This window comes from Symsagittifera roscoffensis, chromosome 4, assembly GCF_963678635.1.
Source record: "Symsagittifera roscoffensis chromosome 4, txSymRosc1.1, whole genome shotgun sequence".
Lineage (NCBI taxonomy): Eukaryota > Metazoa > Xenacoelomorpha > Acoela > Convolutidae > Symsagittifera > Symsagittifera roscoffensis.
Genome location: NC_087065.1, coordinates 32,783,288 through 32,927,466, shown reverse-complemented (window position 1 = coordinate 32,927,466; position 144,179 = coordinate 32,783,288). Strand labels below are relative to the sequence as shown.

General features: G+C 34.3%; 3 protein-coding genes across 7 annotated transcripts; 2 read left to right on the top strand and 1 right to left on the bottom strand.

Moving 5' to 3' along the window:
- Positions 1–4,851: 4,851 nt before the first annotated feature.
- On the bottom strand, positions 4,852–5,286 carry LOC134844847 (putative uncharacterized protein DDB_G0271982). The gene has a single exon (XM_063861664.1). It carries the CDS (start codon positions 5,284–5,286, stop codon positions 4,852–4,854), a length of 435 nt encoding a protein of 144 aa, XP_063717734.1.
- Positions 5,287–44,816: 39,530 nt separating this feature from the next.
- LOC134844377 (proton-coupled zinc antiporter SLC30A2-like) lies at positions 44,817–46,683 on the top strand. The gene has a single exon (XM_063861032.1). It carries the CDS (start codon positions 45,048–45,050, stop codon positions 46,299–46,301), a length of 1,254 nt encoding a protein of 417 aa, XP_063717102.1. The 5' UTR covers positions 44,817–45,047; the 3' UTR covers positions 46,302–46,683.
- A 17,992-nt stretch (positions 46,684–64,675) lies between these two features.
- On the top strand, positions 64,676–140,363 carry LOC134844376 (uncharacterized). 5 transcript variants are annotated; one of them, XM_063861027.1, is made up of 18 exons: positions 64,676–64,836; positions 71,064–71,261; positions 72,756–72,992; positions 73,349–73,630; positions 74,012–74,287; positions 74,563–74,877; positions 74,949–75,239; positions 75,321–75,617; positions 112,246–112,548; positions 118,659–118,788; positions 119,469–119,650; positions 120,680–120,841; positions 127,171–127,212; positions 127,300–127,380; positions 131,451–131,525; positions 132,287–132,379; positions 139,287–139,722; positions 140,016–140,363. In XM_063861027.1, exons 1-18 carry the CDS (start codon positions 64,809–64,811, stop codon positions 140,020–140,022), a joined length of 3,435 nt encoding a protein of 1,144 aa, XP_063717097.1. In that variant the 5' UTR covers positions 64,676–64,808; the 3' UTR covers positions 140,023–140,363. The 5 variants fall into 5 exon arrangements, with proteins under 5 accessions (XP_063717097.1, XP_063717100.1, XP_063717098.1 ...); XM_063861030.1 differs by lacking the exon at positions 71,064–71,261; XM_063861028.1 differs by lacking the exons at positions 131,451–131,525; positions 132,287–132,379 and adding an exon at positions 127,571–127,597.
- Positions 140,364–144,179: the final 3,816 nt, after the last annotated feature.

Here is a 144,179-nt window from a genome sequence, read left to right as displayed (position 1 = left end):
TCAATCCCTTCCATTTCCTAATGCTGACGTTTTGGTGGTTTCATCCGTACTTTATCACTGACAATGAGCGGTGCCATAGCTGTTGTACATTTAGGATCATCTATAATTACGTCACTTTCCAACAATCCACCCAGCAACCGCATTTTCTCCAGTGTGACCTGCACCATTTTGTCTAGCAATAAGAAGCTGTTTATGTTCATACAAGAAGGTTCTTGTTTAAGCAGTTTTGAATATAGCAACAAATTCAAGGGTACAGGTTCCTTCTTGGATGAAATATTAAGTTCTGCTGCCTTTTCCACCGATAATTCAGGGAGTCCCGTATAGGAGGTCCTGACTTATCCAATCATTTCAACAAAGGAATTGCTTCGTAAGTTTCGCCGTCTACAAACGAGATACCTTCCTTTATTTCTACCTAATTGCTTGCTTATAATCCATTCTATCACACAATTCAGTTTTCTTTCTGAGACTGTCAGCATTCTGGTGCTTGTCACGCACCCTCTGTTCGATTAGCATATGGTAGCCATTCAATCCAACGACCAATGTAACTCTGGTCCATCAATTACGTTTTCAACCAGAATAAGGCTAGGTTGTCAACTCGCAGCTTAAAGGGGGCGCTCCTTAAAAAAGCGCGATACTTCTCAGCGAACATGACTACCGCAAACATCTCTGCTTTTGGCGCATCATACTTCATCTCGGTGTCACTTAGTACTTTACTGCCATATGCAGTGAGATGGAGAACTGTTCTATCCTTCCATTCTTGTTTCTGATGCAGTATTCCGATAAAAGCAGTATTCCGATAACTACTGAGGCATAATGCAGTATTCCGATAACTAATGAGGCATAAGTGTCGAGAACATACATGCCTTCCTATGTGGGCAAGCCTAGCACTGGCGCCTCACACATTTCCTGCTTGATGTTCTCGAAGGCTTCGTCAGCTCGTTCATTCCATTCACACTTCACTCCTCTGTTGCGCATCAACTGCTACATCGGGTAGACTTTGTCTGAGTACCCCTTAATGACTTCTCAAAAATAATTCACAAGTCCTAGAAAGCTTCGTGTCTGTTCTATGGGGCTTCCATGTTAACACTGCCTCCACCGCATCCGGATGCGACCTCGCGCCACGCTTATCCACCATTCCTCCCAGGTGTTTTTTTGTGAATCTTTAAGGATTTCGCATTTCGAGGGTTTGCACTTCAAGCCAGTTCTCTTCATGCAGTCAAAATTTTCATCAAGTTTGTCAGTCAAAGTGGGGGTCACTATCACCTCATAATCTACATAGCACATCACAAGTTTCTCATTTTCTTTAACATGCTAGTCAAGGCCTGAACATGAGTCTCCGAAAGATCTTCGTCGCATGGCACAAGCCGAACGGAATCCTCTTCCACTGGTTCAGGCCCAAATCACACGCAAATCTCTCTTGAACCACGCATAGATGAGAGCCTCTCAAAACTCGGAGATGGTAATTTTTTACCCACTTCGGATCCGGGTTCTGCCTATCAGCAGGTCCCCTTACGTATTCTCTCTGTCCTGTTTCCGTAAGGGGACCTGCTGATAGGCAGAACCCGGATTCGAAGTGGGTAAAAAATTACCATCTCCGAGTTTTGAGAGGCTCTCATCTATGCGTGGTTCTTGATATGCATCCTTTATGATCAACTCGTTTGGTAGCAAATATCGCAGGAGAATTTCAGTTGTCCTACGTTCTTTTTGGCTTCGATGACCCCACATGCCCATGGTGACTTCGAGAGTTCTATCATGTCGTCCTCGAGCAGCATTTCTTTTACTGCTCGGCAATCCTCCGATTTGTGCGGTGTCATGCAACTAATACCAGCTTTATGTTTTAAAAAAACGTCTGTGTTTCGATTTAAAACCCCTTTTAGCATCTCAAACTCTCCGTCCCCTATCTTACCTCTTAAATGCCATGTCTCCGGTAGAGGCGGCCAGTTACACTCTTATTGACGTGACGACGGGCATTCCGGAAAGTTTGAGCAGTTCGATAAGCCTCATCTGTTTCAGAAATCATTGAAAAAATTTTATTCAAAGATTTCGATTCATCAATTCTTTTTTAAATCAGATTTTCATTCGCGTGAGTGTGACAATCCTCCACTCGATGCTGCTTCAGATTTGGCATTTATTCATAGTCAATCCACATTGGTAAATCGTAAACAAGTTTTTTACCACGCTGGAATGAAATCGGTGTCTGCAGTGCATTCTACAACGCACTCACAAACAGCCCATTTGTTGTGACGAAAAACCCCTAAACTTTGACTGTTGAGGTTCCGCACAAGGCAAACTTGTTTACTGTCACTCAGTTTAAGTTACTCATCGTAAAAACAGCTACCGCTGCCTGCCTAGACTGTACTTTTACCTTTCTGTCTAAAAAAATCGGTATTTTATTCTGATCAGTTTTTATCCTGTTTATTTGTCGTTCAACATATTTTCTTGTCAGTACAATTTTGTTGTAGATTGTCACAACAAAGCTCCTAAAGAAGTCCCGCGCCAAAATGAACTGACCCGAATCATCGAGGTTTTCTTGCTTGAGAACATTCATCAAGAGGTTCCTTCCTCACATTTGGAGGACTGTTTTTGGAGTTCACCCCACTACATAGATGTCTCCGCGATTGGTGGCTGCCATTCTTAAGTTTGTGGGTATCAGGTCCTTCCATGTGAAACCCATATTTTCCCATATCTGTAATGGCATCAAAATGACTACCGCTCGTATGTCTACGAGTCTTCTGACTCCTATTTTCTTTCTGTCCTTGAATAGCAGATTTGCAGCCATATTTGCTTCGTATCCAATGATTACCACATCTTGTTCCATCATGGCAACATGACCAAGCCTGCGGAACTTCAACTCTTCTTGACCCAAAAATATATGTCCTATTTGGTCGCTGTCCTATAAATGCTAATCCCATCCACATTAGTTTAATGGTCCGAGTGTCATGGTCCACCTGTCATTAGTATGGCGCGCACAGCCATTGATACAGTGCGTGGTTCTGCTTGTCTCAGGTAATCCACATAAATGTCCAGATGCATCATGGTGAATTCCGAGCGTTCACTCAGATTCCTAATTACCTGAAGGCCCGCCTCGGAGATTATCGATTGTATCTTACTGCCCTGAGGCACCATCCGAAATGTCAGCCCAGAGATCGAAATCAAGTTCGTGCTCAAACTGCTCGGTGCCTTCGTTTCTTCCACTGTGGATGCCTCAAAGGCGTTGAACTGATCCTGAGCCCTCTCAACTTCCAGTGTGAGCTTGACTTTCTGTTCTATTTATCTAAACGCCAAATCCTGCTGAAATCTCCGCCGCTGCTTATAGTAAACGATCGCCGCTGCTTTATACTAACGATCGCCGCTGCTTTATAGCAAGTTTAGAATCATGAGCCGCTGTCTCGGGTTCCGTTCCACTATTATAATCCAGTGCGGCCTGCATCTTTTTCGTGGCCAGTTCGAGAGGCTTTTCTTTTGTCCGAGCTTCCGCTGCCTTGCTGTCCTTAACGCCTGACAAAGCGTCTTCATGCTTAGATGCTTGATATCCGGCACAGTGTTCCAAAATTATGGACACTCCTATTTAAAATGACCCTCCTGGTTGCAAACCAAAACAACTGAGCCAAATTTTGCAATCAACCCTCCCATTAAACTTTCGTGGTCAATGCCCGTCGCGTGTTCATCTTTAAGGCTAACACCGATCGCCTTCATGTCTTGTTTATAGGTCGGACATGCTGATACATGATGCATGTCCGTGGAACTGCAGTTCCACAAAATCGTCTCTTATTATCCTGCTTTGCACAGGTCCATTATTAAAATTGCCATAATTTTTCTTGTATTAACTCGATATCAGCAACATGTATTCGTTAAATTGCAGTCGCATTTCTTCCGGCGTTGGTGCTTTGATTGAGAGAGGCTCTCTTCACACTATAAATGAATTTCGAAACTATTGCCCAATTCAATCTACTGTTTGACTCGTCCAGATGAGGACCTCTTCTCAGGTTTTCAATGTTATCTGCGGTCTCTTCTTCCCGTTGCGTACGCTTCTCGAAGCGCATCATCGCTTGATCCCCTTGCAGCTCGAGCCAAACTGGTTCAACAGTATCACGAAACTACAGGTGAGCGCACTGCAGTCCTATCTTTCTGTTAAGTCTCCTACTTCTTAATCCAGCTTCATGACTTCTATCTATGTATCTATACAACCGTCGCATTCACCTTTGCAATAATTAGTTTGTTGATTACACTTTTAGACTTTTCGCTCCGCTCTTTGGTCTAGGACAACCCTGCGAGGAACACTACAAATATCTGTTTGGAGGTTCAGACACTGTCCGAGAATATCCGGTCTGATCGTGAGTATCAGATGTTCGAGGCTCTGGAACATCCCTTCTACCAGGATCGCTAGGTTGATCTCGTCCATGGTTTGAGTGATTCCAGCCCGAGGAATCACTTTTCCGACCGGCTAGTAGTAGAGCTCCCTCTGTGGATGGTCGTTGGATTTCTCGGCAGGTGACTCCTAGTGGCGTTATTCGATGGATTACCCTTTGCTCTAATGAATCCAACCGCTCTTCCTCTATTTGAATGCTCAATGAAGTGCACTCTTGTCTCTCTGCTCGTTTTTCTCTAGTGTGCTCCTCTGTTCGATGGCCCACTCCTTGTTACCAGAAACCATCTAATCTATCCATTATGGCATGAGTTGGCCTTTTCATCATTGAGTCTATCGTAGTATCGAGAATCCCAAGAGTCTGCTCCTGTTCACTCCAAAGTTGATCATGTCTTCTCTCAACCGTTGCTCTCTTTGCTCGGCATCCTGAGTCATTCGTGACAAGTTTCTCGCCAAGGGATCACCCGTTCTCTCTGTCAAGCGCTTCACGCTTTGACTGACTTCCTGTTTGTTGTGCTGTATCTCCTCTCGCAAGTTTTCTCTCTCAATGTGAAACTATCTCTCTCTCTCTCTCTCTCTCGCTCTCTCTCTCTCTCTCTCTCTCTCTCTCTCTCTTTCTCTAGTGCACTCATTCTGTTGGAAATCTGTTCCTGTTGCTCACCCATTCTATCCATGAACCTAGTCAGGGCTTCCTCTATTGACATCCTGTCAACGACCAATGGAGTCACCAGTGGTTGCGTCATCTTATTTGTGACAGACAGCTTGGTGTTAGTTGAAACCCGTGCCGCTTCTCTCTGTTTTAAAGGTCTTTCATAGTCCGCCTCCACTTCCCTCAGTGTAGTCACTGACCTGATGACCTTAGTCGCTTCTGCTTGGGTGTCAGAAGTGACTTTTGTCAGGAATTCACTAGAACGTTGCATCCTGTTTGAGGCCCTGTTGATCGTTATGACCGTACCAAACTGATCGGAATAGCCATCTTTCAACTATCAGGTACCATGACTTCATGGGTTTAACTTCTGAATATCAATTTGGATCCAAAGTCATCAACTTCTTGGTTATCATCTCCCTCTTCCTGAGTGTCGATGTTGTCACCAGTTCCTGCTGCCATGTGAACGGAATGAAATTTTCCAGAGTGTTTTTTGCCTTGTTACGAGAACGAGGAATACATTGCCTTCTTCCCTGACACCCCTTGTATCACGGTAAGGTCAATAAGTGAGCTTCCTACTGCTGGTTATTCAATCGAACTATCGGACAGTTCCGACAGTTTTTCTCGATCAAGAGTCCCGGTCGGTTTAGCGAAGTCTTGTACCAATTGTACTGGAGTAGACTTACTTTTTAGTCAATTCGTGCCGTTCCCCTTGGATCCAAGTTCCGCTGGAACCTCGTCCTGAGCAGAGTTCTGATGTATCTTTTCTTCCAATGTTGTTTGTTTGTCTTCCCAGTTCTTTTGACCCTTTGTTTCGACCTTATGGCCTGAAATTTTCTTCCCCTTCTTGTTCTGAGCGTCCTTGGTTCTTTCCACGAAAGGTTCGTCCACTGTATTCGTTTGTTTCTTCGGTTTGAATTTCCTAGAGCTAATTCGCATGTTAGGTATTCTAAACTTGTCTGGACTAATCTTACCCTATTACTTCCGAATTGACAAAAATTTGGACCACAAATTTGGATATGTATGTGTGGTTCCCGCAATTTTTGTCTTATTGACCAAAAAAATCATGATTCAAGCTCAAAAGGTCTTTAATTTTTTAGTTCAAAGCAAAAGTTTTGATCAAAAACGTTTCAGCTGAGACAATTTGCCAAAAACATTCCAATTTTGAACCCCCTGGATTGATGAATCTACTAAATCAAATACGTTAAGTCCCATTTCTCTGAGATCAAAAAGGTTACCGTCAAACGAATTTTAAAAGATGTCGGTTCACGAGTGTATTTTATCGCACTAACTTAAAAATCTCAAAAAACTTTGTCTTTTTGCGTCGTTTCGTTTTTCCAAAAATAACGAAAAATTGGATTTCGGTAAACAATTTTGTTCTGACGATCTCCGCACTAAAATTAAGCGGTTCCTCTAGTTATTTTATTCAAAATACTCGCTTTTATCCGTTACAATTTGTGGATATCTAAAAAATCGCGTTTTGTGGGAGATCAAATTATCAAAATTTTGACCCTAAAATTTGGTCTGTTTATGGAGTAATAGTATTAAAGGCCTAATTCGGAAATTCGCTACTTGGTGGAGGGTCAATACAGTGAAATCACTGTCGGGCCCCCTCCCCCCCACAGATTTATATCGTATATTCTGCACCAACAGGATAAATTTTTTTAACGATACCCAGCAGTCGTTTTTTGTTGTCCTTGTGACACTTCCTGCTGCTTCTTGTACTGACTGCTGGATCGGTTTTCTTCTGCAATCCTTGATTCTTCCGGTTTGAGTGCAACCTAGCCTTAATGTGAAAAATACTCAAATAACCCTACAGCCATGCAAAAGAAAAAGAATACAAGTTGATCATAACAATTTTGCTTTGATATAAATTTCTTGAACAAAAACTATCAAACAACAACAAACGGGAGAGTCGGATCGCATCTCGTCTGGGAAATGATTTCATTGATTTTACGTTTTTTTTTTTGGTTTTTTTTGTTTTCTTTTATGTTTTTTGGGTTATTCTTAGATTATATAACTTTTTTTGTTTGGTTTCCTAAAAAGTCATTGAGTGGTTTTGGTCATATACCGCTCAGGGTACGACGAAACGGCCATTCCCCCCAACCTTCAGAATTTTTGACCTTACCTATGTTTGAAAATTAAATGGGGGAATTCGGAAGGCTTCCTTGTTTCGAACCACCCTTCGTGCTCCTGGTTAAGGTCCTTATTCAGAGCATCCGCTCGGGCGAGTGTTCTTTCGTTAACTGGTTCGCCGATCATGATGTTAAGCATATGTATAAGTAACATTTGACCGGAAATACATACCGAAGGAAAATAAAGCTAGGCTCTACATTGACTGGCTAGAGCCAAAACAGAGCTTCACATGTCTTTAACCGTCAAAACCAGAGCCAGTTTAATGTGTGGTTCCCGTAGCACTGGGTCGAAAAAATTGTTATAAATTACGGGCCTGTAATCGTTATAACGTTCAAAAAACCTTAATTACATGCAAAACAGTGAGCTAATGGCTGATTCTCAGTATTCCCAGACCACGAGGTCACTCCTAAAAACAGGTTGGGTTAGTACATTATTATCATTTTTTTTGTTTCTGTTCAAATGATGAAATCATCATATCCATCGGAGAGGGATAGACCCTTTTCCTCAACCACTAGCTTCTCATTATCAGAAATTGAATCAGATTTTAGTTTAAATTCCTTTCGGGCCATTCCGGAAAGCTGAACGTTTTTTAAAAACTGTTTAGAGTTTCTCTCCGGTACCCTTCCGACTTCCTGAACCCGCGGGAAGAAGCGTATTCTTCACGATCGTGAAGGGTGGTAAGTCCGTTAGCCCTCCTGTTTCGCGGGATACGCTCTGTAGTGATCGTAGCTACACAATTGTAACACCTTGGAGTGTCTTCTTTTTTAGTTCCCGTGGTTCTCAATTCGATCGATTTTATAACTTCCTTGTGCGTTTTTCTCTCTTTTTAAAAGCAAAAATTGTTGGTCTGATTTTTGCTCTTTTCAGCTGTTGCGAAAAAAAACAGTTATTTGTCATGCACGCTCAAATCAAAAATTTGAAAAGAATCATGTCAGTCCAAACTGACCACCCCTCGCAGTTTGTTTATTTTGATAAACAAGACCGTCAATGGCTGAATTATCTTGAAAAATAGTGAGACCCGACAGCGTGGAAGAGGACAGCGTGAAAGAAGATTTCCTGCTCTTGCAAAATTCTTGCGAGAGCTGCTATCCCCTGATTTAAAAAGCTTTCAGTTCCAGCTTCATATAAGAAACTGGAGCGGTTTTGTTTGGATTTGTAACTCAAGAGATTGAAAAAATTGTTGTCGGACACAAAATACTCACACTATCTGAAAAAGATGTTGGCTCAAAAACAGTTCGAAAGCAGTTGTGAGGTAGGAAAAAGCTCCAATGAGGAGAATAGCAGCTGAAAATAATACAATATCGTCGGTTTACGGGTGATTATTTTAGGAAAGCTTTTTCGACAATCAACAGTTTCAGGTCAGAGAGTTTGAAATTGATCGAGTTGGTCGGAAAACTGTTTCATTAGATACAGCTTGCTATTGTCGTCCATGTGTTTAAATACAAAAAGCAACCAAATTCAACGAAGTTTTCCAGATATATTCCTATGGAAAAGTTTCGAAAGTTTTTTTTCTTCTGATTTTTGAATTTGCTTCACTACACGATGCAGCTGAAAAGTTAAATTAGCCAGAGTTTAGCGGATAAAGCTGGCGACTTGAGATATTTTCCAATTTTACTTGAAGTACATAACAGACTAGATGGTTTTGAGAAAAAAACAATCATTTGTTAATATGGACAAAATGGGACCAAAAATAAACATTTTGATTGTTTTTGGTATGTTTTCCAGTTTTTTTCAAGCAAATAACGGAGATGTTTTTGGAAAAAGACAATCAAATGCTCTTTTTGAGATGTTTTTTGATCAAAGTTTGTCTGAAATTTTAAGTTTTTAAGATTATTTAGTTTTTTTATACTTAATGTATTCAATTTGTATTTTTTAGCAACAACTAGAAAAACGGCGTTGAATATTGGGTAATTGAATCTCCGGAATACTACTACTGACTTCAGGGTAGATCAATAATAAATCTTTTCGTTACTCAAACAAAGAATGTACTTGGAGCTTTCAAGTTTCGACAGTTTAATACCTGTTGCACATTTTTAAATGTAAGATAACTGCAAAGTGGCTAATTTTTATAAAATAAATTAATTTTTTCGTGAAATCAGATTCAAATCTTTTAAGTCAGACACAGATGAAAAAAAAAATCCCATGTCTACCAAATTTTTACTCTCTACAAGCGAGGATAGAAGAGAGCATCGGGCGTTGATTGCTCGATTGGAAAAACTTTTTTTTTTGGTTTTTTGAGCAGAAAAAGACCAAGTAGATCCTATTTAACAAAAAATTATCGGCAAAAGATTCCGCAAAAACTTATAATTTAACTGGAACTTGTAGAGTTCCTTCAGATTCCATTCTTTTTATCTTCTGCTAGAGGAAGATGAATAACGTCTAGCATATGAAAGTTTCGTATATTTTTCGTAAAGAATTAACATGTGCAAGTTTCCTATAAATCGAATAACTGCATCCTTACACATAATGTAAATTAATTCAGTAACAACATTATACAATGCTGATAGTTTCTCATTGATCTATTTATTTTAGTTTGACTTTTTAAACTGCTTATTGCTGTACAAAATCTTTTCAGGGCCTAACTTTTTTTAAGACAAAAAAATGAGAAAGCTTATGGATATAGTTGAATAATATTTTGAATTTTTTCTCACACATATCTTAGTTTCCAATGAAAAATCCAAGCATTTCTGAGTTCTGAAAATTTTGGAGCCGGATAACAGTTTGACAAGAAATGGGGATAAAACTGCTTGCTTAACTTCAAAATTAAATTTCTTCTCAAACAAAACCTTCTACGTTTCTTTGACATCTGGACACAGAACTTCAGTACGGCTGGATAGATTCTCCAAGGAGGACCGTAGTACTGTTTTGGCTGATTCACCACAAAATGGTAAAATCTATAAAAAAAAATTTCGTCAGATATTTTTTCTCGCAAATTTTGCTCACCAACGACGTTTTTTTTTTCAGAAAATTACAAATTTGAATATAGTGCTGAATCAGCCAAAAAATAACTACGGGTCTCCTTGGAGAATTTATGCAGCCGTATTGAAGTTCCGATTCCCAGGCTGATCCTAACGTCTAACAAGTTGATATAAATCCTCAGAAGTCCGGACAAGAAGCCAAAACTGGTCAATAGTGGCAGCATGACGTACCTTTTTCGTTGTCCGGAAACGGGTTGTAATTCTAGTTATGTGGGCGTCACTCGACGACATTTACACCAGAGGGTCCGGGAATATGTCAGTTGATAGTCTGGAGGAGTTTCTGTCATCTATGATCACCTCATGAAGCACGACGTTCGAACATCCATCGAAGATCACTTGGAGTGTTTGGAGGTCGTTGAGAAGAGTTCCTCCTGGCTTGTACTTCTTTTCACGGAGGCATATCACATTAAACATCAGAAATGTGATTTGAATAGACAGTCAAATTCCATCATTTTGAGTCTTCTCTAACTGTTTTATCGTTTCATTTTTCAGATCTAATTTCCCTTTTCCCCACCTTTAGGTGCTTTTTTGTTGTTGAGCCTTTTGAGTTTTTGTTCACTTTGATCTCTATTTAACGATTTGTGTTTACCCACTCAACAGTGCTTTTTTCATCTTATGGTGCTCTGTTCTCAATTTATCTTGTTTTTCAGTTCCTGGTTATAGTGTCAGATGTCACCGAAACTTTGATGGTTTACTATGGGGAAAAAGGTTATTTTAATCATGATCAAGCAGTTTTATCCCTCATTTCTTGTTAAAGTTTTGATTTCACTCGTTCTTAATTAAATTAAATTTGAAATTAATTTTCCAAGAGCGCAGTTTGCATGTCAATAACTCCGTGAGGAAATACTAGTGAGCCTGTGTCGTATGAAAAATTTAGAAATTTTGTGCATGTAGCACATAATGTTTCGACCATAGTCTTAAAAATTACCAGAATTTTTTTTCCAAATTAGTTTCGTTTTTTGGCGTGGTCTGGTAAAAAGATATGAAAGAAAAACAAAAAGCTAGGCATGTTCAGCATTCATATTAAATTGGACAAATTGTAGAAAATTGACTAGACGTACAAGAAAAGTTTTTAAAAATAGATTTTTTAAATTTTTTTGTGGTTTTTTGAATTTGATTCCAAAAAGCGCTTGAAAACTGATTTTCCTCGAGTAAAACTAAAATTATATGACCTGAATTGAGCTTTAGTATGCTTTAAAGCTATTTAAGAATGAAGCTGTTGTAAGTCGCTGCTCGCTCACTTTATTGGCTCGAATCAAGGCGAAAAATCAAATAAATTCCAATCCGTTTTTCTCAGCACTGTGAGATTTTTTTTTTGAAATTTTTCGATGTTGTCCGAGTCACGGCTAAAAGAACTTTAATGTTATATATCACTCAACTCTCTCCGAGACTATCGTGAGAAACGGTGGGCTGTGTTTCTTTTAGTTATGTTGCTGCGCAAGTGGAACCTGATCTAAACTACATTTTATAATTGGATAAATTGGATATTTTACCACTGTAAAATATTTAATATTAACCAATCATAATCCATCTAACTAACAACCCACTTATTTGTAAGTGCTGAAATTACTTGTAATTTGAGCACCAGAGAGATTTGAATTTAACTTAGAAATTAGTTGCCTCTCCAAGAGAACTTCAGCAGCCGCAATAAACCAGTATACCCTAGATCTATTGAGCCTATCAGAGACTAGTTAAACACCCTGAGACTAGAAAGTATAAGAGTAAGATTAGGATCGGTATTAGACTAAGAAGTTGCACGAATCTATCCGGCCGAAAATAAGATAGCATGACGAGCAGACGGTGTACCCTATCCGAAATTTCGGTGTACCCTATACTCTATGAGTTAACCACATCGGTCCTAACTCATCTGGTGCGACCATAAGTCTCGAATAAGACCTTAATAGCTTATAACTAACCAAAAATAGAGTAGAAATTAGACAAAACATTTTCAAAATGTTATACGATAATAATTTAATTGAAATGTCTCTACGACTCAATAGATCAGAGCCGATATTCCGAACACTAATAGAACTACCCGGAATTGGAAGAAGACCTCGGACAAGAGATGACATACGACAAAGTAGAAACTTACCATTTAGTTTTATGATTGTACGGCAAAAGCCAACACAAACTTTTGTTTTTAGAATCTTATTAACAATGAAATTAGATTTTCATTTGCAAACATAAAATTTTGAAGTCAATCTTCATGATCATTTATGTACAAATTATTAATGTACAAAATTATTAATGTACAATACCAAAATTACAAAAAACAAAATTAATAATGTACAAAAACGATTGATAAAAAGATCTCAGATCGTTTTCTTAATTTCTGCAGTATTATATAAAACATATTTGAAAAATATTTATTGAAAATGAAAAAATTAGTAGCATGACAATAAATTGTTAGTAATCATAAGTCATCTGTTGTCCCAGCTTCATCACCTAAACATAACAGCAATCATAAGCTCACTAATATCGTTAAAGAACTAAATCTTTTTCTGAAATAAGCTTAAACCATTTTAAACTTAAACTCATTTAATTTTAAAATTCAGATCATCAAGGCTTATCCTTGGATCTTAATTAGTTTTCTATTTCACTAAATTTAAAACCTGATCATCAAGGCCTATCCTTGGATCAAAAAGAACAATTTTGTTTTCCCCCACCCACTTAGCAAGTGTCTAACGACCTCAAACATCAATTCACTATCCAACCCTTCCAAAAGACCCAAGATTAATAGATATTTTTTAATAAAACTAACCATTCAAATTAAGATATACAGTGAAGAACTTCGGTTATTCATTCTTCACTCGAACCCTCCTCTTACCAGACCCAGGATAGATCTTAGACTTAGTAAGTTTAAAATAGTATCTAACGAACTACTTGCGTTCTAATTATACCTGAACCTTGTGGATCGATTTACTATTCTCCAACCCTTGAACACAATCACTACCCCTAAGCAAGATTAAGTAAGTTAACACCTTAGCTTAGACTAGCCACGAGAAAAAAAGAATTCATTCTTCGCAATTGATATACTTTTCTCTCCAACCCTGAATAAAAAGACCCAGGCTAAGCTAACCAAAAAATCGTAAGGATTAACAGTCTAAGAAAATATAAGTAACTAACAACTTTTTGCATCCTTCATCCTAAACCTTATGTCATTCAAAAATTTAGGAAATAAGCAAACAATCGTTTTACACAACTGTGAAATAGATAACAAAAAATACGATCTTGTAATCACACCTCATACACAAACAGTTGGATACATTAGAACAAAACGACAAACAATAAAAAGAAAAATTATAAACAAACAAAGACAAATCACACAAAAAAGATTTTCAAAAAATAGAAACGCATTTTCTGAATCAGAAGCCAGCAGTTTAGATGAACTCTACAAATTAAAAAAATCAATTGATAAAAATTGTCCCATTTACGATCAATTATATTTTTCCGACTCAGAAACAACTTCAAATTCATCAAAAAGAGGAAAAAGAAGAATAAAAAAGCAATACAAACACAAACCAGTACACCTGTATAATTGGAATCAACCAATTAGACACATTAATAGCTATATATTAACAGTCATCAAACAAAAAAATGAGCCACACTCAAAGTGACAATAGTCCAGATGACGAAGCAGTTTACCCCTTTCTTATAGATTCACCCGATGATAGAGGACAACATGATTTTTGCAAGAACTTACTTGCAAATTTGTTTGAACCCGGAATCAGTCCATGCAAAGCAGAATTCCCAGATAAAAAATCACAAGACAAATTATTGAACATTATTTGAAAGACATATGTAACCTAACACAACAATATGGAATCTACACCATAGAATTCAGCACACCCAATTTAGACCATCGTAAATATGTAATTCAAACAGATGGTATTGAATTAGAATTTTCAAAAGTATTCCTAGAATATATCAAAAGCATACAATATCATAATTCACAAAGAGCAAACTCCATATTCACTAACGAAGTTTTTGCAATAATATATACTTATATATCTATATTAGAAAAAACAGAATTTCAAAGTATCTCGCCAACTGAAACATCCAAACATAGAAAAGTACGAAATGAAATCGCATTATTTTCAACATTTCCACATATAATTAAAGAAAATTTCACTAAAGATGATGTTTCACAACAAATTAAACATGATTTACAAAAAATTTTAGCCTGGTTTATAATAGATTATTTCACACATAATTTAGATTCAATTTCACAAGCAAGAAAAAATTTCAGACCTCAAAATACAAATGATGACACTGCCCTTTCAGAACAATCAGACTACGTTTGGGACCCTGAATGGTCTCATCCTACATTTATAAATATCCGACGAGCTATCTCAAGTCAAGCAATAAGTACAATATCTTATCACAGAGATTATGTAAAAGTAATACCATTAACCATTGATGCAACACCATTAAACTACAATACATTTTTACCTGATACGCAAAATAATAGTTTAAATTCGACCGTCATACACAATGAGAACCTTAATGGAACTAGAAATTTTACACAACAAGATATTCAAACACCATCACACTTCATAAATGAAAAAATCGTCCAAACAACAACAACTACACAACAAAGTATTTCATCAGTACACCCAATTTGACAACACCAAGAAATACAAATACTTCACTGGCACAAGTAACCTTACAATCAACCGTTAAACCTTCGGTTGCTCCAAAATATTCACATATGGATTATCAAACGTATAGACCAATGACAATACCGTCAAAAATACGAAAATCATTCACAAGAAACACCTTTGCAGAACACAATTATAATTACGCTCACAAACCAGGAACAAATCAACCTCCCCGAAAAAACACACAAAATTTAAATCACCTATGTTCTCATTATTGGAATCTCCCGAAAACATTGACAAATTCAGTAAATTTTCCAGATAATCCACAACCTACACAGGATTATACTGAGAATTACCCATTCTTTCAACAAAATAAAAATATCCAACATACGCAATTTAATACAAACTATTTATTATCCGATGAAGATGATTATCACCAACCAGATACTTTTGCACCATATACATAAGAATATTGCACACAAAGACCACGACAACCTCAACCATCTCGAAATATAAAAATTTACCCACAAAACCCAACAGATGTACAAAATCCACAACAAATGCATATACAAAACCCATTTAACACACAATCTTTTCAACCAATACAACCACAAAATCCAATGTCAATGCATTCTTATCAACCAACTCAAATGCAAAATGAAATACCGCTTCCATATTACCTTCAGCAACACGAAATAACAAAAAATCAACTTTCAAATTTTTCGCAAATGCCAAATGCCGCAGAATCACTACAGATGACAATGAATCCATACCTCATGGGTGGATCATCAATATCATCCAATAAACCACTGATGGTATTCACAGGAACAGACCCTGAATATTCTGTAGAAGATTATCTAAATGCAGTAACAGCAAATTTAATTTTAAATATAGGACCTGAACCAATTAATACGCCACTACATCAAAATTATATACATAGACGAACAGCACTGATACAAACAACCTTAGATGGCGCAGCTCAAAAATGGTTTTCAGTAATACCTATAGAAATAAAATCAGACTGGAAAAGATTTACACAAGAATTTTCAAAAATGTTTGACTCCGAAAGAAAAAAACAACACCAAAGAATTTTATGTAATGAAATTCGCAGATTACCGAATGAAACTATCAAACAATTAGCAGTGCGGAACGAAACACTAGTTCGAAAAGCATATTCACTTAATACACATGACTATAAAAATACAAAAATGACAGAAATTTTAATGATGACCTTAACACCTCAATTAAGGAAAATAGCAATAAAAAGAGAGCATCTCATCCTTCCTCATTTCGAGAACCAGATTTAGATTTTCGAAAACTAGTAGATAAACTAGAACAAGCGGAAATCACAATGAAACTCGAAGAAACGGAAAATCTAAAACTACAATATGTTAATCGAATTGAAACAAACACTACACATATAAATAACATACAAGAATCAGATACAGACCTAATTGAAAAAATCACTGAAATACTAAATATCTATGAAAAACATCCAAATTTTAAAGGCGAACCATCCTTCAAAAAATGATGTAATTATTGCCGACGATACGGACACAGTATTACCGAATGTAGACAAAAACAACAAGATAATCAGAATAGACCTCAAAAGCATAAAGAACCAAATAAATCGTTCTATCAATATATGAAAAAAGATCAAAATCTACCAAACAAAAATATAAATAGTAATAACAGTTCAGGAAAACCACTTCCGAACAACACCAATTATACAAGGAATCAATCACCATATAACTCAAGTTATAGAGGAAGATCACCAGAACGAAGAAATACACAAAATTCTTGACAAAATAATTATAACCGATCAAATAGTCAAAATAACTATTCAAGATCAAATTCCAATGCAACACAATTTGTTTCTAGATCCAGTTCCCAATCAAATCCAAGGAATCAACACTATTACAATAATCAATCACGAAACTCATCATACAACAGAAATAGAAACTATTCACATTATAGAAATAGAAGTTATTCGAACAATCGAAATCAGAATTACCCGAACAAGCGATCAAGAAATAATTCATTTAATAGATCAAACTATCACAGATCAAATGATAATTATCAAAACAGATCACGAAATAATTCACAAAATCGAAATTCAAGTTACAATGATCGATATAGAAATTATTCCCAGTAACCACACAGGAATAATAACCATTATCATGATTCTAAACATAGATACAGAAGTAGCACACCAAAACATCAAAGACACATTAATCAAGTGCAAACAAATGAAGAAACAACATCCAAATTTTAAAGGCAAACCATCCTTCAAAAAATGATGTAATTATTGCCGACGATACGGACACAGTATTTCCGAATGTAGACAAAAACAACAAGATAATCAGAATAGACCTCAAAAGCATAAAGAACCAAATAAATCGTTCTATCAATATATGAAAAAAGATCAAAATCTACCAAACAAAAACATATACAGTAATAACAGTTCAGGAAAACCACTTCTGAACAACACCAATTACACAAGGAATCAATCACCATATAACTCAAGTTATAGAGGAAGATCACCAGAACGAAGAAATATGCGATATACTTCACAAAATAGATATAATCGATCGAATAGCCAAAATAACCTAAATAACTATTCACGATCAAATTCCAATACAACACAATTTGTTTCCGGATCCAGTTCCCAATCAAACCCAAGGCATAGACACTATTCCAATAATCAATCACGAAATTCATCATACAACAGAAATAGAAACTATTCACATAATAGAAATAGAAGTTATTCAAACAATCGAAATCAGAAATACCCGAACAATCGATCAAGAAATAATTCATATAATAGATCAAACTATCACAGATCAAATGATAATTATCAAAACAGATCACGGAATAATTCACAAAATCGAAATTCAAGTTACAATAATCGATATAGAAATTATTCCCAGTCACCACATAGGAATAATAACCAGTATCATAATTCTAAACATCGATACAGAAGTAGTTCACCAAAACATCAAAGACATATTAATCAAAAACAAAACAATGAAGAAACAACATCAGACCCCCCAGGTATTGATGACACAGGAAGTAACGAACTACAACTAAATCATATAAACTGTGGATCATCAGATACAGAAAGTGATACAGAAAATACCATCTCTGTAAATATGATAACAGTCGAAAATGACTACGAACCTGTCATATATGAACAACCTTTTACATCACATATATATGAAAATCAATTGGAACTCCTTCACAATTATTATATTGAACCCATCGATACTACACAAACTGCACAAGAAGTAAACGAAATTACATGGTAATTGAACCCGATGAAAAAGACAAAACAAAATGTTCAAACACAAATCATATTTATCAAAATATACAAAAAGAACAACACAGAGAAAAAATTTGGACAATACCATTTCTCTTAGAAAGTCCAAGAAACAAAGAATTTCAACCACCAGATCTTGAAATTGATTTTTTAATTGATTCAGGAGCAGAATCAAACATAATTAATATTCCCACATGGAATGAAATCAAAACATTACATCCAAAATTAACGCCTCTTGCAACCTCTAGTAAACTAGCCACAGCACAAGGATCAACATTAGTAAATTACGGAAAAATCCAATTATTCCTTCTCCCCACAAGAAAAATGGAGCAAAGAAAAATTCTAAACAAACCATTTAAACAAATATTTCATATTACTGATATTAAGCACAATATCATTGGCATACCATTTATATCAAAATATATACCAACAATCAACATCTTAAATAGTAAAATACTAATCAAAGATAAGTACACAAAAACAAAAAATACAGCTCTAACATTTTTTTAAAGATTAAACAAACAACCACCATTTTTCTCAAAATTTTATCCAATTTATAACCAACAACGGAAACACCTGAAACCATTATCAGGAAAAATATATAATTTTTCAATAAAACAAGTTCACCAGTATGATAAAAGTCAAATTAAACAACAACTTTTTATGTCAGACTTTGAATTTAAACCTATTCACAAGTTTTTCAAAATCACGATCTCATCTATAAAATATTTGAAAAACACGAATTCCGACATCATTTCGTTACACGTGTATAACAATACACCGTATCAAGTAACATTACCCTTAGGACTTTTAGGATATTGCATAACAAACGCTACAATCTCACCCATACATGAAGTAGCATACCGCGTAAATAATATATTCCAATTATTAGATATTTGCCAATCCACAATTCTTGACGAAGAATTATCTATAAATAACATAATAAGCAATGAAAAGAGAAACACAGATTATTTCACAAAAACACCATATTTTAAACCAACGTTCAATATAACAAATTACACAAAAGAACAACAAAAATTTTCAACGATGTTTAATTTTGAACACTCACAAATTACACAAATCGAATTTGATAAATTGGCAAAACAACTGTTAAAATATTCAACAGTCTACGCAACATCAAAATCTGACGTTGGAAAAATCAGTTCATCACTACATCTCTGGTTAAAACCTGACGCAGTTTTCAAAAAACAAAGAGCTAGTAAAGTACCAATTCATTTACACGGCAAAGTAAATAGATTTTTTGATATTTTAGAACAATACAAAATTATCTCGCCAGTAAATAAAGAAGAACAACCAAAAGGTAACAATTTTATCAACCCTGTTATCATTCTAGCAAAAGGTGAATCATTAAAAATAGTTTTAGACGCTAGATACCTCAATTCACTAATTGATGAATCGAAATGCAATTGGCCTATTGAACCAAAACAAGTTATCTAAACAAAGATAAATGGAAAATACTTTACAACCGCAGATATGAATAGTGCATACAATCAAAAGCCACTAGATGAACAATCACGACGTTTAACACAATTTGTTATTGGAAATCAACAAAATGAATTTAATCGCTTATTCTGTGGAATATCCATAGGACCAGCAGCATTTTCAGCTTTAATGAGTAAAATTTTTAAACCACTAATACTCAAGAAAAACGCAATCCCCTATTTAGATGATGTTTTTATGCAATCACAAACCAAAGAAAAAATGTTTACAGTTTTAGAACACTATCATAAAATACTTCAGAACAAAAATCTGAAGGCCGCTCCCAATAAATCACACTTCTTTCTAACAAGAGTTAAATTTTTAGGACATTAGGACAAAACAGGTTGGGTTAGTACATTATTATCATTTTTTTTGTTTCTGTTCAAATGATGAAATCATCATATCCATCGGAGAGGGATAGACCCTTTTCCTCAACCACTAGCTTCTCATTATCAGAAATTGAATCAGATTTTAGTTTAAATTCCTTTCGGGCCATTCCGGAAAGCTGAACGTTTTTTAAAAACTGTTTAGAGTTTCTCTCCGGTACCCTTCCGACTTCCTGAACCCGCGGGAAGAAGCGTATTCTTCACGATCGTGAAGGGTGGTAAGTCCGTTAGCCCTCCTGTTTCGCGGGATACGCTCTGTAGTGATCGTAGCTACACAATTGTAACACCTTGGAGTGTCTTCTTTTTTAGTTCCCGTGGTTCTCAATTCGATCGATTTTATAACTTCCTTGTGCGTTTTTCTCTCTTTTTAAAAGCAAAAATTGTTGGTCTGATTTTTGCTCTTTTCAGCTGTTGCGAAAAAAAACAGTTATTTGTCATGCACGCTCAAATCAAAAATTTGAAAAGAATCATGTCAGTCCAAACTGACCACCCCTCGCAGTTTGTTTATTTTGATAAACAAGACCGTCAATGGCTGAATTATCTTGAAAAATAGTGAGACCCGACAGCGTGGAAGAGGACAGCGTGAAAGAAGATTTCCTGCTCTTGCAAAATTCTTGCGAGAGCTGCTATCCCCTGATTTAAAAAGCTTTCAGTTCCAGCTTCATATAAGAAACTGGAGCGGTTTTGTTTGGATTTGTAACTCAAGAGATTGAAAAAATTGTTGTCGGACACAAAATACTCACACTATCTGAAAAAGATGTTGGCTCAAAAACAGTTCGAAAGCAGTTGTGAGGTAGGAAAAAGCTCCAATGAGGAGAATAGCAGCTGAAAATAATACAATATCGTCGGTTTACGGGTGATTATTTTAGGAAAGCTTTTTCGACAATCAACAGTTTCAGGTCAGAGAGTTTGAAATTGATCGAGTTGGTCGGAAAACTGTTTCATTAGATACAGCTTGCTATTGTCGTCCATGTGTTTAAATACAAAAAGCAACCAAATTCAACGAAGTTTTCCAGATATATTCCTATGGAAAAGTTTCGAAAGTTTTTTTTCTTCTGATTTTTGAATTTGCTTCACTACACGATGCAGCTGAAAAGTTAAATTAGCCAGAGTTTAGCGGATAAAGCTGGCGACTTGAGATATTTTCCAATTTTACTTGAAGTACATAACAGACTAGATGGTTTTGAGAAAAAAACAATCATTTGTTAATATGGACAAAATGGGACCAAAAATAAACATTTTGATTGTTTTTGGTATGTTTTCCAGTTTTTTTCAAGCAAATAACGGAGATGTTTTTGGAAAAAGACAATCAAATGCTCTTTTTGAGATGTTTTTTGATCAAAGTTTGTCTGAAATTTTAAGTTTTTAAGATTATTTAGTTTTTTTATACTTAATGTATTCAATTTGTATTTTTTAGCAACAACTAGAAAAACGGCGTTGAATATTGGGTAATTGAATCTCCGGAATACTACTACTGACTTCAGGGTAGATCAATAATAAATCTTTTCGTTACTCAAACAAAGAATGTACTTGGAGCTTTCAAGTTTCGACAGTTTAATACCTGTTGCACATTTTTAAATGTAAGATAACTGCAAAGTGGCTAATTTTTATAAAATAAATTAATTTTTTCGTGAAATCAGATTCAAATCTTTTAAGTCAGACACAGATGAAAAAAAAAATCCCATGTCTACCAAATTTTTACTCTCTACAAGCGAGGATAGAAGAGAGCATCGGGCGTTGATTGCTCGATTGGAAAAACTTTTTTTTTTGGTTTTTTGAGCAGAAAAAGACCAAGTAGATCCTATTTAACAAAAAATTATCGGCAAAAGATTCCGCAAAAACTTATAATTTAACTGGAACTTGTAGAGTTCCTTCAGATTCCATTCTTTTTATCTTCTGCTAGAGGAAGATGAATAACGTCTAGCATATGAAAGTTTCGTATATTTTTCGTAAAGAATTAACATGTGCAAGTTTCCTATAAATCGAATAACTGCATCCTTACACATAATGTAAATTAATTCAGTAACAACATTATACAATGCTGATAGTTTCTCATTGATCTATTTATTTTAGTTTGACTTTTTAAACTGCTTATTGCTGTACAAAATCTTTTCAGGGCCTAACTTTTTTTAAGACAAAAAAATGAGAAAGCTTATGGATATAGTTGAATAATATTTTGAATTTTTTCTCACACATATCTTAGTTTCCAATGAAAAATCCAAGCATTTCTGAGTTCTGAAAATTTTGGAGCCGGATAACAGTTTGACAAGAAATGGGGATAAAACTGCTTGCTTAACTTCAAAATTAAATTTCTTCTCAAACAAAACCTTCTACGTTTCTTTGACATCTGGACACAGAACTTCAGTACGGCTGGATAGATTCTCCAAGGAGGACCGTAGTACTGTTTTGGCTGATTCACCACAAAATGGTAAAATCTATAAAAAAAAATTTCGTCAGATATTTTTTCTCGCAAATTTTGCTCACCAACGACGTTTTTTTTTTCAGAAAATTACAAATTTGAATATAGTGCTGAATCAGCCAAAAAATAACTACGGGTCTCCTTGGAGAATTTATGCAGCCGTATTGAAGTTCCGATTCCCAGGCTGATCCTAACGTCTAACAAGTTGATATAAATCCTCAGAAGTCCGGACAAGAAGTCAAAACTGGTCAATAGTGGCAGCATGACGTACCTTTTTCGTTGTCCGGAAACGGGTTGTAATTCTAGTTATGTGGGCGTCACTCGACGACATTTACACCAGAGGGTCCGGGAATATGTCAGTTGATAGTCTGGAGGAGTTTCTGTCATCTATGATCACCTCATGAAGCACGACGTTCGAACATCCATCGAAGATCACTTGGAGTGTTTGGAGGTCGTTGAGAAGAGTTCCTCCTGGCTTGTACTTCTTTTCACGGAGGCATATCACATTAAACATCAGAAATGTGATTTGAATAGACAGTCAAATTCCATCATTTTGAGTCTTCTCTAACTGTTTTATCGTTTCATTTTTCAGATCTAATTTCCCTTTTCCCCACCTTTAGGTGCTTTTTTGTTGTTGAGCCTTTTGAGTTTTTGTTCACTTTGATCTCTATTTAACGATTTGTGTTTACCCACTCAACAGTGCTTTTTTCATCTTATGGTGCTCTGTTCTCAATTTATCTTGTTTTTCAGTTCCTGGTTATAGTGTCAGATGTCACCGAAACTTTGATGGTTTACTATGGGGAAAAAGGTTATTTTAATCATGATCAAGCAGTTTTATCCCTCATTTCTTGTTAAAGTTTTGATTTCACTCGTTCTTAATTAAATTAAATTTGAAATTAATTTTCCAAGAGCGCAGTTTGCATGTCAATAACTCCGTGAGGAAATACTAGTGAGCCTGTGTCGTATGAAAAATTTAGAAATTTTGTGCATGTAGCACATAATGTTTCGACCATAGTCTTAAAAATTACCAGAATTTTTTTTCCAAATTAGTTTCGTTTTTTGGCGTGGTCTGGTAAAAAGATATGAAAGAAAAACAAAAAGCTAGGCATGTTCAGCATTCATATTAAATTGGACAAATTGTAGAAAATTGACTAGACGTACAAGAAAAGTTTTTAAAAATAGATTTTTTAAATTTTTTTGTGGTTTTTTGAATTTGATTCCAAAAAGCGCTTGAAAACTGATTTTCCTCGAGTAAAACTAAAATTATATGACCTGAATTGAGCTTTAGTATGCTTTAAAGCTATTTAAGAATGAAGCTGTTGTAAGTCGCTGCTCGCTCACTTTATTGGCTCGAATCAAGGCGAAAAATCAAATAAATTCCAATCCGTTTTTCTCAGCACTGTGAGATTTTTTTTTTGAAATTTTTCGATGTTGTCCGAGTCACGGCTAAAAGAACTTTAATGTTATATATCACTCAACTCTCTCCGAGACTATCGTGAGAAACGGTGGGCTGTGTTTCTTTTAGTTATGTTGCTGCGCAAGTGGAACCTGATCTAAACTACATTTTATAATTGGATAAATTGGATATTTTACCACTGTAAAATATTTAATATTAACCAATCATAATCCATCTAACTAACAACCCACTTATTTGTAAGTGCTGAAATTACTTGTAATTTGAGCACCAGAGAGATTTGAATTTAACTTAGAAATTAGTTGCCTCTCCAAGAGAACTTCAGCAGCCGCAATAAACCAGTATACCCTAGATCTATTGAGCCTATCAGAGACTAGTTAAACACCCTGAGACTAGAAAGTATAAGAGTAAGATTAGGATCGGTATTAGACTAAGAAGTTGCACGAATCTATCCGGCCGAAAATAAGATAGCATGACGAGCAGACGGTGTACCCTATCCGAAATTTCGGTGTACCCTATACTCTATGAGTTAACCACATCGGTCCTAACTCATCTGGTGCGACCATAAGTCTCGAATAAGACCTTAATAGCTTATAACTAACCAAAAATAGAGTAGAAATTAGACAAAACATTTTCAAAATGTTATACGATAATAATTTAATTGAAATGTCTCTACGACTCAATAGATCAGAGCCGATATTCCGAACACTAATAGAACTACCCGGAATTGGAAGAAGACCTCGGACAAGAGATGACATACGACAAAGTAGAAACTTACCATTTAGTTTTATGATTGTACGGCAAAAGCCAACACAAACTTTTGTTTTTAGAATCTTATTAACAATGAAATTAGATTTTCATTTGCAAACATAAAATTTTGAAGTCAATCTTCATGATCATTTATGTACAAATTATTAATGTACAAAATTATTAATGTACAATACCAAAATTACAAAAAACAAAATTAATAATGTACAAAAACGATTGATAAAAAGATCTCAGATCGTTTTCTTAATTTCTGCAGTATTATATAAAACATATTTGAAAAATATTTATTGAAAATGAAAAAATTAGTAGCATGACAATAAATTGTTAGTAATCATAAGTCATCTGTTGTCCCAGCTTCATCACCTAAACATAACAGCAATCATAAGCTCACTAATATCGTTAAAGAACTAAATCTTTTTCTGAAATAAGCTTAAACCATTTTAAACTTAAACTCATTTAATTTTAAAATTCAGATCATCAAGGCTTATCCTTGGATCTTAATTAGTTTTCTATTTCACTAAATTTAAAACCTGATCATCAAGGCCTATCCTTGGATCAAAAAGAACAATTTTGTTTTCCCCCACCCACTTAGCAAGTGTCTAACGACCTCAAACATCAATTCACTATCCAACCCTTCCAAAAGACCCAAGATTAATAGATATTTTTTAATAAAACTAACCATTCAAATTAAGATATACAGTGAAGAACTTCGGTTATTCATTCTTCACTCGAACCCTCCTCTTACCAGACCCAGGATAGATCTTAGACTTAGTAAGTTTAAAATAGTATCTAACGAACTACTTGCGTTCTAATTATACCTGAACCTTGTGGATCGATTTACTATTCTCCAACCCTTGAACACAATCACTACCCCTAAGCAAGATTAAGTAAGTTAACACCTTAGCTTAGACTAGCCACGAGAAAAAAAGAATTCATTCTTCGCAATTGATATACTTTTCTCTCCAACCCTGAATAAAAAGACCCAGGCTAAGCTAACCAAAAAATCGTAAGGATTAACAGTCTAAGAAAATATAAGTAACTAACAACTTTTTGCATCCTTCATCCTAAACCTTATGTCATTCAAAAATTTAGGAAATAAGCAAACAATCGTTTTACACAACTGTGAAATAGATAACAAAAAATACGATCTTGTAATCACACCTCATACACAAACAGTTGGATACATTAGAACAAAACGACAAACAATAAAAAGAAAAATTATAAACAAACAAAGACAAATCACACAAAAAAGATTTTCAAAAAATAGAAACGCATTTTCTGAATCAGAAGCCAGCAGTTTAGATGAACTCTACAAATTAAAAAAATCAATTGATAAAAATTGTCCCATTTACGATCAATTATATTTTTCCGACTCAGAAACAACTTCAAATTCATCAAAAAGAGGAAAAAGAAGAATAAAAAAGCAATACAAACACAAACCAGTACACCTGTATAATTGGAATCAACCAATTAGACACATTAATAGCTATATATTAACAGTCATCAAACAAAAAAATGAGCCACACTCAAAGTGACAATAGTCCAGATGACGAAGCAGTTTACCCCTTTCTTATAGATTCACCCGATGATAGAGGACAACATGATTTTTGCAAGAACTTACTTGCAAATTTGTTTGAACCCGGAATCAGTCCATGCAAAGCAGAATTCCCAGATAAAAAATCACAAGACAAATTATTGAACATTATTTGAAAGACATATGTAACCTAACACAACAATATGGAATCTACACCATAGAATTCAGCACACCCAATTTAGACCATCGTAAATATGTAATTCAAACAGATGGTATTGAATTAGAATTTTCAAAAGTATTCCTAGAATATATCAAAAGCATACAATATCATAATTCACAAAGAGCAAACTCCATATTCACTAACGAAGTTTTTGCAATAATATATACTTATATATCTATATTAGAAAAAACAGAATTTCAAAGTATCTCGCCAACTGAAACATCCAAACATAGAAAAGTACGAAATGAAATCGCATTATTTTCAACATTTCCACATATAATTAAAGAAAATTTCACTAAAGATGATGTTTCACAACAAATTAAACATGATTTACAAAAAATTTTAGCCTGGTTTATAATAGATTATTTCACACATAATTTAGATTCAATTTCACAAGCAAGAAAAAATTTCAGACCTCAAAATACAAATGATGACACTGCCCTTTCAGAACAATCAGACTACGTTTGGGACCCTGAATGGTCTCATCCTACATTTATAAATATCCGACGAGCTATCTCAAGTCAAGCAATAAGTACAATATCTTATCACAGAGATTATGTAAAAGTAATACCATTAACCATTGATGCAACACCATTAAACTACAATACATTTTTACCTGATACGCAAAATAATAGTTTAAATTCGACCGTCATACACAATGAGAACCTTAATGGAACTAGAAATTTTACACAACAAGATATTCAAACACCATCACACTTCATAAATGAAAAAATCGTCCAAACAACAACAACTACACAACAAAGTATTTCATCAGTACACCCAATTTGACAACACCAAGAAATACAAATACTTCACTGGCACAAGTAACCTTACAATCAACCGTTAAACCTTCGGTTGCTCCAAAATATTCACATATGGATTATCAAACGTATAGACCAATGACAATACCGTCAAAAATACGAAAATCATTCACAAGAAACACCTTTGCAGAACACAATTATAATTACGCTCACAAACCAGGAACAAATCAACCTCCCCGAAAAAACACACAAAATTTAAATCACCTATGTTCTCATTATTGGAATCTCCCGAAAACATTGACAAATTCAGTAAATTTTCCAGATAATCCACAACCTACACAGGATTATACTGAGAATTACCCATTCTTTCAACAAAATAAAAATATCCAACATACGCAATTTAATACAAACTATTTATTATCCGATGAAGATGATTATCACCAACCAGATACTTTTGCACCATATACATAAGAATATTGCACACAAAGACCACGACAACCTCAACCATCTCGAAATATAAAAATTTACCCACAAAACCCAACAGATGTACAAAATCCACAACAAATGCATATACAAAACCCATTTAACACACAATCTTTTCAACCAATACAACCACAAAATCCAATGTCAATGCATTCTTATCAACCAACTCAAATGCAAAATGAAATACCGCTTCCATATTACCTTCAGCAACACGAAATAACAAAAAATCAACTTTCAAATTTTTCGCAAATGCCAAATGCCGCAGAATCACTACAGATGACAATGAATCCATACCTCATGGGTGGATCATCAATATCATCCAATAAACCACTGATGGTATTCACAGGAACAGACCCTGAATATTCTGTAGAAGATTATCTAAATGCAGTAACAGCAAATTTAATTTTAAATATAGGACCTGAACCAATTAATACGCCACTACATCAAAATTATATACATAGACGAACAGCACTGATACAAACAACCTTAGATGGCGCAGCTCAAAAATGGTTTTCAGTAATACCTATAGAAATAAAATCAGACTGGAAAAGATTTACACAAGAATTTTCAAAAATGTTTGACTCCGAAAGAAAAAAACAACACCAAAGAATTTTATGTAATGAAATTCGCAGATTACCGAATGAAACTATCAAACAATTAGCAGTGCGGAACGAAACACTAGTTCGAAAAGCATATTCACTTAATACACATGACTATAAAAATACAAAAATGACAGAAATTTTAATGATGACCTTAACACCTCAATTAAGGAAAATAGCAATAAAAAGAGAGCATCTCATCCTTCCTCATTTCGAGAACCAGATTTAGATTTTCGAAAACTAGTAGATAAACTAGAACAAGCGGAAATCACAATGAAACTCGAAGAAACGGAAAATCTAAAACTACAATATGTTAATCGAATTGAAACAAACACTACACATATAAATAACATACAAGAATCAGATACAGACCTAATTGAAAAAATCACTGAAATACTAAATATCTATGAAAAACATCCAAATTTTAAAGGCGAACCATCCTTCAAAAAATGATGTAATTATTGCCGACGATACGGACACAGTATTACCGAATGTAGACAAAAACAACAAGATAATCAGAATAGACCTCAAAAGCATAAAGAACCAAATAAATCGTTCTATCAATATATGAAAAAAGATCAAAATCTACCAAACAAAAATATAAATAGTAATAACAGTTCAGGAAAACCACTTCCGAACAACACCAATTATACAAGGAATCAATCACCATATAACTCAAGTTATAGAGGAAGATCACCAGAACGAAGAAATACACAAAATTCTTGACAAAATAATTATAACCGATCAAATAGTCAAAATAACTATTCAAGATCAAATTCCAATGCAACACAATTTGTTTCTAGATCCAGTTCCCAATCAAATCCAAGGAATCAACACTATTACAATAATCAATCACGAAACTCATCATACAACAGAAATAGAAACTATTCACATTATAGAAATAGAAGTTATTCGAACAATCGAAATCAGAATTACCCGAACAAGCGATCAAGAAATAATTCATTTAATAGATCAAACTATCACAGATCAAATGATAATTATCAAAACAGATCACGAAATAATTCACAAAATCGAAATTCAAGTTACAATGATCGATATAGAAATTATTCCCAGTAACCACACAGGAATAATAACCATTATCATGATTCTAAACATAGATAGAGAAGTAGCACACCAAAACATCAAAGACACATTAATCAAGTGCAAACAAATGAAGAAACAACATCCAAATTTTAAAGGCAAACCATCCTTCAAAAAATGATGTAATTATTGCCGACGATACGGACACAGTATTTCCGAATGTAGACAAAAACAACAAGATAATCAGAATAGACCTCAAAAGCATAAAGAACCAAATAAATCGTTCTATCAATATATGAAAAAAGATCAAAATCTACCAAACAAAAACATATACAGTAATAACAGTTCAGGAAAACCACTTCTGAACAACACCAATTACACAAGGAATCAATCACCATATAACTCAAGTTATAGAGGAAGATCACCAGAACGAAGAAATATGCGATATACTTCACAAAATAGATATAATCGATCGAATAGCCAAAATAACCTAAATAACTATTCACGATCAAATTCCAATACAACACAATTTGTTTCCGGATCCAGTTCCCAATCAAACCCAAGGCATAGACACTATTCCAATAATCAATCACGAAATTCATCATACAACAGAAATAGAAACTATTCACATAATAGAAATAGAAGTTATTCAAACAATCGAAATCAGAAATACCCGAACAATCGATCAAGAAATAATTCATATAATAGATCAAACTATCACAGATCAAATGATAATTATCAAAACAGATCACGGAATAATTCACAAAATCGAAATTCAAGTTACAATAATCGATATAGAAATTATTCCCAGTCACCACATAGGAATAATAACCAGTATCATAATTCTAAACATCGATACAGAAGTAGTTCACCAAAACATCAAAGACATATTAATCAAAAACAAAACAATGAAGAAACAACATCAGACCCCCCAGGTATTGATGACACAGGAAGTAACGAACTACAACTAAATCATATAAACTGTGGATCATCAGATACAGAAAGTGATACAGAAAATACCATCTCTGTAAATATGATAACAGTCGAAAATGACTACGAACCTGTCATATATGAACAACCTTTTACATCACATATATATGAAAATCAATTGGAACTCCTTCACAATTATTATATTGAACCCATCGATACTACACAAACTGCACAAGAAGTAAACGAAATTACATGGTAATTGAACCCGATGAAAAAGACAAAACAAAATGTTCAAACACAAATCATATTTATCAAAATATACAAAAAGAACAACACAGAGAAAAAATTTGGACAATACCATTTCTCTTAGAAAGTCCAAGAAACAAAGAATTTCAACCACCAGATCTTGAAATTGATTTTTTAATTGATTCAGGAGCAGAATCAAACATAATTAATATTCCCACATGGAATGAAATCAAAACATTACATCCAAAATTAACGCCTCTTGCAACCTCTAGTAAACTAGCCACAGCACAAGGATCAAAATTAGTAAATTACGGAAAAATCCAATTATTCCTTCTCCCCACAAGAAAAATGGAGCAAAGAAAAATTCTAAACAAACCATTTAAACAAATATTTCATATTACTGATATTAAGCACAATATCATTGGCATACCATTTATATCAAAATATATACCAACAATCAACATCTTAAATAGTAAAATACTAATCAAAGATAAGTACACAAAAACAAAAAATACAGCTCTAACATTTTTTTAAAGATTAAACAAACAACCACCATTTTTCTCAAAATTTTATCCAATTTATAACCAACAACGGAAACACCTGAAACCATTATCAGGAAAAATATATAATTTTTCAATAAAACAAGTTCACCAGTATGATAAAAGTCAAATTAAACAACAACTTTTTATGTCAGACTTTGAATTTAAACCTATTCACAAGTTTTTCAAAATCACGATCTCATCTATAAAATATTTGAAAAACACGAATTCCGACATCATTTCGTTACACGTGTATAACAATACACCGTATCAAGTAACATTACCCTTAGGACTTTTAGGATATTGCATAACAAACGCTACAATCTCACCCATACATGAAGTAGCATACCGCGTAAATAATATATTCCAATTATTAGATATTTGCCAATCCACAATTCTTGACGAAGAATTATCTATAAATAACATAATAAGCAATGAAAAGAGAAACACAGATTATTTCACAAAAACACCATATTTTAAACCAACGTTCAATATAACAAATTACACAAAAGAACAACAAAAATTTTCAACGATGTTTAATTTTGAACACTCACAAATTACACAAATCGAATTTGATAAATTGGCAAAACAACTGTTAAAATATTCAACAGTCTACGCAACATCAAAATCTGACGTTGGAAAAATCAGTTCATCACTACATCTCTGGTTAAAACCTGACGCAGTTTTCAAAAAACAAAGAGCTAGTAAAGTACCAATTCATTTACACGGCAAAGTAAATAGATTTTTTGATATTTTAGAACAATACAAAATTATCTCGCCAGTAAATAAAGAAGAACAACCAAAAGGTAACAATTTTATCAACCCTGTTATCATTCTAGCAAAAGGTGAATCATTAAAAATAGTTTTAGACGCTAGATACCTCAATTCACTAATTGATGAATCGAAATGCAATTGGCCTATTGAACCAAAACAAGTTATCTAAACAAAGATAAATGGAAAATACTTTACAACCGCAGATATGAATAGTGCATACAATCAAAAGCCACTAGATGAACAATCACGACGTTTAACACAATTTGTTATTGGAAATCAACAAAATGAATTTAATCGCTTATTCTGTGGAATATCCATAGGACCAGCAGCATTTTCAGCTTTAATGAGTAAAATTTTTAAACCACTAATACTCAAGAAAAACGCAATCCCCTATTTAGATGATGTTTTTATGCAATCACAAACCAAAGAAAAAATGTTTACAGTTTTAGAACACTATCATAAAATACTTCAGAACAAAAATCTGAAGGCCGCTCCCAATAAATCACACTTCTTTCTAACAAGAGTTAAATTTTTAGGACATAAAATTGAACGAAACACAATCACTCCTTTAAAATCACGCATTGATGCTATTCAAAAACTTCAGCCACCAACAAACAAAAAAAAATCCAAGAATTCCTTGGAATGTTAAATTTTTTAAGCAAGTACGTTTATAAAATGCAATTATACTTAAGACCGTTCTATAATATCCTCAGACAACAAAATAATTTTGAATGGACCACTGAACATCAAACACGATTTGAAGAAATTAAAAAACTTTTAACTGAACAAATTTCAAACACAATTCCAGATCCAAATCAACCATTCTATGCAATGTGCGATGCTTCAAGTTTTGGCATTGGCGCAGGGTTACTACAATCACATAGTGGTACAAATAAAATGAATTTTATATCAGCAAATTCCCGATTATTCACTCAAGCAGAGCTACGACTCTCAAATCTAATGAGAGAATGTACAGCTATAACTTATACACTTACAGAATATGAATTTCTGATACTTGGATCAAAACATCCAACAGTTCTGTTCACAGATCATAAACCAATCATTTTTCTTTTTACACAAAAGTCAAATCCAAATCATAGAGTTTATAGATTTCAATTAACTCTAATGAAATTTCCAAACTCACATATAGTTTGGACAGCAGGAAAAATCTTGCATTACCAGATACATTAAGTCGAAATACACCACCTAAATTACTCACACGAAAAACTACATTTAAAATACCAAAAAATATAAAATTTTACCTTGCAAAAGACAAAACATCACCCCGACTAGAATGCAAATATTTAGTAAAAACTGACATTGATCAATCACAAATAAATAACCTACAATATTTTCCACTTTACTTAGATTGCCAAAATAATCACTACGAAGTTGATCTACTAGGAACCTCAACTTTCAAACCAATTCCATACTCACAATGGTTAAAAAATAACACCCAACAAAAAAGAATAAAACACCACTCTCATAAAAAAAACTTTTTCCCATTAATTGAAAAAGAAAATTTAACTGATAAAATAAATTTATCAGGACCACAAACAAATGATTCAAAATACACGATAAATCAAGTTTTTGACCTTCATGACCCACTTGACACAATTCCCCTATCAAAACTGGAAATTGAAAATATTTTTCTCCCTCCAACAGATAAAATTACACTTGAACTCTTAAAACAATATCAAAATCTCGATCCAGAGCAATTAGACAATTAAAATCATGGCACAAATACGAAACTAAGCCCGTAAAAGCAGATACCACAATTTTAGGAAATAAAACACTCCTCCGATATTTTCGAAAATTTATTAACACAGCAATTAATGAAAATACAGATCTTCTAGAATATCAATTAAATGATTCTAGAGTTCCCTGTCTTCCGTTAAGTATGATATTAATAGCTTTTAACATTTCCCATACACAAAATACAAAAGAACACTCAGGATCAGAAAAAACATACTCGAACTTCGCACAAAATTTTTATTTCCCAAATGCCCCAATTTGGATAAAAGTATTGTGCAATGATTGTATAATATGTCAATTGAACAAACCTTATCCAAATAAAAAAAAATAGCAGAAAAACAAGATTTTACAAGACAAAGTTTATTTTTTAACCACCGTATTTCATTCGATACAAAAGGACCAATTTCACCATCCTCTGAAGGAAACTCCTACATTATGGTAATTGTTGATGCATTTACACATTATGTAGCACTCAACCCAGTACCACATTGTAATGCTTATTATTCTTACACGAGACTTTATGAACACTGGATAGCTAAATTCGGATTACCCGAAATCTTAGTTACAAACAACGGTACAGAAATCATAAATAACGAAATCATCACACTACGCCACTTAAATAACATCAAACATAAACCACGTACATCTCATGCACCTTGGACAAACGGTTTAGTCGAAGGTATGAACCGTTCACTACAAGAATATCTTAGATGTATCATAAATGGAAATGATACAAAATACACAGAATGGTCAGCAGATGTAAAATTGTTTCCCTTAGCATATAATTCACAAATCACAACAACTCTAGGAATGTCACCATACGAAATGGTTTTTAATCAAAAGCCACTTAAGCCAATTATGTTTACAGCAAATTCTCATAAAAATGCACAAGGTTACTTCCAACCAAATAAAGACTCAATTTGTTATAACCTACATTTACACACGCATGATGAAGATCATTTTTATCACCCACAAATCCTTAAATTAGCTTCCGGCACACACACCGAATGGATTTTAAATAGAAATAAAAAATACAATGAAATTTACCAAAAAGTAACAAAGAAATTGTTACAAAGGCAAAACTTTAACGAACAAATTAATTCACGCTTTACACCAGCCACAGAATTAAAAATTGGAACATTTGTCTTAATACCTAACTTTAATACACAAACAGGAATTTCTAAAAAATTACAACCGCTTCGTAAAGGACCATACCAAATAATTGCCAAACCAACTGACGTAACGTACAAACTCACCGATTCAAATCAAAAAGAAATTGTTCAACATTGAAACAATCTATTGCCTTACTACCCAAAAGAGTACACACTACGCAAATTAACTCAATTATATTCTTTCACAGGTTTAAAAGTTATTCAAAATCATCCACCTACGGAAAAAGAAATAGATGAACAACACAACATTCATCATGAAAAACAAAATACAAAACCAACTACAACTTAAAACAATACAAAAACGCCAGATCAAAAAATACTTCAAAAAGAAAGAAAAAATAGGAAGATGATAGAAAAAATTCTACCACAAAAACAAGTAGAGAAATCAGAACATAGAAAATTATCACGACTTAGAAATCAACCACGTAAAAACTAAAAAAAACATTCATTCCACAATCTAAAATATTAAAGAAAATTGAATTTCAAAAACAACTTTAATTTTAAAATTGATAATCCTTGCACCTCTGGATCATATTGAACTTTCATTTTTCAAAATAACATGCTAACAAAACACGCAACAATTTTAGTTCAGATTCAGCCAACAGGACTCATTCAATCCGTCACCTTCTATAACTATAACACCAACCTATTAGACGAAAGATATTAAACTCCAGGCATATCTATAACTATAACTTTACAACCTCCAGGTCAAAAATAAGCAAACCGCTCAAACATGACAGCTAAAATAAATACCACCATAATATCATAACCCTCCCTTATCTAATAACGCAAAGATCAACAATATTTTCCCAACTTAGACCTCAAAAACCCTCCAACCAAAAATGGTAAATTAGCCTTTAGTAAAAATACGACCGTATTAATTTGGCCTAAAGTACAAAAGTCTCAAAAATACCCCAGATCACCTGACAAAAAAAAACAAAGCAAAGAGGACCTCCCGAACACCATAAAATTAGCCCCCAACAACTTTTCACAAAATTCAACCCACTTGTCAAAAAATCAATAAATAACTCGACCACACTTGAATATCGCCTCAAACAACAAAAAAATATTCGACCAAGAAATCATTTCTTAAATGCTCTTCTCTCGATCAGTCAAAATCTTTAAAAATACAATTTTCAACATTTTCATAAACTTTTTCATAATACTTAAACTTTTATTCATATTTCTATTTGATAGCTTTGAAGCTTTTATAATAATTTTAGTCATTTTTTGCAACATTTTTTTAATTTTCTACTCCCTATTTGAAATATATCTCCAACTTTCCCGAATCATTGACCATATTCACAGGTACGATAACCCAAAGTTTATTTAAATGATACGAACAATTTTTAGTAGAACAGATATTTTTTTACTATTTGTAATTCTTATAACAATTTTATCATCCCTAATACTGACAATGTGCAAATGTATAAAAAAGGGAATAATCACATTCGCTTTAGCAACAATCCTTTTAATTCTTTTCCTTGAAGAATACTACAATAAACATAAATTTTTCCACAAGAAAAAACCAATCAGAATACTTTCAAAAATTGCTAACCAACAATCACAAAATCAGTCTTCACCGACATCATCCCAAGAAAACCCGACAATACCTACAACTACCCAAAACCCCCAAAAATCACGCGAATTTCTTTCCAAGATAACCCATACACTTTTGAAGAACGACACGCTCGCCTATCCGAACCATTAGAACCAGTTCAGCGACAGGCACCGCTAAGTGAACCAACATATAATTTATACCCAACATTACCACAAAAATTGAGTAGAATAAGAAACATTAGTCAAAATCAAAATACAGTTGAAATAAATAGACAAATTATACATCCACGACGAAATAGAAATTTTCAAACCCCCCGAGTTCATTTTGACATACCCCAATCACCAACACCAATTACTCCAGAAAACCCAAATAGTACATTACCAGAAACACCCCCACTCCTTTCACAACGGAGCACCTCAAGTATACCCTCAGATTACTTAGGTTCAACAAACACCAACATCTGAACAAATATGTGAAAATTAACCCTTTAACTCCCCCCCCCCCCCAATCTCACAGCACGACTACCATATTGGACAACGCACTCATTTACACAAGGTGAACCAAACTTAGTAAACGACCCAATAGATATTTCTACGGATACCGCAACATCATCATCACTACCAGAAACATTATCACTACCATCAACACCATCAATAAGCCAGATTTCACCGACGCCTTTCCCTCTAAATTTTCCAAATAACCTCGACGCTAGATATCGAAAACAATAATCAACAAATATCCCTTTAAGATTAGCTTGGAATACATTCACAGCACCCCCACCATTATTTGGACATCATCAAGAAAGTAACCGACTCCACAGTTGGGCACTCAATAGACTACAATATAGACAGGATATCCACGAAGACATTCGTGAACATAACATCCAAATACTCCAACAAAATAGTCTACAATTAAAATTTGAAATCACGATTAAACTTATTAATATTGTTCAACATCCTTACCCATTAAACTCATCCAATATAACAGCTCAATCGCTACCACCACCATTTATAACAACTGAAGAAATATATAAGTACGACAGATATACCAAAAACACAATTGGTTACATCACATTTTATAACCCATACTCAGGATCATCATACACATGTATATTCTAAAAATATTAACATTTCAACATATCTATTTCTATTATTTTCCGATCAGAACACAAACCCTTCTCCTCGCACAGGACCCCAGGATTTATTAGTAACACACAACGATTGTGAAGAAAACGAACAAAAAACACTATACAAATATGCAATAAATCAAGTATCACAATGCGAAACAGAACCACAAGCTATAGAAACTACAAAATGTAATAGCGACACTGTATTCAAAAGCCCGAGCAACAACAGTCACAGGATATAAATTTACAGCAACATTTTCCGAAAAGAAAGTACATTGTTCACAAGTTTCAAATGGAAATAAAAACCGACATGATCACAAATCATTCTACCAAAGTAATATAAAACGACTTCTACATCTAAATCCCGATTATTGTAAAAACAAATTACTCAGACTAAACATCACAAGAAATAAAAACACGGACAGAAAAGTAGTATATTTTCAAATCTTTACCGATTCTGTACATCAAGCAGAACTTGAAAGATATCAAGGACATATAAAACTAGATGAAAAATACCCATACAATGGCGCACACGGAAGATTAACTTATGACATACACGATAAACACTGGATACCACACATTAGAATAAATAATCCCTCAAACTGCAAAGCAGACACAAAAAATAAAGGATATCAAGAAATAATGTTTTTCGATTGGAAAATACAACTCGAAAAAGTACAACTCACACGAGATTTGTAAGACAACACAATGATCTATCAAGAAATTAGATTACCTTGCAAAAACGATCAAGGTTATTGTGACCCTACAACACGGGCACAAGCAACAATTGTTTGGTTCCCCGAAGATACATGCACAACATTTCAAATAGCAAAAATTCATGCTCGAATGATAAAGTTTCACGAAAATTTTTTTATAGAATCAATTCCATACGAACAAGTCAATCCATCACGGAAACAAAGTACTGATTTTAGAAATATCCATAATATAGAAAATAAATTAACACGTGTCCAAATATACCAAGAAACAGAAATTGCATGATGCAAATACAGAAACCCACTTTACAAAAATCTTCTGAAATACTAGTTGAATACGAAAAAGGTTTCGACATGACCACTGGAAAAATAAAATTTGACCCTTATGCCACAGGTCACCCTCTAAACGAAGGAACATCATACATACCAGTTAACTTTCAAAAAAGCACAGGTCAACCTGGTGGAAAACTAAAGCCACGTGACAGTAGAAGTACACGTTTACAAGAACTATCACTAATGAATAACACTTATTTTGGTAATATCCACTATGATATTTACTTAGATATGAAGTTAGACTATACAATTAGTCGCATTTTTCAAGAAATGTCACTCTCCGAATTAGAAACACTTCACCAATTATGCGACTTAGAACGGACACAAATCCTACAATCACTCGCACTAGCAGTATTAAAAATACCCTACGCAGGATACTTATTGTCAGGAAATAGATCAAATTTTCTTGACTACGAAGGAAATATTTTTTGGTTTTATACTTGTAGCAAAAAAGTATCACCACTATACCTTTTTGAAGTTAAACGCTGCTATAAAAGAATCACTATATTCTATAAAAATAAAGTACATTTTGTTGACACATTTTCAAGACGAACATATTTTGGGATACCGCAGTCCCATGTGGATCAGAAAATAGCCACAATGTAGTACAATTGAATCCTGATGAAGATAAATATTATCTTCTTACTCCATACCCTACGTTATTGCAATCACTCAAAAAATTTTCACCCGAAAGCATCAGAGCTATTGCTCGTAATCCAAATATTGATTTACAATCAAGTGGAATATATTCTAAATCCGATATCCAACACCACGTCAGAACACAACAATTCCAAGAATTATTAACACAAATGGACACTATACAAAGACAATCAATTGATCAAAATTTAAGAAAACTTGCCGAAACTGCAGGATTTGCAGATATTTATACACAAGATTATAGCGGATATTTTAAAGACATTAAAGACTATATATATCTAAACGGTGAAAAATACAGACCACAAGATATTTCACCTAAAATATTTTTAGCTTTGTTACCCTAAAAAAATGAAATTCTAGATTTTCTAGGATGGCCCTATTACATCTTAGAAAAATTAACTATCTTATACGCAATGTTTAACATTATAGGATTTCTTTTTTCACTCTTAAAAGGAATCTATAACACATGCGCTATAGACACACAAGTAAATAGACAAGCAAGTGTAGCACGCATACTGTTTGCAGGATTTTTTGAATTTTTTCATCATCAATAAACAAAATTCTTCTAGACGCACAAATAAAAGAATATAACACAAAAATAGCGACAAGACAGAACACTTACGACGAAGAACATAATAATATAGAAGTAACACCTACCGCACCACATTTGACACCCCTACCACATAACCATCCATTATCTTTAGTCCCACATAATTTCCGAAACCTAGCAATAACAAATAACCCAAATTCTAGACCAAATATATCACAAAGTCCCATACAGCATATAATGACACATCATTCACAAGATGATAATACATACAAAAAAATTATATATTAACCCCATACTACCGCTTTTTAGTCTCAGAATAATCATTTTTTTTAGCCCACGATGAGCCGACAACTTGGATCCCTACACCGCTCAAATTCCCACCCAGCCAACCTCCAAACTCCAATCCCAATAATCCCATTTTTTGCTTTCCCACCACCCGATTTTCCAATTATTAATATATCATCAAGCACGAATTCGGATACTAACTCAGATATTTCAGTTTTATAATCTATCTCACAAATTAATAACCCTAATGTAGAAACCCCTGACGAATTTGCAGACTCCGAACCATCTCCATCCAATAATTTTCAGACCAACTCCTCAGTTTTTTCAAAACCCCCTTTTCAACCAATCCCATCAAATAATTCACTCCCATCCGTTTCCACTCCTTCTTATGCTTCGCAAGTGACCCCAACCTACTCTCCACTTCATTCCGACCAATCATATAATAATTCTCCAGATACCCCCCAACCTTCCCAGGAACTCGATAATTTTATTACCCTACAACAACAGTTAATACACCCTATCACCCTCACTATACATCAACTTTCATCCACGATAGAATCGTCAAACCCACCTACTCCTACACCCTCCTCAGCTTACACTGCATCATTAGCACAATCATCCACATCCACCGAAACACCTAGTAGCACTAACCTAGCTTATCGCACTTTTAAAAGAAAATTCCCGAATCAACCATTCCCGACCAAACCAGGAACAGCCTGCGAATATATTAATCACCCACAACACACCAACACGAAAGATTTTCTAGCAATCACCTTGCCCTCATTTCCACAATATACATTAAATACACCTAACGACACTAATGACACACGTAGTTTCGTAGATGAACATGTTTTAATGCCTACACTTCATTGGACAACTTATTATCATTTTACTAATCCCCTTTGCCTTCCACTAACTAATACTCATGACGACACAGAAAAGAATAAAAATATGTTATATAGACTCACCGCAACACTAACACCTAGACAATTCACTTATGTAGGATATAAAAAATTATTAAAAACATTCACTGCACCCCGAGCTAACGAATTTACAATAGAATATTACGACCATAATATCATCCGAACTGATCAAGACCAATTTCTAGATGAAGATCGCTTCGCTAACCCACAACTAACAGAAAAATTTTTCATCAAAACGTCATATGTATTCACACTTAATATTTTTGATAGAAAATATAATCACATCATTTCTGAAGCACTAAATGATATTCAAGCTTACGAAAGTTTCAAAGACAAATTTCAGTTATTTTCACTAACCTTTCACTTCCTTGCACCACATGAACGCGATTTGCACTGTTCCCACGATATTAAGTTACGCACTAAACAGACTCACACATATACATACTATCGCTTCATACAAAATCATTTTGATTTGCATACTCCATCAAGACAACCACACCATCGTTTTCAGTTTCTCAACTCGAAATACACATCACCATTTTTCCCTAATTTCACTTATTGCATCAAGGATACTAACCTCCACGGCATCCTCCGCAATTATGATCCGATTACACAAATGTATATATTTTGTCCCATCACGAAGACCTTGAACGCCGAAGAATCCAGACCCTTCCTTATCCCGCATGAATTTATCCAGCCAATAGAAATACCAATATTAGAATTCATTCACAATACTACATATATTCACAAAATATTTAACCTCATTCAAAACACACCTTACGAGTTTGCAGTAGGCACCGAAGAACTAAAAACCATTAAAGCACTTCAATTGCTTTGGCCACTGCTCCAAACTAAAAACATCATTCGCATACTAGCCAAATTACTAACAACATCAGATACGATACACGACATCTTCCCCCAAGGCTTTTTCCCAGACGATTAACAGGTAAGTATAATTTAAAATACACTTCACTAATAAATTTAAATTGGTACTAACCATTCTTTATTCATGTTTCATTTACATTTCTAGTCTTCATACCACGATAACCTACAAAAACAGAAAAGAAAAATAAAAATACGAACTTGTTAAAATTCTTTTAAAATTCATTAATATCTTGCACAAAATAATGTAATAAAATTAATACCAAATGTAGTAAATTAATTTATAAATTATTTTCCCATGAAGCAGTAAAATTAAATACGATGAAAATTTATAACTTTAAAATTTCCCCCAAACGCAGTAAAATTGAAATTCTATGTAATAAATTGATAAAATGAAAATGCAGTACTAACCTTTTGAAATTTTCATTCAATCGCACAGGAATTCTGCATGACAGCATGACTAAGAAAAGAAAACCAACGGTACTCAAACCAGATTAACCCAGTTTAAAACTGGATAATTTATTCTTTTGAAGACTATTATAAAGTCTAAGAAAGAAATAATAAAAAACAAAAAAATCGCAAGACAAACCCATACCAAAAACAATTTGATTTTTGAAAAAAGGACACAGCCAAAGTAACATAAGAAAGACCAACATAAACCCAACATAAAACGTTATCACATAACAGGACCTCTCACAGAAACAGCACGAAATCATACACCCACTCCTGGCCTAACCCACCAGAGAGGACGTCCTGAGCATGCTCTATAGCCGGCCTAACCCACCGCGCTACATCCACGCTTTGTGACCACACTTCTATTTTTAATAAGAGGTGCTCAAGGGTGAGTAACTCTTCAAAATAACCGAACTAAAACAAAATGCTTTTGTGAAAACAACTAACTAAATTCATGATTAAAAAACCGAACTAACATAATTTTATAAAGTACAAATCATATCTTGCAATATATAGATCAACACACAACAACAAAGACGAACATCCAAAGACAAGATGATCCCATCACACTCGAACAAAGAATGGCTAATCACAACCGATATGCCGTCCACAATCACAACTCAAAGGATTTAGAGTACGACTTGACTTCGCCGAAAAGGACTTCATTGAACTAGACCAATGACCACCTCGATGTTCAAGTATACGTGCAGATCCGAGTTACGAGGCATCCCTTCCACACACGATCTCCACGCCATTCCCAGACGAGGTTGAACACAAAACAAGTTCTCTACATAATACAGAAAAAACCGTCATAGCAAATCATTTTGAAATCAGATTGATTTCATTGGGGATCACAGTCGTTGTCACAAGACGACGCAACGATTGTATGTCCCTACAGCGTCCTGGAACTTCTTTAACAAGAGGAACCGGACAAGAATATGATGTTCGCCAAATACCAACGTTCATCATCCATCCTTTGAATTGCAGAAAGATAATTCTAAAAAACTCTGTAAAACCCGGATGGGTGGAACCTGATCTAAACTACAATTTATAATTGGATAAATTGGATATTTTACTACTGTAAAATATTTAATATTAACCAATCATAATCCATCTAACTAACAACCCACTTATTTGTAAGTGCTGAAATTACTTGTGGTTTCAGCACCAGAGAGATTTGAATTTAACTTAGAAATTAGTTGCCTCTCCAAGAGAACTTCAGCAGCCGCAATAAACCAGTATACCCTAGATCTATTGAGCCTAGCAGAGACTAGTTAAACACCCTGAGACTAGAAAGTATAAGAGTAAGATTAGGATCGGTATTAGACTAAGAAGTTGGACGAATCTATCCGGCCGAAAATAAGATAGCGTGACGAGCAGACGGTGTACCCTATCCGAAATTACTCTATGAGTTAACCACATCGGTCCTAACTCACAAGGGTTTTTCATTTAGATATTGCTGAGATACAGGAGTTTCTCAGCTTGTCCTAATGTTCCGATCTTCTGCTATATGTGATATATCCCCGAAGAGGTCAGAAATGAGCCATGAGGAGAGGAATGTCGTTTGAAAATACTGGTAAAAGTAAATAATTTGGGCAACTAGTATGCTGAAAAATCTTACAATAGCTGAAAACATCTTAAGTTAATGGCAGTTACAAGTTATTTTCATGTAAAGATAAACGACGGAACCAACGATTAGATACTGCCCGTTTCGGTCTCGTTTTTGTCAAAAACTGAATACTTTATGATGTAGTTTAGTGAAACAGTCCACAACCATTCATGTACTTTGGTATTAGGTGTTGTTTTCTCCAAATAAAGGAAGGAAGATGTTCTCAAACGCGACCTGTTGGGTGTGATGGAAGAACAAATTGGTGTGGCGGGTGTGCATGTTATTATGCAAAGACTAATAAATTCGGAAATAAATGAAAAAGCTGTTATCATTGACAGGGTTGACAGAGACAGGAGTGGATCTAGAGTTTTCTCAAGCGGGGATTTCCAAAAAAATCGAAAATTCGGTTGACCTTCTATGACTTTGAACAAATTGACATCCCAGTCTTTCTTAAACCAGCAAAACAACCTTTGGTTGAGAAAGTGCCGTTTTTGGAAGCCTTTTGGAAGATATTGACTAGAGTCTTACTTTTTTTGGCGCGCGCTCGTCCTCTAAACTTGTATTTATTGGTGCCAAAAGCACCTTTTCAAATTTTTTTTACGACTGGTCAGCCCAAAATGGATGCCGAAAAACACGATGCCCCTGTTAACCCGCCCCTGAACTCAACAAAAGCCAGTAGTGAGTAAAATATGTGTTTTTCAAAGCCTTCTCGCGTTTATATATTTCATAAATCATGTGAGGTCAACTCCAGTGTTTCCAACAGAAGTGCGCTGACATTTAATGAGATTCTCGTGATCTGTTATTAAAGGTCGCATCCTTGCAATATCATTCCAATTTTCCAAGTTTTTGCTATCGGTGAAACTGGGCAATTTAAGGATAACTATCCGTCATTCCGAAAAACTGAATTGTGTTTTCATTCATCGGGTATCAGCCTTTATATCCGGTTTTCTTCTCAAAAACTGAATTTGCTCAAGTCTATTTGATAACTACCAAGATTGAGCCACTTGACACAAATTTAGTCGCATCTCTCTTTCTCAGATATTTTGTAGGAACACAGTCAGAAATTGATGACATTTATCTGTTTGTCTTTGCTTGATTTGATATTTTCTGTCGAAGTTCAAACAATCTGATTTGAAGGTCTCTCAAAAGACACATTTAATTGGTTGTTGGATAGCAAATTTCAAGTTCACACTTTCATCGCACCATTTGAACGTGCTGGTCAAATAGACTTGGCGTTAATTTTATCAATTGGAGGCCCATTATTTTGATTATTTTGTGCCTTAATAAATTGGCATTCGCTTCTTAGGTTATACTTTAAATTTTAAACACCTCCAACCCCCCAAAAAATTTGTTATATCTCCTTTGAGTATGTCGGGAAGCAGCGGTGACACTGAAGTAATGATTCCGAGTTCGAGCGATGAACAGCGAAGCGACAGGGCCAGTACAAACAAGTTGGACCACCCCCACCCGATGACGAAAGAGGGGGACCATTGCCACACAGACCTCAATGTGAGTCAGAGCGAGTCGAATGCAGCGAGGAACAAGCTGATGTTGGCTAGTTCTCTGGTGCTGGTGTTTATGGTGTGTGAGTTTGCGGGTGGTTTCTTGGCAAACAGTCTGGCAATCATGACAGACGCATTCCATCTGCTGTCTGACTTCGCTGGCTTCTGCATCAGTCTGTTCGCCATCTGGTTCGCCAGCCGACCTGCCACCAAAAACATGTCTTTTGGATATTACCGCGCAGAAGTTCTGGGTGCTGTGATCAGTGTGTTGTTGATTTGGGTCCTCACAGGCGTCCTTGTTTACATGGCCATTTTCAGAGTGATCAACAGAGACTACGAAATAGACGCAGACGTCATGCTGATAACAGCCGGTTGTGGGCTGGCTGTGAACATAGTGCTTGGAGTGGTTCTTTACCAGGCGGACATACCACATGACCACGGAGGATTTGGACATAGCAGTCATGGGCCCAGTCACAGCCACAGCCATAGTCTCAGTCATAAAAAACAACAGCAACATGACACCGAGTCCAAAGCTATCATGCGGCCAAACTCAAACTACCACGCGACGATTAATGACGACTCAAATATGAGCGCTGTCAACTCGCAAGACATCGAGCAAGAGCTGTCGGAGGGTCGCAACATCAACGTGCGCGCTGCTTTCATTCACTGTCTCGGTGATCTGGTCCAGAGCACAGGTGTGCTGATTGCAGCTGGAATAATAAAAGTGAAGCCTGAGTGGGTTCTGGCCGACCCCATCTGTACGTTCTTCTTCTCAATTCTGGTTCTGTTTACCACTCTGACCATCATGCGAGATGCAGTCCAGATTCTGATGGAGGGAAAACCTTCTGGATACGAGTACGACCAGATTTCGGACGAGCTTACGGCGATTGCAGGGGTGAGGACTGTTCACAATTTGCATGTATGGTCCCTGTCCATAGACAAGGTGGCAATTTCAGTCCACTTGACCATAGAGAGAGATGCAGACCAAGAGGAAGTGTTGAAACAATCCACCAAGAAACTCAAGTCCAACTTCCAGTTTTCACACACCACAGTGCAGGTGGAGCACTACCTGCCCCACTTGATGGATGATTGCAAACAGTGCAATGGGCCAGACAAATAGAAACACACACATGGACAAATACTCGAGTTATTGAGCAAAATTTGCCACGTTTTTTTCCACATTTGGTTTGCCCGATACTGATGTTCTGTAAATTATGCTATCCCATTTTAGCTCCAGAAGTCATCCACTTTTATTGCTATAGATTTTATTCGTAACGGCGGTAATTTTTCTTTTCACTCAACTTGTTTATAAACAAACATGCGTGTCCAGAGGTTCTCAGAGTAGCCGTTTCACCACTTACAAAGCAAACAATTGTCATTGGTACTGGTTTTAAGTAGCCGAGCATTTGAAAACCAAACGGACACGCCCATGTTCTTATCATTTTATGTAAATCTCACAGATTTTATTTGGATTACTTGAAATTAATTGCTTTGGATTGCTATTTTTCGAAAACCTTCAAGTTCAAAAACCTTTTTTTTTGCCCGGAAGAGACTAATTTGCTAAGGACAAAACACCCAAAATTAAAACGCTTATAGACAAGTTAAAATTGTTTGTGAGTTCCGTACCAATGGTAGTAAATTTAATTGGAAATTTTTTTCTCTAACCTTATTCTGGATGTGTTATGGGGATCACAGCCAAATTTTTCAAAAATTATTCGTCTTTTTTCTAAACAGTGATCTCTTTTAATGAAATAACTTAACAAAGCTTTTCAAAAAAAGAATCTAAGAACTGTCAAGATGGACATGGTTGCATTTATATGTAAAAACTGCTCGTATATCAGGGAAAAGCTCTGAAGATTGAATTTTAAAAAACCAACAGGCATATATATTCCTCAGACTCTACAAAAGTAGGAACAACAAAACTGCTCGTATCGGAGCGATACCTCGAATGGTCCAACTGACCTCTCGAATCTATGGAGCATCTTTCAACTTGAAAAAAGGAAGTTTTCAAAAAATATGGAAAAAATTAATTATTTTTCGAAAATCATCACTCTATGCGCTATCTAAAATTAAAAGTGATAAATTTAGCATGAAGTAAAGTAATCTTAGAATAAACAGCTAGCCAATTAAATTTGGAAGAAATTCTTAACCGGATTAAATTGCCGTTTACGCATTAAAAGTACAAATTATTTCGCTCGTTAATTGTCTCAAATTAGTCACTTTTTCTTAAATAGCATTGACAAGACAGCTGCCAAATAAATTTGGAAGAAATTCTTAACCGGATTAAATTGCCGTTTACGCGTTAAAAGCACAAATTATTTCGCTCGTTAATTGTCTCAAATTAGTCACTCTTTCTTAAAAAGCATTGACGAGGACGGGTGGATTTGGGGGGGGGGGGGGCATTGGGGGCGGACGTTTTTTTAGGGACTCCACCACCTGCCGACACGAAGCTTCCCTCTTTGTACTCATTTGAAAAATCCATTTTTGGTGACGGAAACTAACTTTTTTCTAAGTTTGAGGAGGGAGCGCGCTGAAAAAAACGATGTTTGGTCAAAATTTTCCAAAAACTGCCTAAAACGCCCTTTTCGTCCTGTTTTTCAAAAAATTTAAATATATAATAAGTTTGAGGAGGGAGCGCGCGCCAAAAAAAAACAATTCTTTGGTCAAAACTTTCCAAAAACTGCCTAAAAACGCCCTTTTTGGCCTGTTTTTTAAATTAAAAATTTGCCTGCGGCGCAGAAGTTTTGACCTAAACAGTGTCTTTGTAGTGCTTTGGTAGAGCTCGGATAATCCATTTGATAGACCTAAAAAAGTCGACAAAACGTTTGAAATTTGTTTGAAAATCCAACCTCCCTCGAGAAAATCCTAGATCCGCCCCCTGGACGAGGAAACTTTTTGAAATCTTGTTCTATATTATGAAAACCATCAGGCCAAAGTATCCAGTACGCAGCCATCACGCTAGTTGTATCAAGATGCAAACAAAAAGGGAATAGCGAACATCACAGTATTGTACATCAGTGAAATTGTCACATGAACCTTTGCAACAAATTATTTTTTATCGACTGAAATGGTCTTCATTTAAACAACTGCAAGTATAGAAAAAGCTTGATGCAACAAATTTTCTTGGTAAAAAAAGAACGAGGGAAGGAAAAGAACATAAAAAATGAATTTTTTCATCTGTTTTTCCGACTTTCAAAGATTGTGGAAGCAAAACTTGCTCTCCGTTAGTTTAATGACAAAACATCAACTCTTTGTTGTTCCAACTTTTGGTTTTTTAACCACTCATTGTTCCGACTTTCACACGAAACTAACGGAATATTTGCGCTCGGGGTGGGTTTTTTTTCTTCAGACAAATTTTGACTTTTTAACTAGCCATTTTTGACGGAATTTTTTTCATATCATTCAAAAAGTATTGTTGTCCTGAGCTTAAATTCGAAACGATTTTTCAACTGTGATCATTTTTCGTAAAGTTACGGGGGTTTAAAGATTGCCATTTTGGCTAATTTGGGACAATTAACGCGCGATGTATTTCGCGCTATTAACGCGTAAGCGGAGATTTAATTCCTCTTAGAAATCGTTCCAAATTGGTTGAAAGAAGCTTATTTGCCATTATTGATACGTTATTCTTTTGTAGTTTATATGGCGTGAGGTGGAATGATTTACATAAAAAATTTCAATTTTTAGAGAAAAAAAATTGTTCATTTTTTATTACATTTACTTTTCTAATATTATTATTGCTCCATAGACCTTAAAAAGCAGTCGAAACATTCAGGGCTTCGCCCTGATACGAGCAGTCTTGTTTTTCTTTACTTTCAACAAAGCGTTTATTACGCATACTTGGACAGACATTTTAACTAAGCGTTTAGGACAGACATTTCACCTTGCTACCATTTTTCGAAAAGTTATGGGGGTTAGGATTTTTTTTTCAATATTTATGTTTAACTTTTCGTCTCTGTCTACCTTATACGTTATAATAGCACGAATCTATTGCTTGTTAACTTAGACCCAATTGTCCATCTTTAATCCCCAAAAACTTACAAAAAATGATCACAGGTGAAATATCTTTTTCAATATGACCTCAGAACAACAAAACTTTGTGGATAATGTCAGAAAAAAATTTAATCAAAAATTGTTATTCAAAAAGTCAAATTTTCTCTGCAGACAAAATCACCAGAGGCACAAATAATCCGCCAAATTTTAAAAAGCCAAATTTTCTCTGGAGACAAAAACACCAGAGGCACAAATAATCGCAATAAACGAACAAAATTCTTCAACTTTTCGAATAAAGTAACGGAACATTTTGATGTTGTGAGCTTAACATTATGAAGCGTTTAACCAATAACCTTTTATGAAAATTGATCAAAATTGTGACATTTTTAAATTGCCGATCAGGACAATTTGGGTCAACAAATGATGCGCAAAAATTTCATTGTTTTCTTTTTGATATAATTAATTTGGCTGAAACTTCAGCCCTAATTCAAGTGAAACTCACTAATCGGTCTAAGTTTTGCGTCAAAACCTCAAAAAAGTCTACTGATTTTCAGGCATAGTTGACAATTGAACAATTCGACTAGAAGCTCTAAAAAGACTACTCGTATATCAGGGCGAAGCTCTGACTCTTCCGACTGCACTTATGGGTCAATTTAATTTTTTTTGCGGGAAAAATAACCAAGAAACTTTAATGTTTCATGTTTTTCTTAATTTTATACCCCACACTATGCAATGTACACATGACCGTGTTTAGCGTCTTGTATTCCATAAAACCAAGATCCTGCAAGACATGCCGCAACTCAATTCGAACAGATGTAATTACAAAAATGATCCCAGGTGATTTTTTTCCTTTTTTTGTGCTCCAGAAAACAATATATTTCAAATAGTGTAGAAAAATCCATTAAAAAAGCTGAGTGAGAAATTCGAAAATTGACCGAATAAAAAAGCCTCTCCAAGCATGAATACTCCGCCAATTTTATCGAATGTCGGAAAAATAACAGTTCGAACATACTACTGAGCTGAAATAGGTTTAATAAATTCTCCTTTACAGCATATTTGGAGAGTGCTCCTGTTGCATTTAATAACATTTAATCTAGCATCAGAGAGGGGTAATTAGGGCTATGATGAAAGTTTTTGATCAGAGGCTCAGTTGTCTTTTCCGTTCGCTGCTGAACAGTTTCTTCGTTGGTTTGTTTTTGTCGTCCCCGTGGAAACAGATGAAAAATAATCATTACGGCCTAATTGGAGTTCTTTTATATGTACTTCTACGTATTGCAGAATTGATCGTAGAAAACGGAATGGGCTTTCAGTACTTCCTTATAAATAGTTTATGGATGAATTAGGAAACAACCAGAAGGGGAGTGCTGACTTATTTTATTATTATATTGTACAGGTTTTACAGTACCATTTAATTTTATGGAGAAGACACCGGCATGTGAGCCTAATTGCTTTACGATCAGAAAAGGCATGGTATGATTGCGTTATAGTCATTATTCAATCTGTTTGCTTCTCATCAGCTCAACTGAAATCACAACATACCAACAGGTACTCACATACACATATTTTGCTTGAATAACGAAGGAGAAAGAGAGAGAGAGAGAGAGAGAGAGAGAAAGAGATGAAAGACATTTAGCTTATTAGCTCATCCATCTTCATGTCATTTTGTATTGAGCAGCCTTGGGAGCGGAGTTTTGAATGAAAGGAGCTAGCTGAGAGTGAGTAAAAGGCATTAGCAATAGTGCTTTTACAATAACTTATCCGGAGGACAATTAAGGAGGAGGGGATGAAGCGGTTCAGCCGCACCGTCCGTTTGTCTTCAACTCCTGCCCCTCCACTTGCTCTTCACACGCCATCACATCACATCACATCACATCACATCGCCGCTTCTGTCCTCATTATATTAGGTGCACGGGCACACTTGTTCCCCATTTCAGGTTGCTGTTCGGGAGGACCGCATCAGAAGAAAAGCGAGAGCCCTATTCCCTTCCCCTCTCTATAACAAGTCCCTCCCCTCTTCTACCCGCTGACCTCCACATCCTCAAGATAAAATTGAGCTTCTTATTTCTAAATCAATAACCTACACAGTAAATACCGCATAATGTAGCCTCCCCACTGCTTTTCTGTACAACATTTTTCCTTTCCATAATAAAAAATATCGCCAAAAGTTAGTCTAAAAACTGATATATGAGTGCATATGGTCACTTATTGAGATTTTCATTCGGTTATTTGAAGCAAGTCAAGACCAGCAAAGAGTCTCAGCTGAGCTGGAAGTAAATGACGGAAAGAGGAATTGATTCGGTGCACCTTTTGATGTCATTTTATTGAGTTTTTATTTCCACTCTTTCTTTCTTCTCTATCAGCAGCTATTTTATGCGCTAATTAGGGCCACCCATAGAAGGAAAACACCCTACCATGTCATAAGAAATGATAGATTCAAAACTAGAACGCTTCCATTTGCAAATTCTACGGTTATTTACCCAGGCAGTGTTTAATTTACTCAAGTTTTTTAAATTGAACTTCGAATTTATCTGCCTGAAAACAAATTGTTTTAATTATTTTATGTATTATTATTGAATTTTTCATTGGCCCAAATTGATAAAAGCAGGAAAGTTAGAAATGGAATCTACCTCCTTTGTTGACGCGTTTTTATTAATTCTAGATTTTTTTTGTGAAATTTTTGGATCCGCTTCTGTTGATGGAGCAATTTGCGTTCGAAAAAACGTGTTTGGGGCAACGTTACTACTAAAATTAAAACTGTTCATCCATAATAATTTTGTCAACTTGAAAGTTGCCAGATTGCGCTAATTTATGCACACTTTCTGTGGAGACTGGCGTGATGACATGTGAGCAGACTGACATGCACATGTATGATATAACCACCGATATTTTACAAGCTCCAGATTTGCTTACTCGCTTTTGGAGGGAGTCCATTTTGTTGAATCAAAAAGGGTGAGGTATTTCCTTCTATCGGTTGAAGTCTTTCGGATTTTTTGTTAGAATTTGACCGTAGTTTGCGTTTTCAGTTTTTTTTCTACTTGATTGAGATTGGCTTACGAGCTGTTTACTTTATGACTCGTCTACTTTCTTGACCAAACCCATTCTCCCCACATTTTAATTTTTTTCATTTTTTTATAGTTGTGATATGTGTTCTTATGGCTAAGAAAAGTTCTCATGTTATTATGTAAAGTATGACGAATCAATCTTTTCACAATAGTCAGCGTGTTCACCATGCACATAATAGTGAATAATAGTTAAAATAGTTTTCCAAAAAAAAAGCCAATAGATATAGTTGCCCCTCCCCTCCAGACCTTCACACACACACACACACACACACACACACACACACACACACACACACACACACACACACATACACTCATACACACTTTGGATTCAATCAGAACAATGTCGTCCCCCTTCCCTCCCTCTCTTCTACACACACACATACCAAAACTTTTCAACACCTAATTTTGGTAAAATCAAATACAATAGTCAAATTTTCAAAATAATAAATTGTTACAATCGATGATTTACGCCTAAACTTGTATGCGGTTATACAAATATATATAATGGAACAACTCTAATGGAGAAGAAACGAAGAAAAAAAAATGTAAAAACGATATTTCGCTTGTGAAAATTTTACACAAAATAACAAATTTTCTATTTAAAAGTTTTGCATTATAAGGGATTGCCATGCGGATTTAGGGCATTGCAATTGTTCATTGTTCAAATTAATTAAAATCAATTGCTGTTTCGAGTTAATTTTAATCAATTATAATCATATAATGTACAACAGTTTAAATTATGTTTGTTGGAAACTACTAAATCGATTATATTGTGGGCGGTTTTTTCTCGTCCCACCTCGAACGAGCTTCAATTCAAAAATGGCAAGTTAAATAGTCGAAATTTGTCTGAACAAAAAAGCGCACAGATGTAAAAATTTTCATTCTTCCTTCTTGCTAAGAAACTTGGAATCAAAACAGTCCCAAAAGGGTTGGCATCTACCGTGCGTGTTTAGGATTTGAAGATAAAAATAAGAAGTTCAGCCGGGACGCGGGTATTTTGATTTTTTAAACAATTATTTTGAAGTCGCTTTTTAAAACGCTATATCAATTTTTCGAAACAAGAAAAGTAATCATATTTTTGATAAAGGTTTTAGTGTAACAGCAATTAACAAATGATTAATCAAGAAAAGTTAGCTAGTTTTCCAAATCTTTGACAGTTTTCACAAAATTGATCTAAATTTTGAAGCAAAAATAAAGTGTTGAAAGGGTACCATAAAGTTTGTCTCAAAATAAACACTGCTCGAAGAATTTAGGAGTGATACAATTTTTGCTTTTGATTTAAACCATATGTAATCCACATCGACGAATCTGATATATACTTTTTGCACCTTATTATTCAAAACAAGTCGTCTTGCGCTGTCTTGCGTTGTATTGAATAACTCTGTCCAAAAAACATTTTTGTGAAAATTTCCTGATTTGCAAACAGTTTTTCTATTTGTAATACAATTTCATGATTGTGTTTACCATTGCATTATCATAATTGAGTATTTAGAAGCAAATCTCTTATCCAGAATTCAAAATTTGGAAGAAAAAAGTTTGTTTTTCAAGAACACCATTTTTGATTGCTATATTTGTCTAATTTCTCAATCTCAAAAGAAAAACTGCGTCGCTGCGGATCAAAAAGTTCTAGGCTTGATCCACCAAAAAGCGATACCTGTGAATGGTCAGGTTGTCAAGCTCCTGAGGGGGACCACATTTTAGACAACAATTTTGACCAAAGAACTCACATTTATGTGATGCAAAATTCTGCTATATCAGGCTAAGTTAATGTCTTATTTCTGTTCTGGCATTGAATCTACCAAATGTCAGTGCTTGCCGTTGCAAATACTTCTTCAAGATACTTGCAAATACTTTTACATTTGAGCTTGGTGTTGAATGTGCTTCTCCTAACTATCTCTTCACTGGCAATTACAGAATTTTCTGGCCTCACTTCATACACAGAACCGCCTGATTAAACAGCTTGTTATCACGCCACCGCAGCCCTCATAAACATGCATTAACTAATAGCAATGAATTATAGACATTCAAGGATAACATTGATTACGGAAGGGCGGAAAAATGTCAAAACGCGTTTTAGGGGCCAGCATGATGTTGTCGTCTGCCAAGGACACAGGTTTTCACAATTTGTTCAAGCAATGGTAGGAAGAATTTTTGTCTTTTACGGATTTTCGGCTTGTCACACACAGATGAACGGTTTCCTAATAAAATAGCTCATTATTTATTCTTCATCTAAAAAGGCGCCACCGTCTATGAATTTCTTCAGCTGAAAATTCAGCGCACAAATCATGTATGGTATGATAATTCCGGCAGTCCTTAAAGATATCAAAAGCTTTATTTGAACCTTTTCTGATTGATAGGGATATTAAGGCAAGTGTTTACTTGTTCTGTTTGGAATTCAAAGCAGCAGCTTCTTTGTTCCGTCGAGCTGATATTTTACATTGCGTAAATAAATGACCATTATTTGTATCGATGGCTGCAGTCTTTGGTGAACAAGGCATGTGACACATGAGAAGGTTAGTTTTCACAAAATTAAACCACAAATTCGGTCTGCGATGAATGAATCTGTAGACTCAGAACTCGTTGACAAGAGATGTGATAACATTACTGCCCGGCTCAAGAGACTCGATGTATGTTTCGATTTTCTCGACCAAATTCCGGTATGTTTCGACTTTCTCGCACAATCATTGGCATGTTTCGACTTTTTCGACCCAACAAAAAAAGTGTTCGACTTTGTTCGACCCAGCTCAGATATATATTGACTTTGTTGACTGTCTCGACCGATATTTCTTAAAGTTTATTTTTTCGACCGGCCCCGCATAAAAATGTTTCGACTTTCTCAACAAACAAAAAATTTTACAATGTTTGTTCGACCCATCTCAGATTCGTCTCAAGCGGCATGGCTAACAACACGATGTGTGATGATTATCTCAACCCTCTAGATCACAAGAATGTGAACCTTAATTTAGGGAAAACTTTAATTAACATTATTGAACCTTAAACAAGAATGACTTTCAGTTGCGCCAGCAAAAACAAATCCGGCTAAGTTGCAGGTCTAAGTCCGTTTTTCGACTATTCGCCCCATGTTTTGACTGTGCTTGACCTATGTTTAGACTTTCTCGACCATCAAATAACATGGTAAACTAACAAAAAACTAATGTATGCTTTCATCTGGTTTTTTATTACAATACCTGTACTGAAAAAAAAATTAGTAACATGCAAAGTTCCTATTTCGTAAACTAATTTTTACATGTAGGTTTTTCATTTTTTGTTTTTCTTTCAGCACACATGGACGGAAACTAGTGATCTGAAAACTGAAAGGCGAAGAAGTATTGTTTGAATTTACTTTTTCTTGCCTCAAGTATACGTTTTCTTTTCAGCTTTACTTCGACTGTGCTCGACCTATGTTTCGAATTTGTCGACTAGACTCGTTCATGATTAGACTGTATTCGACCTATGTTTCGACTTTCTCGACCATCAAATACCATGGTAAACTAAGAAAAAACTGATGTATGTTTTTCATCTGGTTTTTTGTTACAATACCTGTACTGAAAAAATATAAAATCAGGAACATGCAAAGTTCCTATTTCGTAAACTAATTTTTACATGTAGGTTTTTCATTTTTTGTTTTTCGTTAAGCTCACATGGACGTAAACTAGTGATCTGAAAACTGATAGCCGAAGAAGTATTGGTTGAATTTACTTTTTCTTGCCTCAAGTATACTTTTTTTTCAGGTATACTTCGACTGTGTTCGACCTATGTTTCGAGTTTGTGTACTAGACACGTTCATGATTAGACTGTATTCGAACTATATTTCGACTTTCTCGACCATCAAATATCATGGTAAGCTAACAAAAAACTAATGTATGCTTTTCATCTGGTTTTTTGTTACAAAACCTGCACTGAAAAAAAATAAAATCAGTAACATGCAAAGTTCCTATTTCGTAAACTAATTTTTACATGTAGGTTTTTCATTTTTTGTTTTTCTTTAAGCACACTTGGACGGAAACTAGTGATCTGAAAACTGATAGCCGAAGAAGTATTGGTTGAATTTACTTTTTCTTGCCTCAAGTATACTTTTTCTTTTGAGGTATACTTCGACTGGGCTTGACCTATGTTTCGACTCTCCCGACCGAAATCGGGTATGTTTCGACTTTGTCCCCGACTTATAACTGCTTTTCGTCCGCGGCGAACTCAGTCGCAAAACTGCACTTGCTCAACTTTCTAATTCGAAACCTAAATTGAGTACATCGAACCAGGTGGAGGTTGTCAATCTGACCACTGCTATACAAATGCCAAAATCAGCAAAAAAATTTGCCCAATTGAAGTAAAAAAACTAATTCTATTATCCGGAAATTCGTAGAAATTCTATTATCCGGAACCTCGGTCGCGAAAATAATGTCGTCTGCACTTTGGTCTTGATAATTACTCCGTTTCAGCAGCAGTTGCGAGAGATCGAAAGAAAATATTTTTGGAGTGCGCCGCCTCTGCCTTGGTTTGGAAAGTCGCATTGTCTCCATTCGGGTAGCAAAATACGAGCCGCATCAACCACGGTTGGGAAGAATTGGGTCTTGGTCGAGCCATTTCTGCCTCGATCTTGAAAGTTGCGTCCACTCTGCCTTGGTCTGGAAAGTCGCGCCTTCGTCGCCGTGGCCAGGAAATTCGCGCCGTCTCCATCCTGGTCTAGAAAGTCGAACCCTATCCATCTCGGTCATGAAGGTCGCAAGGAATTGTTTTTAGTCGCAACTTTTCCGCTTTGATCGCAAAAATTGCGCCGTACATATCCCGGTCGCCAAAAAAAACATCTTTTTTTATTTTGCGCCGTCTCCGCTTTGGTTGTCGTCCGCTCTCGGCGTCTTTGTATAGTGAGTTCGGGGTAGGGGCCCCGAACGGCCAGAGAATTATAGCGTTATGAGTTTTTGCTCAAAAGAAGGGACGATCTCGAAGTTTTCGGGTTAAAATTCCATGGAAATTTGCGTGCGGCCTTGAAAAGCAATTCTAAGAATAAACATTTGCCCCGTTTTCCCAAATTTTGTTATGCGTTGACTGCTAGTGGGAAAAACGAGGTAATACACGAAAAAATTACGTTTTTCGATAAGAAATGCCTCAATAACTCTGTTTTCAGAGCACATTTGAGGTATGGCGTGATAACCTCATGAAATTAGCACTGTTTAGGGGTCACAATGGAATGGTAACATAAATAATTTGAAAAAAATTTTTTGAGATTTTTGATAGCTTTTCGGAAAATGTTTTGTCAATTATCCAAAAACTCATGGTTTCAGTCGTTTTTCGATACTTTTAATGAGGACATAGAGTAATTGTCATTTTCCATTTAGTTTATAGGAGTAACGAAAAGAAATACTTCTCTTTTTTTGAGAAATTTCCTGCCAAAAACTGATTTTTTTCATGATATTTTCTGTTTTTTCACAAAAGTCACTGTTCTTCTAATTTTTTCTACTAATTGAAATTAGTACTTCATATACCATGATGAGGCAAACTTTTAGTCTGACAACAAAATTTTCACTGGCCTACTAAAAAAAAGAATTTTCACCCGTCAAACCTGAAAAAAAATCGTTTTTTCAAATTTTTCAAAGAAACCAACTGCAAACTGAACATCAATTCTAGTCGTTTTTTGATTGTGGTTTGCAAGCCGAAACAATAATCAGCTGTAGGAACTAAACAAGATGGACCATACAAGTGCATTGCACCCATTTTTGACGTTTTAGCAAGACATAAACAAAAAAATTGAAAAAAGTTGAAATTTTCAGAATTTTTTGAAAAAAAGTTCATTTTTTTGCTGGATAAATTTTTTTCTTACTTTTGAGAAAAAGTTTCGAACACAGAACATTAGCTGGGCATTATTTGCTAAGCCAACGCGTTTGATTCTTTTGGATTGCATTTGAGATCGTATATCATTGAATGGACTGTTTCCGAAAACTTTTCTTAAATCATGTCAAAAATGACAACTAATTGATCAAGTTAGATAGTAAAATTACTGTATCTGAAAAGCATAACAAGACCTTGCAAGAGTTGATACGTTGACAAATTTATCAATTTCAGGCATCTGTTTGCATTTGCGAAAAGAAACATAAAAAACAAGCAATAAAGAAACTTTCGAGCAATGGGTTCTTCGAGTGCACATTCAATTTCGCCCCCCAGGCGATGAAAACACCATGAAACAACGATAGACCACCCAAACCTGTAGGTGCTAGGTCTGGTAAGCACCTTTATCTCCGTCTTCCTCTGTAAAGTCGCGCCGTCTCTGCGTTGGTCGGTAAAATTAGACCGCCATCTCCAGCTTGGTCGCGAAAGTCGCGCCGTCTCTACCTCGGTTGCGGAAATTGGGCCGTCTCCTCCTTGTTTGCAAAAGTCTCGCTGTCTTCACCTCCGTCGTGAAAGTCTGGAAGTAGCAATTTCTTGTCGCTCCAGCCAGGGCGGTTGCGCCGTTGCAATTTGTGTCGCAACGTTATCTGAGTCCCGCCATCTCTACCTTTTTCGCGAAAAAATCGCCGTCTCCACCTCGGTCGCTGAAACCGCGAGAGATTTTTTGGCATCGCGCCGTCTCCAAGTTGATCGCGAAAGTGGTGACGTAACCACCGCGATCCCGAAAGTCTGCATCTCTAAATAGTTAAGATTGGTCGCGCTGGCCATGCCGGTAGCGCTATTGCAATTTGAGTTGCGCCATTATCTGGGTCGCGCCATCTCAACTTGGTCGCGAAAGTCTCGCCGGCTCTACCTCGATCGCTAAAACCGCAAGAGGTTTTTTCATCGTTGCACCGTCTCCACCTCGGTCGCGAAAGTCGCGGTTGATCTTTTTGGTCACAAGAGTCTGGACATACCACTTATGGGTCGCGAAGTTGCTGATCACTGTGTTCTTGAAAGTCTGGAAAGGCCAAGTTTTGGTTGGATTTGAGTTGTATATTATGCAGAAATATACACCAAGAAAATCACGACTTGGAGTTAGATAGTTAATCTATGCTGAATATTTTGTGGTTGCCCAATGCGTACTGCTTATACTTTGAGGCTATAAGTAGCGTTCCTGTAGATGATCAGCAAAGATGCTGGTCTTGCTAACTGCCCACAAAAAAACCATCTATACTGGATTATTGCTCCGACTATTTGAAAAATGGGGAGGAAGCGCACGTTTATGCATGTCTCAGGTCTTCCCCCCACCATAATTCGAGAGAAAAAAGTCAACCAGTTTTTAAATGAACTTTTTCTCAAAATATGATGGGGAAAAGCTGATACATGCATGAACAAGTTTCCTCACCATATTTCGAGAAAAAAAAACAATTTACAAACCACTTAATCATAAATAGAATCAAAACTATAAATTATGGAGACTTCATATATTTTCGAACAAATCTGGTCATTTTTCCCCATGTATGACAGTATTCTGGTCATATAATTGCCGTAATGGGAGATCGCTAGTCTCATAGTTTTCATGCAATTGTTTGAATGGTCCATACATAAAATTTGTACGAATTGCAGTTTTAATAATCCGCGTAGCAAAATTGAATAAAAGAACTGTTCATATGTGTTTTGCTTAATTCTGAAAAGAAAATCCAGCGTTCTTAGTTTTATCATACCAAAAATTCTGAAAAATGGGTAACTTTTTGCGTACGATTGAAATTTTGCTCTCTCTGCAGTTCTATGTTTTATTCTGTTCAATAAACCAAAAACTGTCATTTTTGTTAATTTCTGCTGCTAGCAGAGTCTTTTGGTGCCGACATCAATTCCGTAACAATATATTTTTAGTTGCCTATCTCTTGCACAGTTTTTTTGTGGCACAATTTTTTAAGTAAATGTTTTAGCATAAGCAACACAGGAAGGTTAAAATGTATTTTTGAACTAATTCTAAACCAATCCTTAAAACATAACAAGACTGCTCGTATCAGGGCGAAGCCCTGAAAATTCCGACTGCCTTTTAACGTTTATGGAGCAGTAATAACATAAAAAACATTTTAAAAAAAATTTTCAATGAAAATCATCCCCCCCACACGCCATATAAAGTACAAAACAATAGACTTCGCTCCTTGTAACCAATCAATTATGGCAAATAAGCTTCTTTTAACCAATTTGGAACGATTTCTAAGACGGATTAAATCTCCGCTTGCGCGTTAATAGCGCGAAATATATCTATCGCGCGTTAATTGTCCCAAATTGGTCAAAATTGCAATCTTTAAACCCCCGTAACTTTACGAAAAATGATCACAGTTGAAATATCGTTTCAAATTTAAGCTCAGGACAACAATACTTTTTGAATGATATAAGAAAAATTCCGTCAAAAATGGCTAGTTAAAAAGTCGAAATTTGTCTGAAGAAAAAAAACCCACCCCGAGCGCAAATATTCCGTTAGTTTCGTATCGAAAGTCGGAACAACAAGACTGCTCGTATCAGGGCGAAGCCCTGAATGTTCCGACTGCTTTTGAAGGTTCATGGAGCAGCAGTAATAACATAAAAACATTATATGAAAAAAAATGAAATGAAAATTTTTTTTTCTAAATTTTGAAATTTTTTATGAAAATCATCCCCCCACACGCCATATAAAGTACAAAAAGATAGTTTTCGTTCCTTGTAACACATCAATTATGGAAAATAAGCTTCGTTCAACCAATTTGGAACGATTTATAAGACGGATTAAATCTCCACTTACGCGTTAATAGCGCGAATTATATCGCGCGTTAATTGTCCCAAATTGGGCAAAATGGCAATCTTTAAACCCCCGTAACTTTACGAAAAATGATCACAGATGAAATATCTCTTCAAATTTAAGCTCCGGACAACGATACCTTTTGAATGATATTAAAAAAATTCCGTCAAAAATGGCTAGTTAAAAAGTCGAAGCTTGTCTGAAGAAAAAAAACCCACCCCGAGCACAAATATTCCGTTACTTTCGTATCAAAAGTCGGAACAACAACTATTGTTTGACTGACTTTCAAAATCTGAATTTTAGATTTTATCCTATTTTGATATCCATTTTTGATTTTTAGTCTAAATTCCAGCGAGTAAAGCCAGCGAGCACGCTTATTTTTGTTTAATTTAGGCCATATACAATAGCTTAATTTTGCTTAAAATTGATTTACTCATGTAAAATTAGTTTTTGGAGACTTAAATGCCATTTTGGGAATCAAAAACGTCTAAAAATTAATAAGTTCTGCAAAAAAACTCTCTTTTAAACTCTTTTAAATTTTTTCGTTTTCGACTTTATGATTCAATCGACTCGATTTTATGTTTCGACTTTGTGTTGTGTGTTACAACTTTGTGTTCGACTTTACGTTTTGTTTATCTCGACCTTAGGTTTTGAGGCAGATTGCGACTTTAGGGTCTGATCTGCCGGGGATTTTCACTGATACGTGTTCAATCCGCCTTGGTCAAAACATAAATCGCAAACGTCAATCCGGCGGCTTTAAAAGATTTTTTTTTACCCAATACGCAATTTCTTATCCTGATCGATGACGAACTAATTTGGGAATTTTGTCAGGCATGATTTGCTTCAGTACTGAGCCATTTTTAGAAAAATGAAACTTATGAAAAATACAAAAAATTCCAATCACGCAATTTTTGGTTACTTGAGATATTTTTAGTTAATGGCATTACGCAAAGTCTCATGACTATCTTTCACGCGAATTTTTTCTTTTAGATCTTGAGTGTTTTCTTTTTCATGTTTAATATCCTCGTGAAATGTTAATTTTCCTTGCGAAATTTGCTTTCGAGCTCAGCTTCAACTTTTGAGAATTAACTACTGATTACCATTTATGTGCAGAGAATTCAGTAAAGAATTCAGTCATTCCATATTGCATTTTGAATGGAAAATCGTCAAAATTGCTGTTGATAGCAATAATAAACGTTACCGTCTTGAGTTACCGTCGTTAAGTTATTTAATGTTTCGAAAGGCGGGCAAACTAACAGCAATAATTTGAGAAAATTTCACTCTTGATTGAATTCTAGGAGACTGATTTATCTTCTGTTTTCTTCAACAACAGTAACATGGCATAATAAATAATATGGCCCCTCTCACGTTTTTGTGGCTCAATAGTCTTTGTTATTGGCACGACGGCTGACAGGGATCTACGTTAGCTGCTTAGAAAAATTGAATCATAAACAAGGATAGCCGGGTACTGTGAAATTGCAGTAGCACAGAATGTTCCGACCATAGTCTTCAGAGTACAACAAAAAGATTTTTCAAATCAGTTTCGTTTTTTTTTCGTGTGATAAAAGGAGTTGAACGGAAAACTCGAGATTAGACATATTCGATAGACATAGCAAAATAAGCAAAGTGAAAAACAAAATTTTAAGAAAATTGATTAAAAAAACTACAAAAAAAAACTAAATTATATTTCAAAACATTTTTCTTTTTTTCTCAGTTTTTGAATTTTTAAAGTTTTTGAGTCCAAAAAGGCACTAAAACACTCAACAAACAAACGTTACTCGAATAAAACAAAGAACCTGCTCACTCGCTTTTTTCGCTCGAATTAGGATGAAAAACCAAAATTTTCAAACCGGTTTTTCTCGACACTGATAATTTTTTAAAATTTTTATGATGTTCGAATTACGAATTGAGTTTAAGCCAGAGGTAGTTTTCTCGTAGAGTAATTTCAAATAAGGTACACCGTGCAGTGTTAGGGATGGAATATGATTGGTTAGTTAGTAATATTTTATAGAGATAGTTTTATAATATAATTGGTTTATAAATACTAGTCCAGAACTGGTTCCAGAATGTAAGGGTTTTAATATGATATATCAATCAAATTTTAGTACGTTATATCAATCCGATCATTGTTTGTGGATTGCGTGGAAAACAAAAATGTGTAGTGGATAAACTTTGAGAAACGAACTGCATTTTCAAGATAGACAATAAAGGGTCGGAAAGGGTTACATGGATAGCTTAGTTTGACAAATTAAGAGTCGGGCGGCTCCAAAGGGATTCCATTTAGTAGCACCAAAAGGCACGCATCTTTTGAGCGGTGATGGGTTCCACTGCATGAAAAGCTACCTACCTCTTTATCATCAAAACATCAACGAGGAAATCCATTAAATTACACACTTGATAGTTTGTGTTGAAAAGCCGTGTAAAAACGTGTTTGCCTATGCAAACCGAATGAGTTTAGAAACAACTGATCATTGACCTGCCCTTTTACCACTTTCAAACGAAACACGCCGAGCTGCCTAATTATACAAGAGTCAGACCAGCTCATTGCAAAAACATGTAAAATTATTTTCTGTTTCAATCATTGATCAATAAAATTCAATAATCAACAAAGCGAACGAGAACCATAGCTTTGTTGGTATTCTATTAAAATGTGTTTTTAATATTTGTTTGGAGCAGTATTCAAGTTAGCCATGTTCACGATTCGTCAACGGATCAACTTAGAATGGCATAACTTCAAATGGTAAGAGATCTCGCTAAGTGAAAGACGTTGCATGTTTCTTCATCTGACGCTCAGAACACAAAACCACATAGAAAAACCAACTGCGAAAAATCACTCGGCACACTTTGAAAGTGCGTCTTGATCAGTGCAGAAGGCCATTTTGAGCAGTATTTTTGGAACTTGAGAGGTAAGCCACATTTAAACTGTTGAGTTGCAATAACTTTTTTGTGAGAACAAACTTAGCTTGGTCTGAGATATAGCATTGGTGTTGGTGCTGTTCATTCATTCTTTTGTAGACTGTACTTTGGTCCGAGGTGTAGAACATATATGGTTCGTTTGGTTTGCAAGAAATTGAGGCTGATGTTTCAGATAGCCAACCAGAACCCAATTCTACTTGGTTTGCCCATCTCAAACAGCTAACTTACTTGAGCCGAACGGCCTCGAGACAATTCATCACCTCTGTAGCTTATCCATTCACACAACTTCACTCATTGCATGAGAGAGCGAGTCAAATTCCCCTTTGATAAAGTCAACATTCTCAAGCAGATTTTGGCAGGAGAGAGCGGATACAATAATCTTGTGAAGTGAACCAACATAACTTATACTATACATCATCACAAACCCTCGTTACACGTACCACGCTATTTCAGCTCACAAATTGTCTCAAGTAGTTTAGCTTTCTTTCTCTGTGCTACTAATTATTCAAGAAATCAGCGCTCATTTACATTTTTTGGTACATCAGAGCTTATTTACATTTTTTGGACGGGACCGGAAAGAAAGCGCATGGTAACATTGCTTAACGAAGCCAAACCCCCAAGGGCCAGTTAGACAAAGCAGGCACCCAAATTGGGGCTGTCCCGGACACAAAAGACATCCAGAGCCAGTTAGTCAATCGGCACTGAATTGCCTGTCTAAGTGAGGAGGCAGTTTTGAAGCGCCATCATCAAGACAGCTAATCTCTCCCAACACCCTGCTTTCGCTATTTACCAACCTGCCATTAAGATCAGCAGTTTTGTGATTACATTCAAAATACTACTATTTACTGCTCACAATTTTCTCTTTCCGAACATAGTATTTTCTCTTTCCGAAAGAAATTATTGTTACCTTCTTGATTCTACGGCAAGGACAGGATTATACTTTTCGATTAAACAAATCAGATTCAGTGACCGCTCGTGAAATTGCGGTTTGCTTAGCTCTTTCAGAATGTTTTCACAACAATCATTTTTAAAAGGTGAGATTTTTAAACTTTTCTAACTAGTAACGAATTGAATCAGTAATTACTTTCCACCCTTAAACCGAGTGGGAAGAAACTATGGCTGAGGGTTTAATTTTTTCGCCCGATTTGAGGTACCTTCACAAAAGTTTATGGCATCATATGATAAACCGTTTATCAGACTTACTCGAACAAAGGTAAGAAAAAAAAGGTTTCTCATTTTTCCTGATTATTCTCAAATAGTCTTCTTCCCACTAAAATAAAGAAGCAGGAGGGACAAAAATTTTTGTAATCTATTAAAACTATTTTTTGAATAGCAAAAAAATCCAAGCGATTTAACCCCATATTGAGCTTAACGCTTGAAAATTTACTTGAAATTTTAAATTCATGTGCAACCAACTCAAGCTATCGGCACAAAATGATTCAGTTCAAAAAAGTCATCGGTTTAAAAACATGCTTGAAAACAACTCATTTCTCCGCAAAAATTTGAAGACTGCTTGAAATATGTCAGCATTCGTCTTATAAAAACTTTAATTTTTCTTCAAACTAATCAAGTGATCAAACCGATCAAAAGTTTATGAGCTTGCTTCAAAAAAAGGACTTTTCGCGAATCAAGTATGAGTCTTACTAAGACTCATACTGGATTTGCGAAAAGTCCTTTTTTTGAAGCAAGCTCAGCACTTGGTAGCTATTGAGATAATAAAGTAATTAAAGTAAAATTGTTTTTGAAAGGTTCCCGTAAAGATTAGGACTGCCTTAGTTTTTACGGCAACCTTTCAAAAACAATTTGACTTTAATTAATTCATTATTTTAAAAGCTACAAAGTTTTTTCGAGCAACCAATTACAATATTGAGCCTTTGAAAAAGTTGTGTTGATAGTTAAGAAAGCTCATAAAATGCTTGAAAAAGAATTTGGTTTCTTGCAAATCTGAAATTCAAACAGTTTTGTTTCTTATCATTTTCAAATATAAGTCTATCGCTTGAACAGTTTGCTTGAAAAACTATTTTTTTCCAAACTAAAACGTATAGTTTTTGCTAAAAATGGTTCAATAAACAGAAGCATTTTTGTTTCATGAGACTACTTACTTGAAAAGTTTTTTTTCTGTGTGAAAAAGCACTATAAAATAGAGTTTGCGCTATGTAATTTTTCAGTGGCTCGCAAGAGTTTTTTTTGCAAAACAATTGAAACTGACACAGCAAAAAAAAAATTTTTGTGAGTTTTCATGGCTTGAATTAAAAAAAGAATAGTAGAAGTACGGAAAACCCCTACTGTTTTAAATATGCGTCAAAAGACCGAAGATTGCTGTATTGGCAGCTATCAAATCACATAATTTAGTACAAAATGGATTAGTTGAAAACCAACACAAATATTTTAATCAAACAAGACTGCTCGAGCAAGTCCCGAATGTTCCGAAAGTATCGAGTATTAAATTAAATCATTCCCCCCACGCGCCATATAAAGTACAAAATGATAAATTTTGCTCCTATTAACATAAAAACTATGACAAATAGCCTGTTTCAACCAATTTGAAACGATTTCTATGAGGGATTAAACCTCAGCTTACGCATTATAAGCGCGAAGTAAATCGCGAGTTAATAGTCCCAAACTAACCATATTGGCAATCTTTAAACTCTCAAAACTTCATTTAAAACGATCAAAGGTAAAATTACTTTCCAATTTTGAGCTCAGGACAAAAATACCTTTCGGCTGACATAAAAAACTCCGTCAAAAGTTCTTAGTTAAAAAGTCGAAGTTAGTCTGAAGAAAAAAATTCCACCCCGAGCACAAATGTTTTGTTACTTCTGTTACGAAAGTCGTAACAATAATATTTCTTTCCAAAATATTGCGCTCTTTTCCCTTTCCCCCTACCTGCAAAACTTAAGAAATAATTTTTGTTCACATTGTCCGATTGTCATGAAAATTGACATGCAAACTATTTAGGCCATGATAATTATTTTTGCTTCTCTTAATTAATCTTGTAGAACCACTCATTAGACCAGAAAATGCATGCTAGTGTGAGGTAGGGGAAAGAAGAGGAGCCAAAAATTTATTAGAAAATCAAATTTCAGCTTGAGGAAAAATTAAAACCTCGCCAAGCACAAAACTGCAGTTACGTTTTTCGAAAATTCGAACAATAATTTTGAGTGAGAGTAAAAAAAGAACGAGGGAAAGAAAAGAACTCAAAAAATGAATTTTTTCATCTGTTTTTCCGACTTTCAAAGATTGTGGAAGCAAAACTTGCTCTCCGTTAGTTTAATGACAAAACATCAACTCTTTGTTTTTCCAACTTTTGGTTTTTTAACCACTCACTGTTCCGACTTTCGATACGAAAGTAACGGAATATTTGTGCTCGGGGTGGGTTTTTTTTCTTCAGACAAATTTCGACTTTTTAACTAGCCATTTTTGACGGAATTTTTTAAATATCATTCGAAAGGTATTGTTGTCCTGAGCTCAAATTTGAAAAGATATTTCACCTGTGATCATTTTTCTTAAAGTTATAGGGGTTTAAAGATTGCCATTTTGGCCAATTTGGGACAATTAACGCGCGATATATTTCGCGCTATTAATGCGTAAGCAGAGAGTTAATCCGTCTTAGAAATTGTTCCAAATTGGTTTAAAGAAGCTTATTCGCAATAATTGGTTTGTTACAAGGAGCAAAAACTATCGTTTTGTACTTTGTATGGCGTGTGGGGGGATGATTATCATAAAAAATTTCAAATTTTAGAAAAAAAAAATTTTCATTTTATTTTTTCTTACATTTAATTTTTTAATGTTATTACTGCTCCATAAACCTTAAAAGGCAGTCGGAACATTCAGCGCTTCGCCCTTATACGAGCAGTTTTGTTTAATTGTTTTATAACCAACGTCTTGGGGATGTAATGTTGTCATCATAACAGTTTGAAATTTTCCAAGATCTTTTTTTTTTTTAAATTTTCATTGTTTTCAGTTATTTCCCACTTTTGAAAATTATCACTGTTTGCTTTCATGTCAGTTTGTGAAATTTTTGAAAGACCAAACCACAAAATCTCCTTCTTTGAACTCTTCAAAGCGCACATAATTTAGTCCTAAATACGGCCAATTTAGCAATTTTCAAACCCCCAAAACTTTACAAAAAAATAATCGGAGCTACAAAGTTTTTTATATTTGAACTCAATGTTTAAAATTCAATTGGTTAGAAAAAGTTTTTGTTAAAAACTATTATTTGATCGGCGAAAACTGACTTAAAAAAACCCATCGTGCATAAATGTTCCGTTTTCTTCGAAAATCGGAACAAAAACATATTTTTCAAGTTGGTTTTTTGTATGAATAAATAATATATTATAATTGGCTCGTATTTAGATTGTTTCATTTTAAGTAACAAAAACCACCGAAAAAAGGCATGGTGTTGTTTAAATTGTGGTAATCAGCTTATCATTTCATTTTTTTGTTTGAATGGTGCATAATTCTCATGCACGATGAAACGAATGCTCGAAATTTTTAACCAACCATTTCCCTTCAAATCATACAAAACTGACTGAAATTTTCGCTGTTTTTTCGAATTTTTGAATAGTTAGCTTTGAGCTCTGATTGTTTCTTTTAAAATTTTCGTTTCTGAATTGTGAGTTTTTGTTGATTGATGCGCTGTGAATAATGCTTGGTTCTTTGCGTTTCATCTTAGAGTTTAACAAAAGTATGAATCATTAAACATAATTTTTCGAACAAGAATGAGTTCTTATTGCCAAGAGCAGAAGAAGGATGGCAACTAGCAGTTAGCTTAGAGCATTTTTCGGGAAGTTTTTTTTTATTTACACTGCCCAACCCACTCAAGATTTTTTCACCTGTAACAAGTTGTAGTAAAATCTCCACAATTTTTTTGTATACTACGGTTTATGGAATTTAACTGTTTTTAGAATTATGGAAAAAATATCCAATAGTAGCAGAGGTGGTTGGTTAATGAGGATTCGGCTTTTATTAACAAGAACTCCTCAGTCTTAGATTGTTGCTTTAATTCTTTTTGAGTTGATCAAGTTTCATCAAAAGAAAAGATTATACCTTTTGCAAAATTATAATCATCTAAAATTGATTATAATCTGTTTTTGTTTCTTCATTGTGGTTATAGTTGACTATACATTTTTTAAACATGCAGATTTGGCAGTTTTAAATAACAAGAGTTTTGATGAAAGTATCATGGAAGTTGTAATTCAAACGATTATTGTCCATTTGACTGAATGATGGCAGTTTCATAACTTTTTTTGGTTTCTGAATGTAGACAAAATAAGCGTTTGCTTAGTCAAAGTCAAGTTAATTAAAAGTTGTCCTTTGGCATTTATTTTTTGCCATTAATTATTATAATTACTCTTATAACTTTTTTCTGCCATTTTCGAGACATTTTTTATGCGCTAGCTAAATAATACAGTGGCCGCTAAAAGGTGATTATGCATCGAAATTAGAAAATTTGGTCGACCTCCTGCGTTGACATGTTTTATAGTATTGTCTTGGTGGATAAGCTGCCATCCTTGTGAAAGACTGCTAATTTTAGCCTGCCAAAATTCAAGAAATATGCATTTACGGAATGGAAAAAGCAAGTTTACATAAGCACTGTTTTCACAAGAATGGTACTACTCCGTAAATGCATAATTCTTATAAAATTGACGTATATAGTTGATGTTTAATCAGAAATTAGCTAAATCTAGGCTGTTTCAAGCTAGAAAAAAGTCTCCTGGTGGGGCTCGAAGCCTCGTTCTGCCATTGGATAGACGGCTGTGCTTACCGCTAGGCCACCCGACGTTATAGTTTCGAATAATTTTTGCAATCTAATGCAAAGCAACACTTGTTATAACAAGTGTTAATTTGCATTGTATTGCTACGGCTATTGTGTATACTCGAAGCTGTTTTTATCTCATTGCGGTTGAGCAGTGAACAGATTTCTAGTTATTTCTTTCCAGAAATTGGTTACCCGGGTTGACCCATACACCGAAAATGCTTATCATACAATTCCATACATCAAGTGTGTGGAAAAATGTTTGTCAAAAAAATTTCATACAATTTCGAAAAATGGTTCAAAAAAGATCTTAACTAATCTTTTTCAACCAAGTTTGACTCTGATAAAACAGTCTGGTTATAAACAAACCGAGGTTTTGGTTTTTTGAAAAAAATGCTTTCATACAATTTCCATATAATTTTGAATTTGCCCCAAAAAGTTTTTCTTTTTCAACCGCAAATCAATTTCTGTACGCAAACAAACATTTTCCAGATAAAGTTTTGCTTACAAAACTTAATTTTTTGTGGGCATAACGTAGTCCTGGATACACTTATATTGTTTTGTTTCCTTTTTTTAAAAACGCTTAAAACTTCTATTTCTTTTGTATGGCGTGTTTATAAATGCCTTGATCAATGTCTGATAATTTGGAAATTCAAATTTTTTAACTTAATCATCGCTGAATAATTACAACTCAAAATTTTTCAGAACTTAAATTTAGAAACAAAAAAAGTCAACTTTTTGGCTCATGGAAAAACACATATACAATTTTCATAAATGGAAAAATATTTATCATAGAGGTTCCATACATTTTTCTGTACGAATGAAATTGTACGACATTGTATGACAAGAAATTTTTCATATATGGAAATTGTATGATTAAAAGTTTTGATCAACCCGGGTAGTTCTAAGCTACGATAAGAAATAGATCAATTCTGAACAGAAAATACGAGAAAATTTAGCTGGATAATCAGTATAACATTTCAGAAAAATATCTTCCGTTGGGTACAGGGTATGCGTTGTGTGAACGAACGCAAATTCAAGACATACTCACAAGAAACAGCGGGAAGCGATTATTGGACTTTCTTTTTAACAATTAATAAAAATGCACATTTTAAGTTTCATATTGCACCATACGTTAATTCAGTTGGAATTGTCAACCTTTGTTAAAATTTCATAGTGTTCCAAAATTTCAGATGCCATGTTAGTATCCAACAATATTTGAATATCAGTTTACAAAAACTAACTCGAAAACTTGAAAACAGTTGCAATGAAAAGGTCACATTACGAGGGCAAATTGTGCATTCTCTGCATTGTAAGCGGAATCCGCAACAGGCCAAAATCGGATTTGTCGCGGAATCCGCAACATTGCTACTTTTCTTTGATCTTCTGTGCTGTTTTGGATTCCACAAACAAATACCTAAATCATTGTACCGCTCAAAATTGCTCAAAAATTGACTGTCTGTGTCGGATTAATATCTCAATCAGTATTTTTGTTTGTTTCAGTTATTTGGCCTCTCTTTTTATGGACTTTCAGTGCTTCCGCTCAAAATATCGATTTCTATGTAACAACTCCGGGCAGCTCAGAAAAAGAAACTGACGCTGACGTAGTGAGCAACGATGCTTTCAAAATGATATGCAAGTACAAAGCTACGAATAAGCAGTCAAGATTATGCGAAGCACTGTGGATTTATGGATCAGCAGGTACAATCTTGTCAGCAGAACTCAATTGTTGTTCCCTAAAATAATCATCTGCGATGGCCATACTTTGTTTTCAGCTTTTGTTTTTTTGCTCTGACTGTGAAAATGGGGTTGAATTTTCTTCTAGTGTGTTGAGTTTTTTTTACCTTTTGTTCCGACTTTCGTAACGAAAGTAACGGATATTTCTGCTCGGGGTTGGTTAATTTTTTCGTCAGACAAATTTCGGCTTTTCAACCAGCCATTTTTGACGTTTTTAATATCATTCCAAAGGTATTGTTGCCCAGAGCTTAAATTTGAAAAAATATTTTACCTGTGATCATTTTTCGTAAAGTTATGGGGGTTTAAAAATATAGTTCGCGCTATTAACACGTAAGCGGAGATTAAATCCGTCTTACAAATCGTTCCAAATGGATTGAAGGAAGCTTATTTGCCATAATTGATTTGTTACTAGGAGCAAAATCTATGGTTTTTGCACTTTACATGGCGTGTGGGGGGATGAATTTCACAAAAAATGTCAAATTAAAAAAAATCCTTTTTATTTATTACATTTAATTTTTTCATGTTATTACTGCTCCATGGACCTTAAGAGGCAGTCGAGTTGATCATTCAGGGCTTCGTCCTGATACGAGCAGTCGTGTTTCTTTTTGTTTTCACGCAAAATCCGGTACAACAATTAATCACGGACTGGGTCGAGTGATATATCCTATTAAAGCCCTTTCAGTCGTGATTCGAACCACATTAAAAAAATTTCCAAACTTTTTTTAGTGTCGAGAAAAGCCGGTTTGAAATTTTTGATTTTCGGACTAATTTATAGCTGAAAAACTCATGTAAGATTAATTTAAGCGTGAAAACTTAGTTTTACCTAAGCAAAGTTAGGATTTTAGCGCCATTTTGGGAATCAAAGTTTTCAAAAATTCAAAACAATCTTGCAAAGTTACAAATTTTTGAAGTTTAAAAAAAAAAAATTTTAATTATTTTTTAGTTTTTTTGGCTTTTCTACAAAAACTCTTTTCCAATTGGTTTATTCAACAATGACTGCCGAATATAATTTCTATCGTTCATATCTTCTTTGTAAACCACACAGAAAAAATCGTCATTGAATTGATTTGAAAAAAATGTATTTTTGTTAAGACTGTGGTCGGAACATTCTGTGCTATCTGCAAAGTAACCGGTAATTCATGTTTCATTTTGTTTTTAGTTCAAATAAAATAAGCCAAAATTGAGAAATAAAATTAGAAAGCTTCAATTCAGCCATGGTGACAGGATTAAATTCTATTTTTGCGACACAGGTTTTTTTATCCAAAATCTGTTTACCGGAACTCCGGCTGAATCAAACTTCTGAAGCTTAAACAACTGAATCCAAAAGTAAGCAAAATGGAACAATGATTGAACTGAAAGACTTAAGAATGACGAAATATACATAACCCCGCTCACAACCTTGTTTTACAAACTTTTTCGCTAAGAGAGATATTTGACTTGCAGCAAATGATGTTTCAGAAAAACGGCTGGCCGAGTTTTACTCCAGGGATGGTACGGGAAGAATAGGAGAGTCATATGAAGCAATGGCCAAGACCAGTATGAATGTTACTTACGAGATCAGCTCAGAGGGGACGGAGCTGAGGATAGAGCTCGACGTGTTCAGGGCCACCAAAAGCCTCTTCGATTTTCCATCCTATTACTGCAGATGCGTCAATGTCAACACAGCCCAAGGGCACGTCTCACTTAAAATCCACGGTAAGAGTTGAATTCAACTTACGCAAGTTACGTTCGAATGTATTTATTGGAGTACACGAACCCGAGAACCCAATTTGAAAGGCAGGGCGGTGGTGTCTAGTTCTCCTACAAACTCACTCGATTACAATTGAACCATTTAACGTCATTCATTTTTGACAATAAAACGTTAAAAAAGGAATGGCCGAAAGCGCGTACGTCTTTTGTCAAACTCATAAATTTCAAAAGTGAAGAAATGTTTAGCAAAATACGGTTTCTTTTAGCATTTTATGGGAGAGCTCCAAAATTTAGTTCGGTTACACTGGTTGCATGCCAAATTCATAAAAATTTTAAGCACCGTTTTTGTTCTGCTGCTTCAGAACCGACAGCTCCAATCAAAATGAAGGTGTATCAAGAGCCTTCACCTCCTTATTTGGAGGGTCAAATTGTAAAGCTAAGCTGCTCATCAGAAGCATGGCCGTCCACCACAAAGTATGAGCTAGAAGCCAATCAGATCCCCATATATGAAAAAACAGAGAACGAATCACTAACTGGGATTGAACATCAAATTAAGATTGACAATGCTGTCCATGGAAACATAGAATGTGTGGCCACAAACAAAATAGGAAGCAGTAGGAAACAATTCGAAGTAACAATTCATGGTTAGTTATTCACGTTTATTTTGTCATTTTCATTTATGTAACGAAAAATTGCTGCACTTTTTAGAGTAGAAAGTGCTGGTCCTAATTAGTAATTACATTTTTAGGTTTGATAGTCTGAAAAAGTTCAATCTCATTTGCTATTTTTTGTCTGAACGATGAAATAACTTCATACCCGAAATTCCGCAAAATGAAGATGTAATGTTACTTACGAGATCAGCCAATCAGCCAGTGAGCCAGGTATCCGTGTATCCGGGTATCCGTGAGCCACACAATAGAAGAGAACCGATCAGTAAACCCATCGATTAATTTCTGACGCAATGGCGTCTATGGGCAAACTGGGTTGCATGACTTTTTTTTTAGCATATATGATTTTTTTTACAGCGAAACCTGCCCTATCCATGTCACGAAGTCCTCCAAACGACATCAGAGCGGACACTCGTGTGACAATAGAGTGTCACTCACTTGTCCAATCAGCTGCAATTAAGTCACTTTCACTGCTGCAAAATGAGAGTGTTGTAACAGAAGTGAGAAAAGAGCCGTTTGATGTAACTTTTGAGGTTAACTACTCAAGAGCTATGGCTAGTTCGCTCTTCAAATGCCTCCTCGTTCCATTCCATTACCCCCTCATGCAGCAAAGTCGGACAGTTGATTTCATATGTGAGTTGTAGCCGACTGAGAAAAAGTCCTCCAGAGGTTTTTGTTTTCATTTTTCCTCCGACTGACTTCCATTGTCAATCCTTAATTCTGATTTCATTTGATTGGTTGTCGCTAGTGTCCGTATCCACTATTAAAATTTCCATGTGCTTAAATGTTTTTCTTGGAAAAACAAACTTGGCTGAGCTCATCAATTGTGCGCATGGCATATCATGACTTGGCTGACGGTAGCTGTGTAGAATGCAATATGTTCAAAGTTGATTGCTGGCTGATTTCAGATGGGCCAATTGTGTCTGTGACAAGTGACACTGTTCGAGTTAAACAAGTAGAGGAGAGGGACTCCTTCTATCTAGTCTGTTTGGTGCAAGGAAGCTCAAAACTAATCACCTCTTTCGCCCAGTCATGCTCCTGGACAGGACACGGAATCAGTGCAAACTTGGTCGAGTATTTTGAAATTGAGAGCGAAAAACTGCAGCTTAAAGTCAGACTATATGCTTCAATGTTGAGAGTGGGCTTCCACGAATTCAGATGTCAGTGCAATATTGACCTAGTCCAATATCTGACTAACAATGTTGTCAGAGTACAGATATTCAGTAATATTTTCAGTTTCCATCTTTTTATCAATTCAAAACAAAAAATATGTTTATGAGCAATCGTTTTTTAGATACGCAATCAATAAAAATCACGACATCTTTGTTAAATGGGTGTTATACAGAGGAGGATTTCACAATTGGCTGTGAAACAGAAGGTGCGCCTGCTGTATCGGAGGTTTCGTTGACAAAAAACGAAACAGAGTTGAGATCATCTCTTGGGCAGCCACTTGATGTCGAAATTTTTACACCGGAAAGAATTTCGGCTCTTGATGGACAAACTGTGAATTTCCAGTGTGAATTATCGTACATCTCTGTTGCGACTCCTCGAAAACTGATTGATCAAATAGTTTTGCCCAACTGTGGTAGTGCCTTTCATATGCTTCATTGATTTTAATTTGAATCTTCGCATGAGCCATGACTGATGTTGAGTGACTTGTTGTTAGAAATCAGCATGGAAGGTCTCCAGCCGTCCTACAACTTCAACATGGAGGCTCCTCCGAGCTCATGTTTTCTTAGTGTGCTGATCAAGGCTACAGGTGTCTTATCATTTTACCAAGTCACTTGGACTGTAGATGAAGTAATGTTTACGAGGCCAGTCTCGAAACTGTCCGAAAGCCAACTGGCTTCCAACTTCACCTTGGAACACATCGATCTCTCCCTTCACGCTACTAAAGTCATTGTGCAGATCCAGGCTGATGGCTTCCCAGTGCAGAAAAGAGAAAGTCTGCTCCTATTTTTCTGTTAGTCTGACAACCTCATTGTTTGAACAATTCGAAGAAATGTGGAATCATTCAACAAAAATTGTCTTGAATTGTGATCATTCATTGTCTGAAAGGTGGTTCTGTTGTGTTCATTAGTTGAATTTGAACTGACCCCATTTTTTCCATGTGATTGTCGTGACATTTAATCAATGCTTTGTTGACATTGTCCAGTTGCTTTCACTGTTTTCTGGTTAAATTGTCTGGTATCTGTAGTAGAAAATGACGGACATTCTGTTTGTCAATGTTTGTAGTGTTAACGGTGATGCAAGACCATATTCAATTGATTTATCAGATGACAATTTGTTCACGCTGATATTCACAACTATCTGATGTCATTCAACTTCTGATTTTTCTAATTCAATAATCTCTGGGCTTTCAGATCATGTGAGTTAGGACCGAAGTGTAACTCATAGAGTAATTTCGGATAGGGTACACCGTCTGCTCGTCACGCTATCTTATTTTCGGCCGGATAGATTCGTGCAACTTCTTAGTCTAATACCGATCCTAATCTTACTCTTATACTATCTAGTCTCAGGTTGTTTAACTAGTCTCTGCTAGGCTCAATAGATCTAGGGTATACTGGTTTATTGCGGCTGCTGAAGTGCTCGGGAGAGTCCAACTAATTTCTAAGTTAAATTCAAATCTCTCTGGTGCTGAAATTACAAGTAACTTCAGCACTTACAAATAAGTGGGTTGTTAGTTAGATGGATCATGATTGGTTAATATTAAATACTTTACATTGGTAAAACATTTAATTTATCCAATCATAAAATGTAGTTTAGATCAGGTTCCACCCATCCGGGTTTTACAGAGTTTTTTAGAATAGTTCTTCTGCAATTCGAAGGATGGATGATGGACGTTTGTTTTTGGCGAACATCATAATTTTCTTCCGTTTCCTCTTTTGTTAGGGAAGTTCCAGGAAGCTGGAGTTAGAGACATAAGACGTTGTGTCTTCTAGTGACAACGACTACGTCTTTGCAACAAACTCAAATCTGATTTCAGAATGGTTTGCTATGTCAGATTTTTCTGTTCTGCGTGGAGAATTTCTTTTGTGTATGATCTAGTTTGGGAATGGCGTGGAGATTGTGCGTGGAGGGGATGCCTGGTTACTCGGATCTGTACGTATACTTGAACATCGAGGTGGTCATTGGTCTAGTTCAATGAAGTCCTTTTCTGCGAGGTCAAGTCGTACTCTAAATCCTTTGAGTTGTGATTGTGAGCGGCATATCGATTGTAGTTGGTCATTCTCTCTCGAGTGTAGTGGGGTCGTCTTGTCTTTTGATGTTCGTCCTTGGTGTTGTATTCTGATCTATGTATTGCATCATGTGATTTTACATTTTATAAAACTTTTATTAGTTTAATATTTTTTAATAATGATTTTAGTTAGTTGTTTTCACAAAAGCTTTTTGTTTTAGTTCGGTTATTTTGAAGAGTTACTCACACTTGAGTAGCTCTTATTAAAAATAGTGGTGTGGTCACAAAGCGTGGATGTAGCGCGGTGGGTTAGGCCGGCTATGGAGCATGCTCAGGACGTCCTTCCTGGTGGGTTAGGCCAGGAGTGGGAGTATGATTTCATGCGGTTTTTGTGAGGGGTCCTGTTATGTGACAACGTTTTATGTTGGGTTTGTTGTGGTTTTTCTTATGTTTTGTTGGTTATGTCCTTTTTCCAAAAATCAAATTGTTTGTGGTATGGGTTTGTCTTTCGACTTTTTTGTGTTTTATTATTTCTTTCTTAGACTTTATAATAGTCTTCAAAAGAATAAATTATCCAGTTTTAAACTGGGTTAATCCGGTTTGGGTACCGTTGGTTTCCTTTTCTTAGTCATGCTGTTATTCTATGATTTGTGGTATTTAGTAAGCTGCGTTGGTTAGTTTTGTTTAGTATATAATTCCTTTCCAACCGGGTTAAAGGAAAGTTTGAAACATGTTATTATATGTTAGAGTTGTTGAGTGTGAAAACTTGAAACTGAAATTCATTATTTTAAACAATTCTTCGTGGGCGAGCTGTGCGAGTGTGGATAGAATTTCTGTGCGAATGAATGAAAATATCAAAAGGTTAGTACTGCATTTGCATTTATTTAATGTACTACATAGAATTTAGAAATTTACTGCTAGTCATGGGGGAATATTAAGATACAAATTTTCATCATAATTAGATTTACTGCTTGTGGGGGAAAATTTTAGAAATGAATTTACTGCATTGGTATTAAATTTATAAATTTATAAGTGTAAGAGATTAATAGAATTTTTGAAATCTGTTTGATGAAATTTGCGATTTTTATTTGTCTTTTGTGGTTTTTGTAGGTGATCGTCGGATGAAGGCTAAAAATCTAAAGAAAACATGAATAAAGTATGGTGAGTTTTTTAATATTTTAATTAGTTAGTAATATTCATTTAATTCATACTTACCTGTTAGTCGTCGGGGAAAAAACCGTGGGGGAAGATGTCGTGAATTAGTTCTGAAGTTGTTAGTAGTTTAGCTAAGATGCGGATGATATTTTTAGTTTGAAGCAGTGGCCAAAGCAATTGAAGTGCCTTGATAGTGGTTAGTTCTTCAGTGCCAACTGCAAACTCATAAGGTGTGTTTTGGATTAAGTTATATAATTTGTGATTGAATTTAGTGTTGTGGATGAATTCTAAAATTGGGATTTCTATGGGTTGTACAAACTCGTGCGGGATAAGGAAGGGTCGGGATTCTTCGGCGTTGAAGGTCTTGGTAATGGGACAGAAGATGTACATTTGGGTTATGGGGTCATAATTACGAAGAATACCATGGAGGTTAGTGTCTTTAATACAATATGTGAAATTTAGGAAAAATGGTGAAGTGTATTTGGAATTAATGAATTGAAAACGATGGTGTGGTTGTCTAGAGGGTGTGTGTAGGTCAAAGTGATTTTGGATGAAGCGATAATAACTATATGTGTGGGTTTGTTTAGTGCGCAACATAATATCGTGTGAGCAGTGTAAATCTCTTTCGTGTGGTGCAAGGAAATGAAAGGTTAGTGAAAATATTTGGAAGCGTTCTTTAAAACTTTCGTATGCTTGTGTGTCTGTTAGTGCTTCTGAAATAATGTGATCAAACTTTCGGTCGAAGATGTTTAGTGTGAATGTATATGGTGTCTTGATGAAAAATTTCTCGGTAATTTGTGGATTAGCGAAGCGATCGTCGTCTAAGAATTGATCTTGGTTAGCTCTGATGATGTTGTGATCATAGTATTCGAGTGTATATTCGTTAGCTCTAGGTGCAGTGTGTGTTTTTAGTGATTTTTTATATCCAACGTAAGTAAATTGTCTAGGTGTTAGTGGTGTAGTGAGTCGATATAGCATGTCCGTATTTCGCTCTATATCGATGTGAGTGTTAGATAAAGGTAAGCAAAGAGGGTTCGTGAAATGATAATATGAGGTCCAAGAGAGAGTAGGCATTAAAACGTATTCATCTACGAAGTTGCGTGTTTTGTTAGTGTCGTGGGGGGTGTTTAAGGTGTATTGTGGGAATGAGGGTAAGGTGATGGCTAAAAATTCTTTTGTGTTAGTATGCTTGGGGTGGTTGATGTATTCACGGGCTGTTCCTGGTTTTGCTGGGAAAGGATGGTTGGGGAACTTTCTTTTAAAAGTGCGGTAAGCTCTATTAGTGTTGACTGAAGATTCAGTTGATGTGGATGATGGTGCTAATAATTCAGTATAAGTTGAAGAGGGTGTAGGGGTAGGGGGGTTGGATGAATTTATTGTGGAGGAGATTTGGTTTATGGTTGGGGTATTAAGGTGGTAGGGTTGTTGTTGAAGGGTAATAAAATTATCTAGCTCTGGGGAGATTCGGGGGGTGTCTGGAGAATGAGATGATTGGTCAGAATGGTATGAGGAATAGGTTGGGGTAACTTGGGAAGCATAAGAGGGTGTGGGAGTAATTGGGTCAGGGTTATTGGATAATATGGGTTGAAAAGGGGGTTGAGAAAAATTAGAAGAGTTATGAAAATTATTGGATGGGGATGGTTCTGAGTCGGCGAATTCATCGGGGGTTTCAATATTCGGGTTATTTAGCTGTGAGATGGAGTATAATACTGAGATGTGTGAATTAGTGTCGGAATTCATGCCTGATGTTACATTACTAGATGGAAAATCGGGTGGCGGAAAAGCAAAAAGTGGTATTATTGGGATTGGAGAGGTAAGATTGGTTGGGTGGGAATTTGATCGGTGTAGTGATCCAAGTTGGCGGCTCATCGTGGGCTAAAAAAATGATTATTTTGAGACTGAAAAGCGGTGGTATGGGGTTGTTCAATAATTTGTTCATAAGTATTATCATCTTGTGACTGGTGTGTCATTATATGTTGAATGGGACTTTGTGATGTGGTGAGTCGAAAATTTGGATTATGTGTGATGGCTAAGTTTCGAAAATTTCGTGGGACTAGGGATAGTGGATGGTTATTTGGTAGGGCTGGTAATTGTGGTGCCGTTGGCGTTATGTCTACATTGTTATGTTCTTCGTCGTATGTATTTTGTCGTGTTGTTATTTTTGTGTTATATTCTTTTATTTGTGCGTCTAAAAGAATTTTGTTTATAGATGTAGAAAAGATTCCAAAAAATCCTGCAAATAGTATGCGTGCTACACTTGCTTGTCTGTTTACTTGTGTGTGTATAGCACATGTGTTGTAGATTCCTTTTAAAAGTGAGAAAAGAAATCCAATAAAGTTAAACATTGCGTATAAAATAGTCAATTTTTCTAAGATGTAGTAGGGCCATCCTAGAAAATCAAGAATTTCATTCTTGAGTGTAACAAAGCTAAAAATATTGATAGGTGATATATCTTGGGGACGGTATTTTTCACCGTTTAGATATATGTAATCTTTAATGTCCTTAAAATATCCGCTATAGTCTTGCGTGTAGATATCGGCAAATCCTGCGGTTTCTGCAAGTTTGCGTAAATTTTGGTCTATTGATTGTCTTTGTATAGTGTCCATTTGTGTTAATAATTCTTGGAATTGTTGTGTTCTAATGTGATGTTGAATATCTGATTTTGAATAGATTCCTATTGATTGTAAGTCTATATTTGGGTTTCGAGCAATAGCGCGAATGCTTTCTGGTGAAAATTTTTTGAGTGATTGCATTAATGTGGGATATGGTGTGAGAAGATAATATTTATTTTCATCAGGGTTTAGTTGTACTACATTGTGGCTGTTTTCTGATCCACATGGGACTGCGGTATCCCAGAAATAGGTTCTTCGTGAAAGTGTATCCACGAAATGTACTTTATTCTTATAAAAGATAGGGATTCTTTTATAACATCGTTTATCTTCAAAAACGTATAGTGGTGATACTTTTTTAGTACAAGTATAAAACCATAAGATGTTTCCTTCATAGTCTAAAAAATTTGATCTATTTCCAGATAATAAGTATCCTGCATAGGGTATTTTTAATACTGCTAGTGCAAGTGATTGTAATATTTGTGTTCGTTCTAATTCGCATAATTGGTGTAGTGTTTCTAATTCGGAGAGTGACATTTCTTGAAAAATTCGGCTAATTGTATAATCTAGTTTCATATCTAAATGAATATCATAGTGGATATTACCGAAATATGTAGTATTCATTAGTGATAATTCTTGTAAGCGTGTGCTTCTGGTGTCATGGGGTTTTAGATGTCCACCAGGTTGTCCGTTGCTTTTTTCAAAATTAACTGGTATATAGGATGTTCCTTCGTTTAAAGGATGACCTGTGGCATATGGGTCGATTTTTATTTTTCCAGTGGTCATGTCGAATCCTTTTTCGTATTCAACTAATATTTCAGAGTATTGTGTTCTGTGAAGTGGATTCCTGTATTTACATGCAAGTTCTGTTTCTTGATATATTTGAAAACGTGTCAATTTGTTTTCTATATTGTCTATGTTTCTAAAATTAGAACTTAGTTTTCGTGATGGATGGACTTGTTCATATGGAATTGATTGTATAAAATATTTTTCGTGAAATTTTATCATACGAGCGTGTATTTTTGCTACTTGAAATGTTGTACATGTATCTTCGGGGAACCAAACAATTGTTGCTTGTGTTCTCGTTGTAGGGTCGCAATAACCTTGATCATTTTTACAAGGTAATCGGATTCCTTGATAGATCATTGTATTATCTGATAAATCTCGTGTTAGTTGTATTTTTTCGAGTTGTATTTTCCAATCGAAAAACATTATTTCTTGGTATCCTTTATTTTTTGTGTCTGCTTTGCAGTTTGATGGGTCATTTATACCAATGTGTGGTATCCAATGTTTATCGTGTAGGTCATAGGTTAATCGTCCGTGTGCGCCGTTATACGGGTATTTTTCGTCTAGTTTTATATGTCCTTGGTGTCTTTCAAGTTGTGATTGATGTACAGAGTCTGAAAAAACTTGAAAATTAACTAATTTTCTTTGGGAGTTTTTATTTTGTGTGATGTTTAGTCTTAGTAATTCATTTTTACAATCGTCGGGATTGAGATGTAAAAGACGTTCTATATTACTTTGATAGAATGATTCATGGTCAAGTCGGTTTTTGTTTCCGTTCGAGACTTGTGAACAATGTACTTTCTTTTCGGAAAATGTTGCTGTGAATTTATAACCTGTAACTGTTGTTGCTCGGGCTTTTGAATAGAGTGTTGCTATTACATCTGTGGTTTCTATAGCTTGTGGTTCTGTTTCACATTGTGATACTTGATTTATTGCATATTTATGTAGTGTTTTTTGTTCATTTTCTTCACAATCGTAATGTGTTACTAGTAAATCTTGTGGTCCTGTACGAGGAGAAGGGTTTATGTTTTGATTTGAGATTACTAGAAAAGGGAGTTGGAGAAAAATTAATAATTTTAGAATATACATGTGTATGATAATCCTGAGTATGGATTATAAAATGTAATGTAGCCAATTGTGTTTTTGGTATATCTGTCGTATTTGTATATTACTTCAGTAGTTATAAACGGTGGTGGTAGTGATTGAGCTGTTATGTTAGGTGGATTTAATGGGTAGGGATGTTGGGTAATATTATTTAACTTAACTGTGATTTCAAACTTTAATTGTAAACTGTTTTGTTGGAGTATTTGAATATTGTGATCACGGATATCGTTGTGAATATCTTGGCGATATTGTAATCTATTAAGTGCCCAGTTATGAAGGCGGTTACTTTCTTGATGTTGTCCAAATAGTGGTGGAGGTGCTGTGAATGTATTCCAATCTAGTCTTAAAGGAATATTTATTGATGATTGTTCTCGATATCTGGCGTCGAGATTATTTGGAAAGTTTAAGTTAAAGGGTGGTGGTGAAAACTGGCTTATTGATGGTGTTGATGGTAGTGATAATGTTTCTGGTAGTGATGAGGATGTTGTTGTATCCGTAGAAATATCTATGGGGTCATTGACTAAATTTGGTTCACCTTGTGTAAATGAATGTGTAGTCCAATATGGTAGTCGCGATGTTTGGTTTGTAGGGTTGAAAGGATTTTCACGTATTTGCTCAGATGTTGGTGTTGAACCTAAGTAATCTGATGGTAGGCTTGAGGTGCTACGTTGTGAAAGAAGCGTAGGGGTTTCTGGTAATATACCAATGGGGTTTTCTGGAGTGTTTTGTGATGGGGATTGAGGTATATCAAAATGAACTCGGGGAGTTTGAAAATTTCTGTTTCGTCGAGGATGTATAATTTGTCTATTTATTTCGACTGTATTTTGGTTTTGACTAGAATTTCTTATTCTACTTAGTTCTTGTGGTAGTGTTGGGTATAGGTTATATGTTGGTTCGCTTAAAGGTGCTTGTCGTTGAACTGGTTCTAGTGGTTCTGATAAACGAGTATGTCGTTCTTCAAAAGTGTATGGATTGTCTTGAAAAGAAATTCGTGTAGACGTTTGAGGATTTTGAGTAGTTGAAGGTGGTGTTTGGTTATCTTGGGATGATGTCGGTGAAGACTGATTCTGTGACTGTTGGGTAGCAATTTTTGATGGTTTTTTGAATTATTACTTTAGTGAGAAATTTTGTGTTTATTATAATATTCTTCCAAAAAAAGAATTAGAAAAATTGTTGCTAGGGCAAATGTGATGATTGCTTTCTTTATACATTTGCATATTGTCAAAATGAGGGATGATAAAAATGTTATGAAAATTACAAACAATAAAAAAATATCAGTTCTACTGAAAATTGTTCGTATCATTTAGACAAGTTGTATAAATCGTACCTGTGGATATAATCAAGGGTTTTGGAAAGTTGGAGGAATAGTTCGAGTAGAGTGTAGAAAATTAAAAAAATGTTACAAAAAATGATTAGGATTATTAGAAAAGATTCAAGTATATCAAAAAGAAATATTATAAAGGCTTCAAGTATTGGAAAAAAATGTTTAAAATTTATAAGTATTTGAGCAACTGTTTGAGAGAAGAGCATTTAAGAAATGATCTCTTGGTCGAATATTTTTTGCTGTTTGAGGCGATTTTCTAGTGTGGTTGAATTATTTGTTGGTTTTTTGACAAGTGGGTTGAGTTTTGTAAAAAATTGTTGGGGGCAATTTTCATGGTGACTGGGAGGTTGTCTTTTTCTTTATTTTTGTTTGTCAAATGATCCGGGGTATGGTGAGATTTTTATACTTTAGGCTAATTAAAATCTTCATTTTGTTACTTTAGGCTAAGTTATCAAATTTGTTTTGGGGGTATTCGTGGTCTGAGTTGGGGAAATATTGTTGATCTTTGGGTTATTAGATAAGGGAGGGGTACGGTATTATGGTGATATTTATTTTATTTGTCAAGTTGGAGTGATTTGCTTATTTTTGACCTGGAGGTTGTAAAGTTATAGTTAGAGATGTGCCTGGAGTTCTAGATTATTCGTCTAATTGATCTTAGTTTGAGTTAGAGAAAGTGGCGGATTGGATGAATCCTATTGGTCTATTTTGAACTAGAATTATTGCGTACTTGTGAGCATGTTATTTTGAAAAATTGAAATGAAAAATGTTACGGAGGTTTCAAGATTGTGAAGTATGAAATCTTAAAATTACTTTTTAAATTCTACTTTCTTTAATATTTTAGATTGGGGGATGAACATTTTGTAGTTTTTACGTGGTTGATTTCGGAGTCTTGTTGTTTTTCTATGTTCAGATTTGTCTATTTCTTCTTGGGGTATTATTTGTTCTGTCATTTTTCTATTTTTTCTTTGTTTTGGAGATTCTTTATGGTTTTGTGTATTGTTTTTGGTGGCGGTTGGTTTTGTGTTTTGATTTTCGGTGGGGTTATCATTTTGTTCTGTGTTTTTCAGATGTGGTTCATTTTGAATGATTTTTAATCCTGTGAAAGAATATAATTGAGTTAATTCGCGGAGTGCGTATTCTTTTGGGTAATAAGGTAATAGGTTGTTTCGATGTTGAACGATTTCTTTTGTGTTTGAGTCGGTAATTTTATATGTGACATCAGTGGGTTTTGCAATTATTTGGTATGGTCCTTTTCGAAGGGGTTGTAATTTTTTAGAAATTCCTTTTTGTGTATTAAAATTAGGTATTAAAACAAATGTTCCAATTTTTAATTCGGAGGCTGGTGTAAAACGTGAATTGATTTGTTCATTAATGTTTTGTCTTTGTAATAACTTTTTTGTTATTTTTTGATAAATTTCATTGTGTTTTTTATCTCTATTTAGAATCCATTCGGTGTGTGTACCGGAGGCTAGTTTAAGAATTTGTGGGTGATGAAAATGATCTTCATCGTGTGTATGTAAAGGTAGGTTATAACAAATTGAGTCTTTATTTGGTTGACAATAACCTTGTGCGTTTTTATGAGAATTTGCTGTAAACATTATTGGTTTGCGTGGCTTTTGGTTAAAAACCATTTCGTATGGTGACATTCCTAAAGTTGTCGTAATTTGTGAATTATACGCTAAGGGAAATAATTTTACATCTGCTGACCATTCGGTATATTTTGTATCATTTCCGTTGATGATACATCTAAGATATTCTTGTAATGAACGGTTCATACCTTCGACTAGGCCGTTTGTCCAAGGTGCATGAGATGTACGTGGTTTGTGTTTAATGTTATATAAATGACATAGTGTGATAATTTCATTATTTATGAATTCTGTACCGTTGTCTGTAACTAAAATTTCTGGTAGTCCGAATTTTGCTATCCAGTGTTCATAGAGTGTTGTGTAAGCGTAATAAGCGTTACAATGTGGTACTGGGTTAAGTGCTACATAATGTGTAAATGCGTCAACAATTACCATAATGTAGGAGTTTCCTTCTGATGAGGGTGAAATTGGTCCTTTAGTATCAAATGAGATACGATGATTAAAGTACAAACTTTGTCCTTTAAAATCTTGTTTTTGTGCTATTTGTTTTTGATTTGGGTAAGGTTTATTTAGTTGACATACTATACAGTCATTGCATAGTACTTTTATCCAAATTGGTGCATTTGGGAAATAAAAGTTTTGTATAAAATTTGAATATGTTTTTTCTGATCCAGAGTGTCCTTTAATATTTTGTGTATGTGAAATATTAAAAGCTATAAGAATCATACTTAAAGGGAGACATGGAACTGTAGATTCATTCAGGTTATACTCTAAAAGGTCTGTATTTTCGTTAATTGTTGTGTTGTTAAATTTGCGAAAGTATCGGAGGAGTGTTTTGTTTCCTAGAATGGTTGAATCTGCTTTGATAGGTTTAGTTTTATATTTGTGCCATGATTTCAGTTGTCGAATTACTGGGTCAAGGTTTTGATATTGTTTCAGTGTTGAAATTGTAATTGTTTCTGTTGGGGGGAGAAAAATGTTTTCGATTTCTAATTTAGATAAGGGTATTGTGTCAAGTGGGTCGTGAAGGTCAAAAACTTGATTTATTGTGTATTTTGAATCATTTGTTTGTGGTCCTGATAAATTTATTTTATCAGTTAAATCTTCTTTTTCAATTAGTGGAAAATGGTCTTTTTTAGGCGGGTGTTGTTTTGTTCGTTTTTGTTGGGTGTTATTTTTTATCCATTGAGAATATGGGATTGGTTTGAAAGTTGATGTTCCAAGTAAATCAACTTCATAATGATTATTTTGACAATCTAAATAAAGTGGGAAATGTTGTAAACTATTTATTTGTGATTGTTCAATATCAGTTTTTACTGCATATTTGCATTCCAATCGGGGTGATGTTTCGTTTTCTGCAAGGTAGAATTTTATGTTTTTGGGTATTTCAACTGTTGTTTTTCGTGTAAGTAATTCAGGTGGTGTATTTCGACTTAAGGTGTCTGGTAATGCAAGATTTTTTCCTGCAGTCCAAACTATATGTAAGTTTGGAAATTTCATTAGAATTAGTTGAAATCGCTAAACTCGGTGGTTTGGGTTAGATTTTTGTGTAAAGAGAAAGATGATTGGTTTATGGTCTGTGAATAGAACTGTTGGATGTTTTGATCCAAGTATCAGAAATTCATATTCTGTCAGTGTATATATTATGGCTGTACATTCTCGCATTAGAGTTGAGAGTCGTAGCTCTGCTTGAGTGAATAATCGAGAATTTGCTGATATGAGGTTCATTTTATTTGTACCATTATGTGATTGTAATAGTGCTGCACCGATGCCAAAGTTCGAAGCATCGCACATTGCATAAAATGGTTGATTTGAATCTGGAATTGTGTTTGAAATTTGTTCAGTTAAAAGTTTCTTTATTTCTTCAAATCGTGTTTGATGTTCTGTGTTCCATTCAAAATTATTTTGTTGTCTAAGGATGTTATAAAATGGTCGTAGATATAATTGCATTTTATAAACATATTTACTTAAAAAGTTTAACATTCCAAGAAATTCTTGGATTTTCTTTTTATTTGTTGGTGGTTGAAGTTTTTGAATAGCGTCAATGCGTGATTTCAATGGAGTGATTGTTTTTCTTTCTATATTATGTCCTAAGAATTTAACTCTTGTCAAAAAGAAGTGTGATTTATCGGGGGCGGCCTTCAGATTTTCGTTCTGAAGTATTTGGTGATATTTTTCTAAAACATTGAACATTTCGTCTTTTGTTTGTGATTGCATAAAAACATCGTCTAAATAGGTGATTGCGTTTTTCTTGAGTATTAGTGGTCTAAAAATTTTGCTCATAAAAGCTGAAAATGCTGCTGGTCCTATGGATATTCCATAGAATAAGCGGTTGAATTCATATTGTTGGTTTCCTATAACAAATTGTGTTAAACGTCGTGATTGTTCATCTAGTGGCATTTGATTGTATGCACTATTCATATCGGCGGTTGTAAAGTATTTGCCGTTTATTTTTGTTAAAATAACTTGTATTGGTTCAATGGGCCAATTACATTTTGATTCATCTATGAGTGAATTGAGGTATCTAGCGTCGAGAACGATTTTTAATGATTCTCCTTTAGCTAGAATGATAACAGGGTTGATGAATGTGTTGCCTTTTGGTTGTTCTTCTTTGTTTACTGGTGATATAATGTTGTATTGTTCTAAAATATCGAGTAATCTGTTCACTTTATCATGTAAGTGAATTGGTACTTTACTTGCTCTCTGTTTTTTGAAAACTGCGTCTGGTTTTAACGGGAGATGTAGTGATGAACTGATTTTTCCAACATCGAATTTTGATGTTGCATAGACTGATGAATATTTAATTAGCTGTTTGGCTAATTTTTCGAATTCGTCTTGTGTTATTTGTGAATGTTGGAAATTAAACATTGTTAAAAATTTCTGTTGGTCCTCTGTGTAGTTACCTATGTTGAATGTAGGTTTGAAATATGGAGTTTTTGTGAAATAATCCGTATTTCTGTTTTCGTTACTTATTATATTATTTATAGATAATTCTTCATTAAGAATTGTAGATTGGCAAATATCTAGTAATTGGAGTATATTATTTACGCGATAGGCTTTTTCGTGTATTGGTGATATTGTAGCGTTGGTTTCGCAGTATCCTAAAAGTCCTAAAGGTAATGTTACTTGGTAAGGTGTGTTGTTATAGACATGTAAAGAAATGATATCGGAATTCGAATTTTTCAAATATTTTATGGATGAGATTGTGATTTTGAAAAATTTGTGAATAGGTTTGAATTCAAATTCTGACATATATAATTTTTGTTTGTTTTGTTCTTTATCATATTGGTGAACTTGTTTGATTGAAAAATTATAGATATTTCCTGATAGTGGTTTTAGGTGTTTTCTTTGTTTGTTAAATATCGGGTAGAATTTTGAAAAGAATGGTGGTTTTTTATTTAATCTTTGAAAAAATGTTAAGGATGTTTCTTTTGTTTTTGTATATTTATCTTTGATTAATATTTTACTATTTAGTATGTTAATTGTTGGTATATACTTCGAAATAAATGGTATTCCAATGATATTATATTTAATGTCAGTGATATGGAATATTTGTTTAAATGGCTTATTTAAAATTTTGCTTTGTTCCATTGTTCTGGTGGGGAGGAGAAATAATTGGATTTTTCCGTAGTTTATCAATGTTGATCCTTGTGCTGTTGCTAACTTACTGGAGGTTTCAAGAGGTGTTAGATTTGGGTGTAAAGTTTTTATTTCATTCCATGTGGGGATGTTTATTATGTTTGATTCTGCTCCTGAATCAATTAAAAAATCTATTTCAAGGTCTGGTGGTTGAAATTCTTTATTTCTTGGGCTTTCTAAGAGAAATGGTATTGTCCAAATTTTTTCTTTGGGTTGTTCTTTTTGTATATTTTGATAAATGTGGTTTGTATTCAAGCATTTTGTTTTGGTATTTTTATTGGTTTGATTTGTAGTGTTAATCTCATTTGTTTCTTGCGTCGTTGGTGTGGAATTTATGGGTGTAGTGTAATAATTTTGAAGAAATTCTGATTGATTTTCATATATGTGTGATGAAAAGGGTTGTTCATATATGACAGATTCATAGTCATTTTCGACTTTTATCATATTGATAGAAAGAGTGTTTTCAGTATCACTTTCTGAATCTGATGATGTACAGTTTATTTGATTGAGTTGTAACGTATCAGTTACTGTGTCATCAATACCTGGAGGGTCTGATGTTGTTTCTGGGTTAGATTGTACTTGATTGATTTGTCTTTGATGTTTAGGTGTACTACTTCTGTGGCGATTATTAGAATTATTATAGTTATTATTATTCCGGTGTGGTGATTGGGAATAATTTCTATAACGATTATTATAACTTGGGTGTCGATTTTGTGAATTATTTCGCGATCTGTTTTGGTAATTATTGTTTGGTCTGTTATAGTTCGATCTATTATATGAGTTATTCCTTGATCGATTGTTCGGGTAATTCTGGTTTCGGTTGTTTGAATAACTTCTATTTCGATTATAGGAGTAGTTTCTATTCCTATTGTATGATGAATTTCGTGATTGGTTGTTTGGATAGTAGTTATTTCTTGATTGGGAATTAGATCTAGAAACAAATCGTTGTGTGTTTGAATTTGATCTGGAGTAGTTATTTCGACTATTTGGTCTATTGTAGTGATTTTGTGATGAATTATACGTATTTCTTCGTTCTGGTGATCTTCCTCTATAACTTGAGTTATATGGTGATTGATTTCTTGTATAATTTGTATTGTTCGGGAGTGGTTTTCCTGAACTGTTGTTGCTGTGGACTGTTTTGTTCGGTAGATTTTGATCTTTTTTCATGTATTGATAGAATGATTTATTTGGTTCTTTATATTTTTGAGGTTTATTTTGATTATCTTGCTGTTTTTGTCTACATTCGGAAATACTATGTCCGTATCGTCGGCAATAATTACACCATTTTTTGAAAGATGGTTTGCCTTTAAAGTTTGGGTTCTTTTCGTAGATATTGAGTATTTCAGTGATTTTTTCAACGAGGTCTGTCTCTGATTCCTGTATATTATTAATATTAGTGGGAGTCGTTTCAATTCTGTTAACGTATTGTAATTTCAGATTTTCCGTTTCTTCTAGTTTCATCGTGATTTCTGCTTGTTCTAATTTGTCTACTAGTTTTCGAAAATCTAAATCGGGTTCTCGAATTGAAGAAGGATGTGATGCTCTCTTTTTTATTGCTATTTTCCTTAATTGTGGTGTTAAGGTCATCATTAAGATTTCTGTCATCTTTGTGTTTTTATAGTCATGTGTATTTAATGAATATGCTTTTCGAACTAGTGTTTCGATTCGTACTGCTATTTGCTTGATGGTTTCGTTTGGTAATCTGCGAATTTCATTACATAAAACTCTTTGTTGTTGTTTGTTTCTTTCGGAGTCAAACATTTTTGAAAATTCTTGTGTAAATCTTTTCCAGTTTGATTTTATTTCTAGAGGTAGTACTGAAAACCATTTTTGGGCTGCGCCATCTAAGGTTGTTTGTATTAACGCTGTGCGTCGATGTATCCAATTTTGATGTAGTGGCGTATTTATTGGTTCAGGTCCAATATTTAAAATCAGGTTTGCTGTTACTGCATTTAAATAATCTTCTACAGAATATTCAGGGTCTGTTCCTGTGAAAACCATTAAAGGTTTGTTTGATGTTATTGATGATCCACCCATAAGGTATGGATTCATTGTCATTTGTAATGATTCTGCTGCATTTGGCATTTGAGAAAAATTTGAAAGTTGGTTTCTTGTTATCTCATGTTGTTGGAGATAATATGGGAGTGGTATTTCATTTTGCATTTGTGATGGTTGATACGAGTGTGCAGTCATTGGATTTTGTTGTTGAATTGGTTGAAAAGATTGTGTATTAATTGGATTTTGTTGTTGAATTGGTTGTTGATTTTGTGCATCTATTGGTTGTGGAGAAAAATTTCTATGATTTGTACGTGTTCTCTGTATTCCTTGTCTACGATATTCTTGAGTATTTTGTGCAAATATATCTGGTTGTAAGAAATCATCATCTGAGGATAAATAATCCATTTGATAAGATGTCTGTTTTTTATTTTTATTTTGTTGAAAAAATGGGTAATTTTCACTGTGATCCCGTGGAGGATTTGTTTGGAAATTTGTTGAATTAGGTTGGGCCATTGGGTTATCCCAATTTCGAGATCTTGTATATTGGTTAAAATTTCTTTGTGGTTGATTATATGTTTTTGATGGATGTGTATAATTATAATTATGGTCTGCAAAGTTGTTTCTAGTGAATGTTTTGCGTGTTTTTGGTGGTATTGTCATGGGTCTGTATGTTTGGTAATCCATATGTGAATATTTAGGGGCAACCGAAGGTTTAACGGTTGATTGTAAGGTTACCTGTGTTTGTGAAGGATTTGTATTTCTTGGTGTTGTTAAATTTGGGCGTATTGGTGAAATACTTTGTTGTGTAGTTGTTGTGTGTACAATTTCTTCATTTATGAAGTGTGATGGTGTCTGGATATCTTGTTGAGTAAGATTCCTAGTTCCATTGAGGTTTTCATTGTGTATAACTGTAGAGTTTAAACTATTATTTTGTGTATCGGGTAAAAATGTATTATAGTTTAATGGTGTTGCATCAATTGTTAATGGTATTACTCTTACATAATCTCTTATGTAAGATATTGTACCTATTGCTTGACTTGAGATTGATTGTGGAAAGCTTATAAATGCGGGATGAGACCATTCGGGGTCCCAAACATAATCTGATTGTTCTGTGATAGCGGTATCATCGTTCGAATTTTGGGGTCTAAAATTTTTTCTTGCTTGTGCAATTAAATCAATATTGTGTGTGAAATAATCTATTATGAACCATGCCAAAATTTTTTGTAGATCGTGTTTTGTATGTTGTGAAACGTCGTCTTTCGTGAAATTTTCTTTAATGATGTTTAAATAACTAGAGAGTAGTGTGATTTCATGTCGTACTCTTAAATGTTTAGATGTTTCTGTCGGTGAGACATTTGTTATTGGGATTTCGTTTTCTAATATCGAAATATAACTATATATTATTGCGAAAACTTCATTGGTGAATATGGAGTTTGCTCTTTGTGAGTTATGGTATTGGATGCTTTTTATATATTCTGAAAAAACTTTTGAAAATTCTAAATCAAGATCGTCTGTTTGAATTGTATATTTTCTATTATTATGGTTTGGTGAGGTGAATTCTATGGAGTAGATTCCATACTGTTGTGTTATGTTGCATATATCTTTTAGATAGTGATCTATGATTTGTCTTTTGATTTTTACATCGGGGAACTCTGTTTTACATGGACTGATTCCGGGTTCAAATAAATTTACGAGTAAATTTTGACAAAATATGTGTTGTCCTCTATCAGTATCTGCGTCTACTATAAAAGGAAAGATTTCATCATCATCTGGAGTTTCTTCACCTGGGGTGTGCGTTGAACTCATTTTTTCGTTCGATTACTGTTAATATGTAATTATTAATGTGTCGAATTGGTTGATTCCAATTGTATAAATGTACTGGTTTGTGTTTATACTGCTTTTTTATTCTTCTTTTTCCTCTTTGTGATGAATTTGAAGTTGTTTCTGAGTCAGAGAAATATAATTGATCGTGAATTGGGCAATTTTTATCTATTGATTCTTTTAGTTTGTAAAGTTCGTCTAAACTGTTGGTTTCTGATTCTGAAAATGCGTTTCGATTTTTTGAAAATCTTTTTCGTGTTATTTGTCTTTGTTTCGTTATTATTTTTCTTTTTAGTGTTTGTCGTTTTGTTCGAATGTATCCAACTGTTTGTGTATGAGGTGTGATTACAAGGTCGTATTTTTTGTTATCTATTTCACAATTGTGTAAAACGATTGTTTGTTTATTTCCTAGGTGGTCGTCGCGGTCCGGCTTTGTGAATCCTTTAGGCAAGGGTAGGGTTTCCTTGCCGGTCAACTAGAAAAAATACCTAAATAGGAAAAAAAAAAAATTATTCAAGTTCTCGAAAACGGCAGTATAGAATTTCTTCAAACTTTGCATGTAGGTAGAGGACAAAATTCTAAGATATAACTTGGGAAGGCGTTTTTCCGAAATAATGTTATGAGTTGCACTTTTTGGGGAAAAAGGGGCGTTTTTTTTGGTCAAAATCACGATTTTTTTCAAAAATGCCCCAATAAATCAATTTTGGTTGAGAAAATGCGAAAAAGTGATGTTTTTTTTGGACACAAGCACAGTTAAGGGAATCGAATGGTGTATTGTTTGCCAAAATTTTTTCAGCAATTTTTTCGAGATTTTTGATGTTTTTTTGCGGTTTTTTTGAAGTTTTTTGTCAAATTTCAAAAAAGTCAATGTTCCGGTCGTTTTTCGACATTTTTACTGATCACAAAAAATGATTGTCGTGGCCGAATTAATTCATTGGCGTAAAGAGAGAGAAAACTTGATTTTTGATTTTTTGAGAATTTTCCCGCCAAAAACTGATTTTTTTACGTTTTTTTCTTTTTTTTTCAAAAAATCACTGTTCTTCTAAACTTTTTTATTATAAACATTTTGCCAGTTTGTATACCCTAGTGAGCCAAACTTATGACCTGAAAACAAATTTTTTGCTGGTCCATCATAGAAGGCACTTTTTGATCGCCAAATCTGAAAAAAAAAATTTTTTTTTGTCAAATTTTTTAATTTTTTTTCAAAAATTAGCTAAAAAATCATTATTTAACTGGAGACAATTTTTATATACCTCAAAAACCCTTGACAAGTTAGTTTTGATGCAAAAATTTTCATCAATTTGTTCAAGAGGTTTAGAAGTAATGAAATTTTGATTGTGGTAAAAAAAACCATGTTTGTAAAACAAACATCAAAGTTAATCGATCATTGTGGGTTGCGAATTCAAAACGTACCTGAGCTGTAGTAACGCGTCAAAACTGGACTCTCAAGTATCATTTTGTTGAAACTGAGGTTTTCATGACAAAGCAAAAAATAACTAATCGAATTTTTGCATACTTTTATGATAAACTTTCATTTCTTTCTCGATTATTTGTTTTGTTTTAATTTTAATAACTTAGTTTTTAACATTGTTGTTATGTGTTTGAACAGTCGACAAATAAAAAGACAAGGGCTGGGTTGTGTTAGTTTAACCAATGCATTAGATTTCTCTTTGTTTTTATTTGGGATCATAATTACAAATTTGGACTGTTTCCGAAAACTTGTTTTCGTTGAAACAGTCCATTTCGTAAATCAAACTGTATTTGGTAGTTAATTGATCAAGTCACAGAGTGACTTTTAAAAAATGCCCTGACAGGAATACAATTTGAGGTATCATGGGAGTTTATCTGTGAACAACTAGTAAAAAAAATTGAAATTAGGACAAATTATGTAAATTAAAAGATTTAATTTGACTTAGTTTTCGAGCAAAAAGAGCACCCGCAGGGTGCTCTTTCTGCGAGTGCGTTGAGCGCTGTTCCTTTTCGCCTACCCGCAATGCAAATACCTTGAAACAATAAAAAACCACACAACGCTGCCCCCTAGATGGTCGCGTGTAGCATAAAAAGCATTTAGGAAGGGGAAGGGGCCCCTTCCGGACAAAAAATTTCTAAAATTTAACCTTTAACAAAACGACCAAATTTGTCGAGTTCTCAAAAACGTTTCGTTGAATTTTTCTAATTTTTTGCATGCGGCCCTAAATTGACACGGCAATCATATCTTATAAAGGTCACTTTTCGATCCTATCGGTTTGAAGCCCATTTTACCCGATTTTTCCACTTTTTTGAGTTAACTAAAAGGTGATTTTTCGAAGTTTCTCAAATTAGTTACTTTTTACGGCTTTGGTCATGAAAACCATTCTGAACAGGTTCATAGAGTGTGGCTTAGTGAGTTTATTAAATTGGGACAACTTTACTTGACTTTTTGAAAAAAATTGTTTTTTCCTATTTCTGACTCAACATTTTGATTTAAAAAATAAAAAATTTTGAAAGTGATTAAAAATGGTTTTTGATGGTTGATTCGAGCTCCCGATAGTCAATTTAGTGGGTATAGAGTATTTGAAGGTCAAAATTGGATGAAAATTGTAGTTTTTTGTATTTTTGAATTTTGACCATATATGGTACTAATTAGTGTAAATACTACTACTAAAATTGTCAAAAAATGGTTTCGTTCTTAAAAAAAAACCCGATGAATTGTTTCAAAAATTGGCATGCGATCCTGATTTGACACGGCATCGATGCTTTTACTGGTCACTTTTTCATCCTATTTGTTTGAAGACTATTTTTTACATTTTTCCACTTTTTCAAAGTGCTGAAAAAAGAGTTTTTTCGAATTTCCTCGAATTGGGTACTTTTAACGGCTTCGGTCACTAGAACCATTCTGAGCAGGTTCAAAAATAGTGGCTTAGATTTTTAGTTGATTTTGAACAACTTTTTTTGTTTTTCTGAAAAAAAACCTTTTTCCCATTTCTGACTCAACTTTTTGATGGAAAAAAAACTTAAAAAATTCAGAACGATTAAAAATGGTTTTTGATGGTTGATTCGAGCTTAGCATAGTCAATTTAGTCGGTATAGAGTATTTAAAAGTCAAAATTGGATAAAATTTGTAGTTTTTGCGATTTTTTTATTTTGACGATTTATGGTAAAATTGGTGTATATACTACTTTGTCAATTTCTGGAACAATTGTTTCGTTCTCAAAATTGCTTGAGTGCTTCTGCTGAAATTTTGCATGTGGCCTGAATCTATTCTCGTAATTTACACGTGATATTAGTAATGGTTTTTCTCATAAAATTCTTTTCTATAAGTTTGAAGAAAACTTTTCCATTATCCGTTTTTTATGTTTCCAAAAAAGTTATTAAGGACATTTCTCAAATTGAGTAAGCGTCTAGTCAATGACAATGAAAACTATTTTGAACCTAATCATATACTAGGATTCCATTGGTAAAACTACTTGCCACCTTATTTTTTGACAGTATTTAAAAATATGTTTTTTTTCGGACTTACTTTTCTGGTAAAAAATGAAACTTTAATAAATTGCTTTTGAAAATATTTGATACATGTTTTGAAAAAATAAAACGAAACTTATAAAATGGGCTGTCGATTGTTCGTTTCAGCTTCGCAATTTCGAGTTTGGTGGGTGAAGAGCCTTAATTTAACCAAAATGGTTTCAGTTTGTAATTTTTGTTCTTTTTCGGCAGACATACAATTTGAAGAAAGAGTTTTCAAAATCTATCTGAAATTTAACAAAAAAAGCAGTCTGAAATAACCAGAATCGTTTTTTCTTTTTGATGTATTTCCATGCTTGAGAAGGTTAGTCAGAGTCTTCCATTGATTTATGAGTGATACGAGTCATCACAAATGAAAAGGTTAGTTTTATTTTTTAAAACTTCAAACAAAAATTAGTCTTTACATTTGCAGTGGATAAGGGACTGTGAAAAAAACACAATTGGCCAAAGATTTTGTCTTAATCAAAAATGGCATACTATCCAAAGCCTTTACTGATGCTCCCTGGGACCCTTGTGGTCCCACTTAGGGAGCATCATTGACCTCCAACAAAGAGAACAGATATAGACGACAGTCACAATAATGTCTTGCTATCTTTAAGTGTTTTTCGGTTTTTTTTTAATTCGAATGAAATAATTAGTTTATTTTTCGAAAAACGGCAAAAAAATCAAATTAGTATTTTCAAAATTGAGACAGTATCTGAATGGGAATCTCATGTGGTCCTGTTGTTGGAACACCAGTGACGTGAAAAAAGTCGGAGTCGCAGCTGGACACGGCAAATTTCAGATAAAACCATAGAAATGTTTTATGTGAACTGTTCGGAGAAGAAGTTCAGTGAAAAGAAAAAATGGGCTTCACCATTGCGCCCGTAGGGGGCAAAGTGAATGCGAACGTTTCAAGTAGGACTTTTTTCAAGAGTAACTGACCTGAGATGGGGTAAAGGTGAAACAAATGATATTTCTCGGAAGCAAGATAGATTAGTCACGGAGGGCGGGTGGGACGCAGACCTGACCGGCTAGATGGTCGCGTGTAGCACAAAAAGCGATTAGGAAGGGGTAGGGGCCCCTTCCGGTCAAAAGGCAATAAATTTTTTACAGTGGTAAATATTCCTAGTAACTATCGAGTTCTGCTAAACCGCACGTCAGAATTTCCTAATTTTTTGCATGCGGGTCTGAATTTGGAAAATAATGGCAGTTTGTTAATGCCATTTTTGGATGGTTTCATTTTGAAGACCCCTTTTCCCACTTTTTCCACTTTTTTGAGTTAACTAAAAAGGTGTTTTTTCGACTTTTCTCAAAATGGGTGACTTTTGCTGCTTTGATAATGAAAACCATTCTGAACAGGTTCCTAACGTGTGGCCTGATGAGTTAGTTTAATTGGAATATTTTTTTTTGACTTTTTGAAAAAATTTGTTTTTTCCCGTTTGTGACTCAACATTTAATTTCAAAAAAATGAAAATTTTCAAAAATGGGAAAAAATGGTTTCTGATGGTATACTCGAACTTGCCATAGCCAATTTAGTGGGTTTTGATCATTAATTTGTCAAAATTGATTAAAAATTGTAGTTTTTACCACTTTTAGTTTCGACTTTAATTATTATTATAGTAATAAAAATAGTACTACCAAAATTCCCGAGAAACTAATCTGTTCTCGAAAACTTCACGTAGGATTTTCGTAAATTTTTGCATGCGGGTCTGAATTCACAGAAAAATGGCAGTTAGTTAATGCCACTTTTGGATGGTTTCGTTTTGAAGACACCTTTCTCCACTTTTTCCACTTTTTTGAGTTAACCAAAAAGGTGTTTTTTGAATTTTTCTCAAAATTGGTAATTTGTATGGCTTTGAACATGAGAACCATTCTGAACAGGTTCATAACATGTGACCTTATGAACTAACTTGAAAAGAACAACTGTTTTTGACATTTTGAAAAAATATGGTTTTTCCCGTTTGTGACTCAACATAAATTTTCAAAAAAATGAAAATTTTCAAAAGTGGGAAAAAATGGTTTCTGATGGTATATTCGAACTTGCCATAGCCAATTTAGTGGGTTTTGATCATTTATTTATCAAAATTGATTAAAAATTGTAGTTTTTACGACTTTTAGATTTGACTTTAATTATAATTATAGTAATAAAAACAGTACTACCAAAATTCCGGAGAAACTAATCTGTTCTCAAAAAGTTCCCGTAGGATTTTCGTTATTTTTTGCATGCGGGTCTGAATTTTAAAAATAATGGCAGTTAGTTAATGCAACTTTTGGATGGTTTCGTTTTGAAGACCGCTTTTCCCACTTTTTCCACTTTTTTGAGTTAACCAAAAATGTGTTTTTCGAATTTTTCTCAAAAGGGGTAATTTTTTCGGCATTGCTCAACAAAACCTTTCTGAATAGGTTCATGGAAAGTGTTTCTATGGATAAGGCAGTTTGACACCAATTTTTTCAAATTAAGTAAATTTTTGTTTTTTTTTCAATTTCATCTCTAAGTTTTTTAGGTCGAAAAATAATTCAATTTTAAAAGTGAACAAAAGTGGTTTTTGATGGATGTTTTGAGCTTGCCATAGGCAATATAGAGTGGTTTGATCATTTTTCTAGTCAATATTGAACAAAAATTGCGAGTGTTATATTCTTGTCTTTGCTCAATTTCAATTATTAATTGACGTGATCCTATTTAAAAGCCGAACAAAAAAACATTAAATTTAAAAAACCAGATTCAGTTGTCCGTTTTTTTAACTATGTTTTACATTCACTAGTGTAGCTACAGTGCACTGACTTAGTTACTGCAAAGAAATGCAAGGTTTCTTTTTGTTTCAAATTGTAAAATATTGTTTGAAAAACTAAAAGAAAATGTAATTTTTATCGAAAAATTTTGTTTGATAATATAATAGGCTCTTCAAGTTAAAAATACAACAGTTTACTGATTGCTGAGCAAAATGAAATATGGAACATTGTAATAAGTGATTAGAATTTCTCATTTCATGATTGTACGTTTGATGCTTTAATCCCTATAGGATGCGCCCTGGGACCCTTGTGGTCCCAGGTAGGGGCATCCGGGACCTCGAATAAAGAGCAGAGAAATAGAGAGCAGCCGCTATGTTGTGCTGTTATGTTTCAGCTGATACCATTTTTTCATAAAACCTGCACCCTAGGATAGCGTTTCCATTTCCTTCATGAGACATTGTATCTCAAATTTAATAGAAAGGTATTTTTCCTGCATCTTAGCATTGTGGGTACTGGAGCCATTTATGGAACCAACACGGTACTCTTTTTGCTTCGATGACATATGTAATAAAAGCGCATGATTTTTTTAGGCTTTTTTTGAAAATCTATTCGAAGAAGTGATTCGAAAAATGCTCTATCAAATAGTTGGATATCTGTCTGTCAAAGTTTCATGTATTAGGGAAAACCATTAATCAATTCCAGCTACGGAATGAATCAAATTTCAAAAACGACGTGGAAGCGGACTGACTGATCAGGTGGGTGGGTAAAATTTTAGGTCGGGTGGGTGGGGCGAAACAATTTCCTCTAGATGGTCGCGTGTAGCATAAAAAGCATTTAGGAAGGGGAAGGGGCCCCTTCCGGACAAAAAATTTCTAAAATTTAACCTTTAACAAAACGACCAAATTTGTCGAGTTCTCAAAAACGTTTCGTCGAATTTTTCTAATTTTTTGCATGCGGCCCTAATTTGACACGGCAATCATATCTTATAAAGGTCACTTTTCGATCCTATCGGTTTGAAGCCCATTTTACCCGATTTTTCCAATTTTTTGAGTTAACTAAAAGGTGATTTTTCGAAATTTCTCAAATTGGGTACTTTTTACGGCTTTGGTCATGAAAACCATTCTGAACAGGTTCATAGAGTGTGGCTTAGTGAGTTTATTCAATTGGGACAACTTTTTTTGACTTTTTGAAAAAAATTGTTTTTTCCTATTTCTGACTCAACATTTTGATTTAAAAATTAAAAAATTTTGAAAGTGATTAAAAGTGGTTTTTGATGGTTGATTCGAGCTCCCGATAGTCAATTTAGTGGGTATAGAGTATTTGAAGGTCAAAATTGGATAAAAATTGTAGTTTTTTGTATTTTTGAATTTTGACCATATATGGTACTAATTAGTGTAAATACTACTACTAAAATTGTCAAAAAATGGTTTCGTTCTTAAAAAAAACCCGATGGATTGTTTCAAAAATTGGCATGCGATCCTCATTTGACACGGCATCGATGCTTTTACTGATCACTTTTTCATCCTATTTGTTTGAAGACTATTTTTTACATTTTTCCACTTTTTCAAAGTGCTGGAAAAAGAGTTTTTTCGAATTTCCTCGAATTGGGTACTTTTTACGGCTTCGGTCACCAGAACCATTCTGAGCAGATTCAAAAATAGTGGCTTAGATTTTTAGTTGATTTTGAACAACTTTTTCCGTTTTTCTGAAAAAAAAACCTTTTTCCCATTTCTGACTCAACTTTTTGATGGAAAAAATCTAAAAAATTCAGAACGATTAAAAATGGTTTCTGATGGTTGATTCGAGCTTACCATAGTCAATTTAGTCGGTATAGAGTATTTAAAAGTCAAAATTGGATAAAATTTGTAGTTTTTGCGATTTTTTTAGTTTGACGATTTATGGTAAAATTGGTGTATATACTACTTTGTCAATTTCTGGAACAATTGTTTCATTCTCAAAATTGCTTGAGTGCTTCTGCTGAAATTTTGCATGTGGCCTGAATCTACTCTCGTAATTTACACGTGATATTAGTCATGGTTTTTCTCATAAAATTCTTTTCTATAAGTTAGAGGAAAACTTTTCCATTATCCGTTTTTTATGTTTCCAAAAAAGTTATTAACGACATTTCTCAAATTGAGTAAGCGTCTAGTCAATGGTAATGAAAACTATTTTGAACTTAATCATATACTATGATTCCATTGGTAAAACTAGTTGCCACCTTGTTTTTTGACAGTATTTAAAAATCTGTTTTTTTTTCGGACTTACTTTTCTGGTAAAAAATGAAACTTTAATAAATTGCTTTTGAAAATATATGACACATGTTTTGAAAAAATAAAACGAAACTTATAAAATGGGCTGTCGATTGTTCGTTTCAGCTTCGCAATTTCGAGTTTGGTGGGTGAAGAGCCTTAATTTAACCAAAATGGTTTCAGTTTGTATTTTTTGTTCTTTTTCGGCAGACATACAATTTAAAGAAAGAGTTTTCAAAATCTATCTGAAATTTAACAAAAAAAGCAGTCTGAAATAACCAGAATCGTTTTTTCTTTTTGATGTATTTCCATGCTTGAGAAGGTTAGTCAGAGTCTTCCATTGATTTATGAGTGATACGAGTCATCACAAATGAAAAGGTTATTATTATTTTTTAAAACTTCAAACAAAAATTAGTCTTTACATTTGCAGTGGATAAGGGACTGTGAAAAAAAAACACAATTGGCCAAAGATTTTGTCTTAATCAAAAATGGCATACTATCCAAAGCATTTACTGATGCTCTCTGGGACCCTTGTGGTCCCACTTAGGGAGCATCATTGACCTCCAACAAAGAGAACAGATATAGACGACAGTCACAATAATGTCTTGCTATCTTTAAGAGTTTTTCGGTTTTTTTTAAATTCGAATGAAGTAATTAGTTTATTTTGCGAAAAATGGCAAAAAAAATCAAATCAGAATTTTCAAAATTGAGACAGTATCTGAATGGGAATCTCATGTGGTCCTGTTGTTGGAACACCAGTGACGTGAAAAAAGTCGGAGTCGCAGCTGGACACGGCAAATTTCAGATAAAACCATAGTAATGTTTTATGTGAACTGTTCGGAGAAGAAGTTCAGTGAGAAGAAAAAATGGGCTTCACCATTGCGCCCGTAGGGGGCAAAGTGAATGCGAACGTTTCAAGTAGGACTTTTTTCAAGAGTAACTGACCTGAGATGGGGTAAAGGTGAAAGAAAAAACTTTTCTCGAAAGCAAGATAAGTCACGGAGGGCGGGTGGGACGCAGACCTGACCGGCTAGATGGTCGCGTGTAGCACAAAAAGCGATTAGGAAGGGGTAGGGGCCCCTTCCGGTCAAAAGGCAATAAATTTTTTACAGTGGTAAATATTCCTAGTAACTATCGAGTTCTGCTAAACCGCACGTCAGAATTTCCTAATTTTTTGCATGCGGGTCTGAATTTGGAAAATAATGGCAGTTTGTTAGTGCCATTTTTGGATGGTTTCATTTTGAAGACCCCTTTTCCCACTTTTTCCACTTTTTTGAGTTAACTAAAAAGGTGTTTTTTCTACTTTTCTCAAAATGGGTTACTTTTGCTGCTTTGATCATGAAAACCATTCTGAACAGGTTCCTAACGTGTGGCCTGATGAGTTAGTTTAAATGGAATATTTTTTTTTGACTTTTTGAAAAAATTTGTTTTTTCCCGTTTGTGACTCAACATTTAATTTCAAAAAAATGAAAATTTTCAAAAATGGGAAAAAATGGTTTCTGATGGTACATTCGAACTTGCCATAGCCAATTTAGTGGGTTTTGATCATTAATTTGTCAAAATTGATTAAAAATTGTAGTTTTTACCACTTTTAGTTTTGACTTTAATTATTATTATAGTAATAAAAATAGTACTACCAAAATTCCCGAGAAACTAATCTGTTCTCAAAAACTTCACGTAGGATTTTCGTAAATTTTTGCATGCGGGTCTGAATTCACAAAAAAATGGCAGTTAGTTAATGCCACTTTTGGATGGTTTCGTTTTGAAGACACCTTTCTCCACTTTTTCCACTTTTTTGAGTTAACCAAAAAGGTGTTTTTTGAATTTTTCTCAAAATGGGTAATTTGTATGGCTTTGAACATGAGAACCATTCTGAACAGGTTCATAACATGTGACCTTATGAACTAACTTGAAAAGAACAACTGTTTTTGACTTTTTGAAAAAATTTGTTTTTTCCCGTTTGTGACTCAACATTTAATTTCAAAAAAATGAAAATTTTCAAAAATGGGAAAAAATGGTTTCTGATGGTACATTCGAACTTGCCATAGCCAATTTAGTGGGTTTTGATCATTTATTTGTCAAAATTGATTAAAAATTGTAGTTTTTACGACTTTTAGATTTGACTTTAATTATAATTATAGTAATAAAAACAGTACTACCAAAATTCCGGAGAAACTAATCTGTTCTCAAAAAGTTCCCGTAGGAATTTCGTTATTTTTTGCATGCGGGTCTGAATTTTAAAAATAATGGCAGTTAGTTAATGCAACTTTTGGATAGTTTCGTTTTGAAGACCGCTTTTCCCACTTTTTCCACTTTTTTGAGTTAACCAAAAATGTGTTTTTTGAATTTTTCTCAAAAGGGGTAATTTTTTCGGCATTGCTCAACAAAACCTTTCTGAATAGGTTCATAGAAAGTGTTTCTATGGATAAGGCAGTTTGACACCAATTTTTTCAAATTAAGTAAATTTTCGTTTTTTTTTCAATTTCATCTCTAACTTTTTTTGGTCGAAAAATAAATCAGTTTTAACAGTGAACAAAAGTTAATTTTGATGGATGTTTTGAGCTTGCCATAGGCAAGATAGAGCGGTTTGAACATTTTTCTTGTCAATATTGAACAAAAATTGCAAGTGTTTTATTCTTGTCTTTGCTCAATTTCAATTATTAATTGACGTGATCCAAATTAGAAACCGAACAAAAAAACAATAAATTGAACAAACCAGGTTCAGTTGTCCTTTTTTTGTACTATTCTTTACACTCACTAGTGTAGCTAGAGTGCACTGACGTAGTTACTGCAAAAAAAATGCAAGGGTTCCTTTTGTTTCAAAATTGAAAATATGTTTGAAAAACGAAAAAAAAAATGTAAATTTTATCAAAAATTTTATTTGATAAAATAACGGGCTCTTAAAATTTAAAATACCATAGTTTACTGATTGTTGAGCAAAATGAAATAACGATAATTGTATCAAATGATTAGAATTTCTCTTTCCACGATTTTGCGTTTAATGCTTTAATCCCTATAGGATGCGCCCTGGGACCCTAATGGTCCCAGGTAGGGGCATCCGGGACCTCGAATAAAAAGCAAAGAATTAGAGAGCAGCCGGTATGTTGTGCTGTTATGATTCAGCTTATAAGATTTTTCGGAAAACTTGCACGCTTGGAGAGAGTTTTCATTTTCTTCATGAGACATTCTATCTCAAATTTAATAGAAAGGTATTTTAGAGTTTTCCTGATTCTAGCATTGTGGATACTGGGATACATTTATGTAACCAACACGGTACTATTTTTGCTTCGATGACATATGTGATGAAAGCGCAAGATAATTTTCAGGCTTTGTTTTTCAAAGTCTTTTAGAAAAGTGATTCGACAAATGCTTCATCAAATAGTTGGAGATGTGTCTGTCAAACTTTTTTGTCTAAGGGAACAGATTCCAGCTACGGAATGAATCAATTTTTAAAAGAAGACGTGAAGGCGCACTGACTGATCAGGTGGGTGGGTAAAGGCTTAGGTCGGGTGGGTGGGGCGAAACAATTTCCTCTAGGTGGCCGCGTTCCAGCATTTCAAAAATTTTTTAGGTGGGGTAGGGCCCCCACCGGTACAAGTAATCTCCCTAAATTGGTCTTTAGAGAATTTTGACAAAAAAGTTGATTCTCGAAATTGTCAGGTTAGATTGGTCTAATTTTTTGCATGCGGCCCTAAAATGTCAAACGAATAGGGGTTTCCTTTTGTGATTTTTTGACCCAACAATTTTTAACAGGTGTTTGGGCTAATTTGGGCTTTTTGCCCAATTTGGGAAAAGTTTTTATTTTGCTTAATTCTCAAAAATAAGTAAAAATTTTGATATGCTTATGCAAATATGTCTAAATTGGGTTCAGCAGTCCTATCTAGCGAACTAATCATCATGGTGGTGGAGGTTTTTGAATCTGAGAAAATTGATTTTTTTGACTTTTTTTTTCCCATTTTTGAATACTTTTTCAAAATAAAAGCCTTTAACGAAAAAACTTGAAAATAATTTGCTTAATTAATTTATTTGAGCTTAAAGGGCCTTGCTCTGGCTTTTTTAGCTAAAATGAAAAATTTCAGCTGAAAATTGGCACTTTTTCGAAACAATCATTTTTTTCAAAAAATTTTTAAGTTTTTGATTTTTTTACAATTTTTTGTTCAGAAATGAAGTTAAAAAACGATTTTTGAATCAGAGTCAATTTTTTGTTTCCAACCTAATGTACTTTATGTGGGAGTACTGTTTGTACTATTTTTAGGCCCTCATTTTTGTTTTAAGCCAAGATATTGCTTTTCGATTTCTGTCTAAAAAATCGTAAAAACAGGTTTTTTTGACCTTTCTCAAAATTTTAAAATAAGTGACCCACTTGTTGTTAGCCGCCAGATAAGGTCTCCCAAAACCTCGAAGACTCCAATAAACAGACTGATGAGATTTTTTTAATAATTTTTTTCAAAATTTGAATTTTTCGATTTTTTTTGAACTTTTCAGCTGAAAAATTATTCTAAGTATCGCCATTTGAAGAAGAAAAAAGGTTAAAGTTCAAAATTCCCTTTCTTTTCTGCAGTTTTTTTTCTTCAAGGGGTGTTATCACGCTGAAAATGGCTCATTCAGACTATCTGTATAGCTTTTTTAGGTTCCAGTTTCTCAAGTTGGCTCAAAGGTGCCTTAAGTGGAGGCGAAAAGGAAAAATAGCCAAAATGAAAACTTCATAAAATCTACAATTTTCAACACTTTTTGGTAATTTAAAATGCTAGACCCACTAAGTTGGGTACGCTGAATCGTAATATGCAATTAATTTTCACTTTTTTTCAATTTTGAAAATTACAAATTTTTTGATTTTTAAAAAAAAACATAATTTTCAAATTTTTCTCTTTTTTAAAACATTTTACATCATATTGATGTTTTTTTCTGCCAAAGTGTTACAAACGGCTAGAACAGGAATCTTCATTACTTAAGAACAGTGGTTGGTGCGAGGAAAACTTTAAAAAAAAAACTGATTCATTTCTCCCGATTTACAAAAGAAAAAAACTGTTTTTAAATTCATTGAAAACTTACAATTTTTCTCATCATTATCCCTTACTAGTTTTCAGCAACCGCATTTGCAACCGCCTAACATCAGTTGTTCTTGGAAGCATTGATTAATAAAATCAATTTTCTTTAAAATTAATACAGCTTCTCATGAGGAAATGAAAACAAGCATTAGTGAAAAAAATTTTTGTGAAAAATTAAGAACAACTATCCGTTAACCTGGATCGAGGTAGGATGCTCAATCGGTCCCTCTGGGACCTGTAGAGGGAGCAGCCGTAACCGTAAACTCTACGCTTAAAATCTGAAATCAGCCTGATCGGAATTATGACCTTAGCGGAGATCAAATAAGTTTTTGATGTTGCGTTCTTATTTTGAACAATTTTTTTCTTTCCATTTCCTTCATTTTTCAATTTATTTTTGCCGAAATCAGTCTCACTGCATGCCCGGTATTAGCAAAAACTTGATTGTTTCACAATTTGAAATCTTTGCGTTTTTGATGGTAGTTTAAGTTAAAATTTATCAGAATTTTTCTTTAAAAAATTTTCACCTGGCGAAATTAATTGAGCATTGGCATTTGCGCCCGAAGGGCGCACTGCGAATGGGAATGCGTAAAACTCCACGTATTGGCTTGAGCACATGATGTGATGTCGATGCATGACCACGCTCTCTTTTGGTTTCAGAAAATACCAAAAACAAAAAAAAGTCACGTGACCTTGAGGGTGCTAGGTGGCCGCGTTCCAGCATTACAAAATTTTTTGAGGTGGGGTAGGGGCCCCCACCGGTACAAGTAATATCCCTCAAATGGACTATAGAGAAATTTTGCAAAAAAGTCGATTCTCGAAATTGTCAGGTTAGAATGGTCTAATTTTTTGCATGCGGCCCTAAAATGTCAAATGAATAGGGGTTTCCTTTTGTGATTTTTTGACCCAACAATTTTTAACAGGTGTTTGGGCTAATTTGGGCTTTTTGCCCAATTTGGGAAAAGTTTTTATTTTGCTTAAATCTCAAAAATAAGTAAAAATTTTGATATTTTTATGAAAGTAAGTCTAAACTGATCTCAGCAGTCCTATCTAACGAACTAATCATCATGGTAGTGGAGGTTTTTGAATCTTAGAAAATTGATTTTTTTGACTTTTTTTTACCCATTTTTGATTACTTTTTCAAAATAAAAGCCTTTAACGAAAAAACTTGAATTTAATTTGCTTAATTAATTTATTTGGGCTTAAAGGGCCTTGCTCTGGCTTTTTTAGCTAAAATGAAAAGTTTCAGCTGAAAATTGGCACTTTTTCAAAACAATCATTTTTTTCAAAAAATTTATAAGTTTTTGATTTTTTTACAATTTTTTGTTCAGAAATAAAGTTAAAAAACGATTTTTGAATCAGAGTAAATTTTTTGTTTCCAACCTAATGTACTTTATGTGGGAGTACTGTTTGTACTAATTTTAGGCCCTCATTTTTGTTTTTAGCCAAGATATTGCTTTCGGAATTCTGTCAAAAAAGTCGAAAAAACATGTTTTTTTGACCTTTCTCAAAAATTTAAAATAAATGATCCACTTGTTGTTAGCCGCCAGATAAGGTCTCCCAAAACCTCGAAGACTCCAATAAACAGACTGATGAGATTTTTTTAAAATTTTTTCAAAATTTGAATTTTTTGATTTTTTTTGAACTTTTCAGCTGAAAAATTATTCTAAGTATCGCCATTTGAAGAAGAAAAAAGGTTAAAGTTCAAAATTTCCTTTCTTTTCTGCAGTTTTTTTTCTTCCAAGCGTGTTATCACGCTGAAAATGGTTCATTCAGACTATCTGTATAGCTTGTTTAGGTTCCAGTTTCTCAAGTTGGCTCAAAGGTGCCTTAAGTGGAGGCGACAAGGAAAAATAGCCAAAATGAAAACTTCATAAAATCTACAATTTTTAACATTTTTTGGTGATTCAAAATGCTATACCCACTAAAATGGGTACGCTGAATCGTAATATGCAATTAATTTTCGATTTTTTTCAATTTTGAAAATTACAAATTTTTGATTTTTAAAAAAAAAACATAATTTTTAAATTTTTCTCTTTTTTAAAACATTTTACATCATATTGATGTTTTTTCTGCCAAAGTGTTATAAACGGCTAGAACAGGAATCTTCATTACTTAAGAACAGTGGTTGGTGCGAGGAAAACTTTAAAAAAAATGATTCATTTCTCCCGATTTACAAAAGAAAAAAAGAAAAAAACTGTTTTTAAATTCATTTGAAAACTTACAATTTTTCTCATCATTATCCCTTACTAGTTTTCAGCAACCGCATTTGCAACCGCCTAACATCAGTTGTTCTTGGAAGCATTGATTAATAAAATCAATTTTTTTAAAATTAATACAGCTTCTCATGAGGAAATGAAAACAAGCATTAGTGAAAAAAAAATTTGTGAAAAATTAAGAACAACTATCCGTTAACCTGGATCGAGGTAGGATGCTCACTCGGTCCCTCTGGGACCTGTAGAGGGAGCAGCCGTAACCGTAAATTGTACGCTTAAAATCTGAAATCAGCCTGATCGGAATTATGACCTTAGCGGAGATCAAATAAGTTTTTGATGTTGCGTTCTTATTTTGAACAATTTTTTTCTTTCCATTTCCTTCATTTTTCAATTTCTTTTTGCCGGATTCAGTCTCACTGCATGCCCGGTAATAGCAAAAACTTGATTGTTTCACACTTTGAAATCTTTGCGTTTTTTGATGGTAGTTTAAGTTAAAATTTATCAGAATTTTTCTTTAAAAAATTTTCACCTGGCGAAATTAATTGAGCATTGGCATTTGCGCCCGAAGGGCGCACTGCGAATGGGAATGCGTAGAAGTCCACGTATTTGCTTGAGCACATGATGTGATGTCGATGCATGACCAGGCTCTCTTTTGGTTTCAGAAAATTCCCAAAATAAAAATAAGTCACGTGACCTTGAGGGTGCTAGGTTTTTAAATGACATAAGGTTTAGAATGACGGATGCAAAGGGTTGTTAAATGATTTCTATTTTCCTAAACTGTTAGTTCTTACGATTTTTTGGTTAGCTTAACCTGGGTCTGTTTGTTCAGGGTTGGAGAGAAAAGTATATCGATTCCGAAGAATGATTTTTTACTTTCTCGTGGCTAGTATAAGTTAAGGTGTTAACTTACTTAATCTTACTTAGGGGTAGTGATTGTGTTCAAGGGTTGGAGAATAGTAAATCGATCCACAAGGTTCAGGTATAATTAGAACGCGAGTAGTTCGTTAGATACTATTTTAAACTTACTAAGTCTAAGATTTATCCTGGGTCTGGTAAGAGGGGGGGTCAAGTGAAGGATGAATAACCGAAGTTCTTCACTGTTTATCCTAATTTGAATGATTAGTTTTGTTTAAAAATTTCTATTAGTCTTAGGTCTTTAGAAAGGGTTGGGTAGTGAATCGACGTTTGAGGTCGTTAGACACTAATTAAGTGGGTGGGGGAGAACAAAGTTGTTCTGTTTGATCCAAGGATAAGCCTTGATGATCAAATTTGAAATTTAATTAAGTAGAAAATGATTTAAGATCCAAGGATAAGCCTTGATGATCTGGTTTTAAAATTAAGTGAATTTAAGTTTTAATAAAATTTTAAATGTGTGTAAAGGAAAGATTTAGTGTTTTGATGATATTAGTGGGTTTATGATTGCTGTTATGTTTTAGATGATGAAGCTGGAACAACAGGATGATTTATGATTACTAACCATTTATTGTCATGCTACTAATTTTTATTTTTTATTTTTCAATAAATATTTTTCAAACATGTTTTGTATATTACTGCAGAATTTTAGGAAAACGATCTTAGATCTTTTTATCAATCGTTATTGTATATTAATAAATTTGTTTAGCGCCTGAAATGATTTTGAAGAGTAACTTCAAGGTTTTATGTTTGCAAATGGAAATCTAAATTCATTGCAAGTAGTATTCGAAATATAAAAGTTTGTTCTGGCTTTTGCCGAACTATCATATAACTATACGGCAAGTTTCTACTTTGTCGTATGTCGTCTTTGGTTCGAGGTCTTCTTCCAATTCCGGGTAGTTCTGTTATGGTTCGGAATATTGGCTCTGATCTATTGAGTCGTAGAGACATTTCGATTAAATTATTGTCGTATAACATTTTTGTAAATGTTTTTGTCTAATTTCTAATCTATTTTGGTTAATTCTAATCTATTAAGGTCTTGTTCGAGACTTATGGTCGCACCAGATGAGTTAGGGCCGAAGTGTAACTCATAGAGTAATTTCGGATAGGGTACACCGTCTGCTCGTCACGCTATCTTATTTTCGGCCGGATAGATTCGTGCAACTTCTTAGTCTAATACCGATCCTAATCTTACTCTTATACTATCTAGTCTCAGGTTGTTTAACTAGTCTCTGCTAGGCTCAATAGATCTAGGGTATACTGGTTTATTGCGGCTGCTGAAGTGCTCGGGAGAGTCCAACTAATTTCTAAGTTAAATTCAAATCTCTCTGGTGCTGAAATTACAAGTAACTTCAGCACTTACAAATAAGTGGGTTGTTAGTTAGATGGATCATGATTGGTTAATATTAAATACTTTACATTGGTAAAACATTTAATTTATCCAATCATAAAATGTAGTTTAGATCAGGTTCCACATGTGTTTTTGTGAATGTAAGAGCTGGTTGTGACCAGAAAACGAACTTGCATTTTTGGCTCTAAACAACAATTGTGTCAAATGAAAAGCGCATTGATGGAGCTTATGCTGTAAAACGATTGAGCAATGTTGACAGGTTTCAACAAAACTTGAAATTGGTTACAGTAGCTAAACTACAGGAGGCTTCGTCCCATAGTTTCCCCCTTTGGTCTTACTTTATCGATTTTTCTGGCCCTATAATTTTTTTTTCAAAAAACGGCTGCGGTAGGCCAAAATACACTATTTGTGGGGCGGAGGATTTCGAAAAAAGCAATTTTGGGATCAATTAAGAGTCCCCCCATTCTTGCTTGGGGGGAGGGGGGGGGTGGGATAAAGCTCAATAGGTACTTGAGACATGTTTATAACCACTTGAAAATAGTTTGGATGATTTGAAATCATAGAACAGATTCTCCAACGAATGTGGATGGCCAAATTTTCAATATCAAAGCTCAAAAATTACAATCACAGTGAAAAAGAATTAATAAAATGAGGCATGTAAAGAGACATTTTTCTGCCCTCAAAGGAGGAAAAACGTATTACTTACAATATTAAGATGCTGCGGAGTATTAAGATGCTGCGAAGAGCAGTGTTTGATATTCAGATAGATGGCTAGAGCATCAACCCTGGTTAGTCGCATACCTCGATGAGGCAATGGTCGCCCAAACAAAAAATTGCAAAAAAAATGTTGTTTATAAAATTCGATTTTTTTTCTTTTTCAAAATTTTTCTCGGATACTCATATAAAATAAACTTGAGACTGTCAATTGATTGCGTGCTACGAACACATCCACTATCTACTTCCTTTTTCTGGTGTCTTTTGTAGCGGTTTACCGTTTTTGCTTGGGGGGAGATAGCTCAATTGGTCATTACGGTGGGGAGATTGCTCAATTGATCCCAATTTTGGTCTCAATTTTTCAAACAAATGACCAAAAACGGTAAATTTGGCCTTTTTTTTGTTTCAAAGTTGTGCCTGCGGTGAAGAAATTTATGGCAAATTAGAGTCTTCATACTGCTTTGAGAGAGTTTGGAAATCCATTTAGTCGACCTAAACAAGGTCGATAAATTTTATGACTTTTTTGAAAGTACCCCCCCCCCCCCCCCCACACACACTCAAAAAAACCTGCTCTAAGATCAACCAACGCGCGTTAGACTGTTGATTGATTATCATACATTTGTAATCATTCTGGCATAAATGAGGTTGGCATTTAGCATGAGAATGTGTGTATCAATTGGTATTGGTTTAGTGAAAGCCAACTTCTTCGACTGTTTCGACGTGCAAGCAGCAATAGGATCCGAGGCGAAACTGGTTTGGAAATTTGACGCCTTCCCTCTGCCCACCACGACAGAGATAGAAGTGGAGAAGGATGGCATCTCACTGGACCACACCCAACCCCACTTGGCACACTCTCTGCAGCCAGTGAGTGAGTCAGAGGCCTCCTTCGAACTCCTGGTGCCAGTCAACTCTGAGAGAGATTACGGCACTTACGTTCTCACAGTGACCAACAATGCTGGATCTACCCAAAAATCTCTGCTTCTCAACTATACGGGTATGGGTAACAAGCATTGCTTAATATAATTTTGAAATTGCATGTAAACTGAATTAATAGTGTATATTGGTTGTTTATGAACGTCATGGATATTTTAACTAATACATATGTCTATTTTACTTAATATTTCACTGAACAGTTATTTAAGTTTATTTTTCAAGAAGCAGTAAGTAACGCTAAAAACTGATTCCACAGTACAAGAGTGAAACTTATCTGCCATTTGAAAGCATAAAAATGCATATTTTTCGTGTATTTGATCTTTTTGAGCTTATTCAAGCAATCATTTATGCTATAATTTCTTGTTAGATAAAGATTGTCCGATCCAGGAGCAAAATTAGGGGCGCCCCTCTTCTCAGAGACTCGACCTCTCCCAAGCACTCGAAAGCTCCCCTTTCGGCACTATCCCGCATCAAGTTTCAAGCGTTAATTATCGATTATATTATGATTTTAGTACCAGTCTTACTAAAGTTGAGAAACAATCGATTTTAATCAATTAATAATCGATTATAATATCTCTTTTTAAGATCAAATTATAATTTATTATAATCCATTATAATCGATTATAATCGATTATTTATTCGTCCATTTTTTGATACAATTATAATTGATTATAATCCATAATTATTATTCAAATTTCTAATTCAATAGTTTTGCACAAAAATCCATTATAATCGATTATAATTGATTATAACCCCTCTTGTTTGTCCATTTTGTTTTCGAAGTTGCATCTAAATTGCTTATGTTTTATGCTTTTTGTAGACGTTGGTTCCTATGAAAAATGAAAAAAAAAATGTTTTTCAAGTTTTCCAATTAATTCAAAATTAGAATGTTTTTTTTTTTCATTTCTTCCCCATTAGAGTTGTTTTGTGATGCATATTTTAAACTTTTTAACCACCAAAACATCAGCAAACTGATTATGTTTCGTGATTCATTCGGAAGATTTATTTTTCATCTACCGCGGGAATCTTTCCACTAATATGAAAGAATCTCTATGAAACTTTTGTTTCGTGGCAAAACTTTGTGTTCAGATGAACCAAAGTGTTCAAGAGATCTCAGTGTTCAAAGTGTTCAAGAGACCAAAGTGTTCAAAAAATTGGCACAAAATTATTAACCCATTAGATATAGTTCAAATATTGATTTTTGAATTGACAAAAGTTTAGCAAAATAAGAGATTATAATCCATTATAATTGATTCTAAGGGTTTTTTTGTAAGGACTATAATCAATTATAATCGATTATAAGAGATTATAATTTCCTGGAAAATATCACGATTATAATCAATTATAAATCCTTTAAACTCCTAATTTTGGTAATTATAATCAATTATAATTGTCAAAAAATCATCATAATAATCCGTTATAATCGATTATTTACGCCTAAACTTGGATGCGGGATGTAAGAACAGCCTTTTCTTGCTGACCGACCCAAATTTTTGCAAAGGCTCCTGCTCCTCTTGAACCAACATAAACTCAATACACTTGTTCCAATTTCTCAAAAGAAGTTCTGTCAAAAATGTTCTCAGAGGAGCTGGGAAATTCTGTTTGCTTGACCTAAAAAAAGATCAACAAAATTTCAATGGGCGGCCAAATTGTTTTTTTTTGTGAATTGTATATTCCACAGCTGCAAACATATTTGTATTGTTCGCAACACAGCTGTTTTTTCATCTTTTTCTTCCGACTTTCGATACGAAAGTAATGGAATATTTGTGCTCTCGGTGGGGTTGTTTTTTCTTCAGACAAATTTCGACTTTTTAACTAGCCATTTTTGACAGAATTTCTTAATATGATTCAAAAATTATTGTCCTGAGGTCAAAATTGAAAAAATATTTTACCTGTGATATTTTTTTGTAAAGTTATGGGGGTTCAAAGATTACTATTTTGGCCAATTTGGGACAATTAACGAGCGACATATTTTGCGCCATTAACGCGTAAGCGGAGATATAATCCGTCACAGAAATCGTTCCAAATTGGTTGAAAGAAGCTTATTTGCCATGATTGGTTTGTTACAAGGAGCCAAATTTATTTTTTTGTAGTTTATAGGGCGTGTGGGTGGATGATTTTCACAGAAAAAGTTTCAAGTTGCAAAAAATCATTTTTTTATTACAACTAATTTGTTATTGATATTTATGTTATTACTGCTCCAGAGACCTTAAGAGGCAGTTGTTACATTCAGGGCTTTGTCTTGATACGAGCAGTCTCGTTTCTGTTTAGAATTTACAGAATACAGAACATTTTTTGGAAACTACAAACAAAGAGAAATATATGCGTGTATCAAACACGCGCGGTTGTAGAATCTTGAATGCAAAATTTGCTATCGCAAGTGAAACCCGCATTTAGTTTTGCGGAGTCTAGTAACAAATATAGTTACATCTATAAACAAAGATAGCCCGTTGCTGTGTAACTTCCGATGACATTCTTGAAAAAAAGCACATAATTTTTTTTAATGTTTTTTTTTTCTTCAAATTAGTGTTTTTTTGATATTATAAGAATTGATATTAGAAATAATCGACAAATACCGTAAATAAGACAAATCGAGCAACGGTTTTTATTTTAAAATGAATTGAAAAAAAAACTCAATAAAAGTCCAAACTTATTTTTCATCTTTTTGCAGAAATTATTCCAAAAATGGCGCTAAAATTAATTTCGCTAAAATTTGATGGGTTACTCTTCTAGACTTCTCTAAAATCAATTCCTGACACTCGGTAAAACTTTTTGAAAGTTTTATAACGCCGTTCGAATCAACGGTTGGTGTACTCAACTACGCTTTATCATTCCTTCTTTTACGATGATTATTTGTGGTAAAAATTTTTAGTTGAAAAACAAAAAAGGCCTGCTCTGTCAGCTTATTCGTTCAAAAATATACCAAAAATCTAAATTTTGAACGGATTTCAAAACGTCGTTTGAGTCACAATTGAAAGTGCTTCAGCATGATATATCATTGACCAAATCCGATAATTATTTGTAGTTCCCGATGTTGCGTGAAAAAAAAAACTAAATTACACCCGAATACAAAGTTCCGTCCAATTTCCAATGGTTGGAACAGTTACGGTTTAATTTTAAATCTAATTTCAACCAGGTTTGTGGACACCAGCTAACCCCGCTATGTTAAAGTTACCATATCAGTATTAGGAGTAAAGTTGTTATATCAGCATGTTTGTAGGAAATGTTTGTAAAAGCATAAGATTTTCAGCATTGCTGATGGAACTTATCAATTTTTTTTAAGTTTCCGGGTTGATTACTCTAAAAAAAATTACCGGTTTCAGAGTTTCTAAAATTGAACGTTCCTTCCAAACTCTGGAATCAAATGGTCAGAAATTTCATACGTTTTTAATAATTAAAAATCACATAAACGATTTATGCTTAACGATGTGCTAAGATTTGTTAATGGGTTGCAATGAAAATGATCAAGTCCTTGCTTTTAAAATCTGCTCTAACTGGATGTTTGTTCTAGACAAAGTTCCTAATTGATCACGCTAGACATTGTTTAGTTCAGAGTGAAAGGCTAATTGTGGAATGAGCTTTTTTTGCGGATTTTGTTTACAAAATTGTGGATTCTACGTACAATTGTGGAACCCAAAACAACTTGTGATACCCGCGCGTTGCTGAATCTGCGAAACAACCTATGCGCTGAAAAAATTATTTGAGCGTTTAATTGACGGAAGTTCAGTAAATGGAACCGACCTATAACTTGGGAGTATATTGAAGACTTGTTTCTAGATTTCAGTGAAATTGTCACAATAGTAAAAATTATGAAATCATTAAAATATCACATCCTGATGTATCATTTTTTTACAAATCACCCGGGTTGACCTCCATAGACCGAAAATGCTAATCATACAATTTCATACACTTAGTCTATGGAAAAATGCTAGTCATACAAATTTCATACATTTTTGCAAAATGAGTTTAATCAAATTTCAAAGGTGTTTTAAAGTTGTTTTGGTATCGAAATTGGTATCTCTTCATAAAAAAAAGGAAAAAAAATGGTATGAAAAAAAATGTTACCCATACAATTTCCATATATGGAAATTGTATGATTAGAATTTTTTTAAAAAATTTTTTTTTTGAAAAAAAGCTTTGAACATTGAATTCAACTGCTGGCAAAACATTTAAGCGTTTTTGGGACGGCTACGACTGAAAACTTTGACTTTTTTTATTTTTGTTTTCTCAAAAAAAACACTAGTCATACAATTTCCATATATGGAAACTGTATGACTAGTATTTTTTTAATGGCGACGACAAAAATTTCGTATTCAAACAAACATTTTTTGAAAAAAAAAATTTTGCGTGCAAAGTTTAATTTTTTGTGTGTATAACGTAGTCCTGGATATACTAATATTGGATTTTTTTCCTTTTCTCTTCGTAACTTTTTTCAAAAACGCTTAAAACTCCTCTTTCTTTTGTATGACATGTTTTTGTATGCCTTGATCAATGTCTGGTAATTTAAACATTCAAATTTTAGAAATAATCATCTTTGAAAATTATTGCCAAAATTTAAAAGTTCACTACTTTCGTTATGTTATTTGTCTGAGACAGAAGTAACACATATCAGGCTGTTTCCAATGCATTGTTAATGCGAGACGGCCAAACCGTTGGTTGCTACGTTTGAGTAATCAAGGTTCATGTCATTTGTGTTCGGTTACGAAAAATATTGAGAAATTACAATGTAAAAAATCAATATTTTTGGTTTATGGAAAAATGCTAGTTATACAATTTCCATATATGAAAAAAATACTAATCATAGACCTTTCATGCAATTTTCTGTACGTATTGAATTGCATGGAAAGTGTATGACTAGCATTTTTCCATATATGGGAATTGTATGACTAGCATTTTTGGTCATCCCGGGCATTCTAAATCCGCCTCTTGTCTGATGATTCCACTTTCGTGAGAAAGGTTTGTAATTCGAGTATTTTCCTTAGGATAGAATGGAGTCAAATTTAATGTAACGTCAGAGCTTTTTCAGTCCCAGTGTCGAGAAATTTTGGTTTGAACAATTCATAGCTTATAGAGAATAGTCAGCAAAATTGATTCAACCCTTTTAATAAATTTTTTCATCCTCTTCACAGAGCTTCATGTGAAGGGAATCTTGAAAAATATGATCTTTTTTTGTTCAATTTACCAAAGTTATTTACAAGAGGTCACAATATAATTTTTTTTGTAAATACGGTGGTTGTATATTTCGTGCTTCTTATTCAGCGATAAGCTATTTCTTGTTAGTTTTAGCTTTTTTGTTTGCTTCTTACGCAAATCCGCTTTTTTCATATAAATGTTCTTATTACACTTGAAGCAAAGTATATTACAACGAACTTCCTCTGTTTTTCTAACCTAAGTCGCAAATGAAAGTGTTACTTTTGGTGACACTTTTGAATCGGTAGGCTGCGGTAGCAGTATAATATCATATGTGCTTTGATATTTGATTAGTAAAAAGTTAACACAACTGATGCATTTGTAATTCATCAAATGAATCAAAAAAGTCATCTGTTTCTACTAGCAGTACCCTGATAAAGGGCTCGATTTCAAAAGTTTTCCAACTTAATGTATCCCGCAGTTTTCTCAAAAGCATAATTTATACATAATTGGGCTTCGTGCTTTCCAATTCATTACTTGCAAAATTGTGTCTTTTTTATATTTGGTGCTGCTTTTGCTGCATCGAATTCGCATTTTATTAGCAAATGTAGCTGCGTTATTGGTGGCTAGTTTTTGGGGATTTTGAGCATGCGAGGCTGAGTTGTTAGTGCGTAACCTTTTTTCAGGGACTTTCAACGAATTTCGTTTTGTTCCAGCCTCAAAGCATTTTTTAGAATACCATTTTTTGAACTCTTTGTTTAGAACTTGTTTTTGTTCATTCAATGTGTAATTTTATCTAGTATTATCCTGAGTTAGAGTATCGGTTTAGAGTGTTCTTCTGCATTTTTATAAAAAAAAATTCGAGCATTAGAAATTCCAAATTAGTGATTAAAAGTTGAGCGATGAGTTCCGTGTGCGTGCAACTAAACCGCTGAAATTGAATAAAGGCTTAATATTGAAAATAGCGACACAAACCGCGGCGCGACTTATTTCCTCTAAATGAGCCAACAATATTTTGACTGTATGCCACTAATTTCGCAGTGAATCCCCTGTTGCCGATGCTGATTGACTTCAAGCCCATATCTCCTAAGGAGACCCTGGTGGTTTGGCACATGAGGGAGGAGAATTTGGGCGGCAGCACAGACTTCTTCCAACTGAAGACATGGGACACGTAAGTTTTCTAAATGTTCTCTCATTTTCATCAGTTTTTTTCCAATCAAGTTCTGAACCATAACAGAAGCTCGAACAGAATCAGCAAACAATATGCAAAGATTTTTTTTAGAGTTTAAAGAAAATTTTCCAAAAAATCCCAGCAACAATTTTAGATGCTACCCTGGTTTGCACCAGCGGATTTTTTTTTTGGGGGGGGGGGGGGGGGGGCGGACGCTTTTTTCCATCTCAGGGGTTCGACCCCAGCCGACCCGAAGGGTCCCCCTTTGTACTATTTTGAGATATCCATTTTTGGCTAACTGACCTTAAAATTTTTCTAAAGGCGCCTTCAGTGCCAATATTTAATAATTTTGAGGAGGGAGCGCGCGTCAAAAAACTTTTCCAAAAAGTGCCTAAAAACGTCTTTTTTGGCTTGTTTTTCCAAAAATTTGCCGGCGGTCTTAAGTGATTTAGGAGAGCTCAGAAAATCAATTTGGTCAACCTAAAAAAAGGTCGACGAAATTTTCGACATTTTTTGAAAATCCGCCCCCCTCGAGAAAATCCTAGATCCGCTCGTGCTGGTTTGTTTAATGATGATTATTTCCATTCTTTTGAATACTTGTCATTTTGCTTATAAAAGAGGTTTTTAACCAATGAGTTGCATTTTTCATTGAGAGTTCCTGGATATCAAAGTGTTTTCAGTGACAGTGGAGACCCAGAGCCGCTGGAGGAGAAGATCCAGTCTTCCTCCAGTGAGGAAGTGAGGGACTACTCGTGGAAGCTGACTGGCTTGCAGAGGGACAGAGTGTACATCGTGCAACTGAGGTCCTGCAACAACCAAGAACTCTGCAGTCCATGGTCAGAGGAAAAAGTGCTCAACATGTGTAAGTTGTTATAATACAAAGCAGCTGCAAAACAGAACCTCTGCATGCATTGCTTCATAATTCATACTGATTTTCATAACAAGATTAGCAAATGTGAGCAGTTAAAACACAATCATAAACCGTATAAGGATCACGATGATTACTGTCCAATTGTTACAATTGAACAACTGTTACATTCCCGTACCCAGGGGCGGATTTAGGGGGGGCGGACGCTCCATCCCTCATGGATTCGACCTCCTGCCGACCCAAAGGGTCCCCCCTTTTGGTGCTTTTTAAGAAATCCATTTTTTGCCGACCGACCCTAAAATTTTTCTAAAGGCGCCTTTGGCGCCAATATATACTAGCTTTGAGGAGGAGCGCGCGTCAAAAAAAACGCGATTTTTTTGTCAAAATTTTTCAAAAAGTGCCTAAAAACGGCTTTTTTGACCTATTTTTTCAAAAATTTGCCTGCGGCGCACATAATTTGGCAAAAACAGGGACCTTTTACTGCTTTAAAAGAGCTCGGAAAATCAATTTGGTCGACCTAAAAAAAAAAAAAGTTCGTCAAAATTTTCGAAAATTTTTTGAAAATCCGCCCCCCCTCGAAAAAATCCTAGATCCGCCCCTGCCCGTACCTAAGAAATTCTTTAATTCTGCCAATAAATACGTAATGTCCAAATTCTGATCAGGAATTCTTTGTGAAATGTTTAAATAAAGCATGGATTTTCTAAAAGTCCTTGATTTCTAATCCAATTTATGGTCAGAAATTTTCAAAATCTACGCTATTCGTAATCAGAAAAAGCTTATTTCTTGTCTAATTTTTGGTCAGAACATTTTCAAAATCTAGGCTCTAAATTTTTTTACTTTTAAATATTCAATTTGGAAATTTATAAATCCTTTCTATCTAGAAAAGCAGCCTACGTTGGGTACAGCTTGTTCTTGAACAACTGCAGCAACCATGACCAGAGAGAGAATCAAGAAAACGATTTAAAATGGCAAAATCTGAACTATTAATCAAAGTATTGACGCTGTGTGTCGCTTTTGTTTCAGCGGACCCTGTGATGCTGGGGCTACTGGGGGGTGAGCAGCAGGTTGAGTCAGCAAGGGCCTCCGCCGTCCTCATATCATTCTTCGTAGTCATCGCAGTCTGTGCTCTCCTCCTCACTGCAGCCGCCCTCTTCATATCCAGACGCAAGTGCAACGAGAAGAAAAGTAAGAAAAACATGGTCCTGCTTCGCAGCAATTGTCGGTTTCTGTGCGGGTAACACAGAATGAAATAATATATATTTTTTTATGCGATAAGAAGATTTAGAGACAGCTCTGAAGGCTAGTAAATAAAGCATAATTGACTATCGTTTTCTTCAAAAAACAATCAAAACAAAATTCTCAAAAAATATCAAAAACTTTTTCTAACTTTTTGCAGGACGTTTTCAATTTTTCAAGAAATTTTCTTGCAGGATATTTTAGATTTATCAAGAAACTTTCTTTTCTATTGCCAAAGAAGCGCTGAGTGGAGCTTCGAAAACGAGTTTTTCTGCAAGTTTTACTCATTCAAAAATAAACTATTGATCGAATTACAAATGAAAAAGCTTCAAAATTTCATATCAATTGTGAAAAGAAAGAAAGATGAAAATGAATTCATCTATCTATTATTTTTATATATTTAAAGGCGGGCTTCACTATCTTGCCACATTTAAAATTTTTCAACGCAATATCTTTGCATGTTTATCGAGGGTTTTTTTCACGTTTAAGCTATATTGTATTTTGCAATGGTTATTCTTTCGATTTTTTAAAAATTTCTCAGACTTAAAAAAAAATTTCAGAAAACTCAAATCCAGTTTTTCATAAAATTTGATTTTTCCAGCCTGTAGTTGGGAACTGTCAGTGTACTCTCAAAGATTGCGAATCTTGCCTCCGAGTATGGCTGCTAAAATTTTTGTAATTTCCGAGATATGACGCTATTTGTGATTTTTCGAAAATTTTCAGGTAACTTAATTTTAATTTTTTTTTCAAAATTCGAAATTCGTATCCCTGCTGTTCGGAGCTGTCAGAGTACTATTAAAGGTTGCGAATATTGCCTCTAAATATGACTGCTAAAATGCTGAAATCTTTGTAATTTTCCAGATGTGAGATTTTTCGTGATTTTTTCAAAAAAAATTCAGAATTTATATTTGAAATTTTCTTTAAAATTTGTAACTCCTAAGCCTGTAGTTGGGGGATGTCATTACTCTCATTTTAATTTTTCCAGAAATCTCAGATTTCTGAAAATTCCAAAAAAAAAATGAATTTCCCAACCTTGCAGTTGGGTACTTTGAGGATACTCTCAGGGGCTGCAAATCTTGCGACCAAATGCGACTTCTCAAATGCTTTTAGTTTCCGAGAGGTGACTTGTGTTAAGTCTTTCTTTCTTAAAAATGTTCTAAGAATATGCAATTTTTCATGGGTTGTCAAAAAATTGAAGCACCTGAGGTGCGTTACACGTTAGTACACTTGAAGACAAAGTATCCCTGTTATCTAGTCATGTCTAATTCCTACCTGAGTTTAGCCCACATCTATTCCTGTCCTGAAAATATATGTTTTAAGAATTTATGTTTTTTTTTAATAAAAACAGCATAAACATCATAAAGAATTGATTTTTAGCGTCTAACCATGAGCATTTTACAAAAACAAATTGAGTGTTTTTAGTCTAAACCGTTGAAATCTGATCTTTATTTCAAAACTTGATATTGAAAATGGTCCATAGTTTTTCGCGCACTTGACAATTTTCGCTTTTCTGAGAAATACTAACCTGATTGCGCAGTTTTCTCACCATGTCTAACTGAATTTACTTTTTCAAACTAAACATATAGCGTAAAACCAGTTTTTCATAAATTGTTCTAGGTGTTTATTCTTGCTGATGTGATGTGATAAACACTTTTCTAAAATGCCCACTCGTTTTTTGTCAATTTTGGAGCACTAAGTATACATTTTCAAGATTGCTCGTATCAGGCAGAAGTTTTAGTCTTAAATGTTCCGACTGCCTTGTGATTTTTATAGAGCAGTTTGTTTTCTAAAAACTGATGAGTTTTTGCAAAATATGAAGTACAAAGTCATAGATTTCGCTCCCAGTAACGTAGCTTTCGTGACAGCCAGCCTGCTTCAAACAGTTGGGAACGATTTTTAAGACGGATCAAATATCCACTCATGCATTAATAGCGAAAGATATATCGCATGTTAATTGTCCCAAATTAGCCATATTTGCAATCTCTTAACATTCATAACTTTAGAAAGAAGAGTCAAAATATCTTATGATTATGACTATATCTTATGTCAAAATATCTTATGATTATCGCGGGTAAAATATCTTTTTAAGTTTGAGCTAAGGACGACCAGATTTTTTGAATGAAACAAAAATTCAGCAAAAAAGCTAGTTTAAAAATTGGATTTTATCTAAAGAAAAAACAGCATCCGAGCACAATAAATCCCTCATTTTTTTTCAAAAAATAGTGTAAGCAATTACAAAAAACGAATACTTCTGAAGAACACTCCTGAAGAATTTTCAAATTATATCTCAAGTGTTTAGAATTGTATGAATTTATTTGATTGAAAAATCTTATTCCTGTGGACTCCTGAATTGTTAATTGTCCCAAATTAGCCATATTTGCAATCTCTTAACATTCATAACTTTAGAAAGAAGAGTCAAAATATCTTATGATTATGACTATATCTTATGTCAAAATATCTTATGATTATCGCGGGTAAAATATCTTTTTAAGTTTGAGCTAAGGACGACCAGATTTTTTGAATGATACAAAAATTCAGCAAAAAAGCTAGTTTAAAAATTGGATTTTATCTAAAGAAAAAACAGCATCCGAGCACAATAAATCCCTCATTTTTTTTCAAAAAATAGTGTAAGCAATTACAAAAAACGAATACTTCTGAAGAACACTCCTGAAGAATTTTCAAATTATATCTCAAGTGTTTAGAATTGTATGAATTTATTTGATTGAAAAATCTTATTCCTGTGGACTCCTGAAATGCCTTAGATAATGAATTTACATCACTCTTTGACTGAAAAACATGCATCTAAAGATTTATTTAACTCTAGATATGAGTGTTTCTCCGTTATTCGTCCAAATATTTTCAAAGAAAATGACGGAATATTTGTGCTCGGGCTGTTTCTTTTCGCCCGGCAAGTTTGGGCTTTTTAACTGGCACATTCTGATGGGATTTTTTATACCCTTCAAAAGGTGATGTCTTGAGCTCAATTTGAAAAAAATATATATTTCATATGTGATTTTTTTCTAAAGTTACGGGGGTTTAAAGATTACCATTTATTCCAATTTGGGACGTTAAAACTCTTTATATTTTGCTTTATTAACGCGTTAGCGCAGACTTAATACGTATTAGAAATCGTTCCAAATTGTTTAAAGAAGGCTATTTGTCATGATTGATACTTAACTAGCAGTAAAATATATATCCTTGTTTTTATATGTCGTGTGGAGCTCATTTTAAAAAATATCAGAAATTCGTCCTGAAAGACAGTTGGATCCTGAAAAGTTGGATCCTATAGATCCTGAAAGGCAGTTGGAATTCTAAGGGCTTTGCCATGATACGAGCAGTCTCGTTAAAATTGTGTTCGATTTAAATTTTCTAAGGATTAAAGGTGGTAGCTTACATTTTTCTTGATAAATTTTAAAGTTTATATGAGAACTCGTTGTTCCGCCGTTTCTTGGAAAATTGGGTTGCAGAACCGTTATTTCTCATCCGTTATTTCCCAAGGAATTGTTTTGTGCAGAATACTTTACTGGTTGTTGTTACTGCAGAAGAATTTCCTGACTTTTCAGGAAAGCGTTTGTTTCAAATCAGGTGCGGATCTAGTAATTTCTCGAGTGGGGGGGATTTCCAAAATATTTTGAAAATTTGACTTTTTTTAGGTCGACCAAATTGCTTGCCAAATTAAGGTCGACCATGATAGCAATTTTTGGTTGTTGTTTAGCTTTATCTCTAAATCTGATTCTAAAAAATTGACGCCGTGCTTGATCATATATATTTTTTCAATCCTCAGTTGGAACCAAATCTCCCAAAGATAACTTACCTAATTTTGAAACAATTCGTTATAAGAGGATATTTTTTTCTATATTTTTTTCTTTCAGGGGTCTAGATTTAGACAACCTTTTTTTGATTAAAAAAAACTGTTTATTTATCTGTTTCAGCTGTGAAACTTGTGATAAACTCACCTTTTATTCCAATCTAATCCTGCACGTGTATAATTGAGCGCTGAAGCATGCCGAGGGGTGGGCGGGGGGGGGAAGGGTTGGTTTGCGACTGTTTTTTCGCTCAATTCTGGTTGCCAAATTTTTCGAAAGGGTCCCCTTTGTTATAATTTTACGACATCTAGTTGTTGCTAACCAAAATGAATAATTTTCAGGGAGGAGTGTGCGCTAAAAAAACGCTATTTTTTTGTTCAAAACTTTCCAAATAAATTGCCTAAAAACGCTTTTTTTACTTGCTTTTGTATAAAACTTGCCTACGGCGCAGAAATTTTCTGACAAAATAGGGTCCGTGTAGTATATTATCGGAGAACTCGGAAATTCAAAAAAGGTCGAAAAACCGCCCCCCCCCCTAAAAAAATTTCTGCGCACGCCACTGATTGAGCGGCTGGTCTTCCTAAATCAAAACCAAAAAGTGCTGTTTTTCACGCCTCATCTTCATCATATTAGCACCCTGGACCTGGCTTAATATCTGTTGACTGACCAAGCTATTTTTTTGTTAACAGCGTTTAAATACTCATTCATCTATAACTTTATGTTATGTGGACTATTGATTTGCTGAATTATAGTTTTTACGTTTTTGGGTTTTGAATTCAAAAATTTTGAGGTTTGCATTCATCTCCGAAAATGTTTTTCGTTTTTACAGATGATCTTAAAAAGTGCTATTTCAATTTTTTTCAGTATATATTATACAGCCAATACTATTGTTGAATTTTGTTCTTTCTTGACAACATTTTTCGCATTTGTCTCTTTTTTTGAATTTAAACAATCAACAGGAATGCTCCAGCCTTTAAAAATAAAAGTTCCAAAATGTCGATGAGAATTGTGAACCTTGCTAAAAACTCTGAGAAATTCTGAAACCTGACACCTGAATTTTTTAATCAGAACTTGAATTTGCGTTTGAATTTTGAACTTGAAAATGAGATCATGAACACAAACAGATTTTCACTAAAAACTTCATTTTTAGCTTTTTGTCTGCTGAAACCAGAAAAACAATACCAAAAACATGAATCTCGAGGCGTGGAAGTAGAGTTAAACGTTTTTTCCCGTGGAATCTTCAAACCTGGAATCTGAAGCCCAAAACTTGAAACGCAAAACTTTGAGATGCAAAACTGCAGCTTATGGTCCAGAATTTTACCTAGATTAAAATTTAAACCTGCCAATTAATTAAAACTTAAATCTGCAAAGTGAAAATTGAGCTTACAATGTATAACCTTGAAACGTATATCCTTCAAATCTAATTTGAAAAATAGAGTTATAAAGACTGAAAATTGAAAAACTAGCCTGAAACTTGAACCCAAAATAGGAATTTTGAAAACTGAACCACTGACTTGAACCTTAAACTCAAAAATTGAATGAACCCGTAACTTCGTTTATTGAGCTTAAGCTTGATTTTTGAGCGCTGAAACTAAATCTTAAAATTTGAAAATAAAAATTTAAAAATATGGTTGAACGCAAAGTGTATACTTGAGTTTTCGAGCTGAACATACAAACTTGATTTTTAAAAACCTAAGCCTCGGCTCTAAACCCAAACATGAGCTCAATCCTTTCACATAAACATGAGTCTTCTTATTTTCACCCACAAATTCAAACCTTGCGCTTAGAGACTTTTAACTTGACCCTGAACGCGTGGTGTTAAATTTGAAACTTTGAAACTTGAAGCTTGAAATGTAAAACGTGAAACTTTTAACTCAAGCTTGAAATTAAAACTTATCATTATCGAAATTTAGGTTTTCTTAAGAATCTATTAAGTTATTTCTGTAACTAAAAATTTGGAGCTCAAAATTTTTTATTTTAATTTTTAAAACTACTTTCCAATGTTTTGGCTTTTTGTCTACGACCTTGAAACTAACTGGAATTCTACGTGCCCTAATTTTTGGCCCACAGCTTTTCTTGAAAAACTAAAGTGAACAGAAATTGCTCCCATGTATGCGAGTCGTAGTTCTTTTGCCTTGTTGAGTTGTTTTAGGGTTAAAATCAAGTTAAATGAGGGTTAAGTTCAAGTAAGCGAAACATGAGGATAAGACTGAAAGAGGGAGTGAAAGTGAGAATTTAGCACGATATCACCATGAAGCATTAAGGTAAATGATGTTACATGTGTCATGAGCACATCGTTTCAAAACTCAATTTAGGCTTCTCTAATGTTACACTCAGGACCTCTTACCCCCTTTAAAAGATATATTTCACTTATTGATTAACTTTTTAGGGATTTTGCGCGACTAAATTGGTTTACCTCGACATGATGCATTTTATAAGTGGACAATCGCCGTTAGCTTATAACTGTTTCAGTGAAAGAAGAGCGTTTGGCATCCAGAAGCGCCGATGGCTATGGTACGTTATATTCATGAGTTGCTTTTCGATTTAATCTGCTCCTACTACTCAGAACACCCGTGGAATGATTCAGCTCTTGTTTTTCAGCATCGATGCCTTCGCGGACTGTGATGAGGATCCCTCCACCCTCTCCTGCCAACACCAGGAGCTACAGCACACTAGACTGGTGTAAGTCATCTTTTGTTTTCCTGGAAGAACTATTTAGCTACTGTAACTCCAAAGGTACTATAACTTCAGTCATGAGGTTTCCACGTTCGCATTATTGAAGACACGCCAGGAGTTCTGCTATGTTAAGCTTCTTGCTAGAATCTTAATGACTCATTTTTTATCATAATCTTGATGTTGTTGACTTTCTTAGACATCCTAAACGCTCAATTAAGAACAGGTAAATTTGTGTCTTACTGATTCCATTGTTATTAAATTGATTAAATCTTGATCTTTGATGCATTAATGATGCATCCCGGCTGAAATTACTGGCCCTTGTCAAACAGCAGTAGTTAACAATGACCATTTAATTTTAGTGAGCCTGAATACTTTTTCACTTAAACTTAGCCATTTATCGAGACAGACAGCTGGTCGATTAATATTGGCTACTTAACAGTATCTCGTATTTGTGTGATTGACATTTATAAAAAACTGATAGCTATTATAGAACACAACTAGCTAACAAAGAGCATCCTGTTGCAACTAGCAGACAACTTTCTGACCACAAAACATTGCCAGATAAAAATTTGATTTTGTAGTTTTTTCTGCCGTTTTGGGGTAGGATAGAGTGAAGGCCCCGAAGATTTGAAAACGACATCTCATCTTAAACAGTAGTGGGTAGGGAGATAACGGGCAATTGTTCGGTCATAATTTTCACTTTAGATCTCTTAATTTCAGCTCAGATGCACTCGCTAAAAGAAAGGCAAAATGACACATGTTTTTAATTTGCTTTAGTTTTACAGAATAAGCGCTAAGCTAAGCATAAAAGATTCTTGAAATTCAAGGACCTTTAAACTGATTAGTTTTTTCTTGTTTTTTCTAAACTGATGAGATTTTTGCCGTTTGTCATTTGATTTTTTAAAAACTAATGTACTCCGATATAGAGTAATGTAATGAAATATAATGAGTACTTTTGCGAACTACAGGGGCGTTCCAACCGGATACTAGACCTTTTCCCAATGAATAAATTCGTTCAAAGAACACTTGAGTTAAAAGAAATGATAACCTTCGCGAGCAGACCTTTGATGTAAGCAATATCATTGAGAAATAATTAAAGCCAACATCATTCAGGTTAGGTTGTAACTAGGCGGAGATCATTCGAGGAAGTTTTTTTTTTCAAAAACTTTTCTTTTTTTTAATTGATATTCAAATTATCTGGCACAATTTTTACCGTTTTTTCCAAGGCAAGGGTTTTATTTTGGTTTAAACAATTTTTGATTTAATTAAAAACTTTGTAATTTGTATAATTACAAATTTTGTTTGTGAAAAAAAATTCGATTAAACGCCTATGGCTCCATTTGCTTAAATGCGGAAGGGTGCTCAAAATCACAAATATTGGTATTCACAAAATACTGGTATATAAGCTTAACTGTATGGGTATCAGGGGACTTATTGGCGACCTAATTAATTCTTATCTCAGTAAACGTAAACATTTCGTTGCCATTGGAAAAAAAAATTCTAAAACTTCACATATATCGTTAGGGGTTCCGCAGGGTTCAATTTTGGGTCCTCTACTTTTCATATGATACATTAATAATAAGGTGAGTTGTTTTTTGGCACCACATGCATCTGTGGGTTTGAATGCTGATAATAGCTGTGTAACTGTTTTTTCAGAATAGGACCCAAAAATTTTAATGAACGAAGTGCTTTCACAAGTCTCCACTTGGTTAAAAGTCAATCGTGTGAGCCTGAAAATTTCGAAAACTTATTTTTTGAAATTCAATGCAAATTGCTTAAAAAACAAAGTTGTAATTGATGGATACACAATAACGGATGTGGATTGGTTAAAATATTTAATTTTACATATAGATAATCGATTGAATTTTCAATACCACGTGTCAACTGTGTGCAACAAAATTTCTAAATGGTAGGATTTCCAAGATTTTACCAAACAAAGTTTAAATCAATCTCAAAGACTTAAAAAGTCTAATTGCTACAGTAAACCGATTTTAGAGTATTGTTTAAATGTTTATGGTTGCGTTTTAAAAATGTTGCAGAAACAAATATTTATTTTACTGCAAAAACTTACAAAAAAACCAATTAGGTTTTCCACTGACAGTTTGTTCCAACAATCGAAAACGTGCACCGTTTTTGAAGTATATGCTCGTAAACTGTTACAATACTCAGCAGAAACTATCACAACTCGTAATTTTAACTCGAATTGTATTGTTACTCGAAACCGTAAATTGTGTATGCAACCTTCTTTTTACTGTGGAACTGAAATAGGAAAAAAAAAAACGAAATACATATAGAGCTCTTAAAAGTTTTCAACAATTTCAACAGACTAGAAAATTTACCCTAAGCTGACTGATCCCAAAAAATCAAAAAACGGAAACGTAAGAAATTTCAGACAATTATATACAAGGTGCAAATGACGTGTCCGAAGTTTTTTTTCTAAAAACATTCTAATTTAACGATATTTTTGTATTTGTATTACGCTACTAAGCTGAGTTTTTCTTGTAGTTTCGAGCGTAATAATGATGCAACTTCTCACAATGGTTTTATTTTGAACTTTACTCTCTGCAAGTAGCAGAAAAAAGATGTAACTTTAAACAATGGTCTTATCTTGCACTTTATTTTGTGCAAGAAGTATACCAGTAGAAAGAGAACATGTTGCCAATGAAATATACACCATGTAAATTAGTTAACCTGCAAGCATTTACTTTCTGCGGTTATTTGATTTATTCAATTAACCTCCTTTTTTAAGTTCTTCCGTCCCTTCTGTTTTTACATTTTGTCAAAAGAAAAATTACTATAATACTTTGCAACTAATTTTAACACAGAGGCAAAGCAAAGTTTTGCATCAGTTGTGATCCAACACAAGCCGAGCAATGCAAACTAATGAACAAAACTTCAATTTGAAAAAAAACTAGGGTGACCAACTTGAAAGAAGAATGAAGGTTTTTCGGAAAAATGAAGAACTCAATTTTTTTGAAAGAGCTGAGAAAGACAACCACTAGAACTAAATGAGCTTTAAATGTCCGAAAAATGTTGTCAATCTTTTTTTGAAACTTTGAGTATATGCAAAACAACCAACCTGAGTTATTAAAAGCTTTTCCATTCAAATGACACAAAATAAGTTGAGAAGCCAATAAAAATGAGAGGAAAATTTTTAGGCCGCGTAAGGCTTTTAGGTAAAAAAAAAACAAAGAAACGAGAGGAGATTATACTAAGTCAAGTACTAAGTACAATGAAATTTTCTTAGAGCAACAGAAATATCAAAAGCAGTGACTTGCCAACTATGTTGAAAAAACACAAGGAGACGCACGAAGTGTGTTTGGAACGAACGTCAATTTCCTGTTTTCTGGAAAATCAACTAGTCCCGGCGCGGGATTTGCACCAGACTAAACAAAAGTTATCAATATTCACTGACAAAGCAAGTTCAATTTCTTACATTTTTGTAAAAGTTGCTTACGGGAAAAAGCCTAGTTTTCGATTACAAGACACTTGCTGTCGCAAGTGTTACTTTTAAATCTTTTATCCATTTTTTTCATGAGTCTCCAGTGTGGCCATCCATTTTTTCTGCATAGCATTGACTAAAATTAAGTTTCATACCAAAATTTCAACACAGAAATGTTTGAAATGAGTGCGTCTCAAAAACTTCATGAGCTATAGCCTGTCTACAGAAAAAAATCTGTAATGAATCAAAAACTGATAATCGATTCAATCGGATCTTTTTAATCACCCCATACTTAAGGCATCGTAGCTTTCAAACCTTCAAAAGATAAATTTAGTAGAAAAGTTGCTTGAAATGATACACTTGTGATGATACAAAATTGATAAACAGTTTATCAGTTTTGTATCATCACAAGTGTATCATTTCAAGCAATTTTTCTCTCAATCGTAAATTCTTGATTTTTTTGGCGCAATTTCTTTGTCTGAAAACAAAAACATAATACGTTGCTAATGAAACGTTGTACAATTTTTTTCTGGACATAGTTTTTGAAAAATAGAAAGAACCAGAGTGATTTGTCTTTTTTCTTTTCTCACCTATTTATTCAGGAAAATAAATGATGTGGTTTGTTGTGTTGCAGCCAACACGTATCGTCCTGTACTTGAATTCGAAAATCAGCATCCGAAGACCCCTGTGCCACCTAAAAAACAAACAGGTGAAGTGAAAGAACTGTTTTGCAGCTAACAAACACTAACCATCACTGATATATGTAAGAGCATAGGTATTCGCCTTTCACTCATCGAACTAGCGTGTCGAGTAGGGCACTACCTTTACGAAGACAACGCAACTCTAGTTTTCGCGAAATTTTATGAAAATTTTGTCGACTCTTATGTCACTCAGTTTGATTCTTGGAGCTGGCCCAAAAAAAGTGCATTCCGGACAAGTTAATGAAAAAATGGATAAAAATTACATTTTTGAGCAGTTCTTGAAGGATGAAGACCAGTAGCGGATTTATGGACGGGGGGGGGGGGGCGCACTTTTTTTCTTTTCAGGAAATCGAACCTTTCACCAACCAAAGGCATCTTTTAACGCATCTTCTAAAACGCATCTTTTAAAATGCATCTTTTAAAATGCCTGGGGTGCAGAAAATTTGGTCAATATAAGGTTTTTTTTTTACTGATTTGGGAGACCTCAGAAATTCAATTTGGTCGACCCAAGTAAAAAGATCATCCAAATTTTCGAAACTTTTCTGAAAATCCGACCCCCCATCGAGAAAATCCTAGATCCGCCCCTGATGTTGACCTCTCCCTCAAATTTAGTTTTACAGGATTTTTAAACCAAAAATGAATGTCTTAAACAGTAAAAATGGGCAAACCTTTCGAAAGACTTGGTAACCAGAATTGAGGTGTCGCTAGTGCTCCTGGGGTTGAAAGGTTTCGATACATGTGAATGAATCAATTTTCGATTTGTGCGCAGACGCTGAGATTCAAACACAGAGTGATCCAGATCTTCTGGAGCATATTAATCGGGTGAACAAGAAGCCACCACTGGCTTTCCAGAATTCGAGTCGTAAGCAACCAGAAGTGAACTAATCAGACATAATAACTCATTTACCTGTCTTTGAGAGCATTGAATGGAACGCTTGTCTTTATTTAACCTCATCTGGTTCTGATTTCTGAAAACAATTCTTTCCTGTTTTCCTTTTCATTTACCGCTGAGAAAAATTTTTGACCTATTTTTTTAAGGTATTTTTGGACAGCTCGGAAAATAAAATTGTCTGACTAACAAAAAATTGACAAAATTTTCAAACTTTTTTTGAAAATCCTTGGAGAAAAATCTGATCTGCTCCTGGTTAAGACAAATCACTCGACATCTTGCAAGTTTTGCTTGCGATAGCCGATTGGGATTGGAGAAAATAAACATAAATCCTAGAGGAAAAATATGATTACACACATCACGATGAGCTTGAAATTGAACACTGAAATGCAAAATGGAAACTATCAAGAAAAAATGTACGTGAACAATTGTACAAAAAAATTGGTTCTCCTTATTTTTTTTCTCAAAGAAAGCTCATAGGGTCTACGCGTAATAAACTATTGAGTTACTTAAGGTCTTGAATTGGAGGCTTATAAGGCGCGTAATAAACTATTGAGTTAATTAAGCTCTTAAATTGGAGGCTTATAAGTCTTAGAATTTGTAAAAATATTATTTGACAATAATTCAAATTGTTAATCACAACAAATGAATAGCATGATTTTTAAATTTTTATTATCCGCGCTTTTATTGGCTGCAAATTTATTCACAAAGAAAACACAATAAAACAAACTCAATTTGATAAGTGAATAATTTTTTGCAATAACAAATAAGATATCTTACGGGGATAGTTAACTGCGCAGCAACTGGCAATTCTGGTATGCATTTTCGTTTGTTTCTCATAGCGTTTTGAAAATAATTGCTTATATGATGAAATCTGTTTTGGCCAGTTCTTCTGGAGCAAATTAGTCGGGTGAACAAAAAGCTACCACTAGCTTTTCAGAACTCGGATCCTAAATAATATAAAAATGTTCAATTTTGAGCTAATCAAACATATTAACTCATTTAACAGCTTTGGATAGCAATAAATGGAACCCTGGTCTTTATTTAACCTCATTTGATTCTGATTTCTGGAATTAATTAGTTCCTGTGTTTTCAATTTCATTTTTTGCTGAAAAAAAATTACGGCAATTCCTACCTTTTTGTTTTATGGTATTGTTGGAGAGCTTGGAAAACAAAATTGTCCCAACGTTCAAAAAATTAGACAAATTGTCGAACTTTCTTTGAAAATCCCACCAAAAAACATTTATCGGCTTATGGATACAACACATTATCCGATTTTTTACAACATTTGCTGGCAATAGCCAGTTGGGATTGGAAAAAGCAAAAATATACCCAAGAGTAAAAAATGACTGTACACAATTTGATGAATTTGAAAGTTAACACCGAAATGCAAAATGCAAAATAACACGAAAAATTGTAAGTGATAAATTGTACAAAAAAACTGATTCACTTCATTTAAAAAAAAGATCATAAGGTTTAAGTGTACTAAACTATTGAGTCACCTTAGGTCTTGAATTGGAATTTTATACGTCTTAATTTTTGTTAAAATTGATTAGGCGAACTATAACACACTGTTAATCTTAACAAGTTCAATGCTTTCTTTTCTAATTATTTGCCGCGCTTTTTTTGGCTGCTACTTTTTTCATAAAGAAAAATTTCAAAAAAAAGTTTTTTGATGTGAATCATTTTTTGCAATAACAAATAAGATATCTTACTGAAATTGTTCACTGTACTGAAACTGAATACTCTGGTATACCTTTTCATGTGTTTTTTGAAGTGTTTTGAAAATTATTGCTTGCTTTTTGGCTGTTTTGGCTCAACAATTTTTACTAAAACGTGTATCTTCTCTTAACTATTTTTAGAATTCGATAAAAAAAACAATGAATAATTTATCCGCCTTTTGTAGCATTTTATTTTAAAAACTTTGAAATATTCTGTTTACTGATTTACCGAAACATCATTTTTGACGCTTTTATAGCGTGTCAAAGAATCGATACTCTGACCTACTGATGTATTGGGGATATCAATAAAAAAGATTGCATTATGAAATTGTGTTCGAACAAGACTGCTGTTAAATCAAGGCGAAACTTTGAATGATCCAACTCGGCTTTAAGGCCAATTAAGTTTTTTTTGGTTGGAAAATTAATAAACTTATTTATTTTTTCTCTTTTTCTTATCAGTTGATCCTCTACTCACTGATGTAACCAATAAACGGTTGTATTAAGCTTCTTGTCTTTTAATAATCAGACCAAATGAGTTGAGCCAACTTAATTTGAAACGCGATAACTTGCCGCTGACGCGTGTTACAAGAGCGCAACTTATTGCGCGTTAATAATTGAAAATCGACTAAACAGCAATATTCAAACTCTATAATTGTGTTAAAATGATTACAGTTAATATTTTTTTCTGAATTTTTGTTTCAAAACAATATATTTCAGAAAAAAAATAAATATTGTGATAGAAATCTAAAGAGTCAAAAAAGACAGAATTAAAAAATTTAAACAAAGTCAAAAGAATCGCCTATTTTTCTGACTTTTGTAAAAATCGTGCAGTTTTTTTGCTTTGTTTAGTTTGACTCTTTAGACTTCTATCACAATGTTTTTTTCTGAAAGATATTGTTTTCAAACAAAAATTAAGAAAAAATGCTAACCGTAATCATTTTAACACAATTATAGAGTTTGAAAATTGCTGTTTGGTCGATTTTGAATTATTAACGCGCGCAATAAGTTGCGTTCTTGTAACACGCGTCAGCAGCAAGTTACAAAAGTCAGAAAAATAAACGTTTTCTAAAATGTTGGATGCTTGCAAATATTTTTTTTCTTTGCATCCATTTCAATATAAGTTTTATTTAATTCCGAAGGCGTCTTTTGAAACTATTTATGGTTGTTGAACCACAAATGGTTGTTGTAAACAGTAACAAGTGGTAAAATTTTGGAAAAACTTGGTAACCAGAAGTGAGGATAGAGGAGTGGGGCGGCTAGTGGCTAGTGTTCCGGGGGTTGAAAATTTTCAGTAAATGAGATTGAAGCTATTTTCGATTTGTGCGCAGACGATGAGATTCAAGCAAAGAGTGATCAAAACTTTCTGTAGCATATTAATGGGTTGAACAAGAACCCACCACTGTTTTTGCAGAAATCGAGTCGTAAGCAATCAGAAGTATTCAAATGGATACTAATGAAACGTAATAACTCATATTACTGTCTTGGAGAGCAATGGTGGAACCCTTGTCTTAGTTTAACTACATCCGTTGCTGTTTTTTAGAAATAATTCTTTCCTTTGTTTTCGTTTTCATTTATCGCTGACAAAAAATTACGGCATATTTATCAGTTTTTATTACCTTTTTGGAGAGCCCGCAAAATAAAAATGTGCAATCTAAAAAAATTTCAAAATTTTTGAACTTCATTTGAAAGTCCCTACAAAAAAAATCTGATTGGCTTTTGCATAAAACACATCACAAGACTTTTTACAACATTTGCTTGCGATAGCCGATTGGGATTGTAGAAAACAAATATAAATCTCAACAAGACTTTTCATATATCAGAGTAAAGCCCTGAATGTTCCGACTGTCCTTCACTTCACATCAAATAATTTTTCGGCTAAAATATAGAAAAAACCTATAAATTTTGGTCAATACCAAAGTGTTAAATGTTTTAGTTGAAATTTTAAGACAACATTAATACGATCGATTAGCTAGAATCAATTGATTTCAATTTGATTTTCTTTTGCGGGATAGTTTGCCACGCATAAATAGTTCGCGTTACACTCTCAGCAATATAAATAAGCTCTCCAATAAAGCAATTTTCAAAGCCCCAGAACTTCACAAAAAATAATCGGAGGAAAATATCTTTAAATTTAAACTCAAGAAGGTGATATCTTCAAGGGGTTAAAAAAATTGTTGAAGACTATTATTTCGATCGGCGAAAATTGACATAACAAACAAAAACCCACACCGAGCATAAATAATCCGTTTTCTTCGAAAATCGGAACAAAAATACAAATCTGAATGGCTTGCGTTCCAAATCAATTTAGATCGCAATAACTTGCCGCTTACGCGTGTTACACAAAGCAACTTTTTGCGCGTTAATTATTCAAAATAGGCCAATCAGCAATTTTCAAACGCCCTTAATTTTTTTTTAAAAATGATTACAGGTATAATATCTTTTTTCTGCATTCGATTTCAGGACAACATTATCTTTCAGATATATAAAAAAATTAAACCTATTTCTATTATATATTTAAATGCGGGCTTCTATATCGCGCCATGTTTAAGCTTTTTCAACGTATTATTTTTGCATGTTTAAGCTATATCGTATATTGCAATTTTTAAGAATTTTTTTCGGTTTTCCAATTTGATTTTAGTAGTTATTTTAACGAGTTTAAATTAAGCAACCGAATATCGAATTAGGGGTTTCGAATTTGGCCTCCAATTTTGAATGCCCGAATCATTTTAGTTAACGAGATAGACGATTTTTGAGATTTTTTCGAAAGTTTTCAAAAATTTCAAATAACAAAATAATTTAAAAAACTTGAAGTTCCCAGCCCTGTAGTTGGGTGCTGTCAGAGTACTCTAAGGAGTTACAAATCTTTCCTCCAAATTTGACTGTTCAAATCCTTGTAGTTTTCGAGATATGACGTTTTTTGTGACTTTTTCAAAAATTTTCAGAAAACTTAAAATATTATTATGTTTTAAAAATCTGAAACTCCCAACCCTGTAGTTGGGTCCTGTCAAAGTAATCTCAAAGATTGCGAATCTTGCCCCCAAATATGACAGTTCAAATCCTTGTAGTTTTCGAGATATGATGTTTTTTATGATTTTTAAAAAAATTTCAGAAAACTTATTTTAATTTTTATCACAAAATCTGAAATTCCCAACACTGTATTTAGGTCCTGTCAGAGTACTCTCAAAGACTGCGAATCTTGCCTCCAAGTATGACAGCTCAATTGTTTGTAGTTTTCGCGATATGACGTTTTTGTGATTTTTTCAAAAATTTTCAGAAAATTTAATTTATTATTATTCTTTAGAAATCTGAAATTCCCAACGCTGTAGTTAGGTCCTGTCAGAGTACTCTCAAGAATTGCGACTCTTGCCTCCAAATATGACTGCTCAATTGTTTGTAGTTTTCAAGACGACGTTTTTTGTGATTTTTTCAAAATGTTTACAAAGTGTAAATTAGTTATTTTTCAAAATTTGAAATTCCCAACGCTATAGTTCGGTGTTGTCAGGGTACTCTAAAGAGTTACAAATCTTGCCACATGCGATTGCTAAATGAGACTGCTCAAAAGCTTTTAGTTTCCGAGATGTGACGTTTTGTGATTTTTTCAAAAATTCTCGAACTTATCTACAACGAAATTCAAAAAATTTGAAACTACTAATTTGATGAAGATACAACCTTATTATCAGCGTACACCCAGGCGTCTCAAATCCTTCCTTTTAATATGAATGCTCAAATCCTTTTAGTTTCCGAGATAAGGAGTTTTTTTTTCAATTTTTTTTTCGGGACACTTAGGTGTAAAAAAATTCACAAACTTTTGGATTCCTAACACTATAGTTGGGTGACTCTCAGTGGTTGCAAATATGGCCTCCAAATTTCTCGGGAGGCCCATTAAGTTAAATTTAAAAGTTCGAAATTACCAACCCTGTAATTGGGTGCAGTCAGAGTACACTAAAAGTTTGCAGATGTTGTTTCCAATATATGCGGTTTTTCAAGAGTTGTCGAAAAATTTCGAAGCACCGAAGGTGCGTTAAATAAATTTAAAAATAAAGAGTCGAAAAAAGACAGAACAAAAAAAATCTGCATCAAGCCAAAATATTATACGCCTTCTTCAAAAGACGGAACAATAGACATTCTTGCTTTCTTGTCCTGAGGTTTTTTGATAGTTATTTGAAAATCGCTTGAAAATTCTTTTACAAAATGGCAATTTTTAAAACTTGTTGGTAATTTGACACGAAAATTTAGGAAAAGTTGGTGTTTCATCATTTCGTGTGCACATTGTTATCGATACTTTTGGCTGGTTTTTCACTAACCATTTTTGACGTAAGTTTTTTATATCCTCTGAAAGATATTGCTGCTCGGAGCTCAAATAAAATAAAAAATAAAAGCTGTGATCATTGCTAATTTGCGCAATTTGGTTTAATTAAACCAAAGGACAATTTTGTGTCCTTTTAACACGCGTCAAAAAGTTTAAATAGCGGTAAATTGCAGTTGGAATCGTCAGGGTTTCGCCTTGATATACGAACATCATCGAGATCTTGAATGACTCATTGACTCAAGGGTTTTGAAGAACCAAAATCATTGTAACAAATTTTTCATTACGATTACAACCAAAAAGGTGAAAAAGAAAAATATAACCGTGTTTTTCTTATTTTATCGAAAAACCGTATCATTGCGATATAAATAAAGTAGCTAACGATAGGTCATTCTTTTAATTTTTTGTACTTATGAAATTGTTTGGGATTTGTATGATCATTGTTTATGCAAATATGGAAATCGTTTGATTCGCATTTGGTTTCATTGTCAGCTAATGTGGGTAAGGTACACGCTGCAAGTTAATCACCTATTCAAATTGTTCCTATATAATTGATATGAAGCCAACTATTTGTTCAAAAAGTACAAAGTTTTTTAACTAATTTTAATCACTTGATAATTGCAAGCGTTTGCTAATTGATTGATTATATTGCAAGTATTCGTTTGCAGTTTCTAGTGTGCTGCTGAATAAAAACTGAATGGTGGAAAACATGAAACTGCTAATGCCATTTGATGATTGAAGGTATGATTTTCTAAAATAGACACTAGTTGCTGGTCATTTTCATTGCACCTTGTAGTGCTGAATGGGAATCTCTTAAATGTCCATATTTGACTTGGTCGTTTTTTTACTGCAGGCAAGCTTTCTGATGGAAGCAACGGAGGCTCCTCAGTCGGAGAATACCCGCCCTTCATGCTGACCACGCCCAGAAAGGGGGGACCTGTGAATGACCCAAACGGCTTAATGTACACATTCAGCCCAAGTGGCAGCTACCCATTTGACCACATAGACACCACTGATGCAGACGAGAGAGTGATGCAACAGCAGACCCCCATTAGTCCCCCTCTGGCAGGAGAAGATGGGGAAGGGGAGGGGGAGGGGGATGACGAAGGGGACGAGTTGGAGGGAGCACATCATCAGGATGAATATGATGACTCACCATATTCTCATCTTCACCACAGAGTCCAATCCCAACACCAACCGGATCACTCATCCAGATCACCATACGCAAACACTTCTCCACGCGGAATGTTTGCAGCTAATAACTCGACAACACTGTCCAGAACAGGAAAGTGAGTTGCAGTCACCTCCTTATAGCCGAGGGCTCAATTTAGAGAGCTCAACCTTCTACTTTGCATTCAAACCAGTATTCAAATGTTGTGTTACTATAATCTTACGTTTCTATAATCTTTCTTTAAATTACAGATGCCAAACAATTCAAAAACCACAAGGCACAATTAAACTCGGGCAAAAATGCCCCAAGCTTAAACAAACCAAGGCATTAAGTTTGTTAACTTTGATTTTTGGCTTTTGCGGACCGCAGCTTTTTCAATTATTATTGCATATGAACGTTTTTTTTCTTCAGAATCTGATATCCAATTTATGCTTGGCAAAAGGAAGTACGAAGTTCTATCAACCTAATGAACAAGGCGGATATTGTGGATTTGGGCAGAAATAAGCAGATATCCCAGAGCAAACAAAGACCAAGAACTGACATCCGATAAATTCTGTTCATAAAATGTATTGCAGAAAGTTCTATTGCATAAACTTTTTATTAATATTTTCAAATTTTGCTCAAAATTATAAATTTGTTGTTGCTCCGCTTCTCAGCAAATTGAATCGATCCATACTTCAATTGGTCTGATTGAAATATATATAAAAAAGAAACATCATCTAATTGTTCCACAAAACTTAAATGCCTAAATTGTTGTTAACGCGTTATTGCGTTAACATTTAATAGTAAAAATATAAAATTTTAGTAAGAATTTTTCTGAGCGGCGCAGGATGATAGGTGCGCGGATGCTTGGAGCTTCCCTTAGATACCCGAAAGAATACACGCAATTAACATAGTGGTGCGGCGTTGACGTTCAGATCGTCGGATTGTGTATTCGATCCGCTGCTACGGCATTGATTATGTGTGAAGACGAGCTCTCACTTGACCTCTAGCTAAAGGTTCACCACAGCATCAGGTTCACCTCGGCTGCAAGAGCTGGTATCTCATGAAAAATCTAGATGCAAAAGAAAGATGTGTAGTCGCAAAACAATATCTTCGCTCAAAAAATTAACTCAGTCTGGAATGTGGCGGAATAAGAGAAACCAACTATGCTTAGACAGCCTGTATAACTTTTCATAAATCCTCTGCGAACAGCAGAAATCACAATAGTCATCACGACCGTGAAGAGGGCAGGAATGCTTGACGGCCACTCTTTTGGGAGAAATTTTTCGATTTAAATTAAGAGAAGGGTTGCCTCTAAGGAAGGCTACTAAATTAAGTTTAAAGATCTCAGCTTCAACGGAAGTGAGTTTTCTAATAACATAAATTCGGCCCTTCGTCGCAGCACAACGAAGCCAACCGCTCGTTTCCCTCGCCAAATATGTAAATTGGTTAAAATAACCCGGAGGTTATTGAATACACGCTCTATATATCAGTTCACAAATTCACAAATTGGAATAATTCAATCAACTATGGCATCAAAACAATATTATAATAATTATCTATAAGGTAAAGTCAGAGTTGAAATATATGATTTCAATCCTCAGTTTTTTTTATTTGGTTCTTGTTTATCTGAAAGTACTAAAATTTTATTAAGTTCAGATTTTTTTTTGGCTTTTTTAACATTCACAAAAAACTGATGTGAGCAATAGCAACTTCTGATGAGCATTTACCATAAACCTGTCCAGTGCCTACACTTTTTTTGATCTATGCCTGCTGGTACCCACGATTTACCATAATCCAGCACGACTTTGTGTCAGAAACTTCTACGCAGTGTTTTTGGTCTGATTAGAAACTGTGTTTACTCTTTGTTTTTTGACGAATTTTCGCCGGGATTCACTTCCATGCATCGAAAATGCTTATCATAAAAATCCATACATCAAGTGTGTGCGAAAATGCTTGTCATATGATTTTTACAACTTCGCAAAAAGGATGAAAAAAGATATGAACTGATTTCTGCGGCTGTTTGATTCTAATAAAGCAATCTGGTGATAAAAATGCTTATCAAACAATTCCCATATATGGAAATTGTATGACTAGCATCTTTTTGATGGCGACACTAAAATTGTTTCCAATTAATTTTGAATATGCCCCAAAAAATTTTTTTTGTATTTTTTCAACCGCAAATCGATTTTTGTACGCAAGCGAACATTTTCCAAAATTTTTTTATTGCATGCAAAAATTAATTTTTTGTGTGCATAACGTAGTCCTGGATACACTAATGTTTTTTTTCCCTTTCGCTTTTTAATTTTTGTCAAAAACGCTCAAAATTCCTATTTCTTTTGTATGGCGTGTTTATTTATGCCTTGATCAATGTCTGATAATCTAAAAATTTAAACTTTAAATGAACCGTCGTTGAAAAGTTTCGCCAAATTTTAAAAATTTGTTATTTTTGTTATATCTTTTGTGAAAGACAACTAGAAGTCATTTCTGGTCGTTTTCTATTCATTGTTAATGCATGACCGTCCAAACTTTGGTGCTTTTGAGTGAACCAAGGTCTTTTTTCTTGTGTTTGCTAACAAACACAACCAAAATTTTTCAAAAATTAAATTTGGAAACAAAAAATCAACTTTTTGCTTTATCGAAAAACACCTATCATTTAAATTCCATTATTGGAAAAATGCTTATCATAGAGTTTTCATACAATTTTCTGTACCCATGGAATTGTATGAAATTTTATGACAAGAAATTTCTCATATATGGAAATTGTATGTTAAGAAGTTTTGGTCAACCCGGGGTCTTTATAGTTATTTTTGAGGGCTCGGAAAATCAATCACTCCATCTTCTCCGAAAAATTTTTAGATCCGCCTCTGATCATGCAACTTTTCTACTATGAAAATTGTATGACAAGCAGTTTTCCATAGTCTTCATATGACTTGTCTTTGGATTCCAGAGACCTACACATACCAATTGTGTGCCATTAAAAAGAACAGATTGGCATCGTAATGATTCAGTCCTTCTGGAATGAGTGATTCCACGTGTTCAAGCTCAATGTGCCAATTTAGATGTTCAAAAAACCTTTTTCGATAGAAAATCAAAGATCCAAAAAACAGAAGTATGTTACAAGACTTCGTGCAACAATTATTGGCTCTTTTTCCTTTCCCCCACCTGCAATTTGCATAAGTAAAATTAGTGTTCACATTGACCAATTGTCATGAAAACTCACATGTAGACTTATTAGGCCATGACAAGCATGTTTCATCTTCATAATTAATCTTATAAAACCAATTGTTAGACCATAAAAATGATCCTCATGTGAGGTGGGGGGAAGAGCCTAATTATTACCACTTTTGAAGAAACGAAGAAATATATGTGCGATTGATGAATATTGTGAAGATTCTTTTTCTGAAGTCCCAGGCACGCGTGATAAGAATTTTGATGATACTGCATTAGAAACATTGTGCGTTTCCAACAGCTTTTGAATTTAAGACCTGTTGAAGTTTTCTTTTTTTATATAAGGTCTGAAAAGTATCAAGGCGGCAAACTGTTGGAAAACTGTTTGACCCAGAGAAATCCGCGCTAAAACATTTGAGAAAAACTTCCGTGCTCGATTAATAGAAATTTGCTCAATTACCGAGAAATTTGAGATTGAGTAATCAAAATCACATTCATTAATGCTTCGTTTTTTTTTCTTCAATTTTTCAGGCTGCAATACTTGACAATAATAATTTTTCAGTCGAAAAATTATGATTGCCATAAGGAGTATTGAAGCTTCAAAATTCAAATTTGAGTTCATTTCAAACAAAATAAGATAACAGTTGTGTAAAATCGAAATAAATTTTTGTAGCAAGAACCTGTTACAATCAAATCAAATTGACGCATAGAAACCTGTTCAGTCGTTACAATTCTGAACAAAAATCACAGTGCTGGAATAATTGAAGTCATCTCATTTATCTTGAGAGATTTGAAGTTAAGTCCCCAAAATTTAACTTGCTTTAACGTTTTTTTTTCTAAACAAATCATAAAATAATGAAATCATTCAAAAGGAAAAATTCCATAAGAACTTCATATTAAAATTTTTGATTCGATTAATGAGTTTTTTGTATTTCAATGTTTAAACTAAAAATAATAAAAATAAAGATAGCCGGCGGCTGTGTATGTAGCATAAAATGTCCCAACTACATTAGGTTGTTTTAGGCAAAACATATTAACAAAAAGTAAAATATTTTTTTTCCGAAAAAGGGTTTCCTATAATTGTGTTTTCGAGAGAAGATAGATCAACTTGATGAGAATGATTCAACGCAGTAGATTGAATTCTCGCTCTCACTCGTTTTTTTTCCGGAAGCGCTCGTTTGTTAGTTAGTCTGAAAAGTTAGGAAACCAATTACGCGTTTTCTTTGAACGCCTAGAGCTTTACAAGTCTCCCACATCTAGCAGGTAGTCACAACAAACAAATTATTCAAGAAAAAGACGTGGCCGTCCAAGGATCGGCTGCTGTGTTCAGAAAAAAACAGTTAGCATGAAAACTGTTGAAGAAAATGTCTGTTTAGCAAATAATTTAGTTTCAAACGGATGAATAAAAATAGTCCCTCTAAC

Excerpts from the sequence above, each read along its gene's own strand:
- LOC134844847 (XM_063861664.1), bottom strand. The coding sequence starts at position 5,286 with ATGCAACGTTCTAGTGAATTCCTGACAAAAGTCACTTCTGACACCCAA.
- LOC134844377 (XM_063861032.1), top strand. The coding sequence starts at position 45,048 with ATGTCGGGAAGCAGCGGTGACACTGAAGTAATGATTCCGAGTTCGAGC.
- LOC134844376 (XM_063861027.1), top strand. The coding sequence starts at position 64,809 with ATGTTTTCACAACAATCATTTTTAAAAG. Across the intron at positions 120,842-127,170 it reads CAAGTGCAACGAGAAGAAAA|TGAAAGAAGAGCGTTTGGCA; the intron begins GTAAGAAAAACA and ends TAACTGTTTCAG. Across the intron at positions 132,380-139,286 it reads GGCTTTCCAGAATTCGAGTC|GCAAGCTTTCTGATGGAAGC; the intron begins GTAAGCAACCAG and ends TTTTTACTGCAG.